Here is a 136,921-nt window from a genome sequence, read left to right as displayed (position 1 = left end):
GGGTAGCCACGCCATGACAGTGTTTGCTGCTCTCCGTTCCCCACCAACTCCCCCATTTACTCCTGCCCAGGTTCCAGCTCAGTACCACAGCCTGTCCCCACTCCATCCCTTAAAGGTTCTGAAGGAGAGTCCCTTCCATCCTCCGCAGCCAAACCCCGTACCCCTGCAGCCCCCACAGCCCCCAGCAGCCCGAGTCCCTGCCGCCCAGTGCAGTGAGCTGCCAGGAAGGCGACAGCGGTTGGACTGAGTACATCAGCCCCATCCACGGCAGGAAACCACGCTCTGCTCGTGCCTCAGGCAGCTCCGCACCAGCACCAGCAGCGCCGGTGCAACCCCTGCACCTCCAACACAGTGGCTGCAGCCCCCCGGTTTTCCACGCACAGCTCTCTGCATGCACACAGGGGTTTTTCAACACACTTCCCCCGGCCGTACACACCTCCTGGCCGCTCCTGCCCATGGCACCCGCCTCTCCACGCCACCATGCAAACCCCCCTTAGCACATCTTCCTCTTTATCCAACACAGGGCATGAGCTGAGCACTTGGATGAGCTGCCCATAGGTCACTAGACCCCCGGGAACCTTCCAGCGCACAGCGGGTGTCCCAGAAAGCCTCCCCATGGCATCGAGATCCCCAAACCGAAGCCACCCCCGTGCCGCCCCCGATGGGCCTTATCTGGCTGCACACACCAACCCAGGCAGATACCCTTGCACAGCCCGGACAAAACAGCCCCACCACACCCTTGGCCTTTATTTTTAATTTGGTTTTCATGCTCTTTCCACCTTTGCACAAACAACAACAACAACAGCAAAACCTCAAAACCTGCAAAGCAGCTGAATCCCCCTCCTTTCCACAGAGCTGGGGGGAGCACCCACCCACAAACAGGCACCCAGCACTCTGCGGTGACACAGACCAGCCCTGGGTGAGGAGATGCTACCAACCACATTCTCAACCGCCCCCAGCTCCAACTGCAGCACAGCTCCAGCTGGGAGCATCCCTGCGGCAAGAGCCAAAAGCCGAGTCCCATGGTTCCTCCCTGCCACCGGCCGGCCCCGTGCAGCCTGCCTGGTGACTGGCTGTCTGCCTGGCATCTGCCCAGCTCCTGCCCGCCAGCCCACGCATGACTATTCTTGGACTTTTGTGCAAGAGGTTCCTCCAGCCACAGCCACACAAGCCTCAGCGTTTGCCCAGGACCAGGCGGGGGCTGGTGGTGACCACTCCGGGCTGGCAGTGGGCACCCCAGGCTGGCATCAACCTGAGGGCAGCTCTGGAGCTACCTACATCTCCAACATTGACGTGGGGCAAAAGGGGTGTTTTCCTGGGGGAAGAGGGTGGTTGGGGAGCACCCTGCAAGTGGCAGCGTTAGACAAGGACTAAAGAGCAGAGTCCTTTGGTTGGGAGAGGTGAAGCCTCTCCTGGAGCCACAGCAGGGACACAGCCAGGGCCACAGAGCACAGGGCTGTGGTGGGAGATGCCAACTGAGAGCCCAGCTCTCCGAGCTCCTCCAGCGCCTGCTCTGCCGGGCTTTCCAGGATGTCTGGGCTGTCCCTTGCTGGTGCAAAGCAGCAGCTCTCCCCTTGCCAGAGGCTGCAGAGAGGTAAAAGAGGAATAAATGAAAGTTTCCACCCCCTCCACCAAGGAGCACAGCAGATCCTTCCTGCTAGGTGTCCGGAACATGCTGCTCCTCAGTTCAACTCAGCATGAAACTTCTCCCCCAGCATCACTTTCCTGCGGGATGGAAACCCCAAGGTGTGAGCTGCATCAGCCCCAAGTTCTGTTCACAGCCCCAGGGCATGGCTGAGAGGTGCCTGGAGCCTACTGCCCTCGGGGAGCCAAGCAGGGTGCCAGAGCAGGGCAGGTCCCCCCCCAGCAAGTGTGGGGAGGAGGGCAGAGACCCACCCGCAGCAGCAGTGCTCTTGGCCTCTCAAAATATCAGACAGAAAAGGAACGAAAGGTAGTGGCTGCTCACAGGAAAAAGCCTCTATCAGATGAAGGCCTGGGCCAGCTATCGCATTGCATCGTTCTTCCGAGAGGGAGGAGATCGCGACCGTATCTGCCAGTGCTGCAGCCCCAGGCTGCTTCTCTCCCACCCAGCCCTGGTGCCAGCGCTGCCGAAACGGCTTGGCCGAGTTTGCTTCCCACCGCAGGACCCGTGAAGGAGAAGGAAGAGGTGTTGGTTCACAGCCTCGGAACGAAAAACACCCATGGCAGAAAGCCCGGGGTCTCGACCACAAAAGTCTCCTTATCTGCCAGATCTTCAAACAATCCCTGAACTTTGCAGCTGGGACTTATCTCAGGTCAGATCTGCAGGACGTCCTCTGCGATTCTGCTTGGGCTGGCCAAGGTTCTGCTCCACAACTACAGCCAAGGAGAGCCAAGAAGTGCTGCTGCTACTGATCTACATATGCAAATTATCCTGTTTAGTAAATACTGATAAAGTAACTAGGGGTGGGAAAGCCAAGTCTATTTGAAGATGCCTCTTGGGGATGCAGCGAGATCGGTGTGTTCCCTCCGGCTGCTCAGCCCCAGCTGACCTCAGTGAGAGGATAAACCCAGCGATGCCATGAACCGGGGGCAGAGGTGCCGTTTTCCCGGGATGGATGCACACTTTAGTGAGCTGCTACAGCTAAACCAGGCTCCCCTCCCTCACCCAAGAGAATGTCAATCCCCCGCGTCCCCCTCTGTTGGCTGCTGCAGGGTTGGCCACAACAGACAGCATCCAGCGAAGGCAGAGCAGAGCCATCCGCTGGGATCCCAACTGGCGGCATCGCTGGCCACGCTGGGCAGGAGGGGAGGAGGAACCAGCCAAACAAAGAGCCCCGCTGCACAGAAGTGTCTTTCCAGGGAAAAAAGAAATCCAACCCCGAACCAGATTTCAATAGACTTACAATGCAAATGTATTCAGGCCCCGCAGGGCACTTCTGGATGTAGCCAGCCACCTAATGAGGGTTTCTTGCGTGCCTGGCTGCTGCTGCTGCTCCTACCTGAGGGCCACCGACCACCCCACAACTGGCCACCACTGCACCAAGCCCAAGTGGACCAGGGGGGCTACCTCTGAGCCAGAGTGCTTGCCCCCATGGTGGGCACAGCCTGCAGCACCACTGGTACCGAAAGTGGAGCTGGGGGAAATCAGCATCATCTCTGCCCCAAATGCTGGGAGAGAGAGAGAGACTTCCTTGCAGACATCCAGCCAGCAGGACGTGCTCAGCTGATGGCACACAGGGATGCACAGGAACGCTGCAGCCAGACCCACCATCTGCAGGTGAGATGTCAGCTGGATCTTGGGGCCAGCACCATGCTGGGGGAGAGGAGGAAGCTGCCCCAGGAACGCTCACACTGATTTGGAGGACCTGGTTCGGAGGAGATGCAGGTTCGTGATGCTGGGCAGCAGCCAGATTCCCACTGCTGCCACACTTAGCTGATGGGAGAGGGGACAGGCCAAGGGAATGGCAGACCCAGCCACAACAGCTTGCCAGAAGCACAGGCGTGCCCACCAGGATCAGCTCTCCCACCATCACCCTGCCTGGTGAGAGGGACAGGGACCCCTGTCCCACCACACATCTGTCCTGCTCAGCCTTCACAGGGTGCTGGTGCCTGGAAGGGCCATTTCTCCACCCAGCAGATGCTGTGGCTGCTGCCAGCTCTGCCCCAGAACGGAGACCCCTGTGGTGCCCCCGGGCAGAGCTGGTCACAGGTCTCCACTTTGCTCTTCCAGCTCCTTTACAATCCCTCCACTATTTACCCACCCACAGGGAAGTTACTCCAACAACCAGCACTTACTGCTCTCATTTAAAAACCGGGCTTTTAAACAGCAACTGTTCTACTCAAAGGCTTTTTAACCTCGTGAACTTTTGCATTTATCTATGATTTTCACTAACAGTGCCAACCTGCCCCAGCGTTAACCCTGCAGGCCTTGGCTCGGCCAGCACCGCTCTCTGGGGAGGCAACCCCACACCACGCAGGGGTTGTTGTCACGCTGCCATCGGGGGGGTCGTGGAGAAATGCCACCTCCCAAAACGCCACCAGGCCCCAGAGCAGATGGAGACAGTTCAAAGGTCCCCAGCAGGCACATACACAGACGCACGCTGCGGTTTTGTCCTCGCCCAAGCAGTTAAAATTAAACACTGAGCCTCTGCCTGGCCTTCCCCAGCCAGAAGAGGAACTCTCAGCATCCTGAGAGCCAAACAAGCGCTTTCCAACAGTGGGGAAATACGGTGAAGTAAAAATTAAAAATAACAAATATGAGGACACAGAGGTTGTAGATGGGCTGTCGGGGAGGACAACTCCCACCCATGCACCTCCCCACTTCGGCACTGACTCCCAGATCCCCTCCTGGTGCTAAAGGAGGGGAAATGGATGCACAGACAACGCAACACTTCACCTTCCTGGGCGCTGTGGGATCACCACTCCTTCGCCTCTTGCTCACCACGACCTACCCCAGAAAGACAGAGATGCACCAGGATAAACTCTGGACTTTACTCACTATTTTCCGTTCTCCTTTTGCTGGGGTTTTAGGGGATTTTCCAAGAAAGGGACAAGAAACCAGCAGGGTCCAAGGGTGGCTCAGGACAGAGCCCTGCCTGCAGCGCTGCCCCATCACCTCCCTGGCTGCAGATGAGGAGTTTCTCTAGGACAGAGAGAGATGCCACTTTTGCAGTATCATGTATTTGCCAGCAGCAAATACCATGAGCTGAAAGCAGGGAAAGAGCAGCAAGAACAAGTCCTGCCTTTATCCAAACCATGCCAGGAGCCCCCAGCATGACACCCACAGCAATCTAGCCCCCAGGCAGGCACGCAGTGACAAGGCAGACGATGCCTCAGGGACTCCAAACACCCTGAGGCCCTTTCCCCATCTCAGCCCCTTGGTGCACACACCGGCACCACCGCCTTTCTGTGCTCATCGCCCTGGGAGGCAGGGAGCCCGCTGCTGCTGGCAGCCTCCCTTCCCCTTTCCCAAGGTACTGGCGAAGGCGGTGTGGTGGGGCGAGCAGAAGAGCCCACGTGACTCCAGGTTCTTTCCATGACAGAAACTGTAATTCCAGCTAAACAGAGGGCTGGGGATTTCATTTACTCGCAGCTCACAGCGGCAGCATCCTGCCGTAACCAGATCCGCCAGCCAACCCCATCATGGATTATTCCAGCTATGCCAGTGCTCCCCACCCCAGAGCTCGCCGTTTCTGGGGTGCAGGGCACTGCACAGGGCAGGTTGGGAGCTCCTGAACCCAGCAGCCTTCCAAAGGAGCTTCAGGAGCTCCCACAGCATCCCAGCTCCGTGGCAAAGCCAGCCTCTTTCTCTGCTTCCCAAGGGCAAAGCAGGAAAACCCAGCACCGAGTTTGTTCCACCTCGGTGCACGCTCCCCAGCTGCCGGGCACAAAGCATCTCCCGATGAGCATCACCGCATCCCTCCTCTCGGTCACTGGCACAGTCACCTCCTGCCAGCTCAGCTCACCCTCTCCTCCTGGGTACCCACCCGCAGTACTGGACTTTCGCCCCAGACTCGTGCTGGGGCAAAGGGGAGGTGATGGAGGCAGCAGCCATGAAGCACCGGCGCACCCCGACCACCTCCCGGCACAGCCACGCGCGGCACCGCACATACTCAGCTGTGAGGCCAGCTGCGTGTTTAGCCACAGGGACAGGTGATGGCCGAGATGAAGGGAATTTTAGGCCTTTCCACGCTTCGTTTTTAGCCATCTGCTCGCTGACGCTCAGATTTTGTTGGTCCCGGGTGAGCTGGCACAGGCGTTATCTCAGATGCCAGGATCATGTATCTGGCTGTCACACGCGCCGCTCTCATGCAATAGCTGCAAACAGGGGCATCTTGCAGATTTCCTCGCTTTAAATCAGATTAATCACAAGCTACTTAAAGGAAACCACTGTCTTTCCCTGGTAATTCCCATAAAGATGATATTCAATGCTCCTTCGCTTGCTGTCCAGATAGCGCTGCCATAGGCTGCAGTGAAACCACCGGGGGCCGACCACATTCAGCCACAGTACCGTTAAGCTCCAAAATTCACATTAAAATACTGAGGGACCCAGGCAGAGCAGCACTACCCGAGTAACACACCACCTGGACTGCTGGCAGGAGAAGCAAACAGCACCGCGATCAGGAATTTTTAATTATATCTGAAAAATAAAGAGAAGTGAGAAGAAAACAACGGGAGCACTAAGTTAACCAACTGTCCGGAGAAAGAGGGATCCAGGCAACGACCGCACGCGTTTTACTGTACTCTCAAATTCTGCTTTTAAATGTCAGTGCCGCCAGTGCACACAGACGCCCTTATAACACGCAACAAAGAAAAGTGCTGATGCCCGGAAAAGGCTCGGGACAAGGCTGGGGATTGCTCATTGCCGCCACCGTCACCCAACTCCCGCACAGAGCCCGGCCGTGCCACGGGGCAAGGAGCCAGCGCTCAGCAGAGAGGACGCTGCCTCCTCGGATGAGTGCAGGAGCCAGGGACTGTGATGGAGATCCATTTGGGGGAAGAAGAAGAGGAGGAGGAGGCGGCCACATTTAATCACAGCAGATGTGACCTCGTATTTCAAGGTCTTGCCCAAAAGACTCACCCTGACCGGCTGCAAAGGTCTCGGCCCAGCCACTTTGAAGGGCGTGTGGGGCTGGAGGACCCCTCCAGGTTACAAAGCCGGGACCCTCGGGGGCTCAGAGACCTGTTCTTCACGCTGTACTCCAGGAAAGCCCCTTCAACAGCAGCCCCCCCTGGCCTAAGAGCAGCCTTGCACATTTGTGAGTGTTTGGAAACATTCAGGAGCATTACTCAGATATACATAAAACGCAGGATCCCAGTGTAAATCAGAAGGATTTATGCTTGGTTGCTCCGATGCACTCGAGTTCCCCCCGCTGCTGAGCAGCTCTCCAAAAACTACAACCAGTGCCTGTGGACGGGGAGCTGGAGAAGGGCTTGGGGTGGCCCTTTGAAGGCAAAACATCGAATGCCCTTCGTCCTTACCATCAGGCTGGGAGCAGGCTCCCACATCCCCACCGACCCCGGAGAGGCACAAACATGTGAGTGAGCCCAGCACCGTACGGAGACAACACCGAGAGCAGCCACGGACTTTGAACGTTTCACCTCCAGACAGCTCAGGAAGGTGAAATGGAAACTGAGACATTCCCCAGCCCTGGAGACTAATGCAATAAATATAAATTACACTAAATATTAAGCACAATTCGACATCAGAGTGCTTGCTACCCAGACAATCTTAAACCAGCACAATATAGCCTTAGGGAAAAACCACCACCCCAAAGAATCGAGCAAGAACAAAATTAACTCAAGTCAGCTGGAGAATTAGCAACATAAAGAGTGACATTCCTTAGCTGTCAGGACTGTGTTTGAACCAGGATTAAAGCTGATGCAATAACAACTTCCAGGCTGCTGGAAGTAGGACAGCGTGACGGGTGACAGCGCTAGCTGGCTGCGCCTTCAGTGCCACGAAACAGCCAGGCATTTGCAAAATAACATTGTTCTCCATCTGCCCAGCAAAAACGCCCCGGGACACCGCACCACCCCGGCACACTTCTGCTTTAGCAGCCCCAGGACTTCCCCACAGCAGATCACAGGGTGTCACCCAAGCAGAGGTGTCCCCGTGAGCCAGGTCACACCTGGAAGAAGCGATACTCCCGCAGTGGCCCAGCCCCAGAGGTGGCTCCTAAGCCAGTGGCACATCACCAAGAGCCAGCTGCAGGGGAGCAGCCAGCCACCCTCTGTCCTTACATGCCCCAGGATGGGGCCTTGGCATGGGATCCCCTCTGAAGTGGGACAGGGATGTCACGGGGGACTGGGGTGACCTTAGTTGTGGGATGGGGACAGCACAAGGGCTGGGGGTGGCATTAGCTGTTTGACGGGGACGGTACAAGGGCATGGGGCGGCCTCAGCTATGTGATGGCATGGGGTGCCCCTGGCTGAGTAATGGGGACAGTCTGGGTAGACCACCAGATCCTCTGCTGTCCCACAGCACGGGGTACATTGACTGTGTGACAGGGACGGCACAGGGATGGCCTTAGCAGCGGCATGGCATGGGGACACGGGGACAGAGTGGCACGGCGTGCCCTTGACTGTGCCACGGGTACGGCAGGGGAGCTCAGGATGGACAGCACGAGGGCCAGGGACGCCCTTGACCACGCGATGGGGATGGCACGGGGGCTGGGGACACCCTGCTGTGGGACACCCTGGGACGCGGGGTGGGGGACATCCCCCTCCCCTCGGCCGTGCCGCGGCCCGGGGCCCCCCGCGGCACCCACCTGCCGAGGAGGCGTCCTCCGCGTCCGAGCTGCCGCCGCTGCCTCCCTCCGGGGAGCTGCCCGCGGGGACCGGCGGCGGGCGGGGGGCGGCGGGCGGGGGCGGCGGGGGGGCTCGGGCCAGCGCCGCCTCCAGGTAGCCCACCTTGAAGCGCTCCTCGGCCAGCGCCCGCTGCAGGCGGCGCAGGTGGCGGCGGCAGCGCTCCAGCTCCCGTTCCATGGCCCGTACCGAGCCCAGCTCCATGCGGGGCGCCGGTTCTCCCGGGAACTCCGCTTGCCAGTGCCGGGCGAAGTCCGCCCGGGCCGCCTCACCCGCTTCTTCGCCCGTCGCCATCCCCCCGCCCCGGCCCCAAGTTTCCCCCCCTCCCCGCCGCCGCCGCCGCCGCCTTCCGCCCCCCGCCGCCGCCGCCGCGGGGCCTGACGTCGGTGCCCGCCCCCGGCCCGCCCCGCCTCGGCACGGCCCCGCCGGGGCGGAGAGCAGCGCTGCCACCGCCCCCGCCCCGGGCTCGGCTCCGGCTGCCTCCGGTGGAGGGAGCGGCCGGGTCACCTGCACCGGGCAGCTCCGCCTCTGCCGCTTCCTTCCCCCGGGGAGCACCGCAAGAGCCCCCCGGGCTTCACTCGTGGTGGAGTTGGGGAACCCGAGGGGGATGCGGTGCCGTATTCCCGGCTGTTTCTACCTTCGGTTCCTCTGTGCCCATCTCTGGGTCTCCCCGGAGGAGCTGCGGGACGTGGTCCGGGAGGATGCTGTGGCCTGGTGTCGGCAGCGTCAGAGCAGCTTAACGAAGCGACAGCTGATGACACAAACAATCCCACGCGCTGCAAGGAATTGGTCCCCGAGCCAGGAACAACTGAGCCTTGAAGGCGCGGGGGAGATCCTGTGCCTCCTCCCGGCCCTCACGTGCCCTGACCTTGGCTATGGAGCTCTGCCCGTCTCCTGGCCATCCTCATCCTCTGCCCAGTGACGCCCTGCCTGCCCTGTCCGTCTCAGGATGGGGGGGACCATTCCCGCCAGATGGAGGGACAGGCACAAACTCTTGGAGTGGGTGACGAAGGCCCACGTAAGGCTTTTTGCCCACTCTGTGCCACGGCGCCTGTGCCCACTGCCTTTAAGCTGCCAGGGAAGTGCGTGCCCCCCAGCTCACTCCCACCCCACAGGACGGAGCTTTCCAACCCCGTGCCCTGGGCACTGTCGGAGGTTCCTGTGTTCCATGCAACGTGCTGGGATGGGGGACCTCGCGGGGTGCCGGGGGCAGAGGCAGGAGCCTCCAGGCAGCCACAAGGACCTGCCTTCCACTGCCTCCTCCCATGTACTGCATGATGGCTGTGGATGACTCACAGGCCTGTGTTCCTTGTGCCACCTGGCCATGACCCAGCAGGAAAAAAGCGCCATATTTTATTTACCCACGGGGCCCAGGCAGTGTCGCAACCACCAACTCCTCCTTCCCCTCCGTCACTGCCTGAGAGCAGGGGGCTGTGCAGGGTGGCCACCTCCCTGCTTGCTAGTCCCTCGCTCTTATGCCTTGGAACTACAGTCTCCCTCTGGCACCACCGTGCCTCCCAGTGCAGCCTTCCCGAGGAGGCTGGATGGTGCTGGGACACTGCCAGGAGCTGGGCGGCCCCCCCCAGCCTCTGTCGGCTGCTCCCTCACCACCCCATCAGGGTTTCCTCTCGAGGAAGGGCTGCGCTCCCAGATGGTCCTAGCAGCTCTCATCTGGAAGCGGCACCAGTTTGGGAGTGCTGGATGGATGTGGGTGGGGGACAGCCAGTCCCCAGCTCTTTGCAGGAGCTCCAGCCCCTGCTCGGCAGCAGTGTTAGGGGTGAAGACTCCCAAAACATGCCTCTGGGCTGTGGGACCCACGAGAGCTGTGTCGATGCTGCCCAGGATGGGCAGGTGCCAGGGCTCAGCAGGGCCCTGGGTTCAGTGAGACACGTGCTGGAGAGGTGGGGTGTCCCCGGGGGGTCGAACCCCTTCATGGAGGCTGGAAAGGAGGAGGAGGGGGTGCCATGAGTGGCCTGATTTATTCATGGCGACGGATAATTACAGCTCTTTCATCATCTGTCAGGCAGACGGGCCCGGCAGAGCCTTATAACACATTTCTGGCTCCCCATCTCAGCCCATAAATCTCTCCAGCACACGGTGATAAATCAGCGGGGGCTGAGGGAGCGGGGCCTGGGTGGGCGTTCCTGCTGGCCTCCCACCCTGTAATGGGCACCTAGGTAGGAAGCATCCAGGATGAGGTGGGGACGGCCCAGCGGGGTGCACTAATTACAGGCGGCAGGTGGCATCTGATGACCCGTGATTTACAGTCTGGCCTTCCCTGCTTCCGAGAGCTGGGGCTGAATCCCTGCAGGGCCAGGGCTGCCCAGTGCCGAGATGTTGGGATGGGAACCCCCCGGCAGCGCTCCCCAGTGAGCTCCTGGGGGCCGTGGGCAGGTTGGAGGCAGCAGGCTCTCCCCTGCCTGGTGGGCTGATGCCTGCCCTCTGCCTCTGCCCAAGCATCACCCCAGCTGGGGCGGACTTGTGCCCAGCTCATTCACCTCCACATCTGCTCTGTCACCCCTCCCAACCTTCCACACCAGCAAAAGCATCTCCACAGCAGCGACCCATCCTGTTTAGCTGAGTTCTGGACAGGCGGGTCTCTAAGTGCGCCCAACATGCACGTCCTGATGGTGTTCAAGCATCCCAAAGAGGCCCTTGCTCCTGAACTGAGCTCACCGGGTAAGTCAGTGCCCAGGGGAGGTCCTGGGCGAAGCAAGACTAGGAGGCCAGAAGGCTGCTGGGGAGAACAAGAGAGCCATGGTGAGCACAGGTGAGTGCTCAAAAATATTTGCAAGCTTCACCTCCCTTTGAAGTCCTGCTGCCTGGTCCTCCCCTCTCCCCGAGGCCCTGGCTCCTGATTTATTGGGTTCCTGGAGCAGAGGCACCTAAATTAGCTCCAACTTCAAAGAGCCAAGAGAGGAGAAGGGCAATAGACAAATAGTCCCCTGCTAATTGTGGCTATTGATCAAATGTGAGCTGGGACAATCAGATAGGAAGGGATGGATCAAGGCGGGGTACAGTCTCCTGGGGCTCTGCTTTTGCACCAGTTACCCCAACAATTTGTCAGACCCACTCCTGGGCCATTTTTCAACGTGTTACCCCTCACACAGGAAAGCGTTTAGCAACCGCTCGCTAATGAAATGATGGGCAAACACACGTGGCAGCCCCCTACTGCTTGGAGGATGGAGACCTGGCCCTCCCCATGGCCTCCGGACCTGCTGCACCTGGCAAGTCCCTTCGTCCCACCAGCCTGGGGATGCAGAGAACAAGGAGCTGCTTTCAGCATCATCTTCCCCAGAGTCAGCGTCGGGCAGGCCCGGCAGCGCCAGCCTAACAGTTCTGCCCCCGGGGTCCCCACTGCTGGGAAGGGACAGGAAGGCTCTGGAGGCAGGTAGCACTTTAGCTCTTTTATCACCTGCCCCAGTTCCCCCTGCCACATTCCTGCTTCCTGCTCCGCAGGGCAGAGGCGTGCCAAGCCCCCACATTCCTCCCCGGGCTGCCGGGGGCTGCTCCTGCCCAGGCACCCACCTACCTCCATGCCCATGGATGCTCCCGGCTTGTGGGGTGCAGCTGCATGGAGCAGCCCTAAGTTGCTGTCTCAATGGCAGCTCAGTGCTCCAACCCTGTTCCTGAGGCAGGAGTCATTTTATCTTCTGCATCCAGGAGCAAGACTCACTGCTCTCCTCAGCAACCTCCTCACTCCGTGCCTCAGTTTTCCTGAGCTGGGAAATAACAGAAATGCTGCAGCATGAGTGAGAAGGGGGAGCAGATCCCAAGCCCCATGCCAGGGCAATGATGCCCCATGGGGCTCTGCCCCACAGCACCATATAAAACCCAAGGATGACCTGCCCCAGGCTGAGCCACCAGACTTCCCAGCAGAGGAAAGGGCAGAGCAGCACAGGGAACTCCGGCAGCGATCAAACTCTTACCAGGGACTAAAGCAACCACCGCAATGTGTACTTGGCAGAGGTGTTTCCCCTCCTGGGGCCTGTGAGCATCTCACCGCAAGCTCTGGGCACCCCAGCACCGGTGTCCCACGCTCCAGCCTGGCACTGTGCTCAGGAGCATCCCGGCGGGCAGAGGCCAGGCAGGGCTCACCCTGTGCCTCTCCAGAAGGCAGCACATCTGCAGGCAGGTGAGGAGGGTCGGGAGGGAGCCACGTGACGAGCCCCGCCGTGGGGTTTTTAGAGGCGGCTGCGTGTCCCTGGGGGAGTGTCTCCCACACCTCGCAGGAGGCAGGACCACAGCAGCACCTCTCCCGCTCCCCCTCACCGCAGCCATGTCCAGAGCAGCCATGGGGAAAGGCACAGTGCCCGAGCCCGACAGCTCGGAAGAGGAGCTGGGAGCGGGGACTGCATCCCAGGAGTGCTACGGGAAAGGTCTGTGGGTCCCCCAGGGGAGGGAAGCAGCTGCCTGCCTGGGGGACACCGAAGGAATAAAGGTGAGGAAGAGGAGCAGGCCAGTGCGCTCCAAGGCCAGGAGGATGGCTGCCAATGTCAGAGAGCGCAAGAGGATCCTGGACTACAACCAAGCCTTCAATGCCCTGCGGCTGGCCCTCAAACACGACCTCGGTGGCAAAAGGCTTTCCAAAATTGCTACCCTCCGGCGAGCCATCAACAGGATCACAGCTCTGTCACTGTCCCTGCACGGCGCTGGGCGCTGCTGGCCCTGCGCCCACTCTGAGTGCTGCGGCCAGGCTGGGGTCCCTGCACGGGAGCCAGGGGCGAAGGCCACCCACCCCCAGCTCCCCTGGGAGCCCAGTTATGCAGGCGCTGTCAGCTCACAGTGCTGCCCTCCATCCTCGCTCTATACCACGGTTTCCCCTGAGAGGCAGCTCCAGCGCTATGAGAGCCCGAAGGAGGATCACCCCGTCCCCAGCCCTGCCTACTGCTCTGGTGGGACCCACCACCCCAGGCTCCCAGGCCAGCAGAGATACACGGACAGCCTGCGAGAGCCCCTGGCTGGGGCGGTCCCCTGGCAACTGGGCTATTGCCAGAGCTGGGGACACCAGCAGTGTCTTCCCATCCACTGACCTGCAGGGCTGGGGTGGCAAGACGGTGCCAGGAAGGTAACACATCCGCGGGACAAATGGGGGGAGCGGGAAGGGACATTTGTGTGAGAGAAAAGAGCTGTGGGATGGAGAGAGCTGTGAGCTGCCGACATGCTATATGGGACCCTAGTGCTGTCTGTCTGCGGGAAAACTGGGGAAGGTGGAAAGTCCTCTGGAAGTGCCAGCTCTGTTTCTTGTTGTGAGGTGCCACTGTTGCCGGTTGTCACTGTTATTTATTCTCTCTTGCTTGCTCTGTGAGAAAACACGACTTACAAACCCAGCACCAGGGCACTGGCTGTTAATATGTGTGGGGTGGACAGATGGGCCATGGGGATCACGCTAAAGCCCTTGGCTGGCTGGTCGCTCTGGCTCCTGACGGGGAAGGAGGGGAGCAGGAGCAGGGGAAGGTTAGTGCCCTGGGACTTTGGATGCTAAGCTCATTGGTGCAGACGTTTGTGCCCGGCAGATTTGTGAGGCCAGGCCGGGAGGGGAGACAGATGTCGGCTTTCATAAAACCCACCCATCCGTTTGCGGTTTCCTCCTGATTGTGGAAAAGTGGCTCTGGTGAGACAGGCTGATAGCATGGTCCTGGTCGGTTCCAGTGGCATGGAGGAAAGGGGAATTTTACCTGAAAAGCCCCTTTGGCCCCTTCCCTCTGGCTCAGATAGCTCAGACCAGCTGGGAGGGCTCCCTTCTGCCCAGGGCTCAGCAACCTGGAATTGATGCAGGAATTAGGCAGGGTTTTACTGCCGCACACATGACAAACAGCAGATTTTTGGACAGGGTAAATTGCACTGCGTGATTCCCGCAGTGCTGAGCCCCTGCAGAGCTCCTCCAGCCTTTCCACTCCCACTCCAGTGCTCCCAGCCGAGCCCCGGCACCGACTGCCAACACACCAAGGACAGTCTGAGCTCTTTCCCTGCTGGAGGGGCACACGCTGGAACAACCATCTCAACCGTTCGCTCTGGTGTGCCAGTCCCTCCCCAGGGTCTCCTCCTCCTCCTCCCTTAATCCCCGGTGGGACAAGGCAGCTGGGAAATGAGCAGAGGAGAGCTACCAGCAGCCAGGAGAGAGAGCTCTTTGCTCAGCAAAGGAGCCTCTTTAAAGTGCTGACAGTGTGAGGCATTTTGGCTTTAATCTCCAACAGATGTTCCCCCTGCCAGGAGAAGACCTCCAGCGATGTCCGCTGAAGGAATCTTGCTTCTCCCAACAGCATCCCAGCACTGGGCGGCTTCCCCTGCTCTGGCTTTCCCCAGAGCAGTGCCTGCCCCTGCTCTGCATCACAGGGGGATTGAGAGCCCAGTAATACCAGCATTCAAAGAAGGTTTCAGTGAAACCCAGCCCTAACCCAGACACAAATCTATCCCTCCACCCAAATTTGCATCTCCAGGTTTTACCCCCAGCTTTGGTGGTCAGTCAGGGAGAGACAGATGGAAGCAGATGACCAGAGAAGGAGAAGCAGGGAGAAGGCATAATAAGCCTGCAAGACCCCCCAAGGCAGGGTCACCCCTCTGCTTTTGGGTTCACGTGTATGAAACACGGACCCTAATTCTGCCTGGAGGTTGTGGGATGGGATAAATCCCAGCGGGGGGAGGTGGGGGGCAGCAGCCTGGCAGGCTCTGGGTAGTGCTGGGCAGAGGGGAGCAGGCCCCAGCCAGCAGCTGGTTCCTTGGGCACCTCTGGGAGAGGCAGAAGGTACTGGGTGTGCCCCATAGATGGCACTCACTGTCGGGGTAATCCCTGACAAATTTGGAACTGAAGATACAGATACAGAATGGGTGGAAAACATCCATCTTGAATGGATGCTCCAACATCCTCTAGGCTCTGTGGGTTTTTTTAGTCCTCCTTCCTGCCCCTCACATCCTGCTCCCAAGGATGCTGTATTTCCTGTACAGAACCTAACCCACCCCTGCACCAGCACCCATTCTTTGCAGGTCCTACGCAGGGACACAGTATCTGTCACTGATCCGGTATCCCTGTCCCCCGGCTGCCGTGTCTCCAGGGTCACCCACATGCAGCGAGAGCCCAGGGTCCGGAGAGGATGGTTTCCCAGAGCGACTGGAGCCAGGGGTACTGCCAGGCACCCACACACCGCCCAGGGTCTGGTCTGTGTCGCACGTCCCCCACCTGCCTGGGGAAAGGCTTTCAGCCAGGGGGACCCAGGGACAGCAGGGCTGTGTGTACTGGCACCCAGCACAGAGCTGCCCTCGCCATCCCCCTGCTCCTCTGGGGCCGGAGGCGGCCACCGAGCCCCGCTGGCACTAGCCTGGGCTGGGCTCTCACGTACCGCTGCAGTGGAGCCGTGCCCGTGGGAGCCCCCGGGAAGAGCCGGGGAGTCGGTGGGGCGGGACAGAGCCTCGGGCAGGGCTGGGCTGGAGGCGGCGGGGGACACCCCGGCTTTCCCACCGCTCCGCCCCGCCGCATCCCTGCCAGCATCCCCGAGGGGGGGGGAGCGGCGCCGCCTGCACCGGGGGCTGAGCGCGGCCTGGGGGGCGGCGGGGAAAGGGGGGGGGACGGGGACACCCCGGGGGCGGTCCGCGGTCCCGATCCTGCCCCGGGGGCCGAACCGGGCTGGCCCCTCCTCCGGCACGGCCTCCCGCGGGGCGGTGAGCCCCCAGCGCAGAGCGGCGGCGGCGGGGCGCGCTCGGAGCCCGCTCCGCCGGGCCATGGCGAGCAGCGGCGGCGCCGCGCCCGGGGGCTCGGGCTCAGGCTCGGGCTCGGGCACGGCGCTGCCCACCCGCTTGCAGGAGACCGAGAAGCTGCTGGCGCCGACCGAAGGCCGGGAGGAAAAGGGCCTCCGCGGCTCCAAATCCTTCACGGCCGCGCTGCCCGGCGAGACGGAGCGCAACGGGCACGGGCTCGCCTACAAGTCGGTATCGGTCGGGCACCTGGAGGCGGCCCCGCTCTCGCCGTCCCGGCTCAGCCTGGGCAGAGCCTCCTCCACCGCCACCAGCACGGCGGCACCGGAGCAGGGCCGCCCGCGGGACTACCTGGTGCTCGCCATCTTCTCCTGCTTCTGCCCCGTCTGGCCCATCAACGTCGTGGCCCTCGTCTTCTCCATCATGGTGAGTGCGGGACCCGCCGGGACACCGGGACCCGCCCGGTTCTCCCCGCCCGCCCCCGCCGCCCTCGACGGCCGGAGCCGGGACCGGAGCTGTCCGCGGTGCTGCACCGGCGGGGACCGGGAGGGCGCGGCGGGGACCGGGGCGGGAGGCGGCTGCACGGCTCCCGCCGCTCAACCGGGCCGTGCCGCTGCTCGGCTCCCGATCGAGGAAGGGAGGCGGGTGGAGACGGGCAGGGGTTCTCTCCGAGCCGGCGGGGAACCCCGGCAGAGCCGGCGCCCGACCCCGGAACAGCTCGGGAGGGGATGGAGAAGGGCGGCCCGGGATTCGGGGGTGGGATCCGGGCACACCCAGCGCAGGGATCGGGGAAGCACGGTGGCCCCGGGAAGCCCGGTGGGCTCCGGGAAGCCCGGTCCCTGCCGCCCCGGCAGCGGTCCAGAGCGGCTCGCCGGGTTTCCCCGGGAAGGAGCGGCCAGGCGAAGCAAGGGCAAGGGATCTCCCTCCGCACCTCCTTGCAGCCCAGCCCAGCCCAGCCCTGCAGCACTGGGGAGACCCTGGCTGGGGGCTGGTTCCTGTCCTCAGACACTTCAAAGGGGCGGGCTGCACCCGCAGCTCTTTTAGTTGCCCTGGAAAAGCAATTTTCTCCATTAAACATCCCCCACACCTCAGCAAATACACCAGCAGCAGAGCAGGGGAGAAGAAAGCCAGCCACCATCCCACCCAGCTCAGGTACAGGTGGCTCTGTCAGCACAGCTCTGCAAGCACAGCCACCCTCTTATATCCACCAGGACACCCCACAGCTTTACAGCCCCCCAGGCACCTTTTACGCCCTCAATTTGCAACGGAGGCAAATCTTTTCTTTAAAAATCAGCTCCGGGAAAGCAATTACCTTCTTACTACACAGAAATACACTGAGGGGGACTTGCAGCCAGCACTTCCCCAAAAACCACTAACAACTTGAAGACAGACACCAGTAGTTGCCACAGAAGGTCCTCTAGAGAGACCAGTTTCCATTTTGAGGAGGAATCATCAATTCTGCCAGTGCCAGCTGTCATCTGCGTAGTACAGTGGTGTGGCGGAGCCTGTTTAGGCAGCATACGGGGAAGGCAGCCAGCCTCGCTTGGCTTTGCACTGCAACGAGAGGGTAAGCAGCTGGGCATTGCATATCCATGGTAATAAACAAGGGCTCTCACGGGGATTTTCCAACCACATTAGCCTTCATGCAAAATAGATTCTCACACTCTTCCTTGCAGGCTTTAGGGCCCTCCGGCGCGGTGGGGGATGTGCCTTGGGCCACATAAAGCCCTGTGGAGTAGAAGAGTAAGCAGTGAAAAAAGAACAGGAGCCAGTTAATACTGCTAGACAGCGAGGTACCAGTGTGTATTTACTGTGTTAAACACAAAGGGAGGCAGGACCAGCAAGGCAATAAGACTATTTGGCTGCCTTCTGCTTCCAAGGCCCTTGACAGCAGTGACCAGAGCCGGGGAAGGGGATGCCCAGCCTCAGCCCTCTTGGGCTCCTGGGGCAGAAGCGGCACTCAGATGGGCTTGTTCTCCAGGACAAGGTTTCTAGCGCACACAGCACATTAGTAGCCAGTGCACACCCCCTGGCACCTTCACAGTCACCCCTGCACTCTCTGTCCCCTGGGACACTCGATTTATCACTGCTCTTTCTAGTCCTGGCCATAACTATACCATCACCCCTCCATCTGCTATCCAGGGACCCCCTGCACGGCACCAGTGGGGCAGGGTGAGGAATGATTCTTTCTCCGTGCTGACCCTGGGGAGCCAGGAAACATCTGGCTAGGTCCTCCTGCCAGCAGGAACAGCTCTGGGAGCATCAGCTGATGTTTCACCTGCTCACACCGAGGAGGAATTTAGTTCCCAGTGACCCCTGAGGCTCCCACAGGCTTAGGTCTCCCCACAGAATAAAACCCAGGAGCGCTTCATCACGTGCAAATCTGAGCAGGAACCAGGTTTTTGCAATTCCTGGCGCCTGGAGGGTGGCGGGGGGAGAACCTTTCCACAATGTGCTGACATTCTTTTAGTTCTCCAAGTGTATTTTTCTTTCCTAAGTCAATCCTTTTTGCACATGAAAGCTTTTTTTCTGGGTAATAAGGAGCAACCAGAGAGGAAAGCAAATGAATGCTTCTGGGTTTAGTGTCTCATAAATCATTTTTCAAAAGCTGGTCTCAGATCCCAGCAGGGCCTATGGCCAGAGGTGGAAAAAAAAATCTGCTCTAGCCCCCAGCCTGTCCTGATAACGCTGGTCTCGTGGAGATGAGTGACCTGGAGGCTCCTCCACTGACCCTTGGATGCATTTTCTTGACCAAGCGAGGACTTGGCTGCACTAAGGGGTTCAGGTCCCTCCCCGAACTGGAGAGTGGGGCTGATGGACACAAGGGCAGCGCAGCCTCGTGGGACCCATCTCAGAGGAGGGCAGGGCAGGGACAGGTACCTCTCACACACACACTCATGCTCTATTGCTGCTATCGAATCCCTTCCCCTTCCTACCAAAGTGCAGCCACGTCAGGGGAGGAAGCAGAGGTCACTTACCAGTGTAGAAAACTCCAAAAAAAATGAAGTGAAAAAGAAAGGCAAATCCAGCCAGAACCAGCATAAAGTAACACCAAGGGCAATTCTGCACAGCACTTGGTGTCCAAAATAAGTACTGCCATTCCTGAAAGATGTGGGAGAAGTCAAACTATCCTTACTCATTTTAAATGGCACAGTCATCTGTCTAAGTCTGATGTTGACTTATACCTCTCTCAGAATGTTTTCTTCAACAAAACGCAAGCATTGAGGATTAATGATTTATTCTGAGTAACTGGTGGAAGGCAGCAGAGTGTATCCAAAGCCCGTTCATAAATTGGGAAAGAGGAGGTGACGATTCATCTTGTCTGTCCCTGGGACTATCACAGAAAAGTAATTGCCTTCATTTGCAACAAGACAACTTAGGTGATCTATTAGGGAAAAAAAACCCTTCAGAACATTAACTGGAACAGATAGCAGTTTCAAAACAGGTAAGATTAATAACTCTTTCGAGCCACTCAGACGGACCTGGCCCCCTGGGTGCTGCGGTACAGCCCCACTTCTGAGGTCCTTCAGATTTTCTAACACTCCACTCTAATACGGAGTCCCTTGGCACACACACACTGACTCACTCCCCCGTAGCCCCCAAGCCTTCCCGAGATATTCTGCCTTGGCGAGTCTTGATTAATAAACAAGATGTTCATGTTTTTATGTGGAAAGCAAAACACAGGATTAGTGATACTAGAGAGCTATAATCAAACCGTTCCACACCAATGAATAATATGTGTACAGCAACAAATGCTTGCTAAACACCCGATGCCAATGCTGATGTATTTTTCGTAATTGTTCAGGATAAATGAGAGTAAACACTTCCAGAAGCTGTAGTGATAAATATATCAAATTCGTTAGCCTATATTTTTTCCCTAGAAGACAGCTAAAACTGCATGTTTCACTGCAATCTAACCCACAGCCTGCAAAAAATATTACACTCGTTACGAAAATCTGAGCCTAAAAAAAAAAATCCCAAATGTTGGAAGCTGCCAGTAAGCAGGGCAGGGATCCTGTCAATCCCTGGGATATTGCATCTTCCCCATCTCTCCACCAGCCCATGAAGCTTCATTTTGTCACCTCCTGTTCTGTAATGAAAATAGGCTTTTGGCTGCATCCCATCGATTTTAGATATTGTCTGTCAAACGTGCTGTCGAGATCAGAAGGAACAAGGTCTTGAGCTCTCTTGGTGTCAGTGGTGGGGACGTTGCTATACAGGGTGGCACATGAGCGGGACATTTGCAGGGATGCAGGTGGAAGCAGCCACCTCTCTGAGGCTCCACTATGTGGTGACACAAACTAAAACGAGCACATGGAAACCTTCAAAGCTGCATTTTAACCTACCTGAGCACTACGGAGCCGCAACCAGCACACAGCCCGGGCTGGGGACCCTTTAGTCATGGTGCTGCCAACGGGGTAGTGGTGTTAAAGCAGGGTGAATGGGAGATGGGGTAGCAACAACAAGTATTTGTTCATTTGAATTCTCAGTGATGTTTCATGGTTAGTGCTGGAGCTGTGCTAGGCCTCCTGACTCTTGATCTTCTTTTTTTGTTTTTTTAAAGACGTTTGACAGGGGACCCTTTCCAGCACAGTTGTTATTTCCGAGATACACTTTTTTTTAAAGGAAAGGGGAATTGTTTTAATACACTTCCACCTTTAACTCTTTTCAACTAGTATATTTACTTGTTTTAACTCAGAGTTTCCCCAGTTTTAGCAGCCGTGCTCCAAAGGGAGGAGCTGGCACATGGTATGGGGCTGGGGGGAGCTGCCAGCCCCACAGCCTGCCCCAGATCTCCCTATTCTCCTGAGACCCAGCTCAGCGAGGCAGCATGGCTGGAGATGGACAGGGCAGGGGAAGAAGCCTTTAACCCATGAAAAAACATTAAATACTTAAAAGCTTCTCTAAAGGAAGAGGTAGCGCTTGAAGGCAGTTAAACTATCTACAAAACCCCATCCCCAATGAGGTCGAAGGGAGTTTTGCCCAACTCCTCCACCAGATCAAGGTGACAGACCTGTGTGCTGGGCTTCTTGCCCTGGTCTCTCCCCACAGCCTGCCTTGCTCCCCTTTGCCCCCACTCCAACCCTTCCCAACCAGGTGAAAATGTTACCAATGGACCTTAAAACTCCTTACCCAATTTTCCTCCCTCCAAAAGCCCTTCCCCATGGGTTTCACAGGAGGCAGAAGGGCTCTGCGTGAACTCGGGAAGGCTTTTCAGTCCGGAGAGCCACGCTACTCTGCCTCTTCCCGAGCAGGGAGCTCCTGTTTTGCTGATGGAGGGGCTCCAGCCTCTCCACCGCACAGGCAGCGAGTGCTGACGCACGGTGAGTAATTTCACCATAATAACCTCACCGTGGTACCGCACAGCTGCCCTTCTGCTAAGTGCTAGGTCCTCCCTCAGCCAAGTGCAGGAAGCCCAGTGCCCTGGCTCCAGCAGAGCTGAGGAGCACTTTGGGCTCTTCTCGCAGCAGTAATGCTTCTCCCTCACCAGGAACTCTTACTTTTGGTGTTTTTCACTTGGGAACCAAATGATTGCCGATGACAAGAACAAGAAACAAGATCAGAGAGGTTGGTGCTGGTCTCTTCTCACAAGCAAATAGCAATAGAACAAGAGGGAATGGCTTCAAGTTGCAACACGGTAGGTTTAGACTAGACATTAGGAAGAAATTCTTCACAGTAAGAGTGATCAGACACTGGAACAGGCTGCCCAGGGAGGGGGTTGAGTCACCATCCTTGGATGAGTTTAAGAGTCGTTTAGATGTGGTGTTGGGGGATATGGTGTAGGGAAAAACTTTGTAGAGTAGGGTAGATGGTTGGACTCAATGATCCCAAGGGTCTTTTCCAACCTGAATGATTCTATGATTCTATGATTTACTTACTCTGAAAGTTTACAATGCATCTGCATATTATACTTTTTCTCATGAGCCGTGCTTGGTCTTCAGGTTGCTGTGTGCTCAGGTGGGGGTTTCTCTTGCTCAGAAGACCAGCAGCGTTGCCGAGCACAGGGCAGTAAGAGAGCTGACACTGAAGCTCAGAGGAGTCAGGCCACAGCATCGCCCTCACTGCCCCACATCAGGACCAGGCAAGGTCCTGGTGAGCCCATGATCATCCAGTCTTATTTCTTTCCTCTGTGGGTGTGAGCCCAAATCCTGCTCAACCCATCCAGCCCTCGCTGTGGCCCTGGCAGCGCTGCTGGGCAGGCCCTGGGGACACTTCACTAACGCCCCTGGAGATGCCCCTAGGGGCTGAATCTCTGGTGAGCCTGTTGGTGACCAGCCCTGGCTGAGCAGTGAAAAGCAGTTTCCAAGAAAAGCTCCAAGTTGCGTTCTCCATCCACCCTGGGTCGCCACTTGTTTCCAAAGACAAGGACCGCTGCAATTTATCTCACCAAGACCCTCCTGTTAAGAGGCCAGCACCCACCAACAGGCAAGTCCTGTTCTAGCTCCAGCTCTTGGGGATCCCTTTTCATCCCTTAACGAGTCCACACACGGTAATTTCCAGGCACCTACTAATGACTTCCCCGTCCCATTCCTCACCCCTGCCATGGCCTGTGGGCCCTTTCTTTCAGCTTCAGGGCAGAGGAAAGCTTTCACTGGGCTGCTCAAAGAAATCAATAGAGCAGCAGGGGAAATCACAATGAAACTATAAGCAGCGCAGAGAAGCCACACAGGGTATTCCTTCCCTCCCTACAGCACACACAAGAGCAGGAATTCACTGTAGGAGGACTGCATTCAAAAACAGAGATGGCAAACACAACCCATGTACGTTGAGGCAGAAATTCAGGGTAAAGCAGAGGCACCAAAGCACATCCCATCACAAGATGAAAGCCAGGAATTACTCCCATTTTATCAAAGCCCGCTCCTCTCACACTCACATTCAGCTCCAGTGGCCAGCAAAGAGGCCACATGCTGCTTTGGAAATGACACTGCTTTTATGTCCCGTTTTTTCAGGGACAGTTAAACTGGCAATATACATCACTTCTCAATACATACATTTGCAGAGGAGGATGGAGGCAGGATGCTTTTCCTGTATGTGAGCTGCAGAAGGGCAGTGGTATCTCTGGGGGATGCAGTCCCGTAGAAATGAGCTGCTCTGGGGACTAAAGCCAAGCATTTCAGGGTTTTCCAAGAAAGAGTCAGAGAGGGGCTGTTTCTGGGGAGGGCTGTGCTGTGCCTCCTGTCCCCTGCTGGGACTATTTCTCAGTCGCTCCAATAAAAGACAGACTTGAGCCAGTCCAGCTCCTACCCAGGGCAAGCAGAACAGCATCCCAGGTGGGCTGCTCCAAGCATCTCAGTTTGGCAGGACCACAGGCTGTCAAAGCCATGGGCTCGTGGAGGGGATTTGCGTGCCATCCTGCGAGAGCCGAGGGTGGCAGGTCCAGCAGCTCTCATTTTGGGGACTACGGCCAGAGAGTTGCTCCAGAGCCGCAGCCGTTCTCAGAGCCTCTTTCTGTGTTTCCCCCCAGTCGAGGAACAGCGGGCAGCAAGGGGACATGGATGGAGCCCGGCGACTCGGCCGCATGGCCAGGCTGCTCAGCATCGTCTCCATCGTCCTGGGGACCATCATCATTGTGCTCTACATTTCACTCAGCTTCAGAGGTAACATCTCCTTCTCTTTTCCCCAGCTAGAGCAGGAGCTTCCCCTGGCTCCTGTCTCCAGCCCAGTGGATAGGACACACCTACCCACCATCCACCACCTCCATTCCCACCCCAACTACAGTGGTGGGGCACTAAGCACCTGTATGGTCCAGGCTGGTTTGATCATCACCAGCTTCACGCACGCATGTAAAACACCTCAGAGAACATGCTCCTTGGAGGAGCAACACACAGTCTTCAAATGACCAGAATGGAAAGTCCTTCCTGGGCTGTCCCACAGTGACCATACAATGTCCCCCTAGTGAAAGCTCTTGCCCTGGCAACGGCTGTGGTGGGTTTACAAGAGTGTAGTGTGGTAAAAACAAAGGGTTTCAGGACACAAATCAACATGCCCAGAAATGCAACCCCAAAATATTTGAGGAACCTCCCAAACACAAACTCACCTACCAAACCAGCATAACCAGCACAAAGCTCAGGCAAACGGGAACCTCAGAAACACACAAAGCCCAAACCAAGAGCATAAGGGGAAACACCCGTGACTACTGAAAGCTGCCCTGAGTCTCTCTTTATTTTACAGTTTCCTAGAAGATGTTTCAGCATGCAAATACCTCGAAGAGGAGGAAGACAACTTTCCTTTTGGGGTTTTTACTTTCAGCCTTGCAACAAAAAATTGTCACAGTGTAGGTGGGCAGCCCTAGACAGCCTGCTCTGGAGCGCCGTCTGAAGGAACGCATGCTTCTACTTCACCGCCTCTTGGAAATGATTTTGTACAAGTGATGGGATAAAAAAGATTGCAAGAAGGAATGGGAATGAACATCGGATGCCAAGTGGAGAGGAGAAGGGGGAAATCCACTACCTCATTCCCCTCCAGCAAAACTCACGGAGTGGGGAGACGACTAAAGTACAAGAGGAGGAGAGAGTTTCAAGAATGAAGCTTATTTTAAAAGAAAATTTTAAGGCGAGAACAGGACATTTTGAAGAATCCTCCTAAGAATTTTGGCACAAGTCACTGAATTTTTGGGGGGTTGTTGGTTTTTAAATCATCAAATTCTCTGTCTCTACAAAATAAAAAAACAAAACAAAACAAAACAAACAAAGCTCAAACTGCCATCAGGAGCTGAGAGCTGTTCCACGGAGGAAGAGGGAGAGCAGAGCTGCAGCAGGACCACGGCTCTGCCCCGAACAAAACGCAGCCGCAAAAGCTGGAGGATGTGGTGGGTGCTTTTGTATTTTTGATGAAAAAAAAAAAAAAAAAAAAGAGACAATGACCATTTGCATGCTTTTGGGAATGTTCTCCATGTCTGTTCCTATGAGCTCTTTTATCACTTGGGGCAGATCTCAGAGCTGGCAGAGCAGGATGTTGCTGCATGAGAACGCCAGGCTCCTCCTCACCCGCATCCCGTGGTGGGGTTTTTAATGGAAGGAAAAATAATGCTTTCTCTGTGAAACTACACATTTCTCTCTCTGTGCACCCAAAGTGAGGTTAATACTCATGGCGCTGAGAAAAGAGCCTGGTTAATCTGTAGCAGCAGTACCAAGGCACAGAGAGCCCGTTCTACCCACTTACACATTTATGTCATGTCATGTCCATCACACAAAAAGCTTCAGCATGATCCAGCCCCCACCGCTGTCAGAGCTCATCTCCCCGACCCTTTTGGGCTTCAGCTTAGGGCTTTCCAGGAGATTTTCAGAGGCACAGAGGAGTTTAAGATCCCTGCTCCTGTTCCTGTACCTCTCACATGCTCCTCTGCATCTCTGAAAAGCTCCAGCATCCCCGGAGCTGGCTGGGGTCAGTTCCACAAGTAGTGTTATTTTTTAATGTTTTATATTTAACATAACAAGAAAATAGACTTCGCTCCTCCCGATCTGCCTATACGTACCCTGCGTCTCACCGCGTCTTCCACAATACACAGCTCCACGGCCGTTTCCCGCAGGATCTGACCCCGACACGCTCCCTCCAGCCCCATCACTTCTTCTTCCCCCTCACCCTGTCCTTGCCGCAGGTTGTTACTGGGGTTGGCTCTCTATCCGGCCACCCAGACTATGCAAAGTTTCATCGCCTGTTATTTTATTCAGGCTTTGTAGATGGCTTCTGGCCATATCCATTGGCTCCGTATTAGCTGAGCCTCTCTCTTTTATCAAAACTTTGTGGGCCAAGAGCTGCATTCCCCAGCCTTTCTGTTGCCTCCAGCTGACAGCCTGGGACCTACAAACATGGACTGCACTGAGAAATAAGGTGTTTCAGGGCACTTCTGCTCCCCACCATCAATCTCCTGGAAAAAAACCACCCAAATCTTAGACCAAATCTAATGCTTCCAAGGGCTTGTCTACATGGAGAATCTATTGGACACCATAAAAAACTTCTCAAGAAGGTCCCTGCTTGGCACTAACTTCTTCTTTGGGGCATGTGAGCGGGCACGTGGGGTTAGCACAGGGTAGGGGTCCACTGTAAATCCACACTGTAGTTACTCTGTACTAACTAACGGGCAAAGCCATGGGCGTCGCTGTGAAAATTCTCTTGTCACCTGGTTGATTAAAGTGTTTGCTTTTGCTAGGTGTTATTTGAGTCCAGGGGGTAAGGAAGCCAAATCACCTACACACGCTGCTAACATTTTTCTCTACATTAAAAGGGATTCCAGGGTCTCAGAGCAAAAGCACATCACTACAGCACTTTCTTGGGCTCCATTCCCATCCATCGCCCCTTTGCCAGCTCTTTATTACAAATTATTGGCTTCTAAAATGGACCAAATTTGCAACCTTTCTTTTGCAATTCATTTTTTGTGAGCTTCAGCAAACTGGGGCCACTGAGCGCTGCTGGGTTTGAGCTCCCACCCGCAGCCACTGCCAAGGTGCCCCTTGGCACCAGACCTCTTCTTCCTGAGCTCATCAGAAACCCTCCCCTGGAGATTCAAAACCTGAACTTCTGGTTGCTAAAATCCCATCAAATCCCCCAAATGTTCCTGTCTTTAGTGCTTGAACCTGAAAGCTGCTTGCTGGGAAACACACATTGGTTTTTTCTGAGACACGTAAGGGCAGTGCTGCCTGTCCGTGCATCTTCTGTCCTTTGCTCTTTTGAGCTGCTGAAATTCAGCTTATGGTAAGAGCCGAGCAAGCTCCTCCTTGGGCAGGAAGAGCCAATATTCAGGGAAAACTGCCGCAATGAGTTATAGTACTTGAAAGCGCCAAGTATTTATTAAGTAAGAATTTAAATGCTCTTTTATCAGTATATAAAGCCTTTCATCTAAAGTGCTTTACCACATTTAAAGGATTAAGCCTTGCCACCCCCCACAAGGTGAGTTAGCATTACGCTGCTCTAATTGCACGGGTGGCAAAGTTGCTCAGTCACGTGCACTGCACAGCTCCAAAAAGAAACCCATTTTTCTTTCTCCTCCTCAACAGAACCATGTATGAATACAGATTTCCTTTGAGCCGGATTTTTCCCAAGGCAAACACATGCTGCACTGCAAAACAGAGTGGGGTGTCTACAGTCATAGGAATGAGGGGGCTTTGTGAGGCAGCTGCAATAGTCCCTGCCAGGAGAAGCCCCAGGTAGAGGTACCCGAATTCACCTGAAAGTAGGAGAAGGGAGAAGATTTCCCCAAAAAAACCCATGGATGCATGCACCCAAATGTGGTTTGTGCCTCCTGTCTTAGCACCTATCATCAGGCTACTGAGGGAACTGCTTCTCAGCTCACTATTAAGTGTAATTAAAAAAACCCAACAACTAAGGCACTTAAATTCCTTTAATTTTTAATCTTCTTCCTGATTAGATACAATTGCACAGCTCTGCACTCTTGAATACAGCTTTTTGCTTCTTATCCTGCACTTAAATCCAGGGGAAAGCCTCTACAGCTACTCCTGACAAAATATTTTCTCTCCTGGTAACCTGGCTCTCCAGTGCTGGAGAAATAAACTCCCCAGGGCTATCCGGAAATTCTCTTCTCCTCGCTCTCCCCCAGCTTCTCCCTTTGCAAGCCTGATGTTTTGCAAAGGTTTTGCCACTAGATCTTTGCTCTCCACATCACACACGTTTTTACCCCAGCTCAGCTGCCTGTTTGGCTCTCTCAGGTGCATTAGCTTGTATTCGAGCAGGAAGAAGTTGCTGAACCCCCAAACCCTTGACACACGCCTCACCTGCGACTGCGTTACAAGGAGCTAAATCATGGCAGAACTTCATCCCGAGGCCACCGGTGGGCAAGGGAAGGGCTCCTCCTTTGGTCTATATCTGGGGGAACAGCAGCATCCCTCATGATTATTTGCTGGTTTCACCTAAGCACAAGCACCTTGCTTTCCACAGCCAGGCGCAGCTGCTCCTCTCCTTAACTTCGGTTTTAGCACACAGGAGGGCAATCACAAAAAGCATGTCATAAAAAAACCTTTCCCTTCTCCATCTCCACAAACAAGCCCTATTACTCATGTCACAGCTCTTTGCCACCTGCTGCTAAGCACGTCAGAATGAAGTTTTCTGTGTTTGCAACTGTAACAGTCATGAAATCCTCTGGATTTGCCCAACTTTTACCCCCTAGTGAGGCAGGCAATAGGGGAGAGGCGAGAGATCCAGGCGACGCGGTGGCAACCCAGCCTTACCTGACAATGGAGCTGAGCTGGTAGGAGGATAGCTTGCTGAAGAGATGGAGAAGGTGGGAAACGTCTCTAAATGTAAGTTGAAGTAGGAGTTACGATCGACAAGTGTGAGGTCCTGGTGGGATATAAATACATGGTTTGCACTGCTCAGGAAGAGTCTCCGAGCAGAGCATGTTGTTAATGCAACCTCTCTAGCATTGGTGTCCCTGGGCTCTTCTCCCCAGGACTACGGGGACAGTCGGGCTCTGTGGGGTGGCACAGAAGAGCCCTTGCTGGGAACAGAAATGCTGGATCGAAGGTTTAAGCATAAGGAGTGATTTGCTGCTGCCGAGCAAACGAGCAAGCTTGGTTTCATAACAGCTTCTCGTAGGATGCGATGACCGATGGTCAGAAAAGGTCTGGCTTGGGTCAGTTGGTCACAGCAACGCGCTGGCTGGTGCCTGCAGAGGAGACCAAGGGGATTTGAGCACAAAAGGGAGTAAAGAAAGCAACAAAGGATTGGATTTCAGTTTGCTGTATTAACGATGAGCTTTCTTTTGCTGGTCGGTATTTCACTCCGTTCCAGTTCACCCTTATCTCCCCACCTTTGCGAGTTTAACGTGCTTTCCCCTCAGCATTTCTACCCCTAGAGCAATGCACAAGTCTCACAGGCTTTCCCCTCTCATCCTCTGCCTTACCTTTAACCCGGGACAGGTCTGGTTGGCAATGAGATGCCATCGCTGATCTTCTCTGAAAGGGGATATCGAGGGGTAGGGAACCTGCTCCTCTCGGGCTCTGGCCCGGGCTGGCTGTGGACTCCAGCAGGTACCGCTGTGGTATTTGACCTTCCAAATACAGACTTCTCCACGTAGACAAGAGGAGCAGATCCCGCCTTTTAGATAAAATTAAAACTCCCTTTCCATTCGGTCTGAATCCAGGGAGAGGCTGCAGAAATGCACCCGCTGGGCTGGTCCCATGACTTCATTTATTTCTTTTTTCCTGATCCGCCCAACCTTGCCCTATCACTTTGTTACTTATCACAGAACCACAGCCAGGGCTGCACAGTCAAACTGAAATAATTTAAGATTTAACATCAATTTTCTTTCAGCCTACATCCTTTAATTTTGGCAAAGACGGTTAGGTTTGGACTGAAGACTCCCATGCTTGGGCACAAGCCAAGGGGGTATGGGGGGGGGGAGCAGCCTTTTCAAAATGGGAACATTTGTAAAGCATTTGCTGACACCAGTAGGTAGCAGAATTCAAACCTAAAAATACCCGTCCAAGATAAGAAACATCAGAAAGGGACCGTGTGCAGGATTCACCAAGGCAACCCTGACACCACTTCCGAGCAGGTGCCCCTGTTAGATGGTGCCCAGGAGCCCATCCTTTGCGTGGAAGGGCAGGGTCTATCCCCCCCCCTCCCCCCCCCAACTGCCGTCACCACCGTCCCTGCACCGGCTCCTCCCGTTTTGAAGCCGAACTGGAAGAGCCGTGTTTCACACACAGCATGACCACATCAGGAACTGCAGCTGGGCGCTTCTCTTTGCTGATAGATGTTTTCTTTTTCTGCAGGATGATATGGTATATCTTATATACTTTCTTTGTATTTCTTGGCATGAGAAAAAAAAAAAAATTAAAATGTAACATGCATGGTCAAAGCTGAACTGGTTTCTTCTGTCTAAACGAGAAAAAAAAAATCCAGACTACTCATTTAACTGTTACTTCACACCTTAAGAGCAAGCAGATCAGCTGGTGTTTTGGGAGCAGTGGGTTGCAAATAACACATGTTAGTAGAAGGCAGAAGAAAACAGCACAATTCAGAGCAGAAAAAGGTCCAGACAGATCAGCCTTGTGCTGCAGAGAGAAGCAGCACCGAGCTCCTTGGGAAGCAGAGCTATTGTGGGAGGTCTCCAGCTGGCCATGCCACCAGGGAAGCAGGAGCACAAGGATGGGATGGGGACAGGGAGCAGCCACTGGGAACCGCTCCTCATCACTGGCCCTGCCTCTGCAGGTCGACAGTATGGTGCACAACCGAGTATGAGAGAATAAATTCCAAATCTGCTCAAAAAGCAAATTTATTGATCAAAACCATAGATTTCAAGAATGCACAGCAATTTTTGCTCTCCACTCAAAAAGCCTAAATGCAAGCAGCTCCTAGGAAGCAAGTCCTTTTAAAGTTTCTAAAGCCAAGGCTTAAAAATTCAGCCACTACCAAAAACATTGGCATCAGTCTTTTCCCAGGAGGAGTTTTTCCAACCAGTCCCACTGGAAGGCTGTTGACCGTGTATAACACGCATGTTGGGTCGCTACCAGTTTATTTCTGTGTAACGGCACACCAACCAAGGCTACTGATCCGTACTGAAGATTAGCTGCACAACAACTTCATTCAGCTCAATCCTAACACCCTCCTCTGGCTGCATGTCTCTGGCATCCTCTGGGAATCAACAGCAACGTGGTTTCCAGTCCAGCTCAGCTTGGAGAGAAGACTTGCCAAGTATGAGATGAATTAGTTGTCTTACACAGCTCTCTCCTTTGTAGCAATACGCTCAAGCTGTCCAGACCTCAGGGTAGGACTTACTGGAAGTAACAGTCCTTCCTTCCCTCCCCCAGCACACACAAAGCACGAAGGAGCCAGGTGCCACCACCACCAGCAGGGGACAAAAATGAAGGTTTACGGCTCCAGAGCAGGTATCAGACACAGCACTTCCACTCTCAGCCATGTCTATGAAGGAAAAAAAGATAGATGTAAATTCTCCGCAACGTTGGCAGCCTGCAGCGTGATTCAGCAACAAACACACTTAATGGCCCTGCCTGGATGAGATTCCCTCCCAGGCAGTGGCAGGTCACCCCCATCGAAAGGGCCAGAGGCATTAAAGGGTGCTGAGCCCCCAGCCCCACTGGTGCAGGGCCCCACTCCCCCGCGGGCAGCTCACCCGACGGAGCCCACTGGGTAATAACTCAGCAGCAAACGTTGCGATGAAACAGATTCAGCAATTTGACTTGCTGCGGTCGCACTTAGGAAATGGTTTTGCCCGTGTTGGCGAGGCAGCAGGATAAACAGACAGTTCAAGACCACCTCTGCGGTCCAAACCCAAATCCCTTAGTCTCTGGTGTGACACAGCGAAGCTTTGGTCTGCCCGTCGTTTTCATAGGCAGTATTATGATACACACCTCTTTTCCTTTCTTAAAGATGCACGCTGTAGGTTTTTTTCTGGAGAGAAAAAAATAAATGGAAACACCCCCCCCCCCCCAGGTACTCAAGGCCAGAGAGGATGCAGATTAAATGTTCACGAACTCACGACAAACGGATCCGTTTTTCTTCTGTGCATCTCAGAAAACAATAAAAGGAACAGTAATTAGTGCTTGTAGATCTGCTGCTGCCCACAACTCGAAGCCCAACCTCTGTAAGCCAGAGCTTGTCTCAGTATTGGGTCTGTCCCTGAGGTTCCAGGCAGCACAGCATCGGGACATCACTGCCCAACAACCCCCAGCGAGACAGGGGGGCTCTGCAGCCCCGAACGCACCGGCAACGAGCTCAGCCTTCCCATTTATCCCACAGCCCTTCTCTTGACACTCCCCACCCCCTGCCTGCCTCTGCAGCCTGCTAATACATTTATAACAAATTAACCGTATTTCTTCAGCGTGCACATTCCCCGCTGCTTTGAAAAGCGCAAAGTTAACGAGATCTGCTGGTTCTTACTCCTAAATGCCCCCACTGGTAACACCACCTAAATCAGAGTTCTTGATGTTTAGTTTCCCATCCCAGGGCACCAGCTGCTCAGGCCGTTCTCTGTCTTTAAGAGCCACCAGCCACGGATACAGAACTCACAGCCACGCAGGTCCCAGCTTACACCAGCTACTCCCATTTTGCACCGAGGTCAGCCATGGCACAAAGCCCGTGTTATTGAGCTGCACCATCCCCTTGCTGCCTCCACTCATGCAAGAGGCATCACTGTCTGCACAAGAGCCCTTGGAAATGCGAGTGGGATCACAGGGGAGGTCTAAAGAGCCACCTTTGTTTCTCCTGATGGGGAAAAAAACCCCATTGATGCTTAGAAAATTCAGTGTAAATTACTTCCCACTATTCAGCAAAGCAAAGGGACTTGTGGTTGTGCTTGGTGGTACCCGTGCATAATAAATGACAGAGTGGTCCTGGTGGGGAGAGCTCTCGAGGAACAGATGCAATTTGCATCTCAGCACATGATGTCTGAGGTTGCTTTAAGCCATCTTTGGCCTTCTTCGTGTATTGCTTAAAGAACTCAGCAGGCAGGAAGGCTGGGCAGGAAAGAACAATGGTTTTGTCTGGGAGGAGGAGGATTCTACTCACATAAAACCACCCCCACACCATGGAGAGCTTTCCCTTCAGTGGCGAGATTCCCCTCGGAGCATCCTGACCGTGTCACCGAAGCAGCTGGGCAGAAGCAAGTTCCAGACTTCAAAGAGGGAAGCTGACAGCCTCTCCTCTGATGTTTTGCTAAAGAGATGGGAGTGCCAAGTGCTTTAGCCTCCTGTTTTATTAATATGCTGCTCTGATGGGCTCATGTATAATAGATACACAAAGGAACAGCGAGAGGTTTACATCCAATTTCCATGTTGCATATGTTTTCTACTAAACACTATAGGCTCCCTTCACCTCTTAATGTTTCTCTTCGCTAATGAATTTGCATGAGCTTTGGGGTTCAAGCAAAGGATGAAAAGTTGGTCACCAGTTCCTCAAATGGTTTCCATGACTTTGCTCCAGACCGGAGCCACGATTTAAAAGCACAGAGAAAATATTTCTGTTTTCTCTCTCATTCCTAACACTGGCTGCTGTGGAAGAGCGAGCAGCTAAGGGTTTCCTTGGGCACCCTCAAAGCCAGGCACAGCCTCTTGGCAGGTCATTTGTGAGGCGGCGGAGCCCTGGGCTGCTGCAGCATCATCGCGCAGTCGCAGGGGGAGAGCTCAGGGCTGCGGAACTGCGGCAGCAGGACCTCGTGATGAGCAGCGCACGAACACGCCTGGCTCTGGGGCTGCTCGCTCCGCTCTGCAGAGGCACGAGGGGCTTGGAGCCCAACCCCGGGCCAAAAAACGGATAGATTGCACCCCAAACCTCTCCTTACTCACAGAACAGTAGAGACGTAAAATAAAACAAAAGATAAAATTAGGTTGTATGGCAGACATCTTCAAAATCTGAAGTTCACCAAACACACTCCCGGTAGGCTCCAGTAAAAGGGCAGAGAAAAACTGAATTTGACTTTTTGAGGGTGCCGAAAGACTCCCTCTTCCCATTTTCCTACCCAGAACCAGCCTTCCCCTCTACAGATGAAGACTTTTTCGCAGCACGACTCTGCACGTCGCCTCCAGTTCAAATCTGTCACCGCTTCCCTGCGAACGCAGTCAGAGCGACGTGGCCACGGCTCCCACATCTACACAGCGAGACAGTTAATCAGGAGTCTGGCCGATCCTACGTGGCGCAAGGTAGACGTTTCTATCACGTCTCAAACAGACAAGGCATATTCGAGAAACTTTGTAGAAGGTAGTTAGGATGGATAGAATTGAGAAGAGGAGAGCCAGGCTTGCACAGGGAGGTGTGAATTGCACCAGCAGATCAGGGCACTGCTCTAAATGAGGACCTTTCCTTTATGGTGGTTACTGCTGGATCCTTCAGAAGATGAAAACTCCCACCCTGCAATCCCTAGAATACCTAAAATAGAGTAAGGGGAATTTCTCCATGACCTAAGCTACCAAGTTTATGTGCACAAAAAAAAAAAAAAAAAAAGCAAGGCGACTGATGGTCCTCATTGTTTCCAGCTTAGCTGTAATGTTAGATGCTATTCTTGCTCAGGAGCTGCCGAACGCTTCTGAAGCCTGCAAAGTTGTTTGCTTTAATAGCACACAGCGTGAAACAAAGCAAAGACGGGAAGTCTTCCCAGTGAAATGCCTCCTTCTGCTGAGCTCGCTGTATCTTGCTGCCTCTTGGAAATGTTTAATTATAAGCTGCAGATTCTAAAGCATTTTCTTCCAATTATTTGGTCCCAGGTCCAATTTCATAAACCCCTGTATTTCATACTCCTTCCCAGCAAGGATCAATGCAAACTTCATCAATTCCAGCTGGGCAGAAAAACAAAACAGCACCTCACCTGCTGCACTGTAATTCATTACCAGCCTGAAACTGGCCCAGGTACACACCAGACCCTAATAAAATTAAAGGAATGTTGATAAAACCTGGGATCTTTAAAGCTCTAAAGCGATGCTCTATTTTTACCTTGATTTTTGATTGCCAAATATGCAGCAGGTATAAGCTGAAGTGTCCCAAAAATTGAGTTAACAGCTGTGGAATAGGCTCTGCCCCCTCTGCCCAGGCGGTGGCTTGTCTCAGCCTCTGGTCAGGCCAGCAATCCCCTGCAAGGGGCACTGGTGGCACCATACTTGGCTGCTGAGTTAAGGAAACCTCTTTCTGAGGAAGCGTGGGAGATGTTCCTTCTCCTGGGATGTGGCTGTGCCTGTGGTCAGGCCCACGGAGGCGGGTGGTGGTGCAGAACTGCCAACGTCTGCCTGTCCGACATGGCCAAGCGCGCAGCGATGCTCTTCCAGCAGAGACACAGCCGCCTCCAGCAGCCTCAGGTTTCCCAGGGCCAAACCCATACACGTAGCTGGATGAACGAAAAGATCCGAATACTGAAATTCCCACGGCAGCATCCCTCACACCCCTCCTCTTTGCCTCTCCCAGAGGCACCACAGCACAACTCGAGCTGAAGCATCACTTCTTGTGAAGTGTCACAAGAATTGATCGTCCCCCGAATATTTGTTGGGTTTTTGGTTTGGTTTTGTGGTTTGTTTTTTTTTTTTAAACAAACAAACAAACCAACCAACCACAACATCTTAATCTAAACCAGAGTGTAGGCTTGAAGATTATTTACATTTCCCGAAATGTATGGAAACGTGGGAAGAGCTGGCCAGCAGATCCCTCAGTCCTGCTGTCAGGTACAGACACATCGTGAAGGGGCAGTCGCTGCCCGAATACAAAGCTCTTGTTTCTTTCGCCAGGGCAGACGTGGCAGGAATGGTCTCTGCCGCAGGCTGAGCCCCCTCCCGCCTGCTGCCTCTTCCTAAGCTGCATTTCTTTACATAAGCAGCGCCTGCTTTTATAGACCTGACTCACAAACCTCCCCACCTCAGTAATATTTTAAAGTAAATTTAGCACTGGTGATACATGCCTGACCTAGAGGGAACTCCATTTATAGCACAGCAGGGAAATATCCACGTAACCCCCCCACCTTCTGCGCTGGGCCTCCCTGCCGGGGTGTTCCTCTGGCATCGAGGAGAGAAGGTGACCAAGTCCAAGTGTCGGTTCAGCCTCCCCCGACGCTGGAAGGTGGGGGACAAAGGATGTCCCACTTGTACCCACCCATGGACGGGTACCAGTGACACAGGTACCCACCAGCCTCCAGCGGTGACAAGGTCCTTGCGCGCTCCAGTTCCTTTTTCACGCCATAACTGGTGGTTTGTGTGTTAACAGCCGGACCTGCCAGGGCCACCCGATCAGCACTTTCACAGCTACTCACCATTTCTTTTTACACCTGCAATATTCCTGAGCGTCCTGCAGAGTCTTAAGAAAAAGTTCCCTTAAAAATCTGACGTTTCAGCAGCGTTTCACCCACAAAGCAGCCAGCTCAGCACAGGTCTGTAGTCAGAGGGATCTGTAGCAGATGACACATGCACCAGCAAACGCCTTAATGAAAGTTTCCACTCTACAGCCAGAAGCTCAACGGGACTTTGCAACCTGCAGCGAGGAGCTTCTAGTTCTTTCCCTGCACCTTTAGAAGACAAAAAGATGAAGAATATTGTCCCCACTTCCAAGAACCTCGCATCAGACAGATGGGTATGGCCAAGGAAGATAAGAAAAGAAACAAAACATCTGAAGGGACTAGAGCCTACCTGTTTACAGCACTTGTGGAAGAGCACGCTGTGCACCAGTTATCAGTGAATTCTCAAGCTGGAGCTCTAAGGTGTGGCTTTGATCGATAAGCTTCAAGTCACCCTGGGACAGCCTTTCTAGGGTTCAAAGTAAGGGTAGATTATTTTTATTATTTTTTTTTCAAAATAAATGAAAATTATGAGACCAAAAATAAATTCCTATGTTTGAAATGTGTAGTTGAAGCCAAACGCCCAGGAAGCAAAGGAGGAGAACGTGACGGGCAGAGCAGTGAGCAGACAAAGGTAACGCAACACAAGATGCAAGGTCTAAATGGACAGAAGACCTCTCAAAAATCACACCGCTGACCGAGAGAGGACTCGCAGGGCATGAAAGCCAAGACAACCAGAAAATCATCCACAATGAGAACACTGCAAATGCTGTTTCAAAGGCAGAGGGACTTTCATTATGGCCAGGCTTCTCCTGCTTTCCTAGCGGCGCTACCAAAAGTGGGTTAGCAAAGCCTCAGGGTCCCATTAAGAACAAAGAGCAAGGAGGGGCTGCAGCGAGAGGGGAGGATGAAGCGAGGGCTGAGCAGCGGCACACACGCCTGTAACGGTCTCAAACAGCTCGCAGAGAAGGGGGAAGATGAAGGGAACAGCAGGCTCCGAGCATTTAATGAGCACAGCGCAGACGCTATGGCACAGGCGCTGGCAGCACAGCTTGGAGACCCCAAGCCCCCCAAGCTTCGGATAAAGGGCTGGCATTCAGAAAATGTAAATTCCTACTGTAAACATTGAGATTCGCTATTAAAACATTCAAAAAAAAAAAAAAATCAAGTCCACGCAGCAGTGCATCTCCCACGTTCAGCGAAACGCATAAAACAAAAGATGCTCCTGTCTCTCCCTATGAATTTCTAATGGGGCGCTCGGCTCCCTTTCAGCAGGAAATCTGCCGGTGGGATTGCTCCAGGACTAAAGGAGGGGAGCACGGCTCATCCATAATGCACGGACACCCACCACGCCCCAGCTCGCCAGGAAGGACAGCAGTTCTCAATACTAACAACAGTATTCTGGGAGGCGGACGGTTAAAAATATATATCTTACGCCTGTGCCACTATAAATTATTGACTGTACAGGGAGTTGGAAAAAAGGATTCAGCTCCATTAATAATTTAATTTCTAATCCAGAAGAAGATGGAATTTTATGCACCACTTATTACCACTGCCACAACTGGAAAAGCTAACTGCGCTTCCCACTACCTGAAACCAGAATTGCCTTTCCATTCCCGAAACAGTTTTTGAAGTTTCTTCTCTAACTTGAAACATACAGTCAAAGCCTTCCCCTGAGAACCCATATGGTCATTCCTGAATATTTAGCAGGCACATTAAGGATACAGAAATCTCTCTCTACTATAAAGCAGCTCTACAGGCACAGCACGACAGCTCTGAAATGAAGAGAACTGCCTCTCTTCCCTCCGAGCCTTATGCAAATAGACAGCTATCACACTGCCAGGCAGATTTTCTTGTTTGAGAAAATAAATGTGAGTGGTATTGAGAGATTTAGCACCAATTGCAAAACCACCAGGTACAAACGGGTCCATCAGGCATGACGCTGCCTGGTTTGAACGCCTGAGGACGGAGGGGAGGGGTCCAGACCAAGGCATGGCCAGAAAACTACAGGGTACGACAGAAGCTTGTGGAGTTTTTACAATTGCTTGTACCAAGTTCAAAGTATTTTTGGTGTTCGTGGAGCGATTGCAGAAGGGAGGGGGGAAAAAAAAGGTACCCAAATACTGAGAAGGGCATTAATAGGAAGAGGAGGCTCCTTACGCTGAAAAGATTCTTCAGATCAACATCAGTTTTGGTGCGCATTTGGGAATTAAATGCTTTACATTATGGATATATAGAAAACTTTTTAAAGCTTACCTGTAAAGAAAATCTTCCTTGTTCCATCTGTCAAAGAGCAGCAAGAAAAAAGTCCTGACTATACTTAGACCCTTCCAATGTGGATGCCTGAAACAGAAGGGGAGAAGGGGAAGCCCAGGTCTGCACATGCAGGCAGGAGGAACACATTCCTCCAAACGGAGCATTTTGGGTCAGGAAATGCTCCATCACTTCTGGTATTTGGTACAAAAATGGAGAATGTACTAATTTGTATGTTCAGTGACAATCCCAACCTGGAGAGATGAATTTTCTCTGCATCTTCCCTGAAGGTTAGGCAGGCAAAGATTGTCATGGGGAAAGAACCAAGCACCCTGCTTAGAATTCTAATTTATTATTAAATTACATATCAAAGCTTTTTTTAATACATACAGAGAATGCACAATAGGTGAGAACAAAAATAATTACAGTTACAATAAAATAAATTTCAAGAAGCTATATGAAAAGCAAAAAAATCAGAAAGTGCAATCAGAAACTCATTTACAAGGGTCTGGACTGGGATATTTTGTGAGAAAGGGTTTTATTTTTTGTCTTGAGTGTTTATTTAAATGGCTTTCCTCACTCAGTAGTAGACAGACCAACAGCCGCTTATGTATTCAGAACTGAAAGCATCACCCCTGGTTTCAATATCCAGTTGACAGGACACAGGCTACAGGGCACCAAAAGGACCTGCAGATGTCACCTAGAATATGGCTCAGTTTTGTCTCTTCCACTGCAGTCTCCTGTACCGCACACTGCTCAGTGGGACCGCTCTCTGAAGGATTTCATAACCCGACGCTGTTATAAGGAGTTTCGAAATTATTTCCTCCTTCAGAAGTGCTACAGCTGTTACCTCTCCTTGTTTCAAATGAAACTTTTTTTGGGGAAAAAAAAAAAAGTAAAAATAGAAGGTTATGCATCAAGTGATCTTAGGAAACAAGCTGCCAGGTTTAGAGAATTAAAACAGTCCTGACTAAATGAGTTGCACAATCAGAAGTGGTGGACCAGACTTCACTCCCTGTGCAGCGGTTTTGGGGGAGCTTCAGGAACACAGCTCCAGAGCACAAGCTCTCATCAAATTTATGTGAAACTTTCACATCACCTAAAAATCTACTTTTGCTCTTTCATTTTCAACATCCAGTGAGGAACCGAGTCTTTCTTCTCACAGTAATCTTTAGACTGTCCAAAAGAAAGGACTTCTAAAACTACAAATTAAAAATTCTAGTTGATTATTCAGTGTAATGAAGCCAGTAGGAATTTATATCACACTTCCAATATCCAAAAGCTCCTGAAACCAGTATCGGTTAATAAAAAAAAAAAAAAAGTGTTGTGCCTTCCCAGGAAGGGCAAACTCTCCTATTGCCAGAAGCACCAGACTGCCTGGTCCCAGAGAGGGAGAGGACAGCAAAGCCCTGCTCAGCATGTTCCCATGCAGGGCTGGGGATCAGCTACAGCCACACCAACACTCGCTACTGACTGAACACGCAATACTGGGTGTTGCCCGAATGCCATTCCTCTGCTCTCGCAGCCAGCGCTTGAAGATCAGATAAACACATAAAAAAAAATAGTCAAAAAAGCAAGGATAAAAATATCCACGTCTGTGTGAAACATGGCATCCAAGGTTATCAATAAATCCCTTATGTTCTAATGCCAACCTAAGGGGTTGCTGGACAGGTTTCAAGTAGGTGCTTGTGTACTGGCAAGAATTAAAAAAATGCGTGAGAGAAATGTGCCCTGTAGAAATATTATGGATTTACTTGCTTCACTTGTATGGCTTAACAATAACTTTCTTAGCACAATTCTATTTGGTTGAGTTACGAAATGGCAACTTTGCCAAGAATTGCAGAAACGAGACTTCTTTAACCACATTTTTTTCCTTAGAGCAAGAGGAACCACACAATGAAAAGCTTCGAGAACATATTTAGCAACAAGAGACATACAACCCTCTATTTTGGGGGTTGAGATTAAATACTGCAATCCACTGTTCTCATTTACAGTCCACTGCCCTCAATACAGGTCCATGTTATTAGAGATGTTCAGGAGAATTAGCAAGTCTTTCCCCTCCGGCTCTATGCAAGGAAACCACTTCAGAGCGCAACGCAGAACGCCCACTCACATTGCTAGGGGACTACAAGAAGATGATGAAGGGGAAACTACAAGGTTAATTAAATGTATTTTTCAACACAAAACTCTGTCCCAAAACCAACAGAAATAAAAACCATGGAGGGGTTGTCAACACTGAAACCGTTTCCAGTAAAGCTTTATCAGAGATAATTCGGCGCATTTCTGTTATCTTATACTAAAATATATCGGGTTCCTCCATAACATTTTCATAACATGAAAAATCAATTATGTTTACATATTTATTATAATCTACATATTTTCCATAGCAGCTTTTTCACACAATAAGATTAAATATATGCACCAAATAATCAATTAAGTCCAGTAAAAAGACTGGTTATAAGATTAAATAAGTGAATTTATTGACGGTACTGCAGATCTCATATTGCCAGCTATATAGCAACCAAATCCTACAAATCCTAAACAGAAGCACAACTGCTGATCAGGGTCCCTCAGGGGGTGGTGGAATCAGAGAAAAAGCATTGAGAAGAGGTTTGATCTCCCAACACACAGATTCATTAATAAACCTCCTTTATCCATCAAGGTTTTTTTATAAACCCCTTTAATAAACATTTCATTTCAAACCAGGAACATTCCCAAATCAACCAAATAATCGCCTTTTATTTAAAATACAAGCCCCACAGTCTTATACATATTAATTCCGAATATTTTCTAATCCCAACGAGAAGATGACTGATTAGAAGTCTTCATTGACTTTTTAGCACAAAGTTATTAGTCTGCAAATAAGCCTTCAAATCCATACAAACATTTTAGGTGCAACAGTGTGTGTTTGCACACTACACAGGCACAAGTCTCTACTCCCTCTGACAGGTACTTCACAGACACTATAAAAAAAACAGTAAAAAAATTGTGTCTGTCCCACCAGACTCTGTTCCAGAGGAGAACCTGGAGACTACCTGACACTTGCGGGTAATGGCATACATGAAATCTGTTAGGAGCACTGTAAATTGATTGTGAAAAGAGTTAATCAAGTTCTTAGAAAGGTATTTCAGTGCCTCAGTTTGAATTTATTGGGTTATGATATGACAGATGGAAAAGAACTGTTGAAAGAGCAGAAAAATCCCTAATTTGTCAATCTGCAGTATCAGAGCCATTCCTGACGTCAGCTTTGTTTAGAGACGCAAACACAACAGGATTCATGTTGCATGTCTGGACAAAAAAATAAAAGTTCCCCCCGTAGATAATGGTAAATAATACTTGTTTCACTATTCATACATTCAACTCTTTACTATGAGGAGTTATGTCCAGAACTTTTGCACGCAGATAAATTTGCCTCAGGGATAACCATCATAATTTTCCTTTCCAATTGATAGTTTAGATTATATCCTACTTACAGTGTAAAAATATTAACACTATTAGCATAACTTTATCTAAATTACAATACAGACTTTTCAAACTGCTTATCCTGTCTTGATAAAGACCTTTATGATGCCAGCCAAAAATCAAAGTATTTACACCCAAAAGACTACTTTTAGGTGAACTCGGGTTTGGTCGCTTTTCAGATGACTGAACACTATAGTAAACAGCTGCTAGGACTCTGTGCTCCCTTGTTACAAAGGGGGACTTGTTAGTCCCTTTAAAGCCACAAGAAACCTTATAAATGTTCCTCAGAGGGTATTTTATTCATATTCTGTGCAAAAAGTGAACTGAACAACCCTTTTTTTTTTTCCTCCTTTGAGGAATTTTTGTGAAGCACAGTTTTCACAGCACAAATTATGCAGAAATATCTAGTATCTCAACCATGAGTTAAAAAGAATTACAGAACATGTATTTAGTAGTAAAGCAACCCGACGGCTTAAAGCTGCAATATTCTTCTCACAGGGCAAAAGTGTTCAGTACTTGGCCTACAGGGGAAACTGGTTTCCTGCTGAGTTTCCACCCAAGGCAAGCTTTTTCCCAATCTTTTTCCACTTACCAGCCAACACCAGACCTCTGCTGAGCACAGAAACTGTTCTACCCGTTCTGGTAAGCATTCCATATTGACTTACCTTGCAGTGAGAAAGGGAATTAAAGACAAACAAATCCCACAAAATTTAACCAAAGGAAGATGTACGGCAGGGAAGGAGAAACACTGCAGCTTCAACCCCAAACCAGTGTCACAGTCTACCGTCATAAGCTCTAGCCATCATGCTGACGCTCCCAGCCGTGACGAACGGGCTGTGTGAAGTCTGGTGCTTCCCCCACTCAATTTTTCCTTGACTGGGGGGAGAGGGATGGTGGTGATGAGTTTAGCAGAGTCCGGGGCGGAGGGGGGAACATCCATCAATGAAAAGCATATAGCAGCAGTAAGATGGTACAGATGCCAATAATGCCACCCAAGATGAGGGAATCTCGTCGTTTCCGAAGGTTGATCCTTTGGATCAGGCTGTTCACTGCTGGAAACCGATCTTTAAGGAGTCTGAGTCAAGGTTATATCAGCAAACAGTATCTTCACTAATAAGCCCCAAATTCTATATGTGGAAATCCCAATACTGCAAGAAATGCAGAACTACTCCCAGGCTGGAGAAAGCAGATGCCGTAAAATACACCTGTTGGACAGTTAGTGGGATTACAACTGTATTTCACTAATAACAGACAACCAGAGAAGAGAGAACAGAACAGCTTATAGCGCACATTTACACAAAATTCATTGCCTGATCACCTAAATTACCAGCGTTTGATATACTTTAATCTACATCACACAAGGCTTAGTTACTTTTAATAATTGTGTTTAAATGAGAATGAAAAAAAAAAAATGGGGCAGTTACATAAAACATCTGTGGTATTTATTTAATGGAATTCTGTTACTGGTGAAGGGAACAATCGAAGGCATTTGACTGAGAAAATCATACACGTTGCATGACACAGTGTTCAAGTATAGCACATAAGGAAGAACTCCTACTGTAAGATAATAAAGACGTAAATCTATCTTTTAATGTACAAAATACAATTGCCTACAAGATAAGACATTTCAGAGTTTCGTGTCTTTGGAACCAAGAATCTTTTAAGGCCAAAGCTTATTGAATTTTTTGTGTTCTTGCCAGTTGCTAAGAACTGTAATGAAATTTATGGGTTACCCAGATACATCTCTTCAGGATGTAATCTGTCTAATCAAATGATGCTAATGTCGTTCTTTGGGCCCTTATGACAGAAAGGAAGGGGTAAGTGGGAAAAACGGCACACATGCATGACTTGACAATCCAACGCATTCTTCAGTCATGAGCACAAGATATAAAGAGAAGCCAATAAGCCAAAATCTTAATGAGCCTGTGACAGACAGGAGGATACTCAGGTCATGAATACTCTTAGCTGTGAACCATAACAAGCAGCAAAGTACGCCAAGCTTCAGCTCTCGACAGTCTTGAAAGCAAAAAGCAAGAAGTAAAATGAAATTACACTTTTACAAAAACATATAGCAGAGAAGGCCACACAATGTTGTTGCAGACCTCTACCTGAAAATTAAGTTACATTGATTTGTACGTAGTATTCAAATTTGAGTAAAACCAACTTATTCAGCACATTCATCATTAAGATGCTTCAGCGAGATTATCAAGTGAGACTGGTAAAAAAATGGCCTGTTTGTCACTAATGACAATACCAGGACAGGTTATACAGCCATTGACGTCGCAAAGCATTTTGATCTGCAAATGTCAGAGTGAAAAATTATACTATACCTCTTCTTATGCACCGGCAGCACAAATTTTTAGGAAAAGGATACTAGCCAAGGTATTCATCTTGCTTTGTATTGACTTCAACATCCCTCTCTGTGAAGTCATATTTTCTTTAGTTGCCATGGCAATGCTGGAGAGGAAAAAAAAAAAAGAGAGGATCAAGTTGTTGGTTCTAAGAATAATCTACAGCTAAAACAAGAGGAAAGCAAGCAGGCAACGCTTCTTTAGAGAACAATGAATGAGGTGAAGCAACGTGAATGAAACCACTTTTTTTTTTTCCATTAATCTCTATCCTTTACACTTAAATGATTTCTCTTTTATGTAAAGCCATTAGCAAATGAAAACACTGTGATTTCTTGAAACAGGCAGGGTTTTGGCATGTCTCCCCTAGCCCCAACAAAAAATGGTACTACATTATGAGCAAACCTAAAGGTACTCTTCTGGCATAAGTTTTACATTTAGAAGTTTGTTTAATCACACAGAAGCCCCATACTTACTTTCACTCTAGAGAGCATATGAAATTTCTTGTCTGCCATCAGGATATGATGGCTACAGAAGTATTAAGCAAGTAAGAGCTGACTCACAATTAAAAATCAATTTGCAAAGTGAATGTGCTGGTTGAGAGGAGATGTAAGTGCATTTTGAGACCCGACACAGCTTACGGAGCTTCACACAGAAGGTTTCTGGACAATCAAGCAGGGACATAGAGGCACCGGGTCCTTGAAGATGTTTGAACACAATGAAGCGTTGGGATCTACTTGCTTTGACTCGAGACGAACACTGTCCTCTGGCTCCAGATAAGCAGGCAAAGCCTGGGTTCTCCTGCATTAACGTCTCCTCCCAGCAAGCCCCACCTGACTGTTTTCCATAAGCTGGAGTTGAGGGAGCTGGTGTATAATGAAGTCATACCAAACGATGCTTCCATCACAGCACAAATAAAATACATTTTTGAGCTTTGGTCCTAATTAAGAATATCATCCATGGCTATGTAAGTTTTCATACTCTGTTTCTTTACTAATACACGGTCCAGCTGTATGTACTTCATCCAAATATAAGAACACAATACAGGTTAATATAAAACAGGAATTCCTATTTCAAATTTAATAAATTCTGGAAGTTGGAAAAAAGCAACTGTACTCTTAAAAATAAGACATTTAAATGAAGATTTTGAAGAACACTCGGCTGACAAGATTTTTTCTCTACCTTAAGTTTCTCTGCAGCTCATAAAACAGATTTATAGGATGGAAAATGAAAAGGCAGGCTACTACTTGCAGCCCCAGGTAGCACTTCACGTAGGTACTTTGAATGCAATAGCTTTGTCAAGACAAACTGCACAGGCTCATTTACATCTAGAGAAACAATATACAAATGTTTAGGCTCTGGAGATAAGGTGCCTAAGAAGGAACAGTATGCTCTCCTTGGCTGGTTCGCATTTCAAAAATAAACAAAATAGGACATAAATACAACATGACTGGAAAATAACTCAGAAAATGACACCTATATTGCTGTTGATTATATCTACATGAATAACAGCAATTAAAACAAGTTGTTGGACAAGTTTGTGAGCCTTAAATATGGAGGGAAAGTTCTGGAAGAATAAAAGTTAAGTGGAACACCACAATAAAACTGACATAAGTATGAGAAAAGGGGACTAAAGCTGTAATTTCAGAGGAAAACAAACAGGCAGCAAAACGCTTCTTTTACCTAGTATAGACATCCAAATTTCCAAGGGCATTTTATGCTTGCTCACACTCAGTGTCTTTATACAAACACGATGTAACATTCCCAGCTAACATGAGCGTTATTTCTAAGAAGGGGCAGGTAGAGCACCGAAACAGACAGTGCAAGCCTAACATTAGTCTCCAGTTCTGTAGTAAAAACTGGACGTTGCGTTTTACATAAAGCCTTAATGTTCACTACTGAACTCTCTGAATGCACTTGCTTAATATATCTGGTCCTCGAGCACTGTTCTGTACTGAGCTCCTGTGGGTTTCAAGGCTTTGGGGTTATCTTTCTGTAAGAGTTAGAATGCTGAAACATGATTTGCCTGGGTATTAGTACTAAAGTAGTCTGGTTGACCTGGAGTTTTAGTACAAGAAGGTGATCTGAAAAAAAAAAAAAAAAAAAAAAAAAAAAAGCACCTTTATCCACCTTAGTGTATCTTTCCAGGTAAATGTGGTAGGAAAAGTCACATACACAAATTATGTGACTTATTATACACAGAACTGGCCTTCCTGACATTTTTATAACAAAGACCATTTGATACATTTTATTTCAAGTTTCTCTCTGAACAAAACAACACTTGGAATGAGCAGCTCTGGATCGTCTACCAGGACGCTACAGTCGCTATCACAAGAAGAGCTGGCAAAAACCAGCAGAGCCAAAGCTAACAACTGTCCTTCAAGACTTACAGCGAAAGGTCGGTATCAGAGCTCACAAACATCTTAAAGAAGAGAACAACCCGGATCAATGATCCCTAAAGTATTTCTGGAGCAGCGAGTTCCTTTGGGCTCCCTTCCATTATATCTGCCTACTCCATCTCAAGTAGCCCTTGATACAGTATCTTCAGCCTTCCCATAATGTGCCAGGCAAACTTTAAAAAAAAAACAAAAAACAAAAAACAAACAAACAAACAAAAAAACCAAAAAACAAACAAACAAACAAAAAACAAACAAAAAAACAAACAAACAAAAAAAACCACAAAAAAAAACAAAAAAGAAGAAAGAAAAAAAACCCACACAAAAAGAAGAGAAAAAAATCTCCTACCACCTCTTTCCGCCTACCACCTCTACCGCCTTTTCCAGCTCTGGTTTTGCCCATAAAAACAAAGAGATCACCAAGCCAAAGCCTGAGTGATTTAAGTGGTATGATTTTGTTTTTACCAGAATACCTTGGAAGGCAAGAGAAGTTCATCACACAGATGTATGTGAGACAGAGGTGACATAAGGGCCAACCTATGGCTCTCATAGCTTTCAGGTCACAGAAGACTCTTCCAAAAGCTCTATACAGCAAGTTCTTTTAAATAGAACAACATGCATTGACAGGGCAGATCAATATATTATTTTAAGACTGTCTTAACATTCTGGTAAACTTGGACCTACATTACGAAACTGGGAGTTTATCAGTCATAAAGAGAATATAAACAGTTTGACAACTGTTTGATAACTCTGACATTTTCAACCAGCAGCTCTATAAGAATAGATTTAACATTTTAATACTAAGTTTTGAAGTATTAGATAACAAAAAAAAAAAAAAAAAAAAAGAGGGAAGTTTCATGGCAGAACTAAGAAAAACCTTCAAGCATTTTTTCTTTCATACTTTTGAATTGCCAAATCAGCAGATCAGCAGAAAGTGAAAATGAAACTCATAGTTAACTGGAAGCAACAGGGCTTGAAGTCGCCTCCTCGGTGTTTATAAAGGGGTTGCCGGAACCCATTAACCGATGCTCTTTGTTTCTGCAAAAAGAACAGAAGAGAGTCTACAAAGCTTCTCTTCTCAGCCTGTGTAGTACTGGCACTCTGCACAGTGCGTGTGCTTGTTCCGGTGGATATACTAACTCACCTAACCCATAAATGCAACCAATTTATTGCATTACATGGGAAAGCCTTTTCAGGGCTAAAATTACAAGAAAAGAAAGTGAAAATTAGATTGGAGGATAACTAAAGAATCGTATCATTGCCTGTCCCAACAGTGATGAGTATACAAAGAAAAGCACCTAAGAGAAGGTGTTAACAGAAATTCTGAACAGAGAATAAACAGCTGTATATCAAATTAGAAAAAACAGTTATCATCAAGGGCTGAAAAAGGGGCTACAAAATCAGAACAGTAAATACATCAAACCGTATCATACATGAGAAGATACGGCATTTGACATATTATAAACATTTAAAACATAAGCATATAGGTATTTTACTTTTCTAAAGTAAAGAAAGCTTGCTCAGTAACCTCCAGTTTATTTTACACCCCCACGATGACTTGATACTTGCCCAGATGAAGTTTTAATCCAGCATTTCTCAAAGCACTCCTGAATTAAGCCACATGTTTTCATAAGATGCATCCAATGACTCATTAAGGCATCCATTAATTTACAGAAGTGAAAATACAAGGTAAGTGCCAGGATATAAAGTGTTCCCAAGACGTCTCCAAAATGCCTTTGGAAATAATTGTTACAGATTCTCATGGAACACAAGGTTCCTGCTTTAACATCTGAGGAGTGAAACTCTCCATTTCGTAGGAAAAAAAAAAAAAAAAAAAAAAAAAAAAGAAAGGTTACAAGATTGGAACATTCCTTATTTCTTTTACCCAGTATTTTGAAAAAAAATAGCTCAATGGGCTAGGTTTTACTGAGAAGCTCTGAAGAAAGAAAAAAAATCATTGTAGTGATTACTATTTTTAATATGGTATGTTCTAGTAATGAAAGGGAATTGTGATAGCCATGAACAAGAGTTTAACTGGATTCCAGCTACCATAACAAATCAAAATCCAAATAAAAAGCACTGTTCTTCATATATAATTTGATTACTCAAAACACGAGCTGGTTTACTTAAGCCTTTATATCTGTAAATGAGACTACTAAATTTAAGCACTACCAGCAAACACACAGCTCCTGGAGACTAGTCCACTGATTGGCCTTGTACAGTCTTCAGTATTGTAGCTTCCTCAGATCCTTCATTAATTAGCCAGTTTTTGGTTTCATTCCCATCCCTAACATATGCTCATTGACTTACTGTTGCCATTTCTCCACTGACAAATGCATTTTTTTTTTTACAAAATTAATTAATCATATTCTTCTCATTCACAATATCAGCCCCATTCAGTTACTCAACGCCGTAATCTCCCCAGATGAAGAATACCTTTTTCTTCCATTTCAAAACTTCTACACAACGTTTATGATAAAAGATTAAATGCTTCTTACTGGAATCAAGATGACCCTGATTTAACATTTTATTTAGAAACTACCATGAACTATTCTCGGTGCTGCACTGGCTTGAACTACTGGAGTTGGGTGTAAACCAAGTTTCTAAAACCAGATGGTATTCTGCTCTCTATATTTAATATTGAAGCACAACATTAAAGATCACTGCACTACTGGAGAAATCTCTTCTAGGTAAGCCCAAGGTCACAGCCACAAAGAGCCCACCCACCTCTTCCACAAATCAGCAGGAGTATCTCAAATTCCTGTGCTTGCAGCCCTATTTCCTCAACATTCCACTTACGTTTCAAGTTTCTCCTTGAGTGTTCAGCAGCGCTGTGGGTATGCAACCAAATTTCTCTTCAAAAGTAAAACAACTGATATTTGTACAGAGTTTGCAGTTTTCACTGGCATGAAAAAGTACAGAGTAATAAACACTTCCAGCCATTACCACAGTCGAACTAGTCTAAAATACACTTTTAATGCTGCTTGACATGGAAGCAAAGTGTTTTTACCCAGACCCATGTCTGCGCTGTCGGGTAGTTTCACCCCAAAAAGCAGCCATATAGATACAGCGTATTAGCAAGTGAAACGTACCAAAAAGTCAATTCCTTGCCGCATCCACTGAGACAGCTCAGTCAAATCTACATTGATGAAGAACTAAAACAAAGCTCTAAAGGAACAAGACATGTTTTTAAAAATCAAATAATTCATGTATTACTGGAATTTCTGCTTCATTTTTGTACTCCGTGAATCATACTTGCTCATTTAAGTTCATGACAATGTCTGTGATTAAGGGAATGGACTCTGTGACTCTGCAGAGAAATGCAAGATCTAGTTTTAAATTGGTAACAATTCTGATTATATCACTTATTCTTTGCATATAAATATGTGCATATATATTCATATCTAGAAATATACACACATATGTGTATGTGTGTATATATGAGTACACACACCCCATCTTTCAAATTACTTTACAAATTATGGTGTCCTTTGATGAAGACTAAGATAAGGAAAAAAAGGGAACATTTCAACATTTCCCCAGAAATGCAAGTGATTTTGCCGAGACACTCTGGCCAGGCTCTTCTGAAAAGAGCTAAGAGTCAAAATTCAATTCATGCCTTTCCATTCTGTAAAGTCAAGATTCAATGCAAGTCAATGGTGATTTTTTGCCTTTTATGAAATCCTAATTATCACCTAAAGAAATACCCCAAATATATAAAGAGACCTTTTTTTATTTTTAATTAAATCTATGGTTTTGGTCTGGTCTCAGAGTAGAAATGGAGTAGTCCAATCTGTTAATGCACAAACACGAACAAACCAGCTTGAATCAGGCCTCAGAAACAGTCTTTTACAATAAAAACCTAAGAACTTGTCACACTGTACATGCAAAACTACAAAAAAATTCAAACTGAGCCAACCTAAAAATATAAGTTGTTGGAAAACAAGAAATAAATCGTTTGCTATTTTGGAGAAGTGATAATGTTTGAAAATGAAAACCTGAGAACACCAAACATATTAAGCAAAAAATCTATGCTTATATTTAAATCTGGCTAAGAGAAGTGAATGCTGTTCCAAAAGAACTGCAGTACAAAGTATCACATCCCACTCGTTTCTGGAAAGAAATATACTGCAGTAAGAACCCGTATCACATAATTCTTTTTAAAATTGCTTAAAAGTTTAATACTAACAAAACAGCTGGAATGACAGCCCTGCCCATCGCTTTAATTAGAATCATTTCAGCGTAGGTGCCCATATATTCCTTGTAGGTCTGTTTGCTCCCGTGGAGGAACCAGACACAGAAGAGTCGGGCTCTGCCCTTCTGTGGTCTCTCCTCTACAGAAAGTCAGAGCAAGGGGGTCACAATTAGTGCTGCAGAGTCCGGACAAAAGGTCTCTGCTCTGCAGCTTCTCAACAAAAGCCTCTGCACCCAGAGAAAAATGCTTTCCAGTGTTTAGAATCACTGCTTAATTACAACCCCTAAAAAAATTAAGTGATGTCTTAACTTCCTGAATTACACCCAAATAATGAGTAACGAACTACAGCAGATGTAAACCTTGAAGACAGAGAAGTATCAGTAGCCAGAATTAGCTAATTACATCTCTCACTTCACTCAAGGAGTCTGCATTCAAACAGCTTCCCCTGCACAGTTCCCTCTTTTACCTGGTTTACAGCAGATAAAGCAACTGATACTCAGACATTGGGTAAGTTTATATATGATAAATTCACTTAAAATGCAGCAGGGTTTACTATCAATTAGTATCAATCTGGAACGCTTGCAATTACTGCCAACAACAAGAAAAAAGACTGAAACAAAAAATTCACCCTGGTTTCAACAGTGTCGGAACTGAATTAGGATGATGTAAATGAAATTACATTTCCTGCTCAATGTCATTTCCTAAACAAACTCTTTTCCTACAAAAAGAAACGTAGAACATTTTTGGCAACAACTACCACAAGAAGTCCATTTGCTACAGATAATAAATGGTGCATCAAGGAGTGCTGAAATCTAGTTTCTTAAAAAAAAAATAAATCAAAGTTAATTTATTAACAGAAGGAATGTTTTCAGCAAACAGCACCAAGGAGCTCTGAACCCAGCCGTGGGGTAGGGATTACTGCGTGAGAAGCAGCCCCTCTTGAGACAGTCGATTTATAGTCAACCATGGGACAGCAGCTCATGAAAAAGAAACCTCAAAATAGTTTTAAACCAGCCAGGACACCTACTGATGCCACCATGGAGCTTCTGAGTGGGCTCAGTTGACAGAGGAACCAAGGTGAATATTCAGGTAGCCCGTTCTGAGCTCCAGTTTGCCACGGCTACGTTCTCTTGCACAGGTAAATCGACTGGGAGGGTCACTTATCACACACGCGTGTACTCTCGGCTCCTCTGATGACACATAATCAAGAGACCAGGCAAAGAGCTCAAATGATAAAATACGAGTCATTTTGCAGGATATTAAGCTTAATAAATCACCATATGCTGTTTAATGCTCTAGTTACTGGAGTGGCAGCAAATAAGAGATTAATAACAGATTCAACAAACATTGAGCATTTTTAGGAGACAGAAAAGTAGGGCTACAAGCATGGCAATAATGAAGAGGATTTTTAATCAGGAAAGGGCTAGAACCCAAAGTAAAACAAATATTCACAGTAACTGTGCTAAGTTTGGCAAATATCTCTCTGAGGCTGTGGTGAGATTCTATCCATATTTTCAGATGTTATTATACTGACCAATTCTGGTTCATCGCTGCATATTAATGTAGTTTAACACATTCTTCCACCATGTTAATTATACTCAGCCCACTGTACGTACTTAAGCTAGCCAGCCCTTAATGGACATAGAGCCTTGCTGCACCTCTAATTACTCTTTTTGGTCACTTATGCCAGTACATGCATTATCCGAGAGCATATCTTGATTTCTTTCTTCCCCTTTTTTTTTTTTAAAGCAATAATCTAAAATTTAAAACCATTAAGTCAGGCACTCTGAATCATTGGTTTGCAAAATCCCAGAGTTCAATGGAAGATTGGGAAGGGCACAGATGATAGAAGTAATTTATGATGCTACAGTTCTAAAGTTTCTAGATCAGTTAGAGAAGGTATCACTCAAGCATTCGAACCATTAAAAACAAAAAGAGACAAATAACTATACAGCAGCAATAACCTCTCAAGCCCTTGTGGGAAAAGCCCTTCCCTGCACAATAGGGTGCTGAATACACTGAAGAAAATCACGCTGTAGAAGGGGGTCACAATGAGAAGAAACAGCTTGACTGCTGGAATAGCCCTCAACAGCTCAACCTGAGATTCACTCTGCCCTGCCATTCCCTTTGTTTTTGTAGGGGCTATTCACCTTTGAACAGAAACACCAATTTTCTACACTAGGATGAATAAAATATTTAAGCAACACTATTATGTCAATATTGCATAGGGAAAAAATGCAAAACCACCGCCGTTTCATTGTAATACTGCCTTTTGAGTTGTAAACAATGCAGTTATTGTATAAACAAAATGACTGATATCTTTGGACGCAATTCAATGTAAACACTGATTGTACAGAAAAGAATGAAATTTAAGTTCATTCTTACCTTATTGTTTCTTCTATCAGTCGATCTGAGCTGAAAGCCAAAAGAAAATAAATGAAGTTAAATAAGGAACAAGCACTAAGTATTATTTTATATTATTAAACCAAAGATCTCCATAATGTAGTCCTTCACAAATTTGCCCTTAGAATGTCTTATTTCAGGATGTTGTCACTTTTTGCTACTACATAGATTTGGTATATATGAGTCTTTGGAAGAGATGCACACAGTGTCCTCCTGAGCAGCATTTCCTAAACTGTATGCAAGAGCAGATGCTCAGAACACAAAAAATACCGAGAAGACAAAGAAATGGGAATTGGGCCCCATGATTCATGGCTAATTAATGTTAACGGTGCTTGATGTCTACCAGGAGCCCAGGACAGTTTGGAAAGGAGCATTAGAGAAGGAAGTCCCTCTTTTTTTTCCTCTTTAACCCTGGTCATTCCTGCCCACCCCCTCAAAAAAAAGAAAAAGCAACTAACAATAAAAGCTGAGGCTTGGTTCCAGGTAATAACATCTCAAAACACTGCTTTAGAGCTAGTTTACCAAACACTGTTTTACGGTGGTTAACGAGGCAAGTTCTTTCTATAGTAATACCAGTTGGATGAGAGTTAAGGGATGCTTATGGGAAACTGAATACACGCCATCTGTAAGAGAAAGACCTTGATAACATGTCCCCCTTCCCCCTCGCTGCCACACATTAATCGAGTTTCTGTGTAGCATCGCTGGGAAAAGGACAGCCTAAAATACAGCACCACAGAGAGAACATTTCATTTAAAAACGGATGTGTGAGATTAAGATGCCAAACAAGCTCCTCGGAAGACTTGAGCAATTTCTCTTTTTATGTACTCAACTTATAGACAGGTTTTAATCACTGTTTTACAGCCTATTATGAAAGCCTAGAAAAACATATCTTGTTAAAGCAATGAGTATCTCAAATGTAACACTGATACAGAATAGGTGACTGCACCCCTGCTTCCCATATCGCAAAAACAATGGTGCATACCTCTAATTGCTCTGTTTACTCCACAGATTTACATAAATTCTTGTATAATAACCAAAAAAAAGCGAGTTTGCAGTTTAAGAAGGAAATCAATCTAAAGGAAAGAAGTTTTATGTTGTACTGGATATTGCTTCCAGTATTAAAGCAGAATTTATTGCTGCCAAACTAAAAGGATTAAAAGACACTGAAAGGGCACGACCGCCTTCATCTTCCATCCTCCTTGTTCCAAGTGTTTTGCCATCTCGGGAGGGGAAGGTATCAACAGCCTCGGGCGCAGCACAGTTCTGCCTCTGACTCAGCCAGAGCTGCCCGATTTGGAACTTTTCTTCAACCCACAGAAATTCTGGAGATCCCCCCACACCTCCAGCTGGAGCACGGCGAAGGAGCACGTTGCGCAGCGTGCGCGCGCGTGTGTAAACTGCTCGGGAGGGGGGAGATGCTGACAGAATGTCCTTATTTGTCTGTGAAGAGGAGTGAAAACATGAAGGTTGCTATTTCAGTCTAGTCCACGGCTGGAAATATGGAGACAGCACACAGAGCACTAAAAATATTTTGCCCGATTTTAAGTTGAGAGGGACTCAACTGGGGCAGCAAACACTGGAACACTTCTTTCTGCTCCCAAAACAATGCCACGCTCCAAAGACTCGCCTCAGTTGAAAAATACATCGGTTTAATCAAATAAAACCATTTTCATTCACTGTGTGGTATTTATTACCACTGGCACAGAGAAGTAAAACACCATCGTTATGTACACAAAGTGATGTAAGCAGTCTCAAGTCTCACAGCATCTGATAATGTCCCCAAGGCAAGTAGAATGGAAAAGTGATGCATTAAAGATTTCTGTAATTGCTGATTTTCAAAGATAGAAAATTTAACTGAGAATGTGCCTTTCATGCACATATAGTCTCTAACAGACAAGCGTATTATGTGGGCAGCACATAATGAGATTAAACTGCAAAAACATCAGAAAACAGTCTGAAAAGCAAGAACGGTGCACAAGAATGTACCGTTTTAAAAAGGCTGGAATGTTGTTTGTTTTTTTTAATTTATTAACAACAAAAAGATATCAGGAGCCTAGCTGGAAATAAGTTACACTAATTCCATGGAGCAAAACATTGCTAGAATAGTCGTATTTAAAAAACCTTTATCCTGGAAAAATCATCACCAGTATTACCAGCTCTTTGTCCATTTAACTGATGAAATTATAGTATTTTCATGTTGATGAACTGAAGACGACAGGGAAGTTGAACACATTCAGAGACCTTAAGTGAACTAGGATGTTCTCCAAGGTTTTCACGGCACAGAAAATTAGTCTTGCCCATTTGCAGCAGAGACACTAACTGCTTTTTATGTTAGAGAAAGCTCTAGATAGGCAGTTTTATTACTTAATCAGAGACGTAAACACAAAAGTATTTAAAAGCAAATTCAATTATATTATACTGCATTATTTTTCATATATGTATGCATGTATGCACACATATAAAAAGAAACCCTGGAAACAGTTACCTGTAATATGATGACATGCAGAAGTTAATAAAAAAAGTATAAAACCAGTAATAAGCAGTGCTCAATACCAACAAACACAGACATTAGATGCAAATGCCAACACAAGGCATTTAACAGGCATCCGAAGTCACAAAATCAATATTTCTCTATTTACAGAGAGGTCATCCCAACTATTTAAAAGGATGAGATGCGTATGAATTTTCTTCAGAATGACTGATGTTTAGGTAAGGGCAGACTGAACTCTTACAGTCTTAAATAAATAGCTGGGAAGCACTCAGATGTACTAAACACAACTTCCAGTATGTTCTTCCCACCCCAAGCAGCAGCAGCTTTTGATGGCCCTGAGTGGATTTCCAAAAACATCTCTACTTGAAAGCAGGTGAACAAACCTCAGCAGAAAATGGCAATGACATTCACTGAAATTTTGGTAAGGGTAGCGTGAGCAGGAACATTTTATGGTAAAAATCTGCACATCAGAATCCTTCAGAGTTATGTTAAGTTTAGGACTTCCTGCAAAAGTTCGGTTTAAGCAGATGCTAGAGGCTTTCCTAAAGGCAGCAACACACACTCATACAGCATCTCTTAAGGTCTTTCAAAGTTCTTGGCAAATACCGATAGTAACGTTGACTTACAGCGATACCCAAACAGAAGCAAGCAGTTGCTTCAGCATTTTGAAGTTCATAACCATAGAAAGTAACAGTCAGAGTTAAGGAAGATGAGGAACACAAAGTACAACAGGGCCCAGAGACCCAAGGGAAGTTTGCAGATCTCAGACTATTAATAACTTGCTTTACACAAATAGAAGTTGTTCTCACAACTATGAATAATGCTTATTTCAACTGCTTCACAGAATAAAAAACAGCATTGAAAGAGGTAATTTTGATTAAATTACACATTCAAAACACTACAAAAAGAGGCTCTTAAAAAAAAAAAAAAACCCTCTTGATTTTGTTCTTCTGCTTTCCAAGCAAGCACAACAAATCCAGTGGACATTATCTTATGAACATCCAAGCAAGGAAATGATGGTTCTGGGCAATATTAATCTGATTTGCCATCTGTTTCAATAAGCTATGCATTTTCACCTGTCGAGACAGATGGCACTTTGACAAAGCCATTTAAAAATGCTATACGAAAGAAACACTGAAAGATGCTGAGGCAATCACCTACTGTAATAAATGGCACAAATCCAACAGCAGCAGTCATGCATATGAAATAATCAGGCCCCTGTGCAACTGCTGTCTTCAGAAAAGATTGTGCCGTTTGTCATTTAAATATGCAGACAGGTAAATTAATCCAAAGGAAAAATTAAGCGATATATGCCTCTAGTATAGAGAAGAAGCCTGCCCATCATCACAGCAAGCTTTTACAACTAAAGAAAGCATTTTGGGGGGGGAGTGGGGTGTGTGTGTGTTGTTTTTTAAAGCAAATCTCTATGCCAGTAGTTAAAATTCAGTAATACAGATGATTACTTAGGTGAGGACTGGGCTTCTTCCAGATCCATAGATTTGCTGCTGACTTACTAGCTGGATACCCAATACAGGCACTCGTCAGAGAAACAAGAGACAGCAAAGACTCATCTGCACACAACTCATTTCACAACACACTTTAAACCCTTCAGATGAAATTAAGGGCAGTATTATCACAAAGAATAATTTAAAAGGATTAGGAAAAAACCCTTTAAAACAAACTAATATAGCACTTGATAACCATTTTCTTACTTTCCTAAAAAAATAATTACAGAAATAATATTTTTACTTTGCTCTTTCTCTTAACAAACACTAGTCTCAGCTCTCTCAAACTGCTTGCAATAAATCTTTTGTATTTTCACAGTCCTGGATCACCAGGCAACATGGAGCTTCTGGGAATGCAAATATCGCAAATCATTCTTGATACTCTACTACATATATACAATTATGATGAAACAAATCAGACTCATGCAGTCAGTTATTTCCATCCTAATGATTCCCAACTCATATGTAGAAGAAACACTGTGCACACACAAAAAAACCCCAGCTCCAACTCGTTTTTTCTGCTTGCCATCAACGTACCTTACCATCTAAAAAATTCGGAAGATCATTAACCTCTTTAAAAACTTAAGTAGAAGAATGTAAAGCAGAGCACTTTAGTGGTTTTTTTTCCTGTGGTAACAAACAAGACATTCTAGATTTTATAAGACTTGTCTCAAGCTTGATTGAATTTAGTGTCAAAGAAAGAGTGAATTCCACTGGAGCTGCTTAGCTAGTTTGGACAGTCTCCTACAGTTGCTAATAAAGACAAAAATTGGTGTAGAAGCCTCCTCATTGACTGAGACCCAACACAAGAGCTGGGCAAGATAAAACATACCTGGGGTATATGACACCTAAAGAGAGAAAAGAGGGCTCTGCAGACACCACAGAATTTGCTCCTGTGTTTTTATCGAAGAGCAGAAGCAGCACCTGCTCTGAATGCACAATGTGCAACAGCACAGGGCGGAAAAGGAATATATTTGACTACGAAGCATCCATCTTACATCTCCAGCATGAGAAGAGCTAGCTGGCCAAAACCAAAGAGATGAGGTAAAATGGGCATTTTCAGGGATGAACAGTTTGCCCACAGAAACCATTCTGAAAACAGAGAAAGGTTCAAATACCGACATAAACTGCTATCTTTTGTGGGTTCCCTTTGTATGTTAATTAAAGCATAAATCTGGATGCTAAGGAGATGGCAATGTTTTCACGCTTTCTGTCGCAGTAGGCAAAATGAAATAAGAGCCTAGAACAACCAAACACACAAACCAGCACAAACACGAGCATCAAGTCAATGTATAGATTTGCTCCAAAGGAACACCACGTTATTAACAACATCACACCTACAAACTCTAAACACGTAAGTAAGCTTATTTCTGCAGATCATGGTACTAGGGAGTCTGACACTCACTAATCTCCTTCAATAAGAACGCAGAATAGTTGCAAAATTGGAAAAGGATAAAAAGCACAATAGCACAACATCACGTTGCTTTTGATCAACGCAAGCAATTTGTTAAATCTAAGATGAAAGGCACTGGAACATAATCCACTGCTCCAGGCAGGAGTTAACCAACATTATTTGGTGTTGAATTTCTTTCCAGATGGTTCACATGTACCTTGTATGAAGAAATAAAAAAAAATAAAATAAAAAAGTATGCTTTTCACCGCAGGGAAGAATCTGACAAAGGATTTCCATGAAAATAAGCTGATGGTTGTTGTTGGGGAAACTTATTCTCTCCAACTTGCAATCCTATGACACAAAATTCACTAAACATTGGACTCTTACCTACATCACTAAGTAAATATCTCAACAGTTTATTAATTCCAACAATTTGGACTTATGATAAGCTAACATAAGTACTCAAGTACTTTCTTTGCAGCTGTCTAACATCTGTAAACATGGCTACACATGCACAGCAACCAATGAAAATACTAACTGTCTTAATTCAATTTAAAGAACAATTTAAAGGATGCAAGCTAATACTAAAGGATGCTCTCCCTTTGCGGGGAGATCCCTGAACACAGAGATCCACCTTCCCACGTCTAAGAACACCAACAGGTTGTTTCTCCTGGATTTCCAAAGGGTACAGTCTGCACCTCCACTGAACTCCATGGGAATTATCAACAGAGTGAAAGAAATGTTTCTGCAAAAAGAGGAGTTAGCCAAGAAAGCTCTTTGGCACATAGAAAGGCTACTGGGGAGAGTGCCTGATGTTTGAGAGTCCCAAGAGGGTGAGCAACGGCAATACTTCTTCCTTTAAAACTAATCTATAAGGAAATAAGAGCCTTCTCAATAATCTGCAGTACATGGTTTACCCAAAGAACGCAGTTAAAAACTTAAAATGAAAACAGCTCGTATCTTCTAAATGAAGCGCAGCAGCTGGTTGCCTATTAGTAAGCATAAACCCAATGCCAGGATGGCACCACCAGCGACATAATGAGGTTTCTAGAGGATCTCTCTTCATGGTTGTGAAAGTTCCTGGATAGATTGACCCTCCCATATAATTGCTCCATATTACCCATAGGAACAAAGTTAAATGAACTGAGAAGGGCAAGCCTTACTGTAAGTCATTATCAGTAACCACAACTGTCAGAACAATTCCAGTAACTTACTAATGGACTATATCGGCATTTCCTCAAATTTTACATGCCGTATACAGAACTAGCATCCAGCAGGAGTGCCGGTTTCATTATTTCGTCTGGTTTAAAACATATAATTTAGATTATACCTTTAACTAAAGGGAAAAAGCCCTCAAAACCAAGCAACACTGCCTTTGATACCCAACACTGATCTGATGAAAAATGAGCTTTACCAAGATGACCTGCCATTACTGATTTGTTGGGCACACACAGACAAGATAGATGCACAATTTACAAGAAACACAAGCTGTTCATAATCTGCACTGTAACAAAAAGATATTGTGACACTTTTCTAGCTCAGTGGTTTTTGATTAAAGCTAGACAAAGCTAAAAAAATTGTTCTACTGCTCACACATTCCTAAGTCATCAAAAGAGAACACAACGGGGAATGTCTTCCAGAAAAGCCCCATCATATAAACAACTTTGTAATTAATATCTTTTTTATTTCCAGCGAAGCTAACACAGAAATGAAGTGAGAGTTATCCCTGGGACGAGAACTCAATTTTAATTTAGTACAAAACCCTAAAATACACGTTGATAGAAATGCGTTCTGGTTCCTAACTGCATTTTCACCTGCTGTGGTTTTGAGGGCTTGTTTGGTAGATGCAGAAAGCTGTATGGCTTTCATCCAGGGCTTGGCCACAGTACCTAATGGTACAACTATCTACCTGCCTGTTTATTAAGTTTCAGAAAATTATTCATAAAGTTGCATAGTTAACTATACAATATAATGAACACCTGTGGTTCAAAATTTGAAGTGCACACTGCATTTAAACCATCTACAATCCAAATTCAGGATGCAGTTCCTTAACGGATGAAGATCTCAACATTTTTCTTCTGACCCAATTTCACTGCGTTCTTAGGCTTGTCTTTTTATCTAAGAGTGAACAAGCTGCATTCTTCCAGAAGTGTGACTATACTCAGTGTAAACAAGTCTCTCAAGTGAGAGGAAAGCACTCTCCATCTTTCACTTGACAACAAAACTAAGGTCCTTGAAAGGTTTTCAGGAAAATCGTATTATCAGGCTAAAACAGGCAGGCTTCAGTGGGAATCTGGATCTAGTCCTGCTTACCAGCATGGATTTGATAGAAAGTATCCTCAGCAGATGGGAGTCAACGCCTTTTATCAAACCGCTGGTAAAGTAAGATATCTGCATAGCCTACCACACAGCAGCCAAGAATGACGAGAACCTCATTGTGATGCATTAGTACAGAGGTTCAAATTAAATAAACTCAAGAACGACATTTATACAGTAATATGGTAACTTTCCAGAGGTACACTCCTGTATTTGAGAAAAATGGAAATAACCCCTATTTAACATACCCATACACATCAAATTAAATTCAACAGCTGGTTTGTACAGGAGGTTCCAATAGCAAATAATGAACCAGCACTTCTGGCCTTAAAGAAGAGGAAAGTTCATGGCCATGCCAACAAAAAACCCGACATGCTGCATTAGAATAAGTGATTCTCAGATTCCACAAGAGAAATTCTGTAGAACTGCAGTTGTTGATTCTGTTCAAAAGACGCACCTATTTTTCAGAACCAACCCATGTAAGAAGGATTTATGATTTCAGTACTTGTCAAAGTCTTAATTTCAATACAGACCTAGGGAGGGGGGAGCTGTCCTAGTTAAGAAACAGTGTTGAAAGGAAAGCTAAAAACAAATAAAACATGCATCACTGACTTGTTTATTTCTGAAACCAGCAAGAAACTTCAGAAGCAAACACAGAGCTCTGAAGTTTGAAATGTGGTTTTATATCCCTCCCTCTCCCCAAATCAAGGCCATGGTGCTGTTTCTAGGGTAAAGCCCAGAACCAGAGCAGAGTTTTAGTCCCAACCACCCTTTTTCCGTGATATATTCAGGTAATCTGTGTTCCGAGGGCTTGCTCTTTATTTTCTGCAGACCTTCAAAAAGACCTAGGACAGTTTCTGCAGCCTCTTTCCTGGGGGTACATGGAAGTTCATGCATAAACCTTCACATTTTATACACATGAAAAGCAAACAATGCGTTTGAGGTGGTTAATGCTGACACCTGTGTGACTGCATCCTTTGTCAACTGGATAATTCGATTTTGTACTGGAAGTTACAAATGCAGTCCCCAAAAGTAGGTTATGCATGTATGTCTGCTGGATTTGTTGGTTTTGTTCCCCCACTCCTTCTTCAAATACTCATTTATAGACATATTGAGGTGTAAAAACATCACAATGGTCATCAATGTCAGGGAAATCATTGATTTCAGTATTTTTTTAAAGCAATCCAACCATAAGGAAAACATGCAAATAACCCTCAAGAGATGAATATAATCTTTGGTTTAGTGTTTTGGGGTAGGTTTGTTTTTGTAAGTCCTAAATACAGCACAGGAAGATGAAAAGCACTAGTTGATTTTACTCTAATGAAGCTCAAGCTATTTTTAGAGGGAAAACCTCTTTTAAATCCTGAAATGCTTGGCTGATTTTCATGCTCTTTTATTAAGTTATTTATAAATAATAACGATACCCAGGAGAGCATCTTCCTTCACTGCCTGCAAGCTTTGAATCTCCCCAAATTCTCATTAAACTACTTCAATAACTTGCTCATACAGTCATATAATTACAGTCACGTAATAAGCAGTGAAGTTCCTTTTTTCCGGAAGACATGAACTGTCTCCCTCATCAAGAATTATTTACTATTAAAATACAGAAAAAGGTTAAGTTGTGCTCAGTCTGGTGTTGTAGTTAAGTATATGATATGCCCAAGTCTAGTATTCAGTCTGGGACTGTTACAGGGGAAGCCGATCCAACTACTTATGAAATGGCCTTGTGTCATTCTGCCACCGATCTTCAAGACACAGAGGTTCTGCCAGCAGCCTTGGAAATAAAACCCATTCAGTTCCATGCAGATATAAGGCTAAAGGGAAGAATCGCTGATGCGTAACTGCAATTGAGAAAACTCTGCAGCAATAGGAGACAAAGCAGAAAGAGAAAACCAGATCGTATTTTGAAACAGGATTACAGTACAACTCGTTGTGCATCTTTAAGTAAGCTTTTGCACTACCAAAAATCCGCCTTTGTTCAAAACCTTCCCTTGAAAACCATTTTATTTGTGCTGCCACTCAGACAGAGCATATATCCCTATCCAAAAAGTCCGTGTTATGGATATTCAGTGGTAAGTCAGTCACTAAGGTAATTACCGCAGTCATTCTCACTGGCTCACTTAGCCACTAGCACACACTTTTAATGCAATAGTTTCCCAAAATTCCTTATTCCAGAAACAAAAAAAACCAAGTCAATGGCACTTGGGAAAACAGCGACACACTATTGCCAGAGCTCTTGCAATTAGTGGCCAGCAGAGAAACATTTTAACCCAGATTCCTCAATCTCTCCTTGCACTGTATCTTCCAGTTCAACAGACAAAGTGCTGCAGCCTTCGGTTACTGCACAGCAAGTCCGCAGCCAAATTACACCGTACTCGGTGCTTCTTGGCAAACGCTCCAAACCAAGGCCATGGACAGCATGGACCGTCCTTTCACAGCAGATCTGCTTTGTTTTGTTCATAACTGTTATAAAGCAGAGAAAATTATTCATTATCAAGGGCTGCTTCATTTAAAATATGTATTAAAATTAAGAGAACGGAGTGACAAGAACACCACATTCTGCTGTGAGATGAACAAAAAATTAGCTTAATTTAGTTTTGCAATTAAAAAAAAAACAAACCAAACCTTATTGGGCCTGCGTAAAGTGGAGCTCAGCAGTTCTAAAGCTGCAGAGCAGGCAGCCAACCGGCACCCAGGGAAGAGGTTTATCACACTCCTCCCTCCCTGCTGCTTCCCCAACTACCTTGGGAAGGAAAAAGGAATTGGTGAATTAGCTGTTTTTCCTACAATCTTTTTCTTTCCAAGAGAAGATGAAGGAGATGCAGTGGTGAACCATCTGTCAGCTGGAACAGTAACTGCCCAGGCATCTGGGCAGTCCCCCTGCAACTGGAAGTGAGGGAGGGGATGGAGAGGAGACAACAGCAGTTCCCTGGTTTTAATCCAATACTGAAGGTCCACTGAAATCCACAGGAACCTGAGCAGCATCAGCACACTAAATGGAAATCAGGGTGTGCGGAGCAGAGAACAAGAATAACAAAGAAAAGGAAATTAAATTAAGGTTTACAACTGGTAGCTTTTTCCCAAAAGATCACCACACCTGTAAACAAAACCCCTGTAAGGTATGTCAGCATTTCATTAAGCTGACTTCTCCCTGTAAATCAGTACTGAAGTGAAAAATTGTAAGCAACATCAGCATTTAGAGGAAAAATGGTCAACAAGTCACTCCCTTTCTTAAGAGCTGGACTGTACTATGAACAAAGTTTGAAAGCAGTTTCCTGGTGATTATTCTCTACTGAATGTGGCCATTTCTGCCCAAACAACAACAGGAAATTTGAAATAGTTCTGCTGAAAAATGAAATGCACTAATAATAGTAATAAAAATATTTAGTACTCCAGACTACTTCACATATATGAAGTACTGCACGAACATTAATTTATCCTAATCATCTCCACGAATCAGTTATGTATTATTAATAGCACCATTACACAACTGCTGCAGGTTCCTGTTATTTCTTTTGCTCACTTCTCTTTTCCCTTTCACATGTGGAACCCATCCCTCTGATTTGTTTGCTCTCCTCCTTTTGTCCTTCAAAGTTTCTCACCCACCTGCTCTGGCACCCCCACCCTCTCTGTTCCCAGTGCTACACATTTTAAGACACACAAGGGTGTTTTGTGTTCCTAACAAGCCTGAACACTTTGAGCAGGTTCATCTCATCTACCTGCATCACTTACACCTGATACCCTGAGCTGAAAAATTTTTTATTGGATAGACTGATAGTCTGCACAGCAACACTCACCAGGAACACGCAGTCTGACAATAATTAAAAATAAAGCTCATGATACCAGCACAGGCACCTGGCTTCACCACCAGCCACTTCTTTTGGAGAAGGACAAATGTCTAATTTTTGAGCATGGGAGCTGAGTAATAAAGGAACAGTCACATATTGGCTCTACAATGAGAGAACAAATCTACTACAGCAAATGCTGACGCCCGCTAAGTGGTCTAGTTTTCATCTAGTTTTATGAGGAATTCATCGTAGGTAATAAAATCTGTAATTTCTATCTAAAGCTTCGAAGCCTTCATCAATTTTTACACAAATTCATCAGTATCACCTCATATGATATCATCCACATCCAATGCAAGTACCAACACAAGGGAAATTTTCACTCGCATACACAAATATTGCAAATTTAATCAAACACATTAGTTCCTTCTTTGCTGACATAGGCTGTAACTCATCAATAACTGCAAAATTTCTCAGGGCAAACACTAAGTTGACAGGACTCTTTCCTCTGAGGCAGCACTTTTCAGGGCAGTTTTTAAAATGCCAAGCTAGATCTATTCATCAAAATTGTTTTCTTTAGATGGAAAACAGTATTAAAAGAAAAAGGATGACTTGTTTACCTCCCTGGCCAAAAGCACACCAACAGAAAAGATGAGACAAACACTTTACTGAATGGCACAGACCAGAGAAAACAAGCATTCAAAAATCAACTGCAAACATGATCGTGCTGGATTTGACATTTCCTTAACCATCTGACATGCCAAAAGATCTGAGGTATTAGGTAAAAGTATTAATAGGGCATCAATATTCAACAAGACCTGTCTTCCAGCCTCATTTCAATTAACAGGTGTCAAAATTTTCATTAAAAAATTAGGCATCATTGTTTTTCTTTCCAGAGGTAGGTAAAACTATCCTTGAATTATCGGTATAGAAATTAAGTAGGAAACTGAGTGACTTGGAAACTTTATGGCTCTTATCCACAGACAAGAAATCTCTAGACAAATCTCCTTTCCTAATAAAACTCAGCATCAGCTGATTTATAAAATGAATTGAACCAGCAGTGAAGCTTCCAGACAAAAAGAGAATAGGATATGCTTTCTCTAACCCTCCCAGAACCAGGGTGCATCAGCACGGAGCCCTGCACACTCCCAGCCCCAAGGCTGCCCTGGCACCACCATGATCCTAACGTGGGAGCGCACGCACGTGTGTGCCAGCAGCACTGACACAGCAGCAGCCCCACCCCAGGAAAGTGAATCCAAATGGATCCAGGATCTTCACGGCTTAATGGACAGCAGGTTTATCTATTACAGGCGTAGCAAGGGTTTGCACAGCACTTCAGCTCCTGTCATTCCCTTGGTGCTTAATATATATACGGGGGATGCTTTTATTCATCAAAATTTTGTACTCACAGATTTATTTTATCTCCTCTCCTTTTTTACGGTTACCTACAAATGTAAAATTAACACGGAAAGACTCTCCTTCACTCTTAGTCCTTCTAGAAGAAAAGATGTTCAAAATACAACAGAAAAATAAAAATTTAGGCAAAAAGCAGAGGTCTATCCAAAGTCCCTCCCAGAAAAGAGCTTTTTGGCTCTCCTCCTCTTACTCCCCAGTGAGATACCACCACAAACAATACAGCCCCGAGCTGCCAGCGGGCTTTTTAAAGAACATTCATGGAAAACACCGCCAAGAGTAAACTCAAGCTTCCGCTTCTCCTGCCCTCACATGGTAACGCGTAAAGAAAAAAGGCTGACAGATGAGTCTGGTTCTCTGCAGCGGGGTAATAGCTCATACATTCTCTGTTACCAGATTATAGAATAAATACGTAATAGGTTAAAGTACTTAATATCATAAATTAAGCAGGGTCAAGACCAAGTGAATGCTCTGATATTCGATACAAATATATTATTCCTGTGGCATTATTTCATTACTCTGCAGCATGTAATAATGCTCTTGCAAAGTTTATGTTCCCATCTCCATTCTTCAAGCTCTTTTCATAGGTTTCACAACTTCACTAAAAATACATTTGAATTTTTACTGTTGTGTCTTTGTGACAATGTATGTATATTTATCATGTAGCTCTATCAATTAGTCTAGCACCGCGATTTACTGCACTGCAAATATACAGCGTGAAGACTCGCACAAAGCTTCTCAGCTTATCGTAGGAGCATGTTTGGTATCATCTGCCAGCTCCTGGTGATTTCTTGGGACTTTTTGCTAGCTTTTACAGCGTTTTGGCATTAATAGCTCATTAACTGCATTCTCTGAAGACAAGTATGTTGAAACTCTCTAATAATTTCCTCTGCCAGTATCTATTTCTGAGCTTACTGATATTCAGTTCTAAAGTTTTGAACATCTTGCAAGCTTTGATTTCTCGCCAAGGTTGTCTTCCGCTTCTACACCAGATTTCTTCAAACACAGTTATCTCCACATTGCAGTAGTATTCCATGATTAGTTTTGGCTCTGTTTTTCTCAAGATTCACAAATCACACTTATTTCTTGTTTTCTTTTTCTCAGTGTTGTGGGGTTTAGTTGTTGTTTTTTTTAAGTCTTGACATTTCCAAATAATCACCTAGAAGATGGTTTAACTGTTTCTGAAACTGCCTTATTTAATTCTATTTTTCATGCATTTTTATCCTAAAAACATACTTGAGAGTTTTGTATGTTTAACAAGATCAGGGTAATCAATGCCTCAGCAAACGCTAGGCTCAAATTCTGAAGAGATCTGCAAGATGTTTTAAGTTTTCCTCTCATTTCAAACTTTTAAAATAGTGCACCCAGAGGAATATCAGTTTTCCAGATTTTACAACTCCAGAAATATTTTATTTGTAGCTTTCTTTAACATAATGCCAAATGTATAAAAGTATTTACTACCCCTCCAATAAAAAAAAAACAAAGCAAAACCAAAAAAACCCAAATACGACAGCTAGAAGGAATCCAGTTTACTGATACTGATTCTTCAAAGAACAACATTTCAGGTAACACTCACCTCCAAAATATTAAGACTGGGAGGTTTTTCCTGGAATCTTTATATTTCCTGATCATAATTCAAGTTTTAAATTAATTTATTTCTAAGGTTTAAAGACACTAAAGACAATTGAGGATAAAGCGGTGGTAAGCCACAATCGAAAAATCTGGGTTTAATTTCCTGTAAAAGCGTTTTGTGTAGTCCTGGCTAGAAGTTTAAGTTATCTTAAGAAAGCACATTTGAGAAAGCCACAGGTAATTTTTTATTTATTTTTTTTAATGAAAGCCTGCCCTCTGGTGTAAGATTGAAGTTTAGCACGACTACAGTCAAGAACACAGAGCCATGATCAGTGCTACTTCTTAACTATCCAGAAAACATGAACCTTCCAGAGCTCGCTCTTCCAAGTGTGCTGCTTTTGCTGAACGGGGAACACAAAAAGCACCTACTTATTCATAATCTAATGCCCCCTCAACAAGAATAAAAAGAAAGTGCTTTCTATTTCCTTGTTATCTTGGCCAATAAACTACAGTCAATTTGCAAATATTTAAGTGCACAGGTAATTTTGGAATTAGTGTCTTCCATCACCTTTTGTACACATTCAGTAGAAACAAAAGGAAAAAAGGTTCTTCTCCGTGTGACTCTGAGAAATAAAGGATAAGAACGGGAAAAACAGCTAAGTCATTGGGACTTTCTGTTTTGTTTTCTAACCCTTATCCCAGTTAGTATACTGCAAAGGCATCTAACTTTCTTAAGAAGAGAGGAGGCCAAGCATGAAGTCTGAGTCACAGGTGACTTGCGAAAGCCCACTCAAGACAATATATAAATGTCACTTAGTGCTGACAAGATCCTAAAGTCAAAATCACTGAAAACTACCATGACTACTACCTTCTACATGCATTTCACAGTCAGCACAAGCAAGGAATATTTATCCAGCTGCGTAAGCAGCAACGCTGTCACACAATCCATAGTGCAAGACATTCATTGTGGACAGTATCTACAAAAAGACAAAGCTTTCACCCGTACTTGAAATTAAGACTGTTTCATCCCCCAGAGAAATTAGACAGCTCCAACACAAGTAAAAAACAAATAACACGTACTTTCGAAGGTGCTCGTGTTCCTTCAGGAATAGTTCTGTTCTTCTGTTATTCACTCCAGACCCACTTTTATATGATCTAAAAATGTAAAAAATAATAAAGAGTTGAAATACATTTTTCCTAGAGGCTTTTCATGAGACAATACTAACTGATTTACATACATGTAATGTTTGTTACTCTGAATTGACCCAATTGAAAAGTTCTGGATATTAACAATGTGATTTGGCATAGCATAATAGTTTTACTTTAAAAACATTAATTCCTTTTCAGCTAAAAAAACAACAAACCAAACCAGAATCTTATCACAACCTTAATAAAAGTCATCAATTCAAATAAGTTTTTTGCTTTGTTCAGAGCACAGATGAAGAAGTCACATCAACTATTCTCCTACAGGAGAGCTGCCGCCTTCTCCCTCCAAGGACAGTCCCGTGCCATTGCTGTAACACACAATACAACTTACTCAATATCTTTTCGTACTGATCCCAACAGATTCTCCCTTTCTCGTATTGCCAAGAAGTTTGCTTTGGTTTTGTGGAATTCATGCGTATAATCCTGTAATGAAACAGTTACTCCAAAATGAGGATCGTGAGATCAATTTAACAAAACAATATACTTAAGCAAGATCCAACCAACTTTTAAAATGTTAACTGTTCTCTAATATAACATGCAAGAGCAACTCATTAAAGCAACACCAAAAACGCTTGGAAGTTAATGCAAAGTATTAACTGATTGGAATGCCTGGAGAGACAAAAAGTGAGATGGGATCAGTGGCATTTAAATGTTCTGGTAAAACATTGAAGCAAGTGATATCAGCACTACTAATAATTATTCCAAACAAAGCAACAAAATAAAAGCAAGAAGGACACGCGTTTGCTACCTGCAATATGTCTCTGTGACGCTGTAACGTATGCATCAGTGCAGCATTCAGGGACGGGACTCCTGCGCTATTTGTGTATTCTGCCATTTTGTCATTTATTCCAGTAAGCTAGAGGAAGGAAAAAAAAAAACCCCAATCCAAAACATGAAATGGCTTATTTTTATAATAAAGTTATAACACATAAGTTGAAGCAGCTACCTCTACTGACAGACACATACCTTCAGAAACTCCTGTCTATCACTCACGCTAGTATTTCCTAACATTCATCACAGAAACTCATACTACAATATTTCCTAGATGCTACTGAAGCAAAGCCACAGTAACTTGAGTTACCTTTCCCAGAAGTTGTTCAATCTCCACAGCCATGGTCTCAAACATTCTGTCCTGGCTTGATCCATTTAAGAGAGGAGTTGTGTCAGAGCTAAGGAAGAAGAGGAGGAGCAGTTACTGAAAAGTACATCACCTTTTCATGAATGCAAGAAATAAGGAAACATTAGTGTTAGGTGTTGGAAAGCTCCACTACCCAGGTTTCCTAGAAAGATGAATTAAGCTCAGAAAAGCTACATTTTCCTACCATACATGCCTTTAACTCTTATCTGAGCTAATGACACAGTATCACTTGGGGAAAATTTAACCTCTCCTTAGAAGATCTGCCTGACAGCAAACACTACCAGCATGTGTCTAGTCCCAATGCCCTTCTCTGCCAAACTTTTAAGCTTGATTTATTTATTTATTGGCAGGAGGGAGCACTGCATTATTAGCATGTTACACCAGCTACATAATTACACCTTAGTAAGACAGTGCTAGGACAACCCACTGACCTATTAAGCAGTTGATGTTCTGCAAAGTAATACAAACCACACAATTTATCACAATTACAGTTTCATACAATACACCTTCCCTATGCTTTTTAAGATAAATTAAAACCACAACAAGAATCATATATAAGCAACAGAATACAAGCACAACCTGTAGATGTATGACAGCTAATACCTTTCAGAGACTACTCTTTGCTTTGATAAACTACCATAACTAGAGTAAGAGAAATAAGTTTTGCATAGGACAGCAAAAATAACCAGAACAACCAGATTACATAGATTACACAAGTAACAGCACAGAGCTAGAAACAAGGGAGAGACCAGGACTCTGATTCAAGAGTAACAGGATCATTCTTGAGGCGCTCTCAGGCTTCCAGTACCAGAAATTCATGGAAAGTTTCAAAACTGATTCAATTATTCAACTATCAAATAAAATAAAGAAAAAATACCAACACGTGCATACAGTAGTCACAGTACAACTGATACATAGTGTTAGAACCTACAGTTAATAAGCAAAGGATGGCAGTTTATAAAGGTCGTGTACAGCAACAGAAGTCAATAATTACTGCTGTGGAACTCCAGGGAAGACATCAACTCTGGCCCATAAGCTAGAAAGACTTGAAAAGTTTTATCAGACTAATTCTTCAGTCAAACATAAATCTGCCTAAAGCAAACAGAAACTATTCATACATATATAAACAGACGTATGTATGTATCTGGTTCATATATAAAAACATATAAATATAGCTCTCACTATTATTGCCCATCTTAGGAGAAAGGCAGAAAGAAACAGCTACCCCTCCTAATGGGAGGGCTGGTTCTCTACGCAACCTTGGATCAGTCACAGCTGCTCAGCACTCCAGTTCCCTTATCATTAAAACAGAGATCACAAATACCACACCACCTGAAAGGTGTAAGGCTAAAGGTGAGGTATTGAAGTCCCTGAAAACTCCTGCTAGTTTAATACAAGAAAAACTGGAAAATAAGCTACAAGTAGCAAGCATTAAAAAGCCATCTCATTAGTTCACACACTAACTCCGCAGTTACAGACTGAAGTTTAAATTCAGCTTCCCCGAGTGCCATGTAAGCTCTCACGATGCACCACTGCAGCCCACACACCTTTCTGACTCACTTGCCAATATCGCTCAATACTACCTCAAGATCAACACCAGCATCGCAGCATGAAGAAGTGCTGAAAGGAGCTTCTAAGAAGCTCGGCATAAAAGCCACAGGTGGGACTAGCATTCAGCAAATTATAAAAACGATCAAAGTACCACAAGCAGCGTTTAAAACATAAAGAAATGGGCTAGTACCTATACCTGTCGCGCCTTCCGTCTCGGGTGCTGCTGTAGCTGGTGCAGAGTTTGCTGAAGGAGACCAGCTTCAGGTCCAGCTCGTTCTCCAGCTGCCTCGCCTGCTTCCTGAGATCTGCACAGGGCGGCCCAGAGCGGGGGAAGCGTCACAAACCCGCACGGTGACCCCACGCCTTCAGCAGGGGGGGGACACGCGTTTCCACCAGGTGCTCTCAAGCAGAGACCACTCACAGCCCCAGAGAGGGGAACCCCACAGAGAAGGGGGGGCCCTCGCAGATAGGGGAGCTCCCCACGCTGAAATGGGGATTTCCCGGCTGGACACCCTCAGGCCCTGTCCCCCACGACCGGGAGGGTTCGGCGCAGGGTATCGCCTCCCTCACCGCGGGCCCCGGGGCCTCCTCGCCGGGCACCGACGCCTCATGGCTGAGGGGCCGACGGGGCCACCGCAGCCTCCGGGCTTAGGCGGCGCCGGCCCCCCCCGGAGGCGTGCAGAGGGAACCGGCGGCGATTCCGCCGTGCCCGGGCCGGGCTGTGCCCCGGGAGGGGCCCCGCGGACCCGCAGCCGCCCCTTCCCCGCCGCCCTCAGGCCCCACTCGCCTTCCCAGTAGTTGCTGCTTCCCGCCGCCATCTTTGTTATCCAACGTCAGCCGCGGCCCGGCGAGACCGCGCCGCCGAGAAGGACGGGCCAGAGCGTCTTCCTGAAGGCGCGGCGCCCGACGGGACGGGCGGACCTCCCCCTGCAGCGCCCCCCAGCGGCTGGGCGGCTTCTCGCCCCGCCGCTCGCCGTCCATGGCCGACTAGCGGGCGGGAGGCGCCGGCCCCGGTGCCCGGTTCCCCTTCCAGCCCCGAGCCCCCACTGCCCGTTATAGGAAAAACAAGACAACCCAAGTGGACATCAAAATAGTTTTATACAGATTATTGGATCTCAGTATACAAGTAAAAAAAAAACAGAAGGCCCGGCTGAGGGCAGAGCCAGGCCTCGCCTCACACCGCCCAGTCCCGCTTCCAGGAAAAGGCAATTCAAGTCCCTTTTAAAAATGTACATTTGAAGGCACAGTGCACGGACCGACACGCTCCAGGGACAAGCGCCCGCGGGGGGACCGGCGCTCCCGCAGATGGACGGACAGACAGACGGACGGACAGACTGAGGGCGAGGGGGGAGGCCGCTCCTGCCTTCCTGAAACTGGCGACAGACAGCCCCAGCATTCACTGGCTGCGGCTCCCAGCACGGAGCCGGAGGCAGACACCCCCCCTGGTCCTGCTGCGTGAAGTCTCACGGGGTTGGGGAACATCTCAAATCCACTCACCTGAAAAACACGCGCCTACTCCGTGCTAATTGCAAAACGCACCCTCAAGAGACCTATTGCTAGTGGGACAAAGCAAGGCCAGCCCAGTCCGTTACCTGCTGCCAGAGCACACAAAGCCCACACAAGAGCCCTAAGAGCCATTTGCAAACTCAACTTTAATATAAAACCCCAGCTGTGTCTCTCGTTAAAGCCCTCAGAAGCAGGAAAAGTTTGGAGATCAGGTGAGTTAACACCATTGCGTGCTGGTGTGCTGCAGCCCATTACACGTGGACAAGGGTGACAGCCTGGGACCAAACCCCATCTGGTGCCCAGCACAATGAGCTGGGAGCAGGCACAGGGACGTTCAGGGCTCCTGCAGAACAAGAGCAGTCCTTTCACACCTCAGCAATAGGGGACAGGAACACAGGGAACGCTCAGCCTCATCTCCCCGTTCCCAGCACACCTCCCCAACCAGATCTTATCATGTGTTTCTTGCAATGTAATTCCCCATAGAACAGGGAAGAAGGGATACTGGTGTCCAAGGGTCATCTTTGTCCCTCCAGATAGCTGCACAGAAGCAGCTGAAATGATGAGGATGGCAGCGTGTAGTTCTGGAAGGGCATCTGCTGCAGAAAGAGGTGAGGAACAGCTCCTTCCCCAAGTGACATGGCGCAACAGCCTTCAACAGGGAACCCGCTGCGGTGTTCCCCCAGAGGGGACAAGGTCAGAGCCCTGCAGAACAGACCCCATCATACATTTGGGTGCAAACACCCCCCATGGACACCACAGGCAAGTTTCACTAGTGGACAGCCCAAGGCTGCTGGAGAACAGATCAGCTCAGGGCAAACTAACGCCTAAGACGTTGCTGGGCCAGGCCCCTGCACACTGGAGCTTGGGTCAGTGGGGCAAGAATTAAAAAAGAAAATGAGCAGCAAGAAAATAAGTGCCTATTCTAACCCCAGCCTTCTGCCCAGAAAGCACAGGAATGCCAGAGATGCATAAAGACTTTGGAAATAAAACATTTCAGTCATTCTTCCCTTCCGGGCATCCCTTCTATTCCCCACAAATGTAGTGTGTCTTGGGGATGCATGCTGCAGCTTCCTCTTTCCAGCCTCCACTTTGCCAAGTGCTACAACAACAGAATTTGGCTGCTTTTCCTTTCTCCTTCAGCATGGCTGTTCAGCACCTTCCTCACACCTTGCACCCAGGCCCCCACAGCAGCAGACACAACTGCAGACACACAAGCAGGTGGAGCTCTTGCTGCATAGCTCAGGGACGCTGTAGTAGCAGAACAGAGCCAAGTCAGCAGGCTAATTTGATGCCTGCATCACCAGAGCTTGATGAGAGGGTGTTTCCAAAGTGCTCCGATCACTAAATGGTATTGGGTGGACAATGGCAAATGTGGCAGCTTTTCTTCAAAATTTAAGAATTAAGTTGGGCCATGGATACTCCCATGACCTCTCCCTGCTGCTCCAATAATGCTCAAATACAAAGCAGTGGTCAGACTTCACTGTTTCCTCCTGGATAGCGGTGGGCTTGAGCAAAACTGATCAGGTGGAGTCAGTAACTAATTGCTTTTCTACAGTATCCACCACAATCGGTTTATCCATTTGCTGAGAACAACCTTCTGTTGCTCTTCCAGACACCGTGCTGCTGTAACGCTAACACAAGACCCCAAAGGCCAAGTCTACCACACAAACAAGAAGCAACTGAGGGTGACAGGGGGATAAAGTTTCCTTCTTCCCCAAAAGTCAGGCCAGCAGTACTGCGGAGCTGGCAAGCAACTGAGCTCTCTCAGAGTTCACTAAAGCTCTGACATTTGCTCCTTTCTCCAGCTCACATCAAGAATGGATGTCATCTCCCCCAGGTTTCAGGATGCCAAGTCACTGCCTGGAATTAGCAACACATTAGAGGTGCTCCACAACCACTGCAGGTCATAGCAGGCCACAGCACCTCATGGTGGGGAAAAGCTCCAAGGGAGCAGCTGAGAACCAAATGCAGTCTTTTTCTGAGGGCTGCTATGCAGAATGTGGAGTCAAGTGAAGGATCTGCCTTCCCTCAAGTACAGAGTGGAAAACACGAAATCAAACAGGTAGAGAAACTGCTTTGGAGTGTTTTAACTATGACCCCATGCAGGTCTTGGGGCACTTCCCCACCATCTGCTCACTGTGCTGAGATGCTGGGGAAGTGCCAGGAACTCTGCTGGCCACCCTGTTAAGTTGCCTTTCAAACAACATCATGTGAACCTCCAGATCTTGACCCAAAAATGAAACAAGCCACATGCCTCCAACACCCACTGATTTGCATGTACATAGGAACAGAGCAAATAGTAGAGGGAAGTTGGGAGCTGCCACCCACACCTCTGGAGGACACATCCTGCAAGCTAATGTTTCAAAACTGAACCACAGGGATCGCCCCCCGCCACCAGGTCTGGTCCATGGGAACCTCCATTCCTGCTTGGGAGGTGTCAGTGTTTGCTGGAGTACAATGTTTCTTCTTCAGTGTCTGTTTCATCCTGGAATTCATGGCTCAGGAGGGACTTCTTTGAGCCGGTGGACATCATGCGGATTTCATCCTCGTAATCGTCGTGGTGCTGCCGGAGGCGGTGGAAGCCGTCCTTGTGTCTGTTGGACTTAATTGAGCAGACACACCAGATGATACAGGCGGTGAGGACCAGAGCAGACATACTTGCACCTGCCAGACAGAAGACATTAAAGTTAATGCCTTGTTCCCCCATTCCAGAGGCTCTAAAGGCTTGCCACCATCGCTCTTCCCTTCTACACAACCACTTTCCTCACTTCACTGTGACCCTGCTCCTTCCTCCCAGACCACAGAAGACATGCCATGCAGGAGACGTGCTCCCAGAGCAGCACTGCACTAGCTTTACTTTCTGCATTTGCAATCTAGGATAGCATCACTGAGCTGCTTTGCAGACCACTGGGTATAAACTCCAGCCTCCCCAACAGCTGCCACTTTGACAAAAATGATCTCTTAATGGTTACCTGGTGCCACACCACTCAAAGAAACCCTGGAGAAAAGCAAGTCCTCCTAGTTCCCAGCTCTATGCACAACAGGCTCTCCCCATTCCAGGCATCTCAAAGTCCTTACTGAACCCTTCAGACCCTTGCAACACTCTCCAGTCCCTCCCTCCCATCTGCCAGCCCAGCAGCACCAGATCCAAGGGTCATTGGACCAGTTCGCAAGGACAAGCCCGTGTTCAGAACGGAAAGCACGAGATGGCTTAAGTGCAGGCTACTTTTCCAGTTCAGTGAAGAGAAGGGTCATTGTCAGCACAAACCGGCACAGAAAGCAAAGCTCAAAGCTTTGATCAGAAGTGTCACTTTACCTGCAACAGTTACAACCAGCTCCCTTGGCAGACCAAATATCCTGTTTTCAGTGTCAAACACAATGAACACAGAGCTGGGTGCATCATGACGTACAAAGACCTGCAGGAAGATACAAGAGCTCAGACTGTCTCAAAGCTCGCACCTCTGTTAGGTGTCCAGACACAAGAGGTACTTGCCAACCAAGGAAGGACGGGGTGGATGCCAAAGACAAGTGCAATGGAAAGAAAAGCTACTGCCCAAAACAACCCTGCGCTGCTGGGAAATTCTTCTCCATCCATTATATCAAGGCAGAAGACAGTTACACTGGGCACATAATCAGCAGCTAAACACAGCCAACGAGGCAGAGCCCAAATAGGGGACATCTTTAGGGGACGTGACAGGAGCAGGGGGAAGATCTCCAATACAGACATTCGCATACCTTGACGTGTTTCTGCTGGTACCCATCAGCTATCACATTGATGTTATGCAAACCTGGAGCCAACAACACGTGGAAATAGCCACCTTCTTTAGTATACACCCTCAAGCCTTCATTAAGAACAATGGTAGCTTTAGAAATTGCCTTGCCACTCTTGTCTTGGACAAACCCATGGACTCCCTTATGAACCTGAAATAAAGCATTTCAAACACCTCACTTTCAGATTCAAGCATATGGCAAATTTGTAACTAAAACAGGATCTAATCCTCCCCTCAAAATACAGCCCATTCTCCTCCATCCCTGAGCCTCATAATACATAAAAATGCACGATACTGCACGGGCTGCTCAGCCCACCATGAGGCAAAACAGCACAGATGTTTAACTCCCCTGTCAACACATTTCCTGGTCACTTGCTGCCTCTGTTTAATCCATCCCTCATGCAGTCTAAATTGTGACCGTCTGTAATTGCAGAGCACCAAGAAACCCACAAAGACTCTCCATTCTGCTCTCCTCCTCTCCCCCTCCCCATCCAGCCCACTCCCTTCACTCCTTGATGGAATTTCCTCCCTCAGACCAGGGCTCACCTCCACCAGCATGCTGAGGAGAGATTTCCTGTGGTCTGCCCAAAGGCTGGGAAGTTGTCCTGCGCTCGGGAAGTAACAGCAGCCGGTATAAACAGTGATCTCAGGACAATGACCAAACGTAACACTGAAATCCTGCAAAAACCAAAAGCACAGTTACAACAAAAGAGGTGGTCTTTAAAAAGTGCAGCTGGAGGTGGGCAAGTTTTGCCCAGAGATCAAAACAAATATGCTTTTTGATGCTCGTTTAGCAGAGATGGAAAGCCTTGTGCCATATGACGTACCTTCATACTTCCCAAGTGACTGTGCCATTCAGAGCCACGGATCACACCGCCAGGAATATTCTCATCTGTGAGAGCAAGAACACAGCTGTCAGGCAGATCTGCTCAAAGCAGAGTCTGGCACAGGCTGATGGGGGGTTAAAGGATTCAACCAAACATACCTGATTTATTTGGACAGCCTGGCTGGCCCAAATGCATCAGCGGATGGTTGTTCGCATACAGAGATGCCAAATGCTTCAGTGTTTCTTTGTTCTCCACTACAAAGAGGAAAGTGAGACTTTGAGAGTGCAACTCACTAACGAGGTGGAATGGATTCCCATCCTAACCCCCTTGATCCTTCACTGAACAGTGATACACTTTGTTTCAGGGGCACTCCAGATTTCCTGTAACACTAAGGGATGGTATCAAAAGCAGATTTAACACTGGCTTTGGCAGAGGAAAAGTTGAAATACAGTTGTAAGAACAGAAATGGTAAACATTTTGATCCCTCGCTGGATCCTGTGAGGTTTTATAGCTTTACTTAACAGCCTGTCAACTCCAGATACAAAGGGCTGAACACAAACAGAGGCTACAGAACACAACCAGCGCAAGAAGTTCTTACACCATGTGGTCACATGAACTTCTACAGAGACAGCCCGAGGGTAACTACGTGTGTGCAAGGCCCTGGAGGAGTTAGTCATACCTGTCTGCGCTGGCTTATCATATGGGTAAGTGACAAGCAGAGATCCTCCATCTAGAGCAACAGAAAGGCTGAAATCCTGCTTCAATATCAAGTTCTCTATGATGGCTTTGGTCTCAGGCTCTCGTGTCCCCAAATACCGGGAGTAATTGCCTGTAAATCAGAACAATAAATAGAAAAGGGAATTGACAACAGTTTCCTTTCTATTTGAGAGGAGAGCAGAAGTACATTCTTTGTTTATGTCTGAAATTAAGTCTGCTGCATGTATTAAAAGGTTTTTGTTGGATCTCAGCAGATGCACCTGACCGATCAATTAAAGCACCTGGTCCACACTAGGAATTCATCTGCAAAGCTAAAACAAATGTGACACATCACTATTTCCCCAAGCTATTTACTTTTGTGATGCAGAGTGTATTTCGTATGTTTGCTCTCTCTTCAATGTCACCGAACTGACATTTTCTTAAGAAAGCACTTGGGATGATCCCAACCAAACCATGCCAGAGAGAACACCTTGTCCCCAGGCAGGGTGGGCATAGCACCGACACCGTGCTATGGACACCGTGGGCAGTTACATGGAAACCAGAAAAGCATGAAAAAAAGGAGACCGTTTCCAGGGAACATGAACAGAGGCCATTTTTCAGAAATGGGGGATTGAAAGAAATCAATTAACAGGAAAAAGACATTAGGGGTTGTCTGACCTCTGGGCTATTCCTAAAGAGCTCTGCTTCGTCTTTTCCTGGCAAATAAGGGACTGCAAATTACCATCCATAAGTGGAATCCAAGCTTTGGAAGCTTCCCAGCAGATGTGCTGCCTGGGCTCCAGGGCAGGAATGCTGCTCTCTTTACAGTTAGACCCTGTAACCCAATGACTACACCCAACCCCAGAGCAGCTAGCAGGAGACTTCTACAGCAGCCTGCATTTCTACAGGGACACCACACATCACTTTGCTTTAGTTTGCTTTACTTGTGAAGTCTGTGTCCAGATCTCTGCCGTGAGCATTAGTCTGGCCTATCTTCGACGTGCAGCCTCTCTCCTGCGCTATCTCACGTCCGTCTGGATTCAGGGAAGGCACAATCACAATCCGCGTTCGGTCAATCAGCTGAACAAAAGGAGGAGAAACAGTACATAAAGTGCAATTAATAGGGTTCATTGTCTGTATATCTTATTTACCTGGATCTCATCCTAGGAACTGCTGCTTATATTAATATAAGCACCCAGAGGTTCCCACTGGCCCCATAGATTTCGCGCCACCTCCCCATTATGTGTGGGATCGCTGCAACCCACAAGCCACTATTAGCAAGATAAGTCTCTCCCAGTGAGCACTGTCATCTCAGGATACAACTGGAGGGCTCCAAGATGGTCCCTCACATTGGCTTCTCACCTTCGTAACAGCAGCGTTCTTCTTGTAGTTCATGCAAAGAAATTCTGCCAGTGCCAGGAGCAGCTCCGTACCAACGGGAGCGTTTCCATGAATACCAGCAACAAAGCGGATCTTTGGCTCCTCAGGCTCAGACTGGTTGGGCTTGTTGGAGATTTCAAGGGACCAGATCTGACGGAACTCAACGCTCTGACCCAAACTGCAAGAGAAGAGAAACCAGAGCATCAGCTCGGGAACAGAGCTGCACCCCTACCCTGGCCTTATGGAGAAATCCCCGTGTGGAAAGGAACTGCACGAGGAGGCTGCAAGGGCAAGTGACACACAAAACACAACCACATCATAAGATACTTGCAGCAGCACCGAACCAAACTCACTGGGAACGCGAGTTTGAACATGAGCATCTGTGTAAGAATGTATCCAGGTCCAGCTGTACAGGATACCCAGTGCTCCATGTAGCTCTATATAGCCTACAACATCCCCATAAACGTGGAACTGCTAAAAGCCTCTCTGCTTCCAATGTTGTGGGCTGGTTTTTGTTTGTGTTTTTTTTTTTTTTTTTTTCCTTCAGAGTGGGATACATCTGGACATCAAACTAATTTATAAAGCACCCAGTTTAAGAGGACAAAAGCAGGCCTATTTCCAGTACTGCAGAAGTCGTTGCTACAGCCATGCCATTAAAGCTAGAAAACTGAATGCAAGCAAAGCAGGGAACACAATCAGGGCTGATCCAACTGGACAGACAATAGAGGCCACAGATGAGAAAAGCAGCCTTGGCACCAATGGGGACAGCACATGAGCACGTTGTGCCTGGTAACAACAAGCAAATGAGGTCCTGGGACAAAGAGATTTGTGCTTTCTAAAGCTGACAGAGGGTAAGCGCTACAGGTCACAAAGGAAAGCAGAACACTGCAGCAGCTGGTGTCCCGCAGGAGGGCAGCCACCTTGGCTCGGGGCAAGTTAACTCAAATGTGTCTCACGCTATTGAATTAAAATCCGAAGGCAGACAATCAAAAAAGGCCATTTGAGATTTGTAAGTCAAATTTTATCACTTTTGCTGGGGACTCTCTAGAAGGGTAGGTGTTGGAAAGGATTTGGAAAAGGAAGGAAATAGAGAGCGTGGGACAGAGATACCTGCAGAAACCTGGGATATCAATGCTGGGAATATCGCTGGTTCCAGGCATCCCTGGGGAGCTGAGAGTACCCCAGGTTTAGGTCAGTAAAACGATGCCTCAGGAAAAAGCACACGGATGCATCTGTGAGGCCCTGCAGCCAGTGCTCTGCCACCGTGCCCTTACATGTGGAGCTCCCCTGAACTCAGGGACCACAGGGAAAAGCAGGGACGAGCTCCCCATCTCCGCACTGTGTTCATGGCTTGTCATTTTGCTACTTTCCTACCCCAGGCTGCTGTTCAGGGAGGAGCTTAGCACTGCTGCTTTGAGTTTTCACCTGGTGAGATTTGTGATGTGCGGGTAGTTGAGGTAGAGGCCTCGGAGAAACTCAGAGAGGTCCTTGTAAGGGCGGTATCGGTAAGGAGAGACATCCCCCGAGGAGGAAAGCAGGAGGCGCTCCAGGCCATTCTCGGCAGAGAGATCTTTGATCAGGGTCTCAAACTCCTTCTCGTTGGGGTCGCTGGTGTCTGGGGTGTTCAGGACCGGCACCTTCCCCTCCTCCACTTTGATGTCTGTCCGTGAAAGAGTGAAGTTGACCTGCACCCCACCTTTGCTGCCAACTTCCACCGTCTTAGTGACTGGATCATACCTGCCCAGGGAAGACAAGGCACAAAGAAAGGTCAGGCATTCAAGGCCTCACACAACAAGCCACCCCCTTCCTGAGTAGACACTTTCATGGGACTGTTACAGCTCCCCGCAGTCAAGAGCAAGAACAACAATAAAAGCAACAACACTTCAAAGCGACATGTGAATGGCAGGAGGACAGGGAGCAGCTCAGGGCCCCACATGGCACTGAGCTGCTTTTGGCTCAGGTGTTGCAGGGTTACGTGGCACACTGGCAGGACAAGAAGTCAGGCTGCTTTAACCCAAAGGTTTTGGCAGCAATTGAAGTGATGAAGTCATTTCTGTGGGCAGCTGCCTGCAAGACGATGTCCACTAAAGACATTAAGTTATCAACTCCTTCCCCGCACCACCTCCAAACCGGGCAAGATTTGGATTGTACACCAGGGCCAGGTGAGCAGTCTTTGACATCAGGGTAGCATCATGTTGCTAACTCTGCCCAGGCCAGAGGGCAGGAGAAACACCCATGCCTACATCTGCTGCAGACAGAGGCGAGTGGACCACTCCTGACTTGGAAGTCAGTCACGCGTCTGTCTGTTCCTTGTGCCATGACTTGCTCACCCTCGGGCAGATGCTGTGATTTTGTATGTCCCCTGGACCAGGAGGCGCCAGTAGTCTCCATCCTTGTAGGTGGTCACCGGGTGGTTGATGTTAGCAACACTGATGGTAGCGTTGAGAATGCCCCTTCCGTCCATGGCATCCAGCACAAATCCCCAGACGCCGCGGTGAACCTGCGCACAGACCCAAAGCCCTCCTGAGTGCCAGCCCTTGCTCTGCCTTCCACCCCACACATCACTGCGGGAGCACCCACACCCAGATCCCACCAGCTCCCAGCCCAGGAAGTTCAGCATTCCCAGGGAAGTAACATGTTCCAAAAGGGTTTAGGTTAGACTTGCCAGCAGCTGGCGTGGACAAAGATCACCTAATGAGTACAATGAGCAATTGTTTGGCTCGGGGTGCCACCACGGCACTCTCTGCTCCACACCTTTGTTTGCATGCCCCAGGTGTGCAGCGCTACCACCAGCCCCAACTCAGAAGGGAACAGCACATAAAGGCCACTCCAGCCTAAGGAAAACCAAGGTAGTGGTAAAGAAAAAGCCCACATCTACATCACCTGGCTGCTGTTTCCATACAGATCTTTGCTATGTTGAGAAGGAGGGAAGAGGAGTTGTCAAGACATGTTCTGATGGGGATGGTTTCTGTGGAGCAGGTACCCAGTCTGGCCAGGAAGCAGCACTCGTTTCAGCACACAAACTACCCTGTTCGTTCCAGCACATCTAATGCAAACCCCAGAGGCAGCTCACAAGCTCACACGATTGCTTGGGCTCCAAGTGTCTCACCTGTTTCATGAACTGGAGGAGAGACCGGCGGTTCTGCTCCCAGTACTTTGGCAGCTCCTCAGCTTTTGGATATTTCACACAGCCCAACTCAATGGTCACTTCAAAGCAGTTCGTATGCAAGTAATTCCAGTCTTGCATCCCACCTACAACAGGAATGTAAAAGAAGTTTTGACAAGGTCTCCTGAAGGCAATTGTACTGCAGCTCAAAAAAAAAAAATAAAAATCAGATAGTAGAGAAGATGAAGTACAAACTACAGCGTGCATTTTATAGCCAAAGAGAGAAGGCTTTTACACAGGGCAAGATTCAAGCTTCAAAGGGATGCCAAAACAGCAGACAAATAACCATACTTCTTGTAAATACCTTTCATGCTAATAAACTGTTGTAAAATTTTATTAAACCCTTTTTCTAATAGCCAGAAAAACTACACTATAAATTCTTTCCCTCAAGGAATAACTTTATCTGGTTACACTATTTAAAAGGTCATAAAAGAAACCTGAGTTGCAGTAATCTAGGCTGACCAATGCAGAGCTTGTGACTGATCAGACTAAATTCTTTAAGATGCACGTGCATTAACTTGGAGACAAATACTGCAAGAGATTTAAGGTCTTCTTTACCTGGAACGTTGTACCACTGAGCTCCATTAGTGATGCCGTGTGGGAAGTACTCGGTGGGGTACATATCCTTACAAGGGCTTCCCTGATACATCTTTGCATTTTCCTAAAAAACAAGATGCAACATGTGAAGCTGAGTCTCTGCATTCTACAGCCACTGGCGCTTTTGTTCTAACATTAGTCACGCGCTTGGGGTTATCAAACACAGAGGTTCGTGCAGGCATGTGTTTGTACGGCCGCAGCACAAACAGACTTCACCCACATCCATACCCAACCCATAGACATCCCTGCTCTCTTCCCGGCCCATGTACAGCATTTTCTTCAGTGTGTTGGTCCCTGTGCCTGCACACAGCGTTCCTCTTACAGTGCCTGCAGACAGAACGTGCTGGACATGGAACAAGAGCCTCCCGCAGGACCCTTCTGCTGTGCCCACAACACCAGGCACCCACACTACCTGCGCCCTCCTCTACCAGCCGCTCAGGAGGTTCCCGACAGGACCAGGAGTGAACCCAGCAGGATGTGCCTGATTTCCCATTAGAGCTTTACCTTGGAGTAGGAAAGCGCCAGCTGCTGAAACACAGCATCGTCTGGGGATTTACTGTATATGGCTATTCCTTGTTCATCGTCATCAAAGGGATAATTAACCACCAGAGAACCTGCAGGGGAAACAAGCTTTGACTTGTACTTGCATGTTTTCCAAGTGATCCCTCAGCCTAACAGGGGAAGTTTTTCTTTTTCTCCAAGGAGTGCTAAGTCTTCTGTTTCTGAAGACCTGGCATTAAATAAAGCATTAAGCCCAGTGGCTAGAAGAGACAACAAAGCCACAGGAAGAGATAAGACGACACCCGGTTGGGAAGGTGAACACAAATCATGACACATCACAGGTTTGGCTCTTAACGTGCAGGAGGGATTAGCACAACCACGTAATAATCACTTTCACAGGGGAGAGAAAACAAGGGGCGGAATTTCCTAGAACATGCACGGTGCCCTGGGCCCAACTGCTGTAGCTTTTCAGCCTCCTGGAGTTTATTGCAAGCACTGACAGATTATAACATCCTCGTCTTACTGAAGCTTTCCCTACGCAAGTTGTACTAATAGCTCGGTGGAAGCCCAGGCACCACCGCTGCTGGAGACCTGCCAGCTCCCTCGTACCCACACACGGTACTTCTGCGCTACCAAATTAAACACGCGAGCACAAAGCAACCACCTGCAAGTTACCACAGCTACAAGCCAGCAGGCAAACTGTCGAGGGAATAAGCTGTAATACAGAGACTTAATTTAGATCGCTCCAAAAAAGATAATTAAATTACGGCAAATTTCATGGTTCCGCCATGCAATTCAAGGCGGGGAACCCTCAGGATTACATCTCATTCCCTTCATTTTATAAATACTACGAAGCCTCCAACAGCCACAGCACTGTGTCGCGTTCCCAGCCCCAGCTGCTGAGCAGCCGCTGACAGAGCCCATTCCCACCTCCCAACGGCAATGAGCTGGCTTCTCCCCAATGCATGTGCTCCCTCCAGAGAAGTGGTTGTGATCCTCCCAGCAGCCTCGTCAACTCCCTACAAACGTGCTTGGGGACGCAGTTTTCACCCATTTCCAGCTTCTGCGCCATCTTCCAGCAGCACAAACAAAAGGTTTGGTTTACTCTTTGTTTGTGGAGACCCTTTGGAAAAGGCCTTGCCCCTGTGGCAGGAACCTGGCTGCCTCCGTTCCTGCCATCTCACAGCAAGGCCAAAGGCAGAGGGCTCTCTGTGAGAGCTCCTCAGTTCACACCTAGAACACTATGGAGATATCCCTCCAAACTTCCATCCCTCCAACCTCAGTGCAGAGGAAGGAGCTCGGTTTGGCTGCCGTACCTCCGTGCAGGTTTGCCGAGAGCACAAACGGGTACGACTGTAACCAGGTCATGACAGCGAGAGTTTCTGGCTGGGGAGGGTCGGCCACATGGAAGAACTGATCTGGGAAGTTGCGGTTCAGGTCGTAGTTGTTGCTGTTGTTTCTGCCAACGGTACCTCCTCTGTCTCCTGAAAATTAAACACAAGTTCAAGCTTGTGCCCTGTGCAAGTTCCCACTTCAGTGCAGAGGCTTCATCCTCTTAATTACAGCGCTTACAGCTATCAATTAATGGAAGACAGCAGAGAGCACAACAGTGCTGGGTTCCTAACCCCAGAGCGAAGGGACACCCAGGCCCTCCTTCAGCGACAGGCCTGCTCTGGGCACGGAGATGTCCGGAGACCCTTTCAGCGGGTGTTGGCCCAGGCTATCCGTGTCAGTCAGATCACAGTTCGCAGAAAGGCAGTGAACCATGAACACTCCCAGCAGCCGGATGTCACAACTGCAGAAACCTCAGAGCTCACCTTCTCAAACCAGCCGGACAAGTTCTTTGTTAAACCCAAGCAGAGCTCTGCTTCCAGAAAATCATTCTGGACAGACTTTGTTCTGCCAATCTGCAAGAGCCACGCAGTTTTAAGGACTTCCCTGAAGGATGTTTTTGCCAATTTCAACATCACGATAAAAGTCTATATTATCCTTGGACAAGTGCTCTGCAGACAGCCTGGCTCCAAAATCACATGTTACTAAGAGCATGGACCAAAGCACAGCAAGTATGAGCTGTGACAAAGGAATGTCTTTTTTTAAAATAAGCCTTGGGATAGCCACAAACCATAAGGGGACCCAAACAGGGATAGCATATAGCACTGCTGAAGCAGAAAAGCTCTCTCCAACAGCTTCAAGCATCAGTTGACTGCCCACATCCTGCAGTGACCCACTCATCCCACAGTACACGCCAAGGCCCTTCCCAGCATCTCTGCACAGAGAGCACTTCTGTTCCAGCAAGGCTTCCAGATTTTTCAGAGAGGTACCATTGAACCCAAAGGCTTGTTCTCAGAGCTAGAAACCCCACAGATGTTTCAGCGCAGGCAGCAATACCTTCCTGGGACTTCTCATAGCCATCAGGGTTCATGGACGGCATGATGTGGATCCGCGTGCTTCGGACCAGGTCAGTCACTTCAGGATCTGTGCCAAAGTTCTTGCAGAGGTACTCGATGAGGTTCAGGAGAAGCTCTCGCCCCACAACTTCATTCCCATGCATGTTACCGATGTACTTGAACTCCGGCTCACCTGCACACACATGGCCACACCAGAGAGACAATTATAACCACTTACATTAAAGATTGGAGACATCTCACCACCCTGAGCATTGCTCTCTCAGGCCTTGCTGGAGGGCGTTTACCTAAAATTTACCCTTCTGCTTCCACAACACCAAAAAGGACAAACATTATTTCAGGGAAGCCCTTTGGTCCTTCTGTCACCAGAGCTCCATGACCAGGGTAGATGTCCCCAGCAATGCTATTTAACTCACACTAGTGACACCCACTGCACCTGGTCTGTTTAGAAAGGACACTGCAAGAATCAGCTCAGGCTCTCCTCAGACAGGTGCCAGCTCTACGCTCCTTTTTACTCTGCCCACAGTCTCCCAAAGCAAAGGGTCTGTCACTTGGGCTTCGCTAACAAGGATCTCCCACGTTACCTGCTTCATGGACGCCAGGGTTGTCAGAGATCTCCATTACGTAGAGCTCCCGCAGCTCCACCGACTTGCCCACGGAGTAGAGTCGGGTTATGTTGGGGTACTCGTTGGCGTACCGCCGCAGAAAGATCTCCATGTCTGGGAAGTGATGGTGGCGGAAGTCCACAGGTTGGACGGGTTGATGGAGAGAGGTTGGGCTCGGGGCCTCTGCCTGCACAGGGGTGGGGGTGATGGTAGAGACAGGAGCAGGCGTTGCTGTGAACTGCGTGACATTAAGAACTGGTGGCATTACGGTTGGCTGCAAGGAGAAATCCACTTCTGTTGCAGCTCCCTCCTTCACCTCGATGTTCTCTCTGGTCACTGGTGTGTAACTGTGGAAAAAAAAAAACCAAAACAGCTGGCTTCAGCAAGGAGGCTCTGCAGAACAGAGGCCAAAACCCCCTGCAGTGAAATGAAGGAACATGAGCAGTTGGCAGTGTGGACACCAGCTGCCACAGAGACATTACCCCATTACAACTGCGGTCACGTTGTAGGTCCCAGGCACGAGCAGTCGGTGATAATCACCGAATTTGCCTGCTGTGATGTTATGAGCAATACCGGCAACAACAATGGTCGCATTCTCCAAGCCAGCTCCAGTAACTGCATCCCTGACAAAGCCCTTTACACCAATGTGGACCTGAGGAAAACAATGCAAGAGTCTGGCTGAAGACAGGCAACATTAGGGGAACCGTGTCCTCGCCCAGCAATAGCCCCCTGCCCTTCCCCAAACACAGCAGAGCAGGACAGCTGCCAGTCAAAGACACACAGGGGCCCAGTACTTGGCCAGATGGCAAAGACAGGAATTCCAGCATGCACTGGGAAGGCAGCAAGATCTCAGAACTGATCCTCCTTAATAAATTCTCTGTTTTATTATCACGGGCACACAACAATATGAACATAACAGGGTTACAGGCCATACTGAGGGACAAAAGGCAGCTGCCTCCCTTCCCAGCCTAAACTGTCACCTACTCAGCTCGCACACAGTGACAGTCTGGCAGAGGACTCTGCAAGCCAAGGTCTCAGTAGCGCTTTTGAACATCTCTGGAGACTCATGGCACTGAGGTTATACAGGTACCCTGCATTACTTGGCGATATCTGCACTGATCGGTCCCTCTGTTTAACACCGAGCCCCACGAGGCCCCGCTAAGTGGAGCTCTGTTATCACAAAGGATTTGGGAACAGTGGCAGAACCACAGAGATACACAGCAGCTTTGTAGCCACCCACCTCTGCACAGTGACTGCAGCAGTTGTGTTACCACACGCAGCAAACAAAGCCACAAGAACAACTGAACATGGTGCTCTCAGCCCACCATGGACACGCGGGTTTCACAGCTGCTGCCCCCAGGACCGTCCCAGCCCACACTACCTTCTCAATGAACGTGAGGAGAGAGTCCCGGTTGTTCTCCCACTCCTGCTGAAGCTGGGACGTCGGCGGGTATTTGCAGCAGGACAGCTCCAACGTGATCTCAAAGCAGTTGGCCCACACGTAGTTGTAATCCTGCATCCCACCTGAGAAAAAGAGGCAGAGACATGTGCTGAAGGCAATGTACAGACATCTCTCCATGGGATGCAGAGTCTTCCCTGTCCTTCAGCCCTGCCATGGCATCTCACCACGATGCCACCCTAGCTCCAGAGTGAACAACCTAAGGAGAAAAGTCAGATCAGACCATGGTGAGAGCCTGTGCTGGTGGAGATTGAGCTCTGTTTCTCCCAGTAACTGGCACACTGGGCCATTCAAATCAGCCACAGACACTTCAAAGATGACAGTCCCTTTGGTCCTACTGCTCTATCAGCTGAACTCAGCAGCACAGCACTTAGAAATTCGTACGGCTTCATTTAACTGTGAAGATATTTTCCAGACACTACAAATCCTGGATGCCAGGGCAGGCACACCAGAGTTTGAACACTTCTGCTGCCGAGTCCTTCGCTATGAGCTCCAAGCCACCTTCAGCTTTGTGAGGTTTTCCTACACGAGAAGATACTCTACCCAAAATGAACTTCAGGCCCCGATACAAAAGGACACACCAGACTATCAACTCGCGAGGTGGCAGCTCAAATCTGCATGGCAAAATCAGTTTCAAGGACCATACAGCTGTTCTCCCAAAAAAATCTTAGCAAACTCTAGATGAGAGTTTCTGCTTCTCTGCTTCCTCAGCTGCTCTTTTCCTCAACTCCTTATCTGAAGGTCTCCATTTACTTGATATTTAGAGAAGCCCTAGCAGAAAATCTGACAAGGTCTGACATGGTGACAGCATGCAGTGAACTGCAGCAAGTCACCTTCAGGAGACTCTCCTCTTGATCCGGGAGGGCAGTGACACCTCCCTCACTGCTGAGGACTCCTGTGACCCCACAACAGCCAGGTCCTGCAAGAGGAGAACAGGACACAGACTTGTTCCCCTGGGAAACTCGCTCTCTTCCCTGAGACCTGCAGTCAAGGCACCAGCCTCCTCCCACATTTCATCTTTAAGGCAGCAGTCTCAATTTAAGGATGTTGCAGCACCTGGGGACAGCTTGCTAGCTTAGTGTTAAACCAGCCAAATCTCCATGAGCACCAGAAAACAGGAGTACACAGAACTGTTTCCCAGTATTAAGCTAATCTTGCTATTCCTGCCCTTCAGAGAAATCACAAGCACTGCTATGAAACAAAAAGGTGACCTTGTTCCAGAAAGTGTCCTGACCCCATTTGCTGAAGTTTACGTTCAACCCTCAGCAAGCAAACCTGTTTCTCAAGCAGGAATGAATCACGTACCAGCAGGACTTGAGGGCTGCAGGTATCGACACTCCCGATCTGGAACTCGGACTTCAGCTTGTTGCTGAGGGCTGCAAACGTTCAACCCTCTGAACATTCATGGGAGGCTTCAATAGCAAAAAAAAAAAGGCCATTCCAAAACCACCACAAGTCTGCAAAACAGGTTTCAGAGTCACCCTGACAAATCCCACCACATGACTGCAGCCAGATGTCATGGCCACAGAAAAGGATCGTTCCCACCACCAGCAGCAGAACAGGCAGCTGTGTCAGTATGGAAAACACACCACACTAAGTTTTACGCATACGGATGGAATCTTCTGGGTTACACAACCTTGTACAGTTACAATCCAGAGAGACCAGCACGCCAAGGCCTTGGCCACCACTGCCCAGATGGCTCCATCCCAACCTGCACAGCAGCACCTGAGACCACTCAGCCCAGGGACCCCCGGGCACCAACTGAACAAGTCCCACCAGTGCCAGCTGGACACAGGGGCCCAGGCAATGGGTCTCTTCTGGGTGAGTCCAGGAAGTCAAACTGGCTCTCAGAAGCCCATCTGCCATGGAACAGCTACACATTGCCCCACAGGAGGCAGAAGCAGACTTCAGGAGGAAGGAAAGCAGAAGACAGCCCACGGCACGTGTGGTGGCACCAGCCTGCAAGACCCCAGCAGGGAAGCCTGTAAGAAACGCACACTCTGTACTCCCATCCTTTGCTTTGCCCACCAAAGTGCTGCATTGGTGCTATGCTAATAAACCTCACTTGCTTTGTCTGAGCAGTTTCCTAATCATTCACAAGCTCCTTCACAAACGAGGGACCCTCCATGGTGCTGGCCAATTAACTGACCGGAACGGATCAATACCACGATGCAAATGCGCTACCTGGCATTTGCAGAGGCCGTGTTAATGCACGGCCAGGAAAAGTCATCAGCAGCACTTAACCAAGCAGAGGAGTCTTACAATAAACGCCACGGCTGTGAGCCCTCACTGTCCCAAAAGGTCAGGGATGGCTGCTCCGAGTTCAACAGCCTCACTGCACTCGGGTGGCGCCGAGATGGACTGACGGCATAAAGCCGGATTTAGAAGAACAGACCCCTGAGAAGATGTGCGGGATGGTACCGGATCAAAGATGTCCCAGTTCCTCTCAAGTCTTCTGGGAGCCTGCTGCTCAGGGAACATGAAGCTTTTATTATAACAAATCAAATGTCGCTCGCCGCCAGAACGAGAGCGCTGCGGCTTGTGCACGGGCTGAGATCAAAACAGGAAAGAGACTTTTCTGTCCAGCACAAGGGGCCAAAAAAAGCGTTCGAGGACTTTAAAACTCTCAAACTCGGTTCAGGAGGTTAGAGGAATGGGGCCTGCAAATCTGATACACGCTCAGTTTTACTCAGCTCCTGTTACCAGGCTCAGAAAAGCAACCCACAGCGAGCTGCTCCCTCGCCAGTAAACACCACGCAGAGTGAAACAATTTGCCAGCCTATAACCATCTGTTCATAGCAGGACGCTAATGCATTTGAAAACATCCATACGTAAACCAGAGCCATTATGAAGCATATTTAGTGCTTCATCTGCCATTCAAGCAAATTTAGGACAGATGCTCACCCATAATAGAGCAGCAACGGTCTAAATTAGAGCTTGCTACATCAATTTCGGGAAAACCTTCTCTTCGAGAAAGTAGTCCATTGCATGCTTGGAAATTTGGATTGTAGCCGCTGCACATATTTGGCCTTCACACGGCCCCGTTGCAGAGCAGGACAGTTATTTTTACAGCATATGGAACTAGGTATTTTTCCATACACCATCTGCACGGCCTCTCCTGGCTATGCAGAAGATCTGGAGGTGTAAAGAGAGAGCTGCACGCAGCCCAGCTTTAGCACAGCGCTACATTCAACGATTAGAGCAGAAAAAGCACCCCCAAGGCAGCGGTTGGTCAGGCTACAGTGCTTCTATCCTACTTACCTGTTTGGGTAATATCTGGGATAACTTGCTGGATTAATTCCAGCATTTTTGTACGGCAGGGTGTCTTTTAACCCACACTGCATAAAGCTTCAGCTTCCCAAGGAAACATCATACCTACTTTACTGGTGAGGAAAGCAAAGCAAAAGCGAGCAGCTTACAGTCACAGCAAGCCAGTCCCTGGCTGGCAGCAGGTCACTAAAATGCTTAGAACAAACCTCTCCCTGGCTCTGTCCCACTCCTTGAGCATCAGGACTGCGCCTCAGGCAAGGATCCCAGCCCTCTCGCCGCACAGAGTTCACGTCTCTGCTCCCTGCCAAGCTCCCCACCAGGCAGGCAAGCGGGAGAATGCGGCTCTCTAGAGTCCAGCCCGGGGATCCAGATACCATAAATACACCACGTGCCAGGAGAAGCCTTTCCAGGCCAGCCAGGAAGGACTCTATTTTCAAACTGCACTATGAAGAAATCTCTCTAATTCTGGCTCTCGCTGGGGCTGACTTTAGGGGATGAGAGATCTGCAGCTGAGTCAAAGCAGAGAAATGGTCCTGCCTGCTCTGCAGAGCGAGCAGATGGCACAAAGCAGCCGGAGACGTGATTAAACGCGTGGCACAAATCGCTTACTCTGTGGACAGAACCGACTGTCTCGTAGCATGAGACTGGGCAAGCCCCAGCAGCAGCACCAAACAGGCAGAAGAATGTTTTGGTCCATTAATCTGAAATCATTAAAACTCAGAGGAGGTGAGGTTTGAGCCTCCAGCTCCAGCAGCTGCATCACACAGCCCGGAGCGGCACAGCCCTCCAGCCTTCCCAGGGCACTCCCAAAGAGCGGGGCAGAGTCTTCCCAAGAGCCGCACCACCAGCAGTTCATGTCAGATGTGAAAAGAGGCATCAGACCCTCGAACCATGGAGCCAATACTTTTCTCAAGAGGAAAGAAAAATTTGCAAGAAGAATTTTGTGAAAACACAAACGCATAAGGGCAGCTAATTGTGCATATCCCAGAAAGACTGAAAACTTCTACCAGAGCTCACGCTGTGCGACCGCTGTCTGCCATGCCCAGGAAACAGAGGCCACCACAGCGATGCCATGAGCACCCACTGGTCTCAGCACGCATTTTAATTGCTCTGAGTTTGATGCCACTAGAAGCTGTTTGGAAGCTCAGTGTGGCTGGTAACCACAGCCAAAACAACCCAGTCAGCACACACCTAACCTAAATCCGGCTTCAACCAGAGAAGTGCCTTCTGATAGACACCAGAAACACCTCAAACACTTGGACATGAGAGAGTCAAACTAGCAAGAAAAATAGCTTTTCGGAAGGGACTGCAAATAACAAGACCTTCCACAGCTGCCCACAAAATACCCTATTGAACATCATATTGAATTCAGTTTCTGAATTGGGCTCTTTACAAAATAAAGGCAAGTACGCCCTTCCCACAGATAAGACCCGAACAGTTTCTTCACTGCTCTCCAAACATCACCTGGACCATATACCAGCCCAGACTTGCGTGTATTTTCTTGATTTGAATCAGCCACTCGGTAGTTAAAACCCCAAGAGGTTAAAAAGGAAGGAAGAGTAAGAGCGTGTACAACAGAGATAGCCTCTAAAGAGCGTCCCAGTCACAGACTTATCTATAGCAGCTGGAATGCAGCAGCCAAATTCAGCTGTCTGGCGGAAAGCCATCTTTCTCTGTGCACACTTGACCTTAACAATTACTCCGATGGTTTGTACTTGCCACCTCGGTTTGACACACGTAAAGAGGTTGTTTGCAAATTCAAATGAAAGTTAATGGGGTCTGGCATCAGCGTAAACCTGAGCTGGTAACTCTGGGACAATCAATGCCGTAGCAGTTGGCTTTCCAGCATGTTTGATTTCACATGATAAAACGTGGCAGGAAAATTTCCACCTGTTGAGACATTATGTTCTCATTTCTTTGTTTTTCCTGGCTTTCGTTCACTTGGAGCCTGCGGTCTCTCCTGGCACAACCTGATCTGAAGCCACACGCGTGAGTCCCGCACCGTTCTCAGAACCGTCTGCTCTGCTTATCTCTAGAGCTCAGCCCAGCCCAGGGAGCTCCCGCAGGGTACTGGGATTTCCCCAGCCTCATTTTACCACACATTTAAATTCTGCAGTCACTGGGAAAGGCCTCCTGGTCCGGGTACGAGCCTCAGCGGTCCTTGGCACAGAGATGCAGATGACTCCATGCAGCCACTGTGGTGGTTTTGCTGCTTCTGTCACACACGGTGTACAACTGACCCCCCTTTGCCTGCTCTTCATCCACTACTAAAAATACATCATAGAATCATAGAAACGTTTTGGTTGGAAGAAACCTTTAAGATCAAGTCCAACCATTAACCCACTAAATCACGTCCCTCTGCACCACGTCTACAAGTCTTTTAAATACCTCCTGCGAAGGCGACTCAACCACTTCCCTGGGCAGCCTCTTCCAATGCTTGATAACTCCTTCTGTGAAGAATTTTTTTTGTAATAAACAACCTAAATCTAACACCTAAAACCCCGAGGGGTCACAGTAGCTTCACACAACATCAAAATACAGGTGTACTGGCCTCTGCAGTATCGGTTAGTTCACCCGTGCTCCCCTCTGAATCTCAGCTCCCATGGGTTACACTTTACATGAGCTCCCCAGCCTGGGAGGTGCTCCAAGGGCTGCCATCACCCTCCACATGTGCATCCCCAACAGCAGCAAGACGTAAATTCCCACTTTGGGGAGAAACCACACGGATCCGTCAGCCTCAGCAATGCTCCATTCCGAGAGCCAGTGTCAACGCACGCTCCCTGTGATCTCTGCCCGTGAATCGCCTACAGTCATCGGCCCCGAGCCCGAGACTGCGGCTTGTCACACCGAAAGGGCTTGTTTCCGCAGGGGCTGGAAGCTGGAGGCTATTGGACATAATATAAACCACAGCGATGGCAGCACGGAGAAAAACAGGTCTTCAGTTTTCACACCTTGCCATTTCCTGTGAAAGGAAAGTAGGTGAAACCTCTGCTCGCTGAGAGGGCAAAGGCAGCCCGAAAAGCTCATGCCCCACTGCCACAGCCAGTAGCAAACCTTGCATGAGCCAGGTGTCCCTCATCCCAGCAGGAAGATGAAGAAGTTAAGGCTACAGCAAAAAATGCTGCTCACCGGGGGCAGGGGAACCCAGACCCAAAGCTCTGGAATCACCCTCCCTTCAGAGCAGACCCATCCCATTTCGTTACAAGGTCAGAAAGCCTTAGAGTTGCAGCTAACGAACGCCCTGACGGAGATGTTTGCCGATAACAACCGCCAGCAGAACAAGGCAGCACAGATCATCCAGGATATCCTGTTCCCTTGCACGCACATTCACCAGATTACACAAACCTTCCTCCTGCCGGACTTTTCACAGCAGTGGAGCGAACCTTGAGCCAGCAAACACCAGGGCCGGTGTGCTCCACAGGGTGGGGGAAAGGAGACACCTGCTAGAGGAGGAGGTAAAACCCCATCTTATTTGACCAGTGAAATCCTGGGGAATGATTCAGCCGCCGCTGAAATCAAGACTTCCTCTTCCAGCACAGAGCTGCTGTGTTCAGCCCCCAACGCTGGATCCCTCTCCCTCCTTCCCAAGCAAGGTGGATGCAGGGTTAAGACAGGACTCAGTTTGGAAGCCCATGTTTTGGAAAGACAGGGTCTTATTAGAATTTGTTAAGCTGTAAGCTCTGAAGGATAATCAACACCCGATTTGCTCAGCACCCCTGTGTCATCCTCAGCCCTAGCACGAGGGAAAGCAGAGCAGTTCAGGTACAGCAAAGAAATGCAACTTCTTCGGATCATTTGTGCAAGGTTTTTGTCGTGTCCTCACCACAGAAGCTTTTGCAGTGTCCGGCGAGGCCATGGTTGTACAACATCCGCCGAGGGGCCGCGGCAGTGGCACAACTTCTAATGACACGGCCAAGATTTCTCTTCCCACCAGGCCACAGAGCCTTTTCCGTGAGAGCAGCTCGTCACATAAACTGCCATTTAAATCCCATTTTCAGCAAAACAGAGGCACACAGAGTAGCCCACTGCGTGTCTGAGCCACCTCCACACAAGCAGAGTGGTGGCACCAGAAAGTAATTTGCTTATATTCACATCACCTTCAAAGCAGCTGCTTAACGGAGGGAACAAGAGCTCTCCTAGAAGCCCCAGCAGACGGAATTTGGGATCCCTTCTAGATCCCACCACACTGGTGAACGAGAACAGGACGTGCTGATTGCTGCCACCTGCACAGGTCTCACAGCAGAGCAGTTCATAGAAGAGCTCCCTACCCCACTTCCAGCGAGAGCAGCCAGCTTAGCTCAGACCACACGCTCAAATCATTTTACGTAGTTTTACAGCAGGCTATTCTATAATAATTTATAAAATTACAAGTTTGAAGGTTAAAAAAAGCTTCACAGAATACTAGCATGGTTTAACACCTTTAATAAGTGTTTCCTCTTTCCTGTATCAAAATTAGTAACCGTCTGGAGACCTAATGAGAGCTCATTTGGCAAATGAAGCCTCCTGCAGGCAGGGTAACTCTCCAGCGTCTAACAGGGTCAGGAAGAGCCCTCCCATTTGCTGTGATCTCTTCCCTACAAACATCTCCCAAGCTGTGATTCATCAAGCACTTACTGGTGTGCCTGTGATGCCACTTTCCTTCCGTTCAAGCTGCTAGAACACATTCAAAGTTAAAAATATCACTTCGCTGTCCTCTCCTCTGTGATAATCACCACTGGTTTGGATGTCAGCTCTCAATGAGAGCAAGAAACTATTTCTGTAAGACGGTGTTAAGTGATCCAAACGAGCAGAGCTAGAGCGATTCTCCAGCACAGCTTACCTTCTACATCATACCACTGGGCACCGTTTGTGATACCATCTTGGAAGGTCTCTCCCTCCTCACCAGGGCAGTTGGGTTTGCCAGTTCTCATGATGGGGTGATGTGACGCGTAAGCTTTTGCCAAATATTTGAACACTTCGTCATCAGCTGATTTACTGTAGACTCCTGTGGGCTTATGCGTGGGAGAGTCATCGTAGGGATAGCTTGCCACCACTGAGCCACCATGGAGATTGCCAGAGAGCAGGAACCTGGGGTTGGGAAGAAGTAGTAAAAGAGTTGTACTGGAACAACTTCAACAGGAAGCCATCTACAGCTGCCCAACCAGTTATTCTGCTGCCTTCCCACCCAAACCGCCTTCTCAAGAGCCTCCAAACTCTATTTGGGATCAACGAAGCAAAACATGCCTACTGGACGAGCTGCCTAGCAGTAAGGCTGCTTTGGAAGAAGAAGGGATCAGACCCTGCTCCATCAGCCCTGTGCAGGGAGAACCTGCCTGTGGGGCTGCAGCTACACCAAGGCTATGTTAACAGATAGGCACTTGTCTGACACCGAGCAGGCTACTGGTGGACAAAGAGATATGCTGCCCTGGGAGACGTATCCCCTTGTATTACCAGCAGCCTCCAACACAGCAAGCAAGATCATCAGAAGGTATGAACAGCATCCAAGTGGGAGCACAGTGGGGAAATCAGCAGATTTTTGCAATAAACCAGGTCTCAGGACCGATTTATTCACTCCCCAAACCAACATCTGGCATCACTGGAGATGAAATAAGTTTCTTGCTTCAGCCTGAGACAGAGCCCTCAAACTCAGTGACAGACGAGCAGCGCCCTGAGCATAAAGCGATGTACAGGGCTCTTCATCAAGCTTTGAGCAACGCCTGGTATGTACAACAGAACTGACTTGCATAAATAAAATCTGGATGTGTGACAGAGCTATTAAAATCCCAAGTCAGAAAATACAGCACAGCATGCCCTACATCACACTTTGAAATGCTTACGCTGCCTGTGATCAAATTAATGAATCCCAAAGGTAGCTGTCTCTGCTCTTTCTCTTTCCACCCAATAGAGCATGGAGGGGGGAAAAGAGCTCTCCTCCTCATTCGGTCAAATAGGATTTAGGTTCTGAGCAGAGGTAACGTGACCGATAACCTTTACCTTGCTTAAAATAACGCGCACGAATCGCATTACACCCACTTCAGTATCTCTTTTTTTTTTAATCAAACAGTTCTGTTTACCCATTCATTTTTCTATCAGTGGTTGTGTTAGTTTAACAATCGTACCAGCATTAACCAGTGCTGCCAGGCAGAGGGATGCACAAGGCACTGCGTTCTTCACGTTTCACCCTGGCTTCACCTCCAAATCCCACCTCAAACACTTGCAAAAATGTAAAAATAAGGTATTTTCAAAATTATATTAAGAACGCGTCCAAGGTATTTTCAAAGTTATATTAAGAACGTCCATGAGTTTCCCTAATAGCTAATTTTGAGTTGAACCAAGTCTGGAGGAATTATTGGTGCAAACTGCTCCATCAGAGCTGTCCTAAAGGATTTCTAGGACAAGTATCACTGGCGCAGCTCATGAAATTCCTCTAGAGCAGTAACCGCCATCCACCAAGTTTTAATAAAGATAGTTTGTCCAAGCAAATTTTGTTCCCTAAAAGTGAGCAAACATCATAGGATGCTGAAGGTTGTGTGTGTTGGCTGGATCCAGCCAACAGCCCTACATCCCACTGCTGCTGTAGGCCATCCCCTCTCCATTCCTTTCTATCCCCATTTTGGGAAGAGGGACTCAGTTTGTTCCAGTGCGTTGCTTGTATCGGATCAGACTTTGGATTTTGGCTTTCTCTGCACAACTTCACACGGTTGGTTGCTCTGACCTTAGTGGTTTCGGACCTTCCACAGCTCTCTAAAGAACACACAGCAAATGAAGAGACAGCATCCAGCCTGGCCACTGTGCTTCCCAGGGCTGCCCAGGGCCCCAGACCAGAGCTGGGCTTCCCAGGCACCATCTCCCCCACTCCAGGCCCAGCAGCATCCCACCACTCATCCCCTCGGAAGCTGAGAGCCCAACAGGCCAGCACGGGCGCTGAAGGCCCAGCCCTCCACGCTTGCACAGGAGGACAGACGGGGAAGAGGGCTGCAGGAGCAGGGACTGCATTTGGAAACGCTGCTGTGCAGAGCGTTATTGCCAAATCTAGGGAATTTTCCATGAAACACAAAGATGGGGAAAACCCTGCTCAACACAACTCTTCTGTTAATATGCCTGAACGCTGAAGTTATACACTTAACCCCAAATATTTTAAGCATTCCATAGCGCATGGTGAAAGCATTATCAGTCCCAAGAGTAAGAATTAAGACAAGCTGAAGACAAAGCAGATGAGGAGAAGTTTCCAGCTGTGGGTTCCTGGAGAGGGGAGACACGCAGATGGCCATGGAGTGCCCGGGCCACTGCAGGGCATGGGCTGCACCCAGCAGGGCTAGCGGGGCTTCTCAGCAGGTGCACGGCAAACTGTGGCTACTAAACCACTCTCCCATACACACCAGCCAGCACAAGGGTTAACCCGGTCACTGGGTGCAGGATTGCCCCCAGCTGCGAAAACAGGCCAAGCCAGTGCAGGAGGCAGCCTGGGGAGAAACTGGAAAGCTGGGAAGGGGCTCCTTATCAGGGAGTGGAGTGACAGGATGACTAGGGGTAACGGTTTGCAAGTGAAAGAGGGGAGATTTAGATTAGATATTGGGAAGAAATTATTTAATCTGAGGGTGGTGAGGCACTGGCCCAGGTTACCCAGAGAAGCTGTGGCTGCCCCATCCCTGGAGGGGTTCAAGGCCAGGTTGGACAGGGCTTGGAGCAACCTGGTCTGGTGGGAGGTCTCCCTGCCCAGGGCAGGGGGTGGCACTGGGTGATCTTTAAGGTCCCTTCCAACCCAAACCATTCTATGGTGGGAAATGGCGTTTTTCCTCCCCAAGCCCTGCCGGGAAGCGCTGGGAAGGGCTGAAAGCGAGCGGAAGACCCCAGGAGCGGAGCCGAGCGTCCCCCCTCTCCCCGGAGCCGGCTGCCGGCCGCACTCACTTGTTGCGGCGCATCCATGCGATGAGGGCTTGCACCTCGGGGACGGGCTCCAGGTCGGGCTCGGCGATCCCGAACTGGTCGGGGAAGCTGCGGTTGAGGTCGCGGCCGTGGCTGTTCTCCCGGCCGCCCTCCGCGCCGCCGCCGCAATCGCCCTCCCGGGCGCGCTCGAAGCCGTCGGGGTTGAGGCTGGGCAGCAGGTAGATGTCGGTGGTGTTGAGCAGGCGGCTGATGCGCTCCTCGCCGCCGGCCCAGCCCCGCACCAGCTCCTGGGCCAGGCGGAGCAGCAGCGGCCGGGCCAGCGGCTCGTCCCCGTGCATGTTGCCCACCAGCTTCACCTGCGGCCGGCCGGGAAGGGCCGCGCCGCCGGGCTCTTCGCCCTCCCGCTCCGGCCCCAGCCCCGCCGTCAGGCGCAGCACCCACAGCGGCCGCCCCTCCACCGACTGCCCGATGCTGAAGAGCCGCGCCAGGCCCGGGGGGGCCGCGGCCGCCAGCGCCCGCAGCGCCTCGCCCAGCTCGGCCGAGTGCAGGTATCGCAGCGCCTCGCCGGGCGCCGCCGCCTCCGCTTTCTTGATGTGGGCAGCGCGGGCCGGGCCCAGCAGCAGCAACGCGCAAAGCAGCGGGAGCAAGAGCCGCCACCGGCCGGGCCCCCGCGCCGCGCTCGCCATGGCCCCGCCGCACGCCCGGCCTCGCCGCTCCGCCGAACCGCCGGGCAGCGGGAGGAGGCGGTGGCCGCTGGCCCCGCCCAGGGGCGGGCGCTTCTTTCGCCGCTCGCCAATGAGCGACGGCCAAGAGAGGGGAGCCTCTAAGGCGAGGCGGTGAGGGACCAATGAGAGAAGGCAGGGAGCGTTGCGTCACGAGGCGGGGTGGGGCGCTGGGAGCACTGCGGCGCCCCCTGCCGGCTGCGTCGCGGCTGCTGCCCGCGCTGCCCCCGGGGCGGCGGGGAGTGAGGAGGCGGCGGCGACAAGCGGCTGCGCTCCCCGAAGAGGTGATTTTAATTCCTCCCTCGGGAGAAAGCGGCCTTCGGCTTCCGCGCCTAGTGCCTGCCCTCCCGACAGCCGCCGCAGGGCCCGCCGAGCCCGTCGACGGTTCTCACCGGTGCAGCAGATGCGAGTAATAACCCAAAACCGAGTTATCGCATACAGGGGGGAAAAGACCAGCACACGGCGATGCTCCCCGTACCTCAGAGGGGTGTCATAACACGCTGTTGTAGCAGAATCCCCTCCGAAAAGATAAATCATAGAATCACAGAATGGATTAAATTGGAAGGGACCTTAAGGGTCATCGAGTTCCAACCCCCTGCCCTGGGCAGGGACACCTCCCATCGGACCAAGTTGCTCCAAGCCCCATCCAGCCTGGCCTTGAACCCCTCCAGGGATGGGGCAGCCACAGCTTCTCTGGGCAACCTGGGCCAGTGCCTCACCACCCTCAGATTAAATAATTTCTTCCTAATATCTAATCTAAATCTACCCTCATCCAGTTTGAATCCATTACCCCTCATTCTACCACTACATGCCCTCATAAAAGTCCCTCTCCAGTTTTCCTGTCAGCCCCCTTCAGACACTGGAAGGGGCTGTAAGGCCTCCCCAGAACCTTCTCTTCTCCAGGCTGAACAACTTCAGCTCTCTCAGCCTGTCTTCTTAGGAGAGGTGCTCCAACCCTCTGAGCATCTTCCTGGCCTCCTCTGGACCCGCTCCAACAGGTCCATGCCCTTCTTGTCCTGAGAAAGCCTAAAAAGAATAGAATAGAAGGGAAGGGAAGGGAAGGGAAGGGAAGGGAAGGGAAGGGAAGGGAAGGGAAGGGAAGGGAAGGGAAGGGAAGGGAAGGGAAGGGAAGGGAAGGGAAGGGAAGGGAAGGGAAGGGAAGGGAGGAAAGGGAGGAAAGGGAAAGGAGAGGAGAGGAGAGGAGAGGAGAGGAGAGGAGAGGAGAGGAGAGGAGAGGAGAGGAGAGGAGAGGAGAGGAGAGGAGAGGAGAGGAGAGGAGAGGAGAGGAGAGGAAAGGAGAGGAAAGGAGAGGAAAGGAAAGGAAAGGAAAGGAAAGGAAAGGAAAGGAAAGGAAAGGAAAGGAAAGGAAAGGAAAGGAAAGGAAAGGAAAGGAAAGGAAAGGAAAGGAAATATAATAAAGCCTAAACACAAACGTGGCTGGACGTGGAAGGAGCGGGGTTGCCTCTTGCCTTGGCACAGTGACAAGCTGCAGTTCATGGGGGACAAAGTGCCGCTGCTGGTGCCTGTCTTCCTGGAGGGAAGCACATGTGGCCTGTCCTGACTGCACTACCAGCTCAGACCAGAACTCCAGGGGATTAAAGACATTTTAACACCCTTTGATATTTTGTATTGCCCGTTGCCGTATGGTGAGCTGCTGCAGAACTGGGTGTCTGAGAAGATATATAAATAGTACTTCGGGGTTTTCTCCATTCAGATCTTTCCTAATTCCTTCTCTGAAGCAGGCGAGGAATAACAAGCCAAACAGCTTACTCTGCAAAATGCATTGCAGCCCATAAAACATTGAAAGCAGCCATCTCCGACAGCAGGTCATGTCGATTCCTGTTTAACTTTTCAGTAGTATCTCATGTAGACATCTGCTTCCCAGCTCTGGCATTTCCTGTTGGAGACACACACTCCGAGTCTAGCACATAAAACTCATTTTCAGGGGAACCGTCAGTGGTATGACTCCTTCCTCCCGCTGCATTCCAGGATTCTCTGCGTGAGAGATCAGATGATGCAAAGTTTTGTGTAAGCCAAGCATGATACAGCATCAAAAGGGCCCCAAGGAAGAGGAGCGTAAGTTGGCTTCTCTTTCTTGGGGCTCATCTGCGCTGCGCAGTCATTAGGAGAGGGACAAGCAGGGAACAGGGATTATCCATCAAAAAGTTGCCCCAGATCTAATTAAACTGGAAAAGCCAAAAGACCTTGGCCGTCAGGACGTTCTTAAACCAAAAGGGAGAAGGAACTTCAAGAGGGAATATGGCTGTCTCAGAAGTGATCACCGTAATACAGGTTTAAGCCCTCAGTCTACAGATAAATTGCTCTGGATTTACACAGAGTAACTGAGCTCATTTCCCTTTTTAGCTGATAAAAGCCCAGTTGTCTGGAATTTCAACAAACCAATTGTGAAAGCAGCATGTGGCAGAAGACTGATGACTCAACCACTCCTTTTCTCAGCAGCCAGTAACAACAAAACCTTCTCATTTCCTTGGGACAACCTAAGAGAGCTCTGTCTTCCCAATCCCTAGGTCAACAAGACTGCAGATTAGGGACCGACCTGCAAGAAGCCTCCTCCTCAGCTCTGCCCTGTGCTCCTGCTTCAGTCCAGCACTTGAGAAGGTGGTTCTTCAGGGGCTGTAGCTTTTGCCTTAAGAACCCCTCTGCAGTGGTTCTCGGCACAGAGGAGGAGTGAGGTTTCCTCCTGAAAATTGGGCAGCAAATGTTTCCCCGTGAACTGGAAAGATGGAGCAGCTCCGTCTTTGCAGATTCCTCGCACAAGGAGCGAGGGATGATGCCACAGCAGGGAAGTTAAAACTGCTAATACTGTTTGGCAGCACTTCACAAGATCAAATCAGCACTTGGTTTTCCAGCAGAGCACTTCCAAGAAATCCCACTGGTGATGAAAGTTCCTAGGTAGACAAAAATATCCGAGGTCCAGGCTGGAGAGCAGCCTGCTCAGAATACAGACTTGAAAGAGAAGCAGATCTGGGAATACTGCTAGGGAATGTCCTGTACTGGCCATCAGAGAGCATCCAAATCAGGCAAGAAACAGGCACCCAACTTAGCACCATCCTCAGTCATTTCTGCTTCCCAGAGGAAACAAACCCCCCTGGAAGTCCAGCCCATCAGTGGCAGAGGCAGGTTTTCTGCCCAGAAAAAGAACTGAGTCATGGCAGATAATCTCCGCCGCGATATAGTCTGGCCCCGTGCCTGAGGCAGGAGACCGCCTTGAAAATTGGTTCCATCAGGTAGAAAATGGAGTTTCACGAGTGGATGATGCAAAGCAAAGATTAATAGCATTAATTCCCCTGAGCGCTGCTAGGTGTGAAAGCTGAAAGCTGCTAACCAGGACTCCCTAGATGGGAAACTACAAGGGACAATATTTAAGTGGAATTTCATACAGATAAGTCACTTTTATCTCCTGCAGGGGACCTATATTGCTAATTTAATGCCAAGTTCTTTTCACGTTTCCTTTTATTTGGGACCATATTTCTTAGAGCAGCTCTGAAAGAGGGGGACCTGTGCTGACTGCTGGTAACAGGCAGCTGTGCCTACCGCACGGCAGCAGTTTGGTGGGGCTTTTGTGCACAGTCCTAAGAGTTTCTACAGTCCCTGGCTGCTTTCTTCACCGCACAGGAAACATTAGCAAGTGCCTCAATGGTCTTAATTAAAGGTTAGACTTGCCCTCCTGGAACGTGGTTCCATTTCTTGCACTCACTTCTAAGAGGGAGACTTTAAAAGACCCAGGAGTGATTGTTTAAAGTGATGACTCTAGAGAGATTTTAGAGAGATGAGGTTCTCTAAGCCTAATTTGCTCACACTTCTGAAAGAGAAATATGAGTATAGCAATATCAGTAAAAGCCCGAGATGTGGTTCCCTGTTGCATCACTAGGAGCACAGACTCCACAGGGGACTTCCCACAATGCAGATGAAAAAGAAACATCTCAGAAATGCATCCTTCTCCTCCTCTTCCTCCTCTGAGCCCAAACATTTTGGCAGACCTGTCCACAAGTTCATGTCCATGTCCATTGCTGTAGCTTTCCGCAGGCTTGACTGTCTCTGAGCTTCTGCCCTGGTGATCACAGGGATCTCATCCTGCTTCCAGGGTTCCCAGAAGGTGAATTCCTCCCCCAGACACTCCCCTGCAGGGCCGGCAGCTCCCGTGGGTGGGTATCCAGTAGATGGCATCCACGTCCAACACTTGTGCTGGAGCTTCACCTTCCTGAGGGCTTCTCTTGTGCTTTATTTATCTCAGAGTCTGTTTCTTCATTAATGCCTACTTTTCATTCGAATGAAAGCAATTTATTTTAAAATATATTTATTTTAAAATATAAAAATATTCACCGATTTAGTGCTCTTTTCGCTATTCTTATTCCTTCCAAAGAATAAAAATCACCTATCATTCCTCTGGCATTCAGTGGGTGTGGGACCTTTTATAGAAGGACCATCAGAAAATAGAATTATTAATGAAATTATGCAAAAAATACTTGAGATCTGTCCATCTTAACAGTGGAAGATATTTGGGTATGGGCCAGGAGCCTCAGAAATCAGGGCACATCCCATCTCCATAATCTTAACACTTGGGGGAAAAATAGGTTTTGTGGGAGGGAACAGGAGCGCTGAGTAAGTTCAAGTCACGTTCTCTGACAGCCTCGCTTTCCAGCCCTGATATCTGGCAAGCGGAGGCAGTGGGTTTGGGTGTTACAGTCATTCTCCAACAATGGGAGTGTTGCAAAATACATAGCACCGCATATTAAAAAGGGATTAGGAGCAGGGAACCACAACGAGTAGGAAGACGGGAGCAGCCTCTGAGCAGAGCCTCGGGCGCTGTTGCAGAAACATGTTTTCTGGAGCGGGATTACAGCTGTGTTACAGGCATTGTTTTGCCCAACAAACCAACCCATAGATACGATCCCCGGCTTCCACACGTCTGTGCAGATCCTGCTATGCCCTGGACTCCCAGAGAACCTTCAGCCCTCGCAAGGCTGCTGAATATAAATCGAGTTCTTGTCTGAGGGTGAACACGCAGGGGATTACGCCTTGTACCCCCTGTCCCCGCAGGCACAGAGGATCACCACGCGGAACCCAAACTGTTGTCAAGTTTGGATTCGGAGACCCAGTGGAAAAGAAACTTCTGCCCAATCTCTATCATGTTCTAAATCTTCTCTTCTCAGGTTTCTAAGGCTTGGATTACACCCAGGAATGGAGTGGTGTATATTAATTAATTCCTTTTGGGGACTTTCAGTCTCATATTAAACAGAGCGGGTCTTATACTGGGTCTGTCAGTCCACTGTTGCCACCAGGATGACAAGCAGGAACTGGTGTGGTGGATTGCTCTGGCTCCAGCCCATGGTCTGTCTAATCCAGCCTTGCCAGTGCCTGATCCAAACTCCTCCAAGGAGAGGGCTGGATCATTTGCTGTGGAGAGTTATGCAGTATCTGCCCCACTGAAGAGGTTCCTCCCAGTCTGAGTCATTCCTGGCTGCTTTACCTTCTGGAACACGAGGTTTACGTCCGTCCTAAACGTAATGGAAAGGTGGATAACGCAACCCACAAAACCCTAGACCTCAGTAATTAGACACCCACAAGATAATTACGCCCTGTATAAAAAGAAAAGTGTAAAAAGTCCTTGCGAAAGTAATTCTTATCAGTTTGAAAATGCTGCCTTTCGGTGCCCGTGGCCAAGTAACACCTTGCTTTTCTCGTCTCTCTTCCTTCAGCAGATCTCAAAGCCCATTGCAAAACAGGATGCTGCCACTGCCTTCATTTAAAAAACGTAAACCTGATGAACCTGAGCTCACCTCACTGCCCGTCACACAGACCTGCTGCAAACCTGGGACAGAATTTTTCCCAGGTTCCACGTGCTGCTGTGCCTCGCATCACGACAAGCCCGCCACAGAACAGCCGTTATTTGACAGGCTTTTCTCTTACTCTCATTTCTAGACTAAAAAAAAAATACCCCAAAACTCCATGCTTTCACTCTTTACATCCTCCCTTACTCTAAACACCTCCTTCTTCTCCTGGAGTATCACTGCAGTGACCAGAGGGAGCCCAGACCTCCCCGTGCTCTCCTGCCTTTGGCTCACGTCTTGGCAGGAGCCCATGAGCCATTTCCCAGCCCGTTCCTTCCCCCTCCCTCCTCCATTTCAACCCAGCTTAATACCAAACCACAAAGATCACTTTACTCTTTGGAAAAGCATTTTGATTGAAGTTTGTACTGGACCGTAAGCCAAGATTTAGTCAAATGCTACAAGGGCAGGACATAAAACTTCCTAAAAATGGTGGAAGAAGCTAAATTTATTTCTTAAAATTTCTTAAACTGAGTTGGAAGGTAAAAAGTGAGTTAAAGGCTGGACACTAATTTCTAAAACAGCAGTTTTCTAGAAGGCAGGGTGAGTGCTGTCTCTTTAAGGGACTTTAGTACACATATAATTTTTTAACTGAACACAGAAAAAAGTTACATTAAGAAACACTCAGAGGTGACCCATGTTTGCAACAGCCCCGCAAATAAATAGTGCTGTGTGCTCCGGTGCTCTCTGCGCGCAGCCAGCCACAGAGCAGGAGCCCTGGCTGCCCACCTCCGTGCCACTGAGCTGGGCCACCACGTCTGCGGGTGACAGAAATGCCGAGGACATGTCCCAGCCTCCTCCTGCTCGTGAAATGCACTTTATGGCTCTGTGGAGCCAGTTCCTGACGAGGGACGTGCCCTTTGTCTGCAGGGACACTGACGATGGTGAGAACAAGTTCCGGAGGTTGCGAGGATCCCATCCTTTGCAACCACGTCACCGTCTCCCTGTTGAGGTATAAGCAGGCGATTTCAGACACTGTTTTCCCCGTAGCCAAGTGCTTTAGCAGACAAGCAGCCCGTGCACCCAGATGTCCCAGCAGTTGGGGAACTCTCGCTCTACGTCGGGGGGTGCTCCGGGCTGAGCAGCCTGGGGACACACACCGGTGAGCAGTGTCTCTGCTCTCTCCTCTGCCAACGTGCAGTTCAAAGTCTGAATCGGTCAATTTTCTCATTTTTCAGTCAAAGGAGGACATGGCGACAGAGCTTTGAGTGGGAAAGGGGCAAATCGGGGTCTACTCCTGCTCTAGGATAATTTAGGATAAACTTCCTATGGCTTGAAACAGTGTTGCGGACACCCAGAAAGCTGAGAGGGAAAAGGTATTATTTTTGGCTGAAGGTCTTTATGGCTGGTGCAGGAACTCTGTCATTAGTTACTCATTGCCTCAACAAGTCTCATAAAACAGAAAGCCCAGCAAATACTTTTCTTCAGTATTCTGGGAGCTCAGAAATCCAGGGATTGAACGAGGCCTTGAACCCATTTTATGGACTCACTTCTTACTGAGCTACCATAAAATATTAAAATTCAGACCTTATAAATAAGGAAGGGAAAGAACTGTACATTTCTTAGCAGAAACGGCCTCTCCAGAGACTCTTCCCAAGGTAAGTCGGGTGTTACACGACCCAGAGACGGGTTCCCCTGACAGATGGGTGATTGGAGACAACGAGTTCCTGCAACTGAGATTAGAGACATAAAACCCCTTGATTCTGCTCTGAACCGGAAAAGGTCCTGCAACAAACCGACTTAAGTTTATTCCCTGGCGACCCTGCCCCTGTCTGTAAGGGCTCTCCCCAGGGTGGCTGATGGCAGCAAGTAATTAACCCCCTGCGAGCTCCGAGACGAGGCAGCGACGCTGTGACCCTCTCTCCAACAGACGCCAGCTGGGCTCCTCAGAGATGGCACCGAGACGCAGCCTCGCCGTCCCCTGCGAAGTAACTGTCCTTGCTGTTTGCCTTTTGGCATGTGTAGCCACAGGTAAGCAACCGAAAAAAATCCGTGGTGGCTTTGTCCATCATGCCGACATGTGAAACTGTCTGGGGCTGGGCAGTGCCCAGGGTTATGTGCCACACCAGCATCCCAGCTTCCAGGTGGTCTGGAGGTCAATCCAGGGGACTGTCTGAAAACTGGCCTCTGATTTTGAGAGGAGCAGGGAAGGGAATGGGGAAACTTCAGCATTTTCCAACATTACCACAGCAGCTGCACAAGGATGAAGGTGTTTTCCCACAGAGGGACAACAAAGAGGCCACCGTTTTCAAACCTGCTCCAAGAAGTGAAAATTGTGGTAGCTTTGGCCACCTGGAAGCAGCAGGGAAGAGACAGGGAGCTTCAGATTTTTTTATATTCACAGGACTATAGTGCCTTTATATTCTGAGCTATATTTTTACTTCACTAATCTATGACACAGGCTACAGTAGCGAGTTTCAGCCCATCACCAAATATTTATTTCCCACACTGGTTCTTTGTTTAGTATGTCCTGAGGTTTGTACATTAGACAAACTGCAACTCTTCAACAGCCAGGCTCAGGCTGAGGGGCTACAGCTGAGGGGCTGATTAACTACTTTATACTCTTAAGTGCATTCAGCTCCAACCAAAAAACAGTGTATCAAACCCCGAGCACAACACCGGAGGGCACAGGTATGCTGCAGGGGTGATTTGCAGCAGGAGGGTGAGCGAGATTGGTGGGATGGGGATGATCTTTCGCTCTGTGTGTTCCATGGTCACTGCTGGTTTTCAGCCATTTTGTTATTCCAGGTCAGGGCTTTGGTGTTCTTGCAGTCATTTGCAAAAGCCTGACTTTGATTTTAAATAACCGTGGAGGGAGCTTTGTGATGAAGACAACTTCTTGTCTCAAAAGCTAAAGTCCCAGCTGCTAGACTGAAGCCTGACACTCTCAGTCCCTCCTCCAAGGTGGAGGGCCTGGAGAAGCTATCTGGGCAGCTTTTGTGGGAAGGGTACAGCTTGGGATGCTTAGTGCCCTCGTCCTCCTTCTTGTGCAGGTTTGGAACTGTCTGTAAATAACCACGTTGCTGACTTCTCCCTGTCTACAATGCCCGGCCCTTCCGTCTCCCTCTCCTGCCTGGTACAGAACAGCAGCCAGGATGAGGAGCTGCTCTGGTACCGAGGAGATGGGCAAGTGGATCTGAAAGACGGGAACAAAGTGAACATCAGTCACATCTGCGTATCCCCAGTCACTGAGTCCGACAACGGAGTCGCCTTCTCGTGCAGGCTGGCGCGGGACAAGTCCGTCCAGGTGTCCGTGACCCTGGATGTCCAATGTGAGTTGCAGTGCTGGATGTCTGTGTGGAATGGCTGGGGAGGGAGGAAATCATGGGCTGAGCACCTGGGTGTCCGGGTGCGAGCTGAAGGCAGGGTGTTTTGCACCCTCGTACGCTGCCTTCACCAAGAAAAAATGCATTTAGGAGGAGATAACTCGCATGATAAGCCACTCCCTCTCCACGGTGGTGCTTATGGCCTGATCTAATGCCTCTTTTATGGGGAGTGGATGGGCCCTTAAGTAAGATGTTGTGGACACGTCCCTGCATCCACCTAGGATACAAGTCAGGGAGAGGAGTCACGGGAGTGACTGTCTCTGCCACTGATTGCCCTGTTGGTTTCCAGGGATCATTAAAGGCTGCACAACCGTGATGTGTTACACCACTGAACGTGGTGCACAAAGGACGTGTAAAGAGAACTCACTTTGTGTTAAATGGCGAGCAGTGAGCAGCGTTATTAACGAGCTGTTGAACTGTGTTACTGTGAACAGTTCCTCCCCAGCTGACTGGAGAAGAGTCCCTCCACATTGAAGAAGCGAAAGACGTCACTATGTCCTGCAACGCCAAATCCAACCCTCAAGCCCAAACAGCTTGGTATAAGAACAATGACCTCTTGACCCTAGAGCAAGACCGTTACCAGCTGTACCAGACCAGCGAGGTTGTTCAGCTCACTATCACAGAAGTACAGAAGTCTGACAACGGCACCTACACCTGCGTGGTGACATCTTCTCTGGGAGAGGGGAGAAAGGATTTCCACCTGATCGTTGAAGGTAACAAGGCTGCTGCCAAACAATAAGCTTTACAAATAACTCCCCGTTCTCTTTTATACTTATAGCAATCCATTTATATTAAGAAGTGTAAGTGGAATGTGGTAAATTCCCTGCTTTAACTTCTGAGGGCACAGCAACAGCAAGGAGCTCTCCTTGCACCCGTGCCTGGGACCACAGCACCAGGAAGGGCCTTTCCTGCTCTACCTGTTATTCAAAGGCATTTGGCAAGTGTGACTTGAGGCGTGCATCATCCCATGGTCTCACTTCCCATGCTGACAGGGCACATCCAAGTGTGGTTTAAAGCACCTTAGGTCTTACTTGAAGCTCCTTACTCTGACCATAGCATTCTGTCATGCCAAAAGAGCTGCTTAAGGCAAGAGAGAGTAGTTGTCCTCCAGAAGTGACTACAACAGCAAGCGACTGCAAGTCACACAAGACTACAAGTCACAGAAGTGACTACAAGTGGACAACAGGGAGGTGGGGGCCTTGCAGGGGCTGGATGCTCAGGTCTTGGGCAGGTGACACAAAATGAGGTGACCCACCAGGCACCCATTTCCCACCCACTGTGCGGGCCCCTCGCATTTCTGCACTCTCAGGGAGGAAAACATCATTACCTTTGTCAGTGATACGGCTGGACATCCTTATTCTCACACGTAGGAGTGCCTTGGGGATCTTCAGCGACTGACGCTCCAATCCTTCCTTCAGTCCACTAAAATACAGGCTTGGCCCCCTCCTTTCCAGGGGATTAATCCACACAGTCGGTCTGCGGACAGCAGAGAGAGCACCAGTGACAGCCATGGGAAAAGAAATATGTCTTTCTGCAATTCTTTGAAATGTTCTGTTTTATATGACTGTACCAATCCATCACATATTCAACCTCCTCTCCCTTTTGACAGATAAAAAACCTATTTTTCCCAAGGAGGCCGTTATTGCTGCTGCTGTGGTGGTTACACTCACGGTGCTTTTTGGAATTGTGGCTCGAAAAGATAAAATTTTTAAGGTATGGAAAGTTCTAGTTTCTTAGGAAAAAAACCAATACTGTTTTGCTGCAATGTCCTGGGTTTTTCTAACCTTTTCTACGCTACTTCGTAGTGTTGCTTTCCCCTGTTAGAGAACTGCTATGCACTACCTTCTGCTTTAGCATTACCAGTAGATAAATCAAATATTAGATAGCTTAAGGTGGAGGGTATTATGCACTCACAAGGTATTAGTAAAAATATCCCTATGGCCAGGAAATACAAAAGATAACAAGACTGTTTCTTTATTTTCAGTGCTTCAAAAAACCGAGTGAAACAGCGCTGTAAGTACTTGACTGCTGATTCATGCTGCTTCCAAACGAACCCCCTTATTTAAGCCTCGGCAGAACCTGGGAAACCAAAGAGCACTCAGTACACCCCAGCTCCAACACTGAGTTACCCCGCACTTCCTCTCCCAATGGGGAGGTCCCATTGGGCAGAGATGTACAGGAACACGCAGGACAGACACAGATCCCACCCCAGACATGGCTCCTGCCCTTGCCCTGGCCATCCCAGGGTCCTGGCAGTGGGGAACAAACATAATGGCGTGTCCCCAGCCTGCTGCAAGTTTTCTGGAGCTGAATGCGGCCCAGGTGAATTCAACTCACTTGTTTTTTCCATAATAGGTCATTTTTCATTTCTTCTTTTCATTTTGCTGCAGGTAAAGACCACAAGGTTCCTGTTCATACCCAGAAAACATCATTTCCAGTAGTGGAACACAAGCCCTTGTGTGAGATGATGAGATAAAGCACTGAAACAAGTGTTTTGGGTCAAGTTTATATGGTCTTTTCAAAATATAAGGGGTTCCTTGCATCATTCGTTCTAACCTAAATCTCAGAGCACCACCACGTGGGGTGGGCTGCCTGAGCTGTTGCCGGATCTTGCCCTCCATCCTTATTGCTAAAAAGTACGTACAGGCAGTCAGCCATGCGGGTTGTCGATTGCTCCATAGAGGAATCCACAGCGAGTTGCCACAGGTTGTGATGTTGATGTAGAAATAAAGTGAGGTGTTGAGCTGGCAGCAGCTTTCTTGGCCCTGTCCTATTGTGCCATTCGACAGTGTGTTAGGGGTGGTGGCCACCCAACTGGCCACCCACCATTCCTGGTAATCCTATGGGCATCTTGGCTTCTCTTGGCCCAGCGAAAGCTTCCTGGTGTTTAGCACTGCCGCTGCACCTCCCATCTCCCTGGGCTGAGAGCTGCATCAATAATCCACAGTGGAAATTTCAACGTGAATGATACGATGAGGGATAAGGGTTTTAAACTGAAAAAAAAGAGGAGATTTAGATTAGATATTTAGAAAAACTTCTTTACGGTGAGGGTGGTGAGATGCTGTCCCAGGTTGCCCAGAGAAGCTGTGGCTGCCCCATCCCTGGAGGGGTTCAAGGCCAGGCCAGATGGTGCTTTGAGCAACCTGGTCTGGTGGGAGGTCTCCCTGCCCAGGGCAGGGGGTGGCACTGGGAGATCTTTAAGGTCCCTTCCAACCCAAAGCATTCTATGGTGGGAAATGGCGTTTTTCCTCCCCAAGCCCTGCCGGGAAGCGCTGGAAAGGGCTGAAAGCGAGCGGAAGACCCCAGGAGCGGGGCCGAGTGTCCCCGCTCTCCCCGGAGCCGGCTGCCGGCCGCACTCACTTGTTGCGGCGCATCCATGCGATGAGGGCTTGCACCTCGGGGACGGGCTCCAGGTTGGGGTCGGCCTTCAGGGTCTTTAAGGTCCCTTCTAACCCAAACCATTCTATGAATGCTCCAGCACCGCAATGGCAGATCTCTATCCCTCCCCCCAACAAATATGCCACTCAGGCATTTTTTTCTCAAGGTCCTGGCAAGCTCTTAAGGCCCCATCGCGTCCCGGAAGGGTACATTACTAATAATGTCAATAAACACCCAGTGCTGTAAATCAATTTGCGTCCGCCATGCCCAGAGACTCTCCTGGGCGCAGCAGGGCCGTTGCCCAACAGGAAGGCTCCACAGCGCGGCCTTGACTGACGCTCCCCAGGGCTCAGGGAGGGCCGGCACCGGGCGACGTCGGTGCCAACTCACGTTCCCAGCTGCCCGGCCTCGACACCGCCAGCAGCAGAGGCTGGTTCCGTGCCCTCCCGTTAAATGTAATGCCGGGAGCGACATGGCAGGATGGGGATGTTCCCAATGGTGCCTGAGGTGCAGCGGCCCTGAGGGAACACGGCTGCCCGGAGCGGGCACTGCGGCTCTTTGGGGCTGGGGAGGCCGCCGGGCACTACCGCCGAACGTTCTGGAAACGGGGCGTGAGGGGATGGAGCCCCCGCCCGGCCCCCGCCGCAACGGCGGCAATCTTGACCCTCGCGGCGCGCCGTCCGCCTCCCGCCCCCCCCCTCCCCCGCCCCGTGTGGGCCCCTCTTCCTGCTTCCGGTGCCGGGGCTATAAGAGCCGCTTCCGCCGTTAAGCGGCGCTTTCCGTTCCGGGAGCTCGCGCCGCTCAGTGCCATGAACGCCCGCGGTGAGGGGCGGGGCCCCGCCGTTACCGGGGCAACGGCCCGGGGGGTGCCCCTGTCCGTGAGGAGAGGCCTCGTCCATGAGGGGGGGTGGGGGGGGAAACGGGGCACCGTTACCTGAGCAATGGGTCGGGGTAGGGGAGGAGGCCTGTCCGTGAGGAGAGGCCTTGTCCGTGAGGGGGCCGGTGGAGTTACCGGGGAGGGGATGGGGGGGGCCGTTACCGGGGTAACGCGATGGGGGACCCCTGTCTGTAAGGGGGGGGCGATAGGATTACCGGGGGGAGGGGGCACACCGTTACCCGAGTAATGGGTCGGGGGGGAATGGGGACGGTTACCGGGGTAACGAGTTGGGGGGGACGACCCTGTCTGTGAGGGGGATACCGGGAGAGGGGGGACGCCGTTACCTGAGTAATGGGAGGGTGGCGTTACCGGGGTAACGAGTGCTGAGGGAGGGGGTTACCGTGGGGGGGCCGGCGGTGACGGCTGCCCCTTTCCCCCCCCCAGGGCTAAGCACGGAGAAGGCGGCTGCCTTCAGCCGGCGGCTGCGGGCCGAGCCCCGGTTCCTGCTGGCCCAGAACGTGGCGACCTGCAATGACCCGCTGGAGGTGTGCCTGCAGCGGCAGGTGGTGCAGGACACTGTACAGGTCTTCCAGCACGCTGTGCCCGCCGAGGGCAAGCCCGTCACCAACCAGAAGAACTCCGGTAAGGGGCTCTGGTGGCGTGGCGGCGGTGAGGAGGGGTGATGGCGTTGGGGGAGCGAGTGATGTCACGCTGACGGCGCCGCGGGAGCGATGGCCGCCTCTGGCCTCTCCCCTGGGCTCTGAGCAGAACTGAATCCCTGCAGCATCCTCTTGAGTTAATGACAGTCTTTAGACTTGCAACGTTTGCCTGTTTTCCCTTCTCTGTGCCATAAGATAAAATCAGTTCGGAGACCTGCATTTGCAATAAAAGATTTCTGAGCGGTTTGATATTTTACAATCCCAGCCAGAACCAAAGCCTTGAGGCAGAATGGTGTCATGGCTCTTGTGTTTAACTAAAAAAAAAATAACCCTTATGCAGCTCTTAAATGTTCCAGTTTAATTCTTGTTCTTTTGATCTCTCAGGGAGATGTTGGATCTTTTCCTGTCTCAATGCAATGCGTCTTCCTTTCATGAAGAAATATAACATCGAAGAGTTCGAATTCAGCCAATCGTACCTCTTTTTCTGGGATAAGGTAGAGATCGTGGGTTGTGGTGGGACAGCCTGTGCAACTGGGTATTAGCATAGGACAGAATTTCTTTTAGGTTGGACTATCTTAACAATCCAGGTAGAAAACATATGCGAGAAGAAACTTCAGAAGTTCTTTAAATATGGATTTTAAATGCGGGTCAAGCAAAGTGGGACTTTCAGCTTGAGAAGAAAGTTGTTGAGTTGTTAATGTTTTGGAACAGTAAAAGTCTTCTTTCAAGTGTGGTGTGTATTTCAAAAACTGCTTGTAGGAAGCTCAGGGGAAACATGACTGTAACTTTCTGCTGAGGTTTCAGCCACGTTTGTGACCTACTGATTTGGGAGCTGCGTGCCGGCTTTTTTCCCTTAAGGGAAATGGAGAAAATCTAGCATGAGTTGAGGCCAGGCTTCATTGCATAACTTCTGTTTCACATTTCCTGTTCCCCTACCCTCAAGCTCTGTACTAACTCCCCCCTAAATATTTGGTCTGTGAAAGAAATAAGTTTGTAGGATAAGCCCTGGAATGCTAGAGGGAAAATAAGAACTTCAGTAGATGAGCAGAAGATAGCTTCATCTCACTAGGACTTCCGAAGAAGTGAATATTCAGGAATGAATTAATGTACATGTTGCTCTTAAAATACCTATTTATTTTTTTTTTCTGTCTGTCCGTTCCAGGTTGAACGTTGTTACTACTTTTTAAATGCCTTTGTGGAAACAGCTCAGAAAAAGGAGCCTGTGGAAGGAAGACTGGTACAGTTCCTGCTCTCCAACCCCACGAATGATGGTGGACAGTGGGATATGTTGGTTAACATCATTGGTAAGAGAATCGGTCACTGGGAGCCCTTCCTGACATTGCACCCTGGTTTGAGAGATGAGGGATGAAGTAGAAGAAGAAATTGTTTGAGAGCTGTTTGGGACACTGCTAAGGAACAGGATACCATTAGCCACTACCTTTTTTTAATCAAAGACCTTTTTCATGCCCCTTTATAAATATTAGACTTGTCTGGGATCTTCACTCTTGCGTATTGCTGATGATGATAGAAGCTCAGAAGATCAACAGAAGTAATTAGATATCCCAGACTTTCCATTTAGTAAGAAGTTTCAATCCCCTTTTATTTCAGTCATCCACTCAACATTGTTTATTTATATCCATGTATACAGTTTTTAGGGCACATAGTAAGGAAAAAAAGCGAGGGTAGGGTGTGTCTACAAGGCAGAAGCAAAGCTACTTACACAGTTGCAGCCTGGAGAAAGATGATATAAAGATCAGCGAGAGGGAAATGATGTGGAATGTGGCTGTGCTGGTCTTGCAAAGATCCAGCTTAAATGGGATCTTCCTTACACTGATTAAGGAGATACTTCTCTGTGTCTGAATTACACTAGCATTTGCTTTCATTTGTATTGTGAAACAACATGACACCTTTGTTAATCAACAAGCCAATAATATAAGTTTAGAATCACAAAAGGAATTTGTTTCTTTGAAGCCTGGAGGTTACTTTTTTTTTTTCCCCCATCCAATTGTTATAAAATATTTAATCAGGGCAGAGAAGCTCTGGATGTAACAGCGGCATCCAAAATCTTTGCATGGTGTGACATTTGATTGGTACCGTAACGTAGGAAGCGATTGGGCTGTTGCTGAAGTCACTTAACTTTAGGTAAAATACATGGAATAATTCAGAAGGGGCTCAGTTTTTTACAAAAATATTTCAGGAGCTCAATTTTCAATTAATCTTTTTTTTTTTTTTCTGGTGAGAACTTCTTCTTAAAAAGCACTAATTAGTTTAATTCAACACGTTTAAAAGTTCTAAATGGTACTGAGCTGTTCAGGGATTCCACCTTTTGGGATCCCTGTGGAATGCGATTCAGAGGTCAAGATTTGGTCAGAAATTAAAATGTAAACTTTGAATACTTTTAACCTTTAAATAAGAGACTTTCCCATATAATCTCTGCACAAAACCCAAGTGTATTTAACTTTTATGTGGGTATAAGCAGAAGCACTGGTATCTGCTGTGTCAAAAAGACAATTGTTAACCCATAGTCCTATTATTTTATTTTAGAGAAGTATGGTGTTGTCCCCAAGAAATACTTCCCAGAGTCTCATACCACAGAGGCTACTAGAAGGATGAACGAGATCTTGAATCATAAGGTAAAATTGATTTAGATAATACAATTAAGGGGAGGGGATGGGAATGACCCTGCTCCAAGTGTTCCTACTTTCATTTCTCTTTATTGGCCAAAGTACTAAGTGCGTCTCAGCGACTTAACTTGCTTTTATTCAAAAGGCAGCCTAAAATCTCAGCAAAGTCTGATGTTAATCTTGAAATATGGAGCAGGGAAGTGTGTTTATGGAAGACAGCCATTGCCAGGCTTCAGTAGCTTGAAAGTACCTCAGGTGGTTTTAGTAACAATTGTTCCTAATCCTCAGATTTCCAAAAAGTTAATTCTTGATGTGTGGGTCATTTCTGTTTCTTGAAGTCTGTTTCTGCAGCACTAGCACTTGGCATCTGGGTGACTCTTTTTTGCCCCCTCAATATGTCACCTAGCAGTATGTCAGGGTTTCTAGACATTACTGCCAAATTTGATGGAAAAGATTAAAAAAAGAAAATGGATTTTCAAAACACTGAAACTTAAAAATCAGTGTGTGTGCAGCTTTGCCTGAAGGAAGGTGTGATCTTGCTCCCTGAACTACAGAAATGAATTAATCTGGGAAGATGCTAGCGTAGGTAGCTAGATGAAAAGGCAATTAAAGCAATGGGCTTTGAGTACTTTTTTTTTTTTTTTTTTTTCCAGTTCATATGCTACATGCTCAGGGAAAATTGCCTGCTGAAATCCACATAAAAAATGTAAAATATGTGCTGAAATGAGCTTAGCCATAATGAACCCTGTTAATGTTATTCCAGTCTTGAACATTGCAAACCAGCTGGTCTTGAGGGAGCCCCACTCACTGTTCCCGGCCTTATGGATGGTGACAGTAATGGGAAGCACACGCTCTTTCTTACTGCGCTTGTGCATGCAGCGGGGAAATGCTGCGTTCTTTTTATCAACCAAGAGATCAATTATGCATTAGAATTGTGAAATAAATTTTACAGTATGAAGACAGTCTGTTCTCTGTGAGTCACAGAGGTGGTGATGCGTGTGGATGTTGCGGCATCAGTTATGGAACCAAGAGAAATCAAGCCTTAAAAAGAGCTAACGGCTGTAAGCTTCAAATCAGTGGTTGGAAAACAGTAATTGAGTTGCAAATATTTGTTAATTCCTGATTATTTTTTTGGTGATCTTTTAAACCGTTCAGTTATCTTTTTTTAAAGAATCAATATCTCACAAAACCTTCTGAAAGGGATTTTCTTTTCATTTTGAAAACATGTTATGAGGAGTAAAATAGGTGCTTGAAACAACCACGTAGCAAGTCCTAAAAGCTGATTAGGTGGCACCTTTCATACCTTTATAATAAAACGACTTTCTTTTTAAACAGATGAGAGAATACTGTTTGCGGCTAAGAAATATGGTGGAAAGTGGAACAAATAAAGGAGAACTTTGTGCTGCAATGGACATGATGATAGAAGAGGTAAATATACTTATGTGGCATGAATCTTCTTGGAACATGAGGCTAGAATGGATGAGGCTTCTTGCTTAGTCTCATTCTGTAGCTATTGGATCAGCCAAAACAAGTGCCTTTTGTTTGCCTCTCTAGGAAAGTTTTGCATGGCAGTGTGCTTGGAGGTATTGAAGTGAGTTTTTTCTGAAGTGGCTTGTTGTTTATCTTATCCTGAGGTTTTCTAATACTTCCAGACAAATCTCTTGAATTTATACAATCCAGAACTATGACATTTTACAGAGACATCTGCCCCTTTCAGTAGGAAGGCAGCATTTTGTGTCTTAAGAGAGATCAAAATAGTGACCTATCAGTCTTTTATAAATAATAGGAAAGAGCTAGGTTGAAAGCTGCATTCTGATGGTTTTGAATGTAAAATCTTACAGCGCAAGTGTTGTTGCAGAAATTCCCCACAAGGGAGCAGGAAAGAACAACAAAAGGGAGTTCTCTGGCTTACAGAAAGCGTGTGAGCTGAGCACAAGGCTGAATTCAGCTGTGGTCTGATGCTGGGGGGCAGCAGAGGAAGGAATCGCAGCATCTGCCTCTGGCTGTGACAATTAACTTAAAATCAAATCGAGCAGCGAGTCTGTAATACGCTGTGGGTGTGCAGTGGCTGGCCCTCCATCTGGTCACACTCAGTGTGACAGTGGCACATGTCATTTTTCTTATTCAGTAGTCCTCATACTTGATTTTTAAATAGCCAAAAGCAATTTTAAAAGTTCAGGCTGTTGTAGTTTGACCAAGTGCATACATTTTTAAAAAGTATATATTTCATTTATTTCTCAAACATACAATGCAAAGTAACCCAGTGGTTTTAATGTTTGAATGTCTAAAAAGAAAACAGATTCGTGTTCCTTGGCTTATATCATTGAAACTAAAGCTTTTATGAAGTGTATGCCTTAAGATCAACAGTAACTCAGTCCTTTGAGCCTACCCCAGTATATTGCTAATCAGCACTTAGTTCAAAAGTGCATTAATATAACTCACATTCGGTGTTTGTGTCCAAGAGCCCTTGGAGGATTTCACAGCAGAGACATCAAAAGCTTCCTAGAGATGTTCATTTTTAGGGCAATGACATACAGTTCACTGCAAAATGTCTCTTTGTTTAGAGCCTCTCGCCCTCTGACAAGGGATCCTTGAACCAGCATTAAAGGCTCATTAACTGATTGCAATTTGTTTGTTCTGTAAAAAGGTTGTGCTTAATTCTCTGAAGTTAACACAGTATTTCCTCTTGCAGTGGTGTTAGTGGTTTGCAACTTAAGTGGATTTACTTTCAATAAGCATTGTAGTTGAAATGTGCAATTGCGCCTGTCCTATGTAGTTTAAAAACCACTTAATTTTAAAGGTTTGAGACCACTCTTTTATTTCATGTGTTTATATGTATATAAGTGGCATTGCATCTATTTTTGTATGTGGCACAGTAGAACTTGGTTTTGTTCTGTGAAGTTTTATTTGCACGGCAAGTCTTGGTTTGCTCACGCTGGGAGGCAGCGCTCTGGCTAAAATGGGGCAGTTGTACTGAGACACAAGACTAAATATTCACTCCAGAACTGTATAAACATTCTTCTTATCAAACCGGGGCACAGCAGGTCAGAAATCACTGCAGTGCATGTGATTTGAATTTTTCTTCTTTAACTGTTCTCCTTTGTAGATTCTTCCTTATCAGGAGTGTCCTCCTTTTCCCCTCCTCATTCATTTTGGTTTTTAGCACAAGCCACTGTATCTTTGCCTTGTCTTGGTTCTAGTTGTCGCTATAGTGATAGAAGTCACCTTAGATATGTCTCCTTATTTTATTTATTGATAGAGGAAGCTTGTGAGATACTGAGAGATGGCTTATGATGGGTGTGGTGGCAAAACAATTGAGGGAGACCATTCCCAGGCTCCGCTGCCCCTGTTAACTTGAGACTTCTGTCTCCATTTTCCTTCCTCTGGCTGGAGCCCACTTGCCCGTTGCTCCCCTTCTAGGCATTTTTTTTTCTTGCTTGTTCTGTTTTCACAGCCTCACCTCTCACCGCCTGGGGTTATCTGAGGTAATGTGGGTGTATCCACAGCAAATGATACCTTTTGTTCAGTGTGCAAAATTAAATATTTATAGTAGGCTAGGGATTTACATTTGCTCTTTAACATATCTATTGAGAAATAAATATGTGAGTTCCTCCAGTAAAAACTTTAGGCCCACACCCTTGTTTCAACCCATAATTAATCTCTTCACTTGTTTTCTTAAATTGCTTGGAGCAAGAACACCTTTATTTGTATTTTGTGCACAGCCAAATAGTGTTACTTAGCGTGAACATTGCACTCCCTTTGCCATCAGCACAAAATGAGTGCTAGCAGAAAACTACTTCTTAGGGAGCCTTAGGATCCATATAAATGAGCTCAAGTAGCTCCAGAAAGAGTAAGTAGCTTTGGGGAAGGTTTCTGTCTCCTCTCCTGTCAAAAATCGGTGAGAGGAAAGCGTGAAGGCTGACAGCCCAGGAAAGCCAGCCCAAAACACAGGTGTTGGATCCTAGTGCAGAAGGTGCAGTTGAGATTTGACTCCCTTGTCTCTTATTTTCAAATAACCTGTTTGTTCCTTGCAAGGAAAAGACCACTCTTGTGCTCAAGACATGGACAGAGCTGAAGCAGACCAGTGTCAGCTGAAGTAAAACAGATTCAAATCTGTTTAAATTTGATTGAGTTCTCTGTCTTCATGGTACCTGTGGCAGGTCCTGCTAAATATCCCTGAAGACAGTCATCTGGTTACACTGCCAGTGAGTTAGTACGTTTTATGATAAGCTCTGTAAGAAAGTACAGTAAGGATTCTTAAGTGCTGTTTCATATTCTGATTTATAGGGAGGCTGATGACTTAATCTGGTAAATTTTTTGTGCTAAAAATCAACAGAAAGCTGCCAGCTGTGAGGGATGTCACAGTCAGCAGGCCTGGACCTTGAATTAAATTGCATAAGCTGCCGGCTTAACCCTAAACTGAGACATTGTTAAATGTATTAAAACAGACGAGATGATTATTGTAGGATTTTGAAAAGAAGCGAAGGCCCATCTTTGAAATCCAAATGAACATTACAGGAAAAAAGGGATTAGTACAGGGGGAAACACTGGGATAAAATGCTTTGCCGTATGCATGTTAGAAGGGCTGGTTTGTCCCTATGTGGGGCAGACCACTTGGTGGAACAGGTGATGCTGAATGCTTAAGCCTTTCTAGAATTAGTTTGATAAAGTCTCTCTTACACTGGGAAAGTATCTTGTTGGAGGAGTTTCAGAATTGCTTATGAAATACTGGAATGAGACTGGGCAGTGTATTGGCTTTTGCTTTTGGCTGCTGCATTCCTAGCACAGCCTGGAATTTATATGTTCAACCTTAAGCTTCTGTTTCACCTGATGCTTTATTTGAGAATGTAGAGTGTGAGAATAGAGAGAGATTCTGTTGATTTTTTTGTGGCCTTTCAGGTTGGCTTTGAACTGTTGCAACACCTAAATTTCTACAGCTGACTGCAAATAATTCATGTGTGTACGTTTATTCATGTTGCTCAAAGGTGGCCACTAAGATCTCACTTCTCCAGTTGGTTCTCATGTGGAGAAATCTGTTCATCGGTGGCATTGCTGTGGTAGGAGAGGCAGACCTGTGTGTTTCAGCAAGTTCACAGCTGTTTGCTTCCCTGGACAGGTATTCAGAATAGTGAGCACTTGCCTGGGCAGCCCTCCGGAGACCTTCTGCTGGGAGTTCCGGGATAAGGAGAAGAACTACCACAAATATGGGCCTGTGACACCACTCCAGTTCTACAATGAGCATGTGAAGCCTTACTTCAACATGGAGGACAAGGTTGGAGATGCTGAAAGGCAGTAGCCTCCCAAGAGTTTTTGTGTTTGGTTTTTTGTGGGTTTTTTTTTTTTTTTTTGCTGTTAAGCCACTTATTTTCCACTGTTGCAAGCGTAGTGTCCACCCCTGTAACTGCACCACACGGGATGGGAACTGCTCCCACAAGTCAAAGAAAGGCCCTATGTTTATTTTCTCCTGTTTGTGCTCTACCCTCTAATTAGCTGTGATCTCGTGTTGCGCTTCCATGATGGTTTTGTAAGGATAAAAATACGTAATGATCAAATCGGTCATAAAATGCTGTAAGACAGTCATTGGAGAGCAGGAATAATATGCAAAGCTGCTATGCCACAGTTATGAGGTTAGCTTGTTAAACAAAAAACCAAATAAACCTTAAACCTGGTATTTCGGCCGAGCAGCTTGTTTGTTAATGGGCAGACTGCTGGCTGGGACAAAAGTGATTCTCTGAAATACATCTACATTTGTTTCTCAAAGATTTCAATTAAGTTACACCTTAATTTATGACTCTCTCTCTTGGCAGATTTGTCTAGTGAACGATCCTCGGCCCCAGAACCCGTACAACAGGCTGTACACGGTGGAGTATCTGTCCAACATGGTAGGAGGGAGAAAAACGCTCTACAACAACCAGCCTGTCGATGTCTTGAAAAAATTGGCTGCAGCCTCTATTAAGGATGGGGAGGTTTGTTTGGTTTCTCTTTGTGGATGGCATGGTGCAAGTCCCGTAACGTAAAACTCACTGGGATGTGGCCTAGACATGACTCTTCCTTCTATTTGTAGGCCGTGTGGTTTGGCTGCGATGTTGCTAAGCACTTCTATGGCAAGCTGGGAATCAATGACATGAATATGTAAGTAGGAAATCAAAACAGAAATCCATTTGGGATACTTGGCCAGGACGTAAACAGTGTTTTGGTCGCTTAAGAAACTAATTTTTCCATACTTTGGATTATATGCCCAAAAAGGGTATATTTAAGCAATTCAGCAGCAGCAGAAATGTGTTTTGCGTTTTTTTTCACTTGTTAGCTAAAATCTTAATCCTTTAAAGATGCACTACAAGTGATTGTTCAATATTCTTACTCATTTGGATTATCTGATATCTGGTGAGAGAAACTCCTAAAAGGATCAGTGTTTGCGTTTATTCTGACACTAAAAATAGTTGAATTTACAGACTCCTGGGACAGTGCAATCTGCTGATTGTTCAGTTGACTGGTGAGAATCCTCCCTCCATCCTTTCTGATATTGCTTCTGTGGCTTTCTAATAGATTTAATCATGAGCTGGTGTTTGGCGTCTCTGTCAAGAACATGAACAAAGCGGAACGATTAATCTTTGGAGAATCACTGATGACCCATGCCATGGTCCTGACGGCTGTCACCGGGAAGGTAGAGTTTCCCTCCAGAAGTTCTGATCCTGGCACAGATGTGTTTGAATATTCCGGCAGCTCGTTTGGGCTCTGGGCTCATTGGTGGTGTGTAAGCCGTTCCACTGGAGTTCAGCGTGTGGCACAAGGACTAGGTTGTCTGTCCTCCCTCTGTTTGTGTCTGAGTGTACAGAACTATAAATATTTAACAAGGAGTGAAGAATTTTGGACAAGTCAAGGGCTTCCATCCTTCTGCCCACAAACTTTTATTGGAGAAAGGGGAAAGAAAGTCAGCTTCTATTTTTAAGATACCAGCAAACCTATGTTGGGTGGTTTTTTAAATACAGATTCTGATTTATCTTGCTGAGCAAGAAATCTAGGATGGCAGCAGGTATTTCCTGCTCTCTCTCATTGCACGGGCTAGTCCGGTCTGGTTTACAGCGTGTAGCTCTTGTTAAAATGCCAGTAGGAGGCACTTGGACACAATGGTAACTCCTGCAGCTCCCTGGCATGTGACCTCTCTGACCACTCGTAATTAGGGAAGGAAAATGGTGTCCAAAATAGCTTTGTGGCAGACAGTAGGCTGAGATGAATCCACAACTAAATCTGCTCCTGGCAGGATAACAGCACATATGAAGTAAAAAGAACCATGTGAAAATTTACAACTCGGGGTTATCTGCAATGTTGATGTTTTCCATTTATTTCCAGAAGTTGTCATTATTAAAGTTTCTTTGAAGTGATCTCTTCCTGTCCAACGTGACCTTGGCTTCAGAAATAACAGCTTGTGTATAACTGAAAAACTTTGCTTGTGCTCTGGGGTTTGAGGACTCCAGATGGGACTGCTGAGTCATAAGAATTTTTCTGAGTTACTTTTTACAACTCAATATAACTTTTCCTGTTGTGTTCTGAGCTCTTCTTAACACTTCTATTTTGTGTATCATATTGCATGAACGCGTCTTTAAAAAAAATTTGCATTGTTTTTCAGTTAGACATTTAAAATTATACTTTTTCTAGTGTTTAAAACCCATTCATCTGTTCGTGACTGCAGTGTATATATTTGTACTGATTGTAGCCAGTTACTGATAGCACTTCATTGGCAGATTTCATCTGTGGTCTGTATTTCTAAATTCATTCTTTTGCATGCCTAAATGTATAGTTGCATAAAATGTGATCAAATGTGACCTGATTTCTTAAACAGAAGGATGTGTTTAAGATAAGCATATGATGGATGGTCTCTCTAAAATCAAAAGGTAGTTTAAAAGAAATTATCCTCGAACAAGTTCAGCATTTAGAGGCTTTTCCGCATTCAAAATGGACTAAGTTGTTTCTACTTCTTGTTTGAACATGTTGTCTTATATAAAACCTTAACTTAAGCCAAAGGAGCTTTGATAAACTGAGTTGTAAAATGTAATACTTTGGATTTACCTACTTTATGAAAAGGCTTTGAAGATTTAAAAAATCCTATTACAATTTTACAACATGAAAAATTGATGTGGATTAAATGCACCTTTTGGTTAAAATCTTAATGTACGTAAACATGTTTATCCCAGTTCGATAGCGTCAAGGGTTGACTTACCCTTAGTCTCGTAGCTCCTGAGTGTCTCATTTTAAGGATTGTCTATATTTTTTTTTTAAGTGAGAATAGAAGCAATGCAATAATATCCCATTGAATATTAAAGTGGATTTATGAGGTGTTTTGCAGGTTAGTTTTTTGCATTTAAAAAAAAAAAAATAACTTAGCAGCAGAAGACTAATTGTTCTTTGGTTCCTCAAGGGACCTGCCGTTTCCTCCCGAGAGGCTGCTTGGAGGAAGCCATGCTTCATGCTGTGGCGCTGCTGTGTTCACTGCTTTTACGTACTTGGTAGATTAGAACCAGACTTCAGATGTGCCCGATCCAGGCTACAGAACCCTGCATGCTTCTGGACATGAAGTCAAATATGCTTCATGCTTGTTAGAAGCCTTGTGTATCTTTCAAAGCACCCGACTGGGAGCTGTACCCTTCAGCTGGATCCAAGTGTTTGCACTTGCTCTTACGAATACTGTTCTGAGTTACTGTAGCTGCTTCTCTGCCCCTGTTCTTGTCCTCGGGTCCTTTGTTCAGGCAAGGTGTGTGTTCTGCATTTCACATGGCCCTGTGCCCTGAGGGGTGACAGGGAAGGCTGCTTAAATTCTGTCTGTCAGTTAAATTGAACTAAATTCAAGTTTGGACTTAAGGTTTCTAATTTAAATATTTATTGCAGGCCCTCTTCTTGACCATATTTCCTCATATTTTTTGTAAGTGGGCAGAAAGGTATTTTAAACCACTACGTTTCTCCAACCGTTAGCAAGAAACCATTGTCTGAGACTTGCCAATGTCTGTTGGCTTTTGGGAGTGGAGCTCTGTGGTTTGGAAGGGTTGGCTGCTGTAAGCTCACGTGGTCCTTCACTACTGAGTAGCCATCGTTTTGTTTTGTCGCAGGATGGGCAAGAAGACGCATTTGAAAAATGGAGAGTGGAAAACTCCTGGGGTGAAGACCGTGGCAATAAAGGTAGAGTAATTTGTAGTCATGTGTCCTTTGCTGCAGAACACTTCTCTGCTGAAATAGCAAGAATTCCAGTGAGCATGTAAACTGGTCCCGTAATAAAGGGACAATAGATAGGAAATGCTTTGCAGTATCAAATAAGATGGGATCACTTCCGAGTGCACTGTATAGAAATGCTTTTTCCTTCTAGTTTGAAAGCAGAAATAAAGACTTCACTGCAGTGCATTAAAGTTTTTCGTAACAGAACTAAGCTTAAATCTGTACACTACAGCGCTCTCATTTCTGGGACCTCATGCCGGCGGTGGCTGATACTACTCACATAGGTTTCACACGACTCAGGAAGATTAAGTGCTTTATATTTTCTTTTAAAGTACTGTTTATCAATCTCTGCAAGCTTTTACTTACTGATTTTTGTAAGTGAGGAAATGAGGCTATGGCTGGTTCCAGCTTGTGCTGCGAACAGCTACGATGTAAAGTGTTCTAAGCTCCAAAATCTGTCTGAAAAAAAAAATATTTTAAAAATGGTAATTCTGGCAGCCTTTCTGAAGCTGTGCTGAAAATGTGACCTGCAGCATTCTTGCGGTGTTCCTCCCTGGTATGACGAGCACTAGCAACAACTAAATCCGCAGTGAACATGCAGTTCCACTTGTGCCAGGTTTTCTGCATGGACTTGCTTTCCTGTCCGTGGCTGTTGTTCTGTAAAAGGATCTGTATGGGCTGTAGCGGGTGGAGGAGCCAGCCCGTGGGGCGCGCAGCAGTGGGGACAGTGGTGAGTCACGGCTGAGTGGTGGTTTAGGAAACTGCTTCTCGTTGCTCCCCGGCCCAGCCTGGGCACGAGCGGAGGGTGCTTCTCTGCCTGGTCCGGGAGGGCCAGCTCTGACCTGCCCTGACCCTGGGTGGTGGGGCTGATGGGGTGAGAGCATTCCCTCTTTGCTCTGCCAAGGCCTCTCCTCAGTCAGCTTTTCCAAAATGACTGGAGTGGGTTGAGATTGTCATGATATTTGTCACCTCCTATCTGAGCCAGGCGGGATGTGGCCTCAGCCGTGGCATGATAAGCTGGTTCACTGACGGACGTGCCAAGCCACACTTCAGTGTGTCCCAGGGCGTGACACCATAGTCACCGCTGACCACATCTTTCTGTTGCACATTAATCCCAAATGTTGTGCTCACGATAATTGGTATGGCTGAAATTTCCCAGGATGTTTGGGGTTTCTTCTGGGAATAGGCTATTTCCGGAAAACTCGTGTTTTAGGATGTGGTCTTATTCATAAGCTTTTGATATCTTATACTTGAACAGCTAACTAGAGGGTAGAGCATTCTTGGCACAGTGTCTTAATTTAAGTTCTGGCCCCTTGGTCTTGCAGTAGTGTCTGTTCTGAGTTAGCTGTATACATCCACAGCAAAGTATGCCAATAAAAATCTTTAGTCTTGACAAAACAATGGAACTATGTTGATGTCCAGCCTTTGAGGCTCATCAATGTGACAGTAGTAAAACGTACTTTGGAATGTTGGAATAAGTAAAGAAGCCAAAAAACTTTTCTTGTCTCCAAATGCAAACTAATAACTATTTTGTTAAGCACCGTTATGTATAATAGAGCATATAAAATATAAAAACACTTAGTTGTGCTCTTTTTGTCAGAACACTTTGTTTTGAGACGCTCCAGATACTTGATGTTTGATGTTAGATGCTGCTACTGTTAGAGGAACGCTTCCAGGAAGGAAGTGCCTTACTCAGCTTGCTTTGCAACTGCTCAGCGTGGACTTTGGTTGGTGCTCAAACCTTCTGAACTTAATAGGTGTCGGTCAGCGGCTTTGATTGTGGTGGCCATGTATGGTCCTTGGCCAAGGTTCAGAGCTGCTCTTGATTAGAACTGGAGAAAGGCTGGGCTCCGTTTCAGGATATTGGCAGTTGCTCCCAAAGCACAGCGCGGCAGAGCCGACACTGCTGGTGAGGGTTGTACCTGTTGGGCTGTGACTGAGCAGTGGCGGTTCTGCGCTGGTGTCAGTGGGCTGGAGCATCATTGAACGCTTTGATGGAGCTGTGGAGGCCGTGGTTGATACGTGTGGAGTCACATGTGGTTTTTTGTGTTCTTCACTTTGAGCATGTAACTCAAAAGCAACCAGAAATGGAAGAAGAGTAGTACCTCAGGCTTAAGTTTAGAAATAACACTAAATTTACCCAGTTATCTAGTATTTTTTGAGTATTACTTTTAACTTGTTTGCCAGCTTTGTAAGCTTAACATGGTACTTGGTTTGCAGTAATAGTTTATCCTCCTTAGACATTATCTCTTTTCCAAATTAAGCTCTTCTAGAGCCATTTAAGAGGAGTTAGTTGTTCCTTCAAAATATGATAGGACCCCAGAGTGACTTGAATAAACCCTGTGCCCATACCTTGTACGCACGTATTGTATGAATGCCATCTATGTGACCTTTTCTGGGTGAGTCACTGTCACTTATCTGTTCTGTACTGGTAGAGGCCACAGCCTCTGGAAAGTCTTGCTCACCGTCTGTATTTTGTTTTGGTCAGGGAGTTGCCTGGAAAAGTGCCTTGAGAGAAAATCCCATCAGAACTAGGAAGCCTGGCTCTATTTCAGACTGCTTTCTTCAGGGAGGTGAATCCCTGACTTATTTTTCTTAGATATGACCAAGGAACCCACTGCTGAGCTAAAGGCGATTGGACATACCCTTCGGAGCTTGTTCTCAAACACGAGAAGAGGTGACTTGACGGGGTTTTCTCCTCTTCCTCCTGCCCTGCTTCTTCGCTCTTCAACATCCAGTATGAGCTGGTGTAGGAGGGGAAGGAGTTGTAGTCTGTCCTCACTCTCTTGCTCTGCCACTGAGTCTGTCTGGCACTGATTTATTTTATTTTTCTTTAATCTTATCTGCCGCGTTAGGGAATTGGTGCTTGGATAAGTCCGGTGCAGAGAACCAGAATCCAGACCAGTAAAGAGGCAGCCAAGAATGATGTTAAACTTGGCACAGCCCAGTTGAGGCCCAGTTGGGTGTGGGGGATACAAGTAAGCCCCAACTCCGTTATTTCTTGGACGGGATGATGAGGGGTACAGCCCGCAACAAAACACCAGAGACTAGATTTTGAGTTAAAAACCAACAAAACAAATGACTTATAGCTGGTAGGAAATTGAAGTGTTCTTTCACATGGGGTCCCTCTCGCTTTGCTCTGAGCTCAATCTGAGGTGCCAGGTGACACCTCTGTCCCCAGACCTGCACAGTGCAGGACTGGAAGGACAGTGACTCCTGATTTGGGTACCGTGGGATGAAGTTATTTCTACGTTCCCTTTCCACAGAGTGGGCAGCATGGAATTGTTGTGGCAGTGTTTGCCCGGGAGAAAGGGAAGCCCTGGGAACAGCCTGGCATTGCCTCTCCTAAATATTTAGTAATTACATTCGTATCTGTTGTAAAAGTGTTTCTTAGAATCCCATCTGTTTTTCCTCAAGGAATGAATGCAGCTGCTGACAAACATTGCTTGTTTTTTTCGAGGTAAAAAAGTCACTTCCCAGTCAAATATTTCCTTTCTGTGTTTTACTGGCACTTTGTCAGCCATACAGGCAAGTTTAATTATTGTGCGTACTCTTTTGTTCTGGAGACACAGTACATTATTACCTAACTTTGAACCCGGCTTATCCCATCGGATATCTTTTTTTAAAAGCAAGCAAGAGGGGAACACTAAATCACATTATCACATTGGTTTGATAGGGGTCCATCTGTTTGTTTTGGCACGAGAAGATCTTTCTTGTGGTCCATCTCCAGCTAGAAATCAGCTTCCTTTTGACTCCTAATCTCTTGCGCTGCCTGGTGCGTCCATGCTCTTTTGCATTAAGACATTTAATGCATTTAATTGCATTAAGACTGGATGGGGCTTTGAGCAACCTGCTCTAGTGGAGGTGTCCCTGCCCATGGCAGGGGGGTTGGAACTCGATGATCTTTAAGGTCCCTTCCAACTCTAACCATTCTATGATTCTATGATTTTGAGGATTTAACTATAGACACTTAGTGTCTGTATTCATATATGTCTGTATATATCATCCCATATGATGACAGAAGAGCTGTGTTAATTTATTCTCCCCGTAGAGGAGTTACGGCACAAGCCCAGAGTGGCTTCTATGAGGTCCTGGGGAAACTTTGCAAGGGCTTTATTTTCAGGTGCCCAAATCCCAGATTATGCAGTAATTTGCAGACCGTTTGTCCTCGCCCGACCTCTCCCTGGCTGGCAGATTCTTAGTTCTGAAGTGCTGAATGTTGAGGTTTTCCTCCCATTTGGGGAACGTGGACCAGCCTCGCACACAGAGAAGAATGCTTTCATGGTCAGGTGCTGTGTTCTGTTACAGCAAGACGGTGCTGTTCCAAGTTCTCCTTCGTATTCTGGTCTTAACATACAAGCGGTTTGAGTAGAAGCAATAGATTAATTGCCAGAGGTAAAACTCCACGGTGGACCCTGCCCAGAAATGCAATAAACTTCTTTCTGTTTCTTTTTTGCTTGCGCCCATTGCCTGGGTGGAGTGCGGAGCTCAGGGTTGCCTTAGGCAAGCTCTGAGGTATATGTATTGCTGCGAATAAAGTATGTGTCTCCTTTTAATGAAGGAATTGATAATGGCTTTCATTGTGACACCGGGCACAGGCCTCCTCAGAGAGCGACCTTACTTATTTGCATGTTCTGAAGTTCTGCTTGACGTTTCCTTCTTGTTCAGACGCTGCGATCCTAATCGGCGCTGTCAAGCTCTGAGATACAGGATGTCAGCAGCAGAGTTCATTATCCTCTCAGGGTGCAATTACTTGTTGGCTCTTGGGAGTGAGAGGTTTTTGTGTGTCCCAAGAACTCATATCCTGAAGAGAGAATAATCAAGGCAGCTCCCTTGGCAGTGTTTCCAAAATGGCTTCTAGCTCGGATTACAATTGATAGGGTTTTTAATTTATGGCAATTATCTGATCTCTTGCTTTAGAAACAAGATGGTGTAGATAGATGCATTTATTGTCCATATTCTTTGGACATTTTCTTGTTTCATTTGATTGTGTGATGATACTGTATAAGGACATGAGGAACTTTATTACATAAAGCCTCCTCATCTGTCTTATAAATGCTTTCTTTCTCCCGGCCACTCTTATTTTCAGTTCACCTTGAATAGTTTGTTTCCAATGGTAGCTTTCTGCTAAAACTTGTGATACTCTAAAGTGACTCTGTCCCCCCCCCCCAATTCAAAGGCCTTTCACTGAAATTCTCAGCAAGAATTACATTAAGGGAGAAAATTAAGATCTAGTTCAGCCGATGTGTGATTTAGCTGGCTTTGTGTCTGAGGAAAGCAGATGGTTTCCTCTTACTGCAAGAACTAAAACAGCAAGTGTTCTTAAGCCAGAGATGGTTTAGATATCAGCCTGGAAAGTTTCCCTTTTCTTAACAAAATCCTGAAAACTTCTCAAGCCAGAGACTCCGATAATTTTACATTCTCCTTTAAATGCCTTTTTTTTTTTTTTTTCTTTTAAGGCATTGAAATTCACTTTAGTATTCTCAATGCTTATTTTAACAGAGGAAGCATAAAAGATTAATATCCTGGGTCTTGTTTTTCCTAGCAGGTTTCTCGCTTGGTCTTTCAGCGCACACGAAGCACACCCGGTTAGCCCATGTCTTAATGTCTTTGTGACTTTGTCTTGAGAGAGATGAAGTATCTCTAGGCCCTGTTTGTCACGCATCATTCATAGGTGAAACCCGTATATGTGACTGTGTCACTGTAATGGTTCTCCGTTGTAATGAACTGTTTTTCATCTCCAGGGTACCTGATCATGACCGATGACTGGTTTTCTGAGTACGTGTACGAGGTTGTGGTGGATAAGAAGCACGTACCAGAAGGCATCTTGGCAGTGATGCAGCAGGAACCGATCGTTTTGCCAGCGTGGGACCCTATGGGGGCTTTAGCCAAGTGAACTACAGAGTATTTGCCTCTTAACGGTCAACCAGAAGTAGATGCAATAGAGAATTCCAGTGGTCGGAAGCCATAGCCAAATGATAATGTGACCAAGCCCTCAGCACGGTCCCTATTCTTGAAACGTAAGTTAAGGATCTTTGGGAAATAGCGCTTTACTGACTTGACTGAATTAAAGCTCTCAGACAGGCTACTCTGCAAAACTAAAAAGGGAAAAGAAAAAAAAAAACAACCAACCGCATAATGAAAACATATTACAAATGCTGTCAACAGCAGTTTGATTTTACCTTAAATTTTTAATAGAAATCAGCATAGTAACTTAGTAGAATTATTTTGACCAGTGTTTTCCTAAGAGAAGATGGCCATAAAAGGCCCTCTAGAAGTAACAGCTAAGTGATTGTTAGAGCAAATACATCAAGAGACTTATAAATTAACCGTCCATGGTGTGACTTGTACCATAAAAGAATGCCCCAAATATTTTATATATTTACATTTTTAGTTTTGCTGAAGTCTTGGAGGGGACATAAGAATTGAAACTGCTAAAAATTTTACCTTTGGAAAATTTTCTCTTCTGGCAGAATTGGGGGTGGGGGGTGGGGAACTGTTTCCTTGAGGTTTCCAGTTTCACTTGTTTTTATTCTTCCGTTCTTGAGCTGGATAACCCCTGTCAAGGCCCAGTGCTGTGTCTGTCTGCACAGGAGCGCTATTTTTCACTTCTACTAGCAAGAACAACCATAAGTATGTTCACAGGTGGAGTTAGTGTCATGCTCAACAGAAAAAACGACGTTTTAATTGCTGCATTTTATTTGGATGTTTTAAAAAAAACCAAGATGGTGCTATGAAGCTTTTGAATAAACACTTTCTAAAGTGACTGGTACAGTTCTGTTTTCTTTTTTAAATGAGCCTCATGTAACTAATGAAACGGAAAGATATTAGTGACCTACAAACAAATCCAAGTGAGCCAGAATGTGAACATACCAGGAAAACACGCTGCTTTATGTTCTGAGTAGTCGAAGATGCTCCTCTCTCTGAACAAAGATAAACACAAACATAGTTATCTCATGCGCTACAGGCACTCAGATAGTTTGATGATGAGCACAGAACTAATCCTTCGATTTAAATCGTGCCAAAATGGGGAGCTGTCTTTGTGTGTACCCTGACAATTCTCCCGTTCTGCGCTGGGGTTAGTCACAGGCAAAGAGGGTAAGCGAGGATAACGAACCACACGCACCCCCCTGCCACCTGCCCTGGGTGGCAGATGGACGTCGCCAAAAAAAGCGTGTTTGGTATAGCCATGGTACTCTACAGTTTGGTTTGACTTTTCTTCCATTTGGACAACAGAGGTAGAGAGTTATTAAATGCTTATGGAAGTGTATCTTATGCTGGTTGTACACGTGTGTGTGTGTATTTACATCTATTAAAAATGCCAAACTGAATCGTGCCTGTACGTTGCCTGCTAAACTAAATCCAGATGAGGGCTTGTCTCGGAGTCACCCAAGATGATTCAACCTGCTGTGAGTACCGTTTCCTGAGGTGGGCTGAGGGCTGGTTCCACGGGAGAGTCCGGTGCAGAACAGCAGCAGGATGTTACTGTTGCTGTCCTCAATGTGTTTTAAGAGTCTGTGGCCTTGGCAGTGTTTTGTGCACAGGTAACAGAGCTGTCCTGGAGCTGCACGGAACAGATCTTGGCAGCGCAGCGATACTGCAACTTGATTCCCTTCTAGCAAAATTCAGCTTGTGTTTTCCTGGGCTTGTGTCAAAAGGTTTTCCGTCATCTCAAGACCTGTGAGGGCATGGGAGCAAACGGCTGTTGCTCTGTTTGCCTTTTCTAGTAGCGATAGTCATGAGCAATAACATAAAGCTTTACCTTTGCAGTAGATTTTCCTAATCTAGAAGGCTCCGAGTTCAACGCTCAGGTATTATTCTGTGTCTTGGGATCTGACCTTTGCAGCTTTCTACGGTGCTGGCTGGCAGAAGTGTGTGTCACGCAGAGATTTCTGTGGAAGTTTGGGTGTAGCTTTTAATTATCAGGGTATTCTTGAATAGTTCATTTGTCAAACATATAGTTATCAGGTTATTGTCAAGTATTTTGCCACCATTTCTGGTTTATGCTCTGTGCTCATGACAATGGGATCTCTATCAAACCATGGAAATGTGTATCGTATACGGAGCAGCTCCCAGCCAGGAGTAACTGGTTGTGCAAACAAGAGCCTGCAGAACCAGTGTGGGCTAAGGGTGAGTGGTGTGGAAAGAAAATCCATACATGAGTGCTTTAAAGAGGGGAGTTTTGTTCCCGCTGCCCATGATAAAATGATCAAAATGTCCTGGGCTTCAATCGCAGCGGATTTGGTGAGATCAGGAAAAGCTTTCCGGTGATAAAAATAGTGAAGAACTGGAATAGATTGTCTGGGGATCTGTGATCCTCAATTGTTGGAGATCTTTAAGAACAGGTTACAGCAGAACCTGTCTGAAATGGTGCCGGTAGAGTCGACCTTTCTTCTGGCAAAGGGATGGACCGGGTGATCTTTTGAAGTCCCTCCTGGCTTTACGGGCCCGATGCGCGATCTCTGCCTCACGCTGTTACTCGCATCAAGGCGAGTAAACAGTCTCATACATGATGCTGAACCCTGGTGGCTCTGAAACAAAGCCAAATCTCTTGGGAAGCTGTATTATGCACAATATTTTGATTATGACTAATGCATGTGGTGTTTTGGGGGCTCTTCTTTTTTTTCCAAAAGGTCAGTATTTTAGTCTTTCAAAATCTTTCTGCTTATGACACTGCACCAGTTCTCCTCTTTGTGCTGTCTAGGCGAGGGGGAGAGCAGCCAAAAAGAGTTAACTTTTTCTCTGGAGTTTAACTGACTAATGTTGTTTGTTGCCCGTGGCAGCACTGATGAGGATTGTTTGACAAATTAAAAAAGGTTTCCAAGCCAGTTTCTGTTAATTTGAGTATTTAAAAGTATTGTCCAGCATGTGCTTATCTCTGCAGCTCTGGCCCCAGATATTTCCCTGCGCGGCTTATACAATAGTATGTTTTTTTTCCTTTCCTTCAGAAAGAAAATCCACATGGCTAAAACGCATTATAGGAAATGAAGCCAATCTGGCAGAAGGAGTTTTGCCTTTATGCCCAACGGTTTTTATAAGTTCTTTGTAAGAAGGAATGGGGAAGAGGAGGGAAAAATACATGAGTCGAAGCAAGAGCTAAGTTTCTTCTGCTTTGAGGACTCTGAGGGCAGTTGAACAAACTGTTCTAAGGTTCGTGCTAATGGCATTCCCGAGTTCAGGGCTGGCATGATACGAGGTGGGATGTTCTGCCTTGTTGCCTGTGTGACAGCAGCCCATGGAAACCTGTCCTGTGCCAGTGGTAAGAGTCAATGGCTGCGTGCTCCCCGCTAAGCAGCCGTCTTTGTTATCCGTAAATCGGACTGTCGTATCTTAGGGCAAGTGGGGTTGGTTCTAAAGAGCAGTTTGAACCATGAATAAACTCGGTGTGTCTGAAGCGATTTCCCCCTGCGGCTCCTCTGGATGTGGTGGTTACTGGATCGCTCTGCCCTTTTGTCCTAAAGGAAAAAAAAAAAAAACCAAAACACTAATGAGATCAGCAGCCCTCAGCCGGGGGTTATAAATCCAGACAGTTGAGCAGCCACGTGCTCCATACGGAGGCTGAAGAAGTTCTCCGTGTCCTGCATCCACGGCTGGATCCAGAAGAACCTCAGTCTCTGCCCAGGCGTGTGGAAGTTAGCCCGAGGTGACAGAGGGAATTAGCAGACTTGGCCCAGCAGCCCTCCAGCGGGGCAGTACTGGGAGCGCGTGAACAAGGAACAGACTGTGTAACTCCTGTCAGTTCTGAGGAAATGGTTCAGAGATGGTCAAAAATTAAACTCTTTCCAACTGATGGAATGGAAATAAGGTGGGAATGAGCCCAGCCTGCTCCAGGTTTAGTCTTTCAGCAAAGACAGCTCTATGCCCTAAGAACTGCAAACCCCGGCTACAAAATTAACATCCAACTGATAAAAAGATGCTTAGGTTAGAATAAAAAATAAAAAAAACCCCAAAACTAATTAATTCTCTCTGTGTTTCAGTGCTGTTTCTTCCTTCACTTTAAATCCTTTGCAAATCCTTCAAAAGACTTTTGGATTGTTGAGGAACCAGGCAACTAACAGATAGTTTCCATTTCCAGGTTGCCAACAAACCCCTGTAGTTTTCAGGTGATAATTCAAAGACGGTTCCTCTGACAGGTGGAAAATATTAACAGGTAACGTTATAAAAGTCAACTATCTCGGATTCAATCAAAAGTCAGACAATTATAACTGCTGCTAACTCGGAAAAGGAAGAGGCGGGAGGAGAGGTTGGGGGACGGGTGGGGGGGCAGTTTGTAGGTTTTCAGAATCAGATTTCTCCACCCAAATTCTCTCTCAAAACAGTTGTAGTGGAAATAGCAAAACCTCTCCAAACCCGTCTAACTCCCAGATGTACATCCCGGCACAGCCAGCTTACAAAAGAGCAGGGAAAGACAATCAGAATTTCTTTTATCCCAAAGCCAATCTTAATAGTTTCTAAAGGTAGTCTGATTCCTAATGAAGCGAAAGATGGGAACAAATAAATATTTTAGTATTTGCTTGTTTTGTGTTATTTGGAAGATTGTTCCTATCCTCTTATTGGCGGTGAATCAGAGACATGCTCGCAGAATTATTAGTAATCTCCTCTCAGTACAGCTGGTACTACTGTTATTAGGTAATTTGGTTGATGCTTCCCATTCCTGTGCTGGCATTGGTAACTGGGATCTGCAGCTGCTTTATCTGTGGAGAACTGTGGAAGCGTTTGAAGTTACATCTTGTGTAAAGTCCGTTTTCTCCCTCTTGTTTTTTCACACTTCCCTTAAATCATTAGGATTTTGCCCACTAGTGCACTGAAGTTTTCCTGAAATTCTGGAGCTGCCTCAGTCCAGCATCTGAAAGTTTTTCACATCTGAAATAAGCGTCATAAAGTCGAGGGGTCTACCCGAAATATCGAGTCTGTTATTTATATTATGCTCCAAAGGCTCCAGTCTGTTTGGCAAGAAATTAAAAAAAAAAAAAAAAAAAATACACCCTGTGCCGCTGCAGAAGACATTAATAACAAAAAAAAAAAAAATCAATGGAACAAAAAGAACAGGATAAGTCATGAAAGGTGGGTTTGTGTTCTTAATATGCTGGTTTTCACATTACAGCT

General features: G+C 47.5%; 6 protein-coding genes across 7 annotated transcripts; 4 read left to right on the top strand and 2 right to left on the bottom strand.

Moving 5' to 3' along the window:
- Positions 1-12,568: 12,568 nt before the first annotated feature.
- On the top strand, positions 12,569-13,321 carry BHLHA9 (basic helix-loop-helix family member a9). The gene has a single exon (XM_074160856.1). The coding sequence runs from the start codon at positions 12,569-12,571 to the stop codon at positions 13,319-13,321; it is 753 nt and encodes a 250-aa protein (XP_074016957.1).
- Positions 13,322-15,960: 2,639 nt separating this feature from the next.
- On the top strand, positions 15,961-24,158 carry TRARG1 (trafficking regulator of GLUT4 (SLC2A4) 1). Its single transcript, XM_074160894.1, has 3 exons — positions 15,961-16,404; positions 23,444-23,576; positions 24,151-24,158. The coding sequence occupies exons 1-3, from the start codon at positions 16,006-16,008 to the stop codon at positions 24,156-24,158; spliced, it is 540 nt and encodes a 179-aa protein (XP_074016995.1). The 5' UTR covers positions 15,961-16,005.
- Positions 24,159-38,292: 14,134 nt separating this feature from the next.
- On the bottom strand, positions 38,293-71,974 carry GOSR1 (golgi SNAP receptor complex member 1). Of its 2 annotated transcripts, none has more exons than XM_074160574.1 (9): positions 71,916-71,974; positions 71,319-71,433; positions 69,521-69,608; positions 69,188-69,295; positions 68,771-68,862; positions 68,314-68,388; positions 52,741-52,770; positions 43,791-43,873; positions 38,293-42,480 (listed from the first exon to the last, which is right to left on the bottom strand). In XM_074160574.1, the coding sequence occupies exons 1-9, from the start codon at positions 71,944-71,946 to the stop codon at positions 42,356-42,358; spliced, it is 747 nt and encodes a 248-aa protein (XP_074016675.1). In that variant the 5' UTR covers positions 71,947-71,974; the 3' UTR covers positions 38,293-42,355. The 2 variants fall into 2 exon arrangements, with proteins under 2 accessions (XP_074016675.1, XP_074016677.1); XM_074160576.1 differs by having other exon boundaries at positions 38,299-42,480; positions 71,325-71,433; positions 71,916-71,961.
- A 3,097-nt stretch (positions 71,975-75,071) lies between these two features.
- On the bottom strand, positions 75,072-99,862 carry CPD (carboxypeptidase D). Its single transcript, XM_074160466.1, has 21 exons — positions 99,198-99,862; positions 96,130-96,377; positions 87,963-88,105; positions 87,064-87,233; positions 86,561-86,928; positions 85,960-86,151; positions 84,888-85,055; positions 83,575-83,684; positions 83,032-83,134; positions 82,417-82,559; positions 81,638-81,807; positions 80,733-81,044; positions 79,290-79,485; positions 78,872-79,007; positions 77,911-78,060; positions 77,390-77,485; positions 77,232-77,296; positions 76,951-77,082; positions 76,370-76,555; positions 75,951-76,050; positions 75,072-75,298 (listed from the first exon to the last, which is right to left on the bottom strand). The coding sequence occupies exons 1-21, from the start codon at positions 99,860-99,862 to the stop codon at positions 75,072-75,074; spliced, it is 4,080 nt and encodes a 1,359-aa protein (XP_074016567.1).
- Positions 99,863-107,623: 7,761 nt separating this feature from the next.
- On the top strand, positions 107,624-111,090 carry TMIGD1 (transmembrane and immunoglobulin domain containing 1). The gene is made up of 5 exons (XM_074160820.1): positions 107,624-107,718; positions 108,741-109,019; positions 109,508-109,786; positions 110,683-110,786; positions 111,058-111,090. The coding sequence occupies exons 1-5, from the start codon at positions 107,640-107,642 to the stop codon at positions 111,088-111,090; spliced, it is 774 nt and encodes a 257-aa protein (XP_074016921.1). The 5' UTR covers positions 107,624-107,639.
- Positions 111,091-113,191: 2,101 nt separating this feature from the next.
- On the top strand, positions 113,192-132,580 carry BLMH (bleomycin hydrolase). The gene is made up of 12 exons (XM_074160657.1): positions 113,192-113,273; positions 113,773-113,970; positions 114,372-114,481; positions 115,150-115,291; positions 116,532-116,620; positions 117,947-118,039; positions 121,728-121,883; positions 122,419-122,577; positions 122,676-122,743; positions 123,158-123,275; positions 125,713-125,782; positions 131,560-132,580. The coding sequence occupies exons 1-12, from the start codon at positions 113,261-113,263 to the stop codon at positions 131,709-131,711; spliced, it is 1,368 nt and encodes a 455-aa protein (XP_074016758.1). The 5' UTR covers positions 113,192-113,260; the 3' UTR covers positions 131,712-132,580.
- Positions 132,581-136,921: the final 4,341 nt, after the last annotated feature.

Source organism: Numenius arquata, chromosome 18, assembly GCF_964106895.1.
Source record: "Numenius arquata chromosome 18, bNumArq3.hap1.1, whole genome shotgun sequence".
Lineage (NCBI taxonomy): Eukaryota > Metazoa > Chordata > Aves > Charadriiformes > Scolopacidae > Numenius > Numenius arquata.
The sequence above is the reverse complement of the archived record's forward strand: the minus strand, read 5'-3'. Positions and strand labels throughout refer to the sequence as shown.

What these genes read in the sequence shown, in the direction of transcription:
- BLMH (XM_074160657.1), top strand. An exon ending in ACCTCTTTTTCTGGGATAAG is followed by an intron (nt 114,482 to 115,149) that starts GTAGAGATCGTG and finishes TGTCCGTTCCAG; the next exon opens with GTTGAACGTTGTTACTACTT. An exon ending in TATGTTGGTTAACATCATTG is followed by an intron (nt 115,292 to 116,531) that starts GTAAGAGAATCG and finishes ATTTTATTTTAG; the next exon opens with AGAAGTATGGTGTTGTCCCC.
- BHLHA9 (XM_074160856.1), top strand. Translation starts at nt 12,569, where the DNA reads ATGTCCAGAGCAGCCATGGGGAAAGGCACAGTGCCCGAGCCCGACAGC.
- TMIGD1 (XM_074160820.1), top strand. Translation starts at nt 107,640, where the DNA reads ATGGCACCGAGACGCAGCCTCGCCGTCCCCTGCGAAGTAACTGTCCTT. An exon ending in TTTGGCATGTGTAGCCACAG is followed by an intron (nt 107,719 to 108,740) that starts GTAAGCAACCGA and finishes CTTCTTGTGCAG; the next exon opens with GTTTGGAACTGTCTGTAAAT. An exon ending in CGTGACCCTGGATGTCCAAT is followed by an intron (nt 109,020 to 109,507) that starts GTGAGTTGCAGT and finishes TACTGTGAACAG; the next exon opens with TTCCTCCCCAGCTGACTGGA.
- CPD (XM_074160466.1), bottom strand. Translation starts at nt 99,862, where the DNA reads ATGGCGAGCGCGGCGCGGGGGCCCGGCCGGTGGCGGCTCTTGCTCCCG. An exon ending in AGAACGCTGCTGTTACGAAG is followed by an intron (nt 79,008 to 79,289) that starts GTGAGAAGCCAA and finishes CCTTTTGTTCAG; the next exon opens with CTGATTGACCGAACGCGGAT. An exon ending in TCCTCAGCATGCTGGTGGAG is followed by an intron (nt 76,556 to 76,950) that starts GTGAGCCCTGGT and finishes GCTTTATTTCAG; the next exon opens with GTTCATAAGGGAGTCCATGG.
- TRARG1 (XM_074160894.1), top strand. Translation starts at nt 16,006, where the DNA reads ATGGCGAGCAGCGGCGGCGCCGCGCCCGGGGGCTCGGGCTCAGGCTCG. An exon ending in CCCTCGTCTTCTCCATCATG is followed by an intron (nt 16,405 to 23,443) that starts GTGAGTGCGGGA and finishes GTTTCCCCCCAG; the next exon opens with TCGAGGAACAGCGGGCAGCA.
- GOSR1 (XM_074160574.1), bottom strand. Translation starts at nt 71,946, where the DNA reads ATGGCGGCGGGAAGCAGCAACTACTGGGAAG. An exon ending in AAGCAGCAACTACTGGGAAG is followed by an intron (nt 71,434 to 71,915) that starts GCGAGTGGGGCC and finishes CGCCCTGTGCAG; the next exon opens with ATCTCAGGAAGCAGGCGAGG. An exon ending in GAACACGAGCACCTTCGAAA is followed by an intron (nt 52,771 to 68,313) that starts GTACGTGTTATT and finishes TTTGGCTTTCAG; the next exon opens with CTCAGATCGACTGATAGAAG.